At 45.9% G+C, this 140,855-nt stretch overlaps 5 protein-coding genes and 2 long non-coding RNA genes across 11 annotated transcripts in view; 4 read left to right on the top strand and 3 right to left on the bottom strand.

The window, feature by feature from the left end:
• Positions 1 to 6,204, top strand: part of WFDC1 (WAP four-disulfide core domain 1) — a 14,451-nt gene extending 8,247 nt beyond the window's left edge. Inside the window, 4 exon segments of the mRNA XM_010403506.4 lie at positions 725 to 865; positions 1,858 to 1,899; positions 2,669 to 2,743; positions 3,537 to 6,204. Coding sequence (XP_010401808.1) covers positions 725 to 865; positions 1,858 to 1,899; positions 2,669 to 2,727 — 242 coding nt within the window. The 3' untranslated portion in view covers positions 2,728 to 2,743; positions 3,537 to 6,204.
• Positions 6,205 to 10,693: 4,489 nt separating this feature from the next.
• Positions 10,694 to 36,358, top strand: ATP2C2 (ATPase secretory pathway Ca2+ transporting 2). Its single transcript, XM_010403507.3, has 27 exons — positions 10,694 to 11,141; positions 16,220 to 16,330; positions 16,977 to 17,093; positions 18,792 to 18,881; positions 19,012 to 19,047; positions 19,140 to 19,201; positions 20,394 to 20,502; positions 20,579 to 20,728; positions 21,093 to 21,161; positions 21,495 to 21,570; positions 21,810 to 21,876; positions 23,093 to 23,217; positions 25,360 to 25,457; positions 26,170 to 26,271; positions 27,091 to 27,180; positions 28,568 to 28,669; positions 29,225 to 29,381; positions 30,996 to 31,166; positions 31,494 to 31,591; positions 31,679 to 31,729; positions 32,297 to 32,463; positions 33,119 to 33,187; positions 33,270 to 33,386; positions 34,005 to 34,152; positions 34,734 to 34,829; positions 35,129 to 35,270; positions 35,887 to 36,358. Exons 1-27 carry the CDS (start codon positions 11,043 to 11,045, stop codon positions 35,997 to 35,999), a joined length of 2,832 nt encoding a protein of 943 aa, XP_010401809.1. The 5' UTR covers positions 10,694 to 11,042; the 3' UTR covers positions 36,000 to 36,358.
• Positions 36,287 to 49,026, bottom strand: MEAK7 (MTOR associated protein, eak-7 homolog). Of its 3 annotated transcripts, none has more exons than XM_039558201.1 (9): positions 48,932 to 49,026; positions 48,630 to 48,744; positions 47,351 to 47,527; positions 44,547 to 44,777; positions 43,930 to 44,074; positions 42,855 to 43,295; positions 41,514 to 41,632; positions 40,484 to 40,663; positions 36,287 to 39,461 (listed from the first exon to the last, which is right to left on the bottom strand). In XM_039558201.1, exons 3-9 carry the CDS (start codon positions 47,516 to 47,518, stop codon positions 39,324 to 39,326), a joined length of 1,422 nt encoding a protein of 473 aa, XP_039414135.1. In that variant the 5' UTR covers positions 47,519 to 47,527; positions 48,630 to 48,744; positions 48,932 to 49,026; the 3' UTR covers positions 36,287 to 39,323. The 3 variants fall into 3 exon arrangements, with proteins under 3 accessions (XP_039414135.1, XP_039414136.1, XP_019143813.3); XM_039558202.1 differs by having other exon boundaries at positions 48,663 to 48,744; XM_019288268.3 differs by lacking the exons at positions 48,630 to 48,744; positions 48,932 to 49,026 and adding an exon at positions 47,618 to 47,751.
• A 34,779-nt stretch (positions 49,027 to 83,805) lies between these two features.
• Positions 83,806 to 97,826, bottom strand: LOC104691838. The gene is made up of 3 exons (XR_752274.3): positions 97,451 to 97,826; positions 89,251 to 89,473; positions 83,806 to 86,732 (listed from the first exon to the last, which is right to left on the bottom strand). It is a non-coding gene; the product is annotated as an uncharacterized LOC104691838 (long non-coding RNA).
• Positions 92,420 to 104,943, top strand: LOC120410597. The gene is made up of 3 exons (XR_005602899.1): positions 92,420 to 92,827; positions 92,932 to 92,997; positions 104,711 to 104,943. It is a non-coding gene; the product is annotated as an uncharacterized LOC120410597 (long non-coding RNA).
• On the bottom strand, positions 100,879 to 120,833 carry COTL1 (coactosin like F-actin binding protein 1). Its single transcript, XM_010403601.2, has 4 exons — positions 120,657 to 120,833; positions 120,249 to 120,331; positions 110,368 to 110,525; positions 100,879 to 102,214 (listed from the first exon to the last, which is right to left on the bottom strand). Exons 1-4 carry the CDS (start codon positions 120,731 to 120,733, stop codon positions 102,104 to 102,106), a joined length of 429 nt encoding a protein of 142 aa, XP_010401903.2. The 5' UTR covers positions 120,734 to 120,833; the 3' UTR covers positions 100,879 to 102,103.
• A 130-nt stretch (positions 120,834 to 120,963) lies between these two features.
• Positions 120,964 to 139,133, top strand: KLHL36 (kelch like family member 36). 3 transcript variants are annotated; one of them, XM_039558386.1, is made up of 5 exons: positions 120,964 to 121,177; positions 125,032 to 125,113; positions 128,710 to 129,783; positions 130,685 to 130,842; positions 137,114 to 139,133. In XM_039558386.1, exons 2-5 carry the CDS (start codon positions 125,054 to 125,056, stop codon positions 137,667 to 137,669), a joined length of 1,848 nt encoding a protein of 615 aa, XP_039414320.1. In that variant the 5' UTR covers positions 120,964 to 121,177; positions 125,032 to 125,053; the 3' UTR covers positions 137,670 to 139,133. The 3 variants fall into 3 exon arrangements, with proteins under 3 accessions (XP_039414320.1, XP_010401814.2, XP_020439282.2); XM_010403512.4 differs by lacking the exon at positions 120,964 to 121,177 and adding an exon at positions 124,577 to 124,915; XM_020583693.2 differs by lacking the exon at positions 120,964 to 121,177 and having other exon boundaries at positions 124,578 to 125,113.
• Positions 139,134 to 140,855: the final 1,722 nt, after the last annotated feature.

The raw sequence follows: 140,855 nt of genomic DNA, 5'->3' as shown, positions 1-140,855 counted from the left end.
TATCTGAACACCTTCATCTCAGCTTGAGGGAGTAATTAGGGAGGTGAGAACCATCAGTCACGGCATGAGAATTACAGCAGAGGTCCTCGAAATTAAAATCCTGCAAATGAGAGGGTGGAGCAGCCCTGTGGAGTCTGTACATTTAATGGCCACAAACACTGCCTGAGTCCTGCTTTACCTTCCCACTCTGTGCTGCCCTTGCTGCCTGTCCCGGGTCAAAGTGGTGAAACCTCTGTTTGGGACAGGGATGGCACTGCCTGACCCCGCCGTGAGTCACAGCTGAGGTTTGGATTCAGCAGCAGGTCCGTGGGTGTGGAGCAGAGAGCAGAGCAGGACACTGCCAGCTTCCTGCTCACGTTCCCAACTCCTCAGCCAGCCAGAGCCCTGGCTGGGACACACTGACCCCTGCTTGGAGGGGATAGCTGCATGGAGGGGTCACCAGCAGCAGGGTGGGCAGCGGTGGGTGGTCTCCAACCCCAGGCTCACGCAGACCCTGCACATCAGGCTGTGGGGAGGGTGTTGTGCAGGGATTGGGGCTGACCTGTGCCAGGACACTGGTCAGGCTCCGTGTGAGGTGTGACTGGGATCTCCCACCCGCACAGGGCGGTCTGGAGGGGCCAGCCCCGTGCTGCCCTCGATGGGAAGGAGTCTGGGGTCCTGCCCAGGAGCAGGGGCTGTGTGGTCATGTTCAGGGTGGTTGGTGACCCTCAGGCTTCTCTTGCAGCCGAGGCCTGCAGCACCACTGAGGATGGGGACGAGCCCCTGCACTGCCCCACGGGCTACGAGTGCCACATCATCAACCCGGGCAACGTGGCCGAGGGCATCCCCAACAGGGGCCAGTGCATCAAGCTCCGGGGAAACCCAGGTCAGTGGGCTCCCACATCCCTCCCTCTCTTCGTGCATGCTGATGTGTGCAGGGCAGAGCCAGAAAGGAAGGGAGCAGGACACCAGGACACTCTGTGCCAGTGGGGCTGTGTCAGCTGAGCAGGGGGTGACCTGCATGTGCTGTTACTATGCAGCACAAAAATTAGAAATATTTCTGTGTTACTGCACACTTCAATAAGAAATCTGAGTTGTAAAGTCCAGTTTTGTCTTCTGACTTTGCTTTCTGCATCCAAAACTTTGTTGCCTTTATTCTGCTGACACATTTGCCCAGTAAAGGAACTTATAGAAGCCAAGGTATTTTTCAGGAGAGCTCATAGCATGTTTAGATATTCATTGAGTAGTAAGATATGTACATTGGCACTGGGCTACAAATCACCTCAGTGTAGAGACATCAGTTTTGCCATTTGGTCGCTGTAAAAACCAGGGGAAGCATCAAACCAGATCTCTGAGCTGCTTCCAAAACAGATTAAAAGTTTTTCCAGGGTTTTTGGATCATCTCTTTTATAACTTTTTCTTTAATAACATTCATAGTAACCAATGTAATGTAGTACTGTGGGGGTCTTAGACATGAAGTATTTCTAAGGGCTGAAATAATTATATGAATGGCAATCAGAACAACCTAGCTGGAACTCGAATTATGTAAAATACTAATAGATGGTCTGAAATGTTACCCAAATTTAATTTCATTTGGGAAAGCCTCTGATTCCTTGACTTGTAGCTACTGAAAAGATTATAAAATGCTAGTGGCAATCCCCACTCTTATGGCAAGTGAGTTGTGTCCACAGAGCTCAGTAGTCTCAGCAGTTTATAAGAGGTTTATAGCAGCCCAAATTACTTCAGCTACAGAGGACTTTTATTTTCCTCATTGTGAGGTTATTGTGTCCGTATCTCTAATTTCTCTGTGCTGTACACCAAAGGTCAGAGCTTAACACAGAAAATGAAGGCTGACTCACCATGTACCTTCTTTTCCAGATGGACACAACCTGAGGCATAAGTATTACAAGGAATATTTTGGTAAGCTGAAGTGTTCGATTTTATTATTAAGCTTTATCATTCCTGCAATTTGCTCCTTAGGAAATGAAGGTTTGTACACAGAAAAAAGAGATTCTTTAGCCCCAGCTCTCTATGCCTTGGTCAGATGATGTTATTTTAAGATATGCAATGTCCTGACTGTGGACTCCTGAGAATCAGAATTTTCAGCTGTGACAGAATGAGTTAAATGGTGCAGCCTTCTTCCAGGGGAACCACCCAGTCCAATAATCTTTTGTTATTTTTAAGCATATTTTTGGAGCTTTGCTCTTGGCCCAGGACTCCTTGCAGCTGAACACAGAGCTCTGTCAAAAGCAGGGTCTTGTACTGTGGTAAGAGATAAGGGATGGCTGGAGCCCAGTGAACCAGTCCCTCGATGTTCCCTGAGAGGTGTCAGGTCCCTCTCACAAATCCAGGTCTCAAAGAAAGCAGGAGCATCTCCCAGACCTTTCCTCACAGCTTCAAAGCTCCTGGTTTCTCCCTCTTGGATCTGGATCAGACTGGAAGTGACATTCAGGTACAACTAGAGAACTAGATATCTTTGATATCAAATTTACAAACAGCCAAATCTGGCCAGTTTGGCTATAAAACCATTAAAGGATTCCCTTTCCTCTATTCCAGTGTGGGCTATCCCAGCTCTCCAAGAGAACTGCTGAATAATGGGACCAATAAAACTGCACTGCTGAGAGAACCTTGAGAAACCATTTGCCCCAGCCTAGCCTAAAACCTGACTTTGCTGATCTTTGTTTTACAGGGAGCAATTCCAACAATGTGGTCGGCTACGTGAAAGACCAGCAGAAGCATTTAGGCTAATTGAAGGTCTGCCTGGGTAAGTGCCCTGTGAATAAAGGGAAAGCTGGGTGGAAATAGCTGGTGCTTAGAATTCGATTATTCAGAGAAAAGATCGTCTGAGGGTGATATTTCCTCTAAGCAAAATGCTGGAGTAAGGACAGCACTTAAAACCCTCCACAGGTGCATGAAGCACTCTCATTCCACCAGACACACCTGATTTCTTCCAAGAACCTTTGCCTTGTGGGTATTTAGAGGATGGAGTGACTTTCAGGATGAAAAATAAATGCTGCAAAACTTGATGTGCCTTAAGACTTTTTGGGGGCTTTTCCTAACGCAGGTGTAACTGGTCCTGCCAGGCAAATTAAAAAGCTGTTTATTCAAATTATTGACTGCAAAAAGGGGTCAGTCTTGCAAATACTTCAGCACACGGGGGGTTTTATGGGACAATTTTATGTGTGTGAACAGTTGTGCTGAGCACTGGGACCCTCTTATGTGAGCAAAGGCACATTTATCTGGCCAGAGGCAAGCCAACAGCAAAAGCTCCATCCATTTTATCAGCCTTGCATTAGGCAAGAATGAAAATATTTATTATACCAGAAGTTCTGTCCCAAGATGGTTTTCTCAACACTTTCGGCTTCACTTTAAAATTAACTTGGGCTTAGCTGGGAGTTATGAAAACAAAGCAGTTCAGTGTCTTTCTGTACCTACGTCAGGCTGGCTGTTGAGATTACTCAGCTACTTAAGGACAAGTTCTGTGCAAACATCCCAGGAAGGATAAATATTTTAATTCCTCTTTTTTTTTTTCCTTTTTCTGTTTGGTTTTCACCCAGCTGGACCACTCTGTCAAGGAATGCTTTACCCAGCAGCTTTCCGGTCCCACATCTCCACAAGCACATCTCCAGCATCCCCCTGATCCCTGCCCATCACTGACAAAAAAATTTCGTTATCCAAGGAACAGGATGAGTCCAGATTTTAACCCCATCAGGAGGGGGAGAAGTGTGATCCCCTGAAGGAAACCACCCTGGTTATCAGCTGCCCTTCTCCGAGTGAAATGCAAACACCTCCAAGGGACCCCAGTGAGCCACAGTGCCATGATCAGGCTGCTGACACAGAGCCTGCCCTTTACATGCTTGTTGTGTGACCAATTCAGATTTCAGGCCCATGAACACAACCCAGTGTTACCACAGTGATGTCAGAATTCTGCCTAAATGTCATATCTAAGGTGCTTTAAAATAGGTGAGACTAAAGAGGTTCTCTGGATCAAAGCCAGTGCCTGCCTGTCTTGAACAACTCCTTTAAAGAAGCCTTTTCATCAGCTTAAAATTCAAAGAAACCTGCAAGTCTCTTCTTTGCCTGTTTACATCCAGGTTTTACCAGGCTTGACATCCACTCTAAATGGCTAAACCTGGAGTCTTAAGAATTTGAGGAAGTCTAAGCTAGGAGCAGAACCAGCTTTATAAATGTTTTTAGGTTACTTTCCTTTTCTCAGTCTGGTGAGCTGCAGATTCAGAGTTAATAATGGAACAGATTCCTTCCTGCAACATCCAAGCAGACTCACAAATGCATGCCAGGCTTTGTAATGTGCTGGTTTTAGCCAGCACAGTTAATACTCAAAAAAATCTGTGTTTTTGTACCTGCAAAAGCTCAGCAAGAGGCCTGAAGTCTGGATAATTTGTTAAATGTATTAGAAAAGCAAATCCAGGATAAATGTGTGTGATGACAAGGATTGTCTGGCAGAAGGGCCACTGCTCCTCAGGACTCCTGTACCTTTGTGTTGGCTTCCATAAATCCTTAAGGTCTGGTTATTTGTATTTGGGCCTCACAGCTTCTTTTAGCTGTTTAGCATTACACAATGGAAAACACATTTTCTATTAAGGTTTTCCTTTCCTGTGGCAGTCCTGAAGGGACAGTTGCATTTATTGTGACAAATCAGCCAGAATTGTTTGGCAGAAAAGCCACATTTGCTCCATGGTTTAGTCCACATCCCCATCTGCATGCATGAAATTAGCATTTTAATTTGCACAGTGGTAGCACTGCATATAAATATGAATACCCACTTCACAAGTGCAAGTGCCTGCTTCCACTCACAAAATACAGGATTCTCTTTTTTCCACTCACTAAATGGTTTAAGCCAAATCCAGGACACCTATGAACCTCTTGATACTTTGCATGTGACGTTTGCAGCTGGAGAGGTGGAAGGTGCCAAACTGCTCTTCTGTTTCCTATTCTAAGCACAGTCCTGGGTGCTTTACAGAGCAAAGGAACAGCTGAAGGGCTCCACATTTTCCTAAATATCTTCATTTGTTGAACCCACTTTTTCATGCCTTTTGTTTTTTCAAAGTGCAAGGAGTTAAATTGCAACACCACGTTTGGACAGAGCTGTTTGTAGAATTTTATCCTGCACAGCTTCCTGCAACGAGATCTGAATTCCTGCTCAGACACAGGAGCCACAGGATCAGAGAATTGTGGACTGGTTTGGGTTGGGAGGAGGTTTAAAGCTCATCATCCTTCACTGGACCAGCTTATCCAGCCCCAAATCTGTGTTTTATAGTTCCAGTCTCTGTTTAGAGCAGAAACTTGCCGCTACCCTCGCTCCTCAGTGCTGCTCAGTGAAGTGAATTGATTTCAGTGAAATGGATTGATTTTGTTCAGCCTTTCTTTCTGCAGAAAAAAATCAAATTCTGATTAAATGAGCAAAGCCCTCCAATGATCACTGTTGAGCCCCGAAGAGTAAATGCCAAACTGTTCTGTTTTAAACTAAAGAATCCAGTACCTAAAACCTTGTGAGGAGCTAGTTGAAGAACTGGTGTTGAGCATTCACAAATTTGAAAGATTAAAAAACTTAAAATCTCAACATAATCTCTCAAAGCAGCCCAAAATGTGCTTGAGTGGACACATTCACTTCAGTGTCTGGGTTTTTTGTGGCTGCAGAAACACGTACCTGTCCACCTGGCTGGGACAGTACAGGAATTTTTTGCTTGCAAAAAGAATTTTTAAAAAAAGAAAATTGACAAATTAATAATTTGATGATGAATTTCTGTTTACTGGCTGTTATCAAAGCCATCGCTCTTCTTTCATGGTGCTAAAATGTTCAGGAGGTTTTTTTTTTCCGAGCTAATTCAAGTTATTAATTGTCAAACTCAGAAACAAAAGCCACAGAAGGGACTTGTCAAAGTGCTGTGTTTTCAGCAGTGGCATCCCTCAGACACTGAAATGAAAACACAGAGCAGGTGAGTTGTCCTCAGCTGGTCTTCTCTCCAAAGACAGGTGCTTTACCTGGTGCAGCACAGTCGGAAATGACTGGTGTAGGTTGTTTTATTTAATACTTCCATTAACACTTTGCAGCATGTTTGGTGCTATGATCACCTTCCCTTGTGTCACTGAGTGCTGACAATGCCATGGCCTCCCCCATCCCCGAGGATCTGGGAAGCCCCAGGTGCACAGACACGTTCAGGTTCTGCTTTGGTGCTCAATAAAAAGCGACCAGTCTATTTTTCACTTGTTTCACTAGTGTCTTGTTGATGTACCTTCAGCTCTGGATTATGGAAAAAAGGACAAATCTTTTAAATTTTTAGTTGTTGGGAGAACTCACCTAACACAGGCACAGGGAGACAAAAGTCATTTTGTCCACTGGAAAGGAGGTGACAGACCCCAAAACACATCCACCACCCCTGCCCCCTTCCAGAGGGGGTCAGACCCTGAGTTCTTGGCCCTGCATTTCCACTGCCCACAGAGGAGCTGGTGGACAGCACTGTGGGGAGGCTGGGGGTGGTGCCTCTGGAGAAGGTGACCCTTTGTTTGACCAGGCACTGTTGCTGCCAGTTCAGGTGCTTTGGGCTGCACCAGCAGCTGCTCAGGCAGCTCTGCAGGAGGCTCAGAGGGTGAAGAAACCACCCAAGGCAAAGGCCAGAGCTGGGCTGTGCCCACTGCAGGACAGAGCTGGCAGAGCAGAGAGGTTGGGCCGTTTCCAGGCTCCACCATCCCACCTGCCCCACCCACAGCAGTCCTGCTCTACCTGCTCGTCAGGAGCAGGCAGGAGTCCTCCTTCCCTGCCTCCCTCCTGCCCTGAAACCAGAACAGGGAGAGAAACTCCTGGAGCTGAGCCATGGAGGGACAGCAGCGGGGGCTGTCACTTTGGAAGGGTTTGGAGGGGGTTGAGATGACCCCAGCCAGCACCATGTGCAAGGGCAGCTCCTCACTGAGTCAGGGAAGTTGTCCTTGGGATCACTTGGACCTCTCATGGCAATGGCCTGTTTGGATGGGGAGAGCACAGGGGGTGTGCGCATAACTCCTGTCTCCTGCTGGGAAGGGTGATGGGAACCAGGAACCTTGGCTGGCAAGAGAATGATTTGTCTGGTGAGCACCAGCGAGTTATGGCTTCATTTCAGCTCGTTTCCATGCCAGTGCAAGCAAATCTGGTTTCTGCTACTGTAGCTTGGTAGTGATCTCTGTGGAAAAAGCACAGCGTGACCTGAGGCAGCGTCTGGAGGTGACACTGAAGTGTTGTCAGTGCTTCCCAGAAACCAACAGCTGGATCAACAGAAGGACTCACAAAATAAATCTTCAGGAATTCTATACCTACCTACCAGAATAATATAAAATAATTGCTGTACTTCTGACATGCCTGGTTCAGAGATCGGTGGTGCAGGAGTGTCTTGGTCACCTTCAGGAAGGTTTCCATAGTTTGATGAGCAGTGAAGAAGCCCACGAGGTTTGTGCAACCCATAAAAGGGTTTTTGCAGGCTGAAGGTTTCTCTTTGCTCGTGACAGAGCAGGGATTGGTTCATTCAGGGGGTTATTTTCTTCTCCCACCTCACACTGGCTGCGCGGGCTGGATTTCCCTCTGGAGGTGAGGTCAGGTGAGCGTTGATTGTCTCTGTGTGGCAAAAGGATTCACAGCATCATTCAGGATCCTTTGAAGATAAATTTTTATAAAAACCTTTTTCTGGTGAGTCTGCAGAGGTAAGTCCTATTTCTTACCATTATTTTCTCCTTGTTGCTTTTCCGTGCGGACAAAATAGCAAGAACAACAAGAGAAGCTGTGCAAAACAAAAAAAAAAAAAGTGCAAAACAAAACATGCAAAACCAAAAAGACCTTTAGAGAGTTTCCCAGACAGAGATGTGGATGCTGGGACTCGTTCCACCCAGCCTGAGCCCCCCACCAGGTGATCACCCAATTGAAGCACTGGAAACTGTGCAAAAAGAAACCAAAAGCTTTAATTAAATTCCCCCTTCCTTCCCCATTACACACCTGGGGTCAGAGCTAAGGATTTTACTCAACCTTTATGGGACAAGGTGGAAAAGAAGCGTGGCTCTAAACTCTGTTCTTTGCTTGCACAACCAGGAGCAGCAGAAGTTCTGCCCAGGAAAATCCCAACCCAAAAGTGAAGTGTTTGGAGTTTTGGGTAGCAGCAAACTCCATTCCACCCATGCAGCAGAGTTTTTTTCCCTCCAGGTGGCACAAGAGGAACAAAAGCGCAACAAGCCCTGGTTCTGGCAGGGGAGCAGGTGAAGGAGCTGTGAGTTTTGAGCTGAAAGCAGCACCCTTCCCTCACAGCAGCATCATATTTTTGGGCTCAGGGGGTCTCAGAGAATGGCTCCTTTGCTGTGTGTGTCTTCACAACAGATATCTTCTATTTAAAAGACAAAAAAACCAGGGTTTCCAAATAATCTACTTAGAACTGGAGCTTTATTATCCAATTAAATAGGAAATACTGTAAGGGCAATGTAATTGGGCTGCGTGTTATGTTTTTGTAGTGTGAAAATGATAGAGTGAAGAAATACAACTTGTATTAGTGTTGTTTTCTTAACATATAGTGTTGATTCAGTTTATTCCCAGCGTTTTCTGAGCCATGGGATAGCAAAATACATTAATTTTTCATTACATTTCCTAACATGCAGAAATCAACAGCAGCAAGAAAATGAAACTTGAGGCCATTCAGCAATTTCTCAGAGTGAGTGGCAAACAGCAACTTTTTTTTTTTCCCTGCATTTATTCCAATTCATCAAATACAATTTCCCATAACAGAACAGAGGGAACATAAAGATGAGAGAGAGGGATGTGGTCCTGAGCCCAAACCACACTGTTCCTCCCCAGCTGCCAGTTTGCTGGATAATGAACCACCATGCACCGATTATTACAGTGCATTGTTGTGCTCATCAACTCGTTTTTCTCCTTTTCCATGTCCTGTTTGTCTTGGAATTTCTGTCAGTCCCACTCAGTGCATTGTTCCCCCTCCCTAACCCAGGGTGTGGCCTCTTGGCCGTCGTGTGGATTCTGGATTTTGGGCTTGGAGCTCCATGTGTCTCTACAAGCAGCAGGTTTGTGCCAAGGGGGTGATGTCAAATAAGGAAAGCATCAGCCTGTTGCTCAATTAGCCACAGTGGCTAATGAGAGCCACGCTGGGGCTGCCCAGGCCATGGACACACTGTGCACAGCACAGCCCCGGGATGCTCCTTGTGGGCAGCAGCTTCATGGATGATGAGTGAGGATTTGGGGATGAGAAAAGCAAGAGCAAAACCAAAGGGAAATTTTCTCCCTACCTGCCTAGAGGGGGAAGATGTTTTCCACCACTTTTCTGGCAGAAACACGAGGATTTGGAGTGATCCTAAAACTGTGGTGACTACAAGCACGCTCAGGTGGGCAGGAGAAGGGATTCCCTGCCAGGCAGTGCTGCTGTGCCTTGTCAGGAGCTGGCAGAGCCAGCTGGACATGCTCCAGGTCCTTGGAACAGCTGCACAAGGCGGGGACCAGTTCAAGAGCATAAATGAGCTCAGAGAGGTTTCACCTCCTGATTCCCGTACGATAAAGCCCAAATCCCTCTGTATCTGCTCCAAACCCTGGCTAAGCACCTTACCTAAACCCTGGACAGGGCCTGGATGTGAGATTCCCGAAAATCAGAGCCCAGCATTATCCCTGGATCCTTTCCCACGGGAAGGAGCGCTGTTTCGGCGATGCAGGAACTTCCTCCATCTGCCTGACGCATCCATGCGGGATCCTTGCGAAAGCGTTGCTCAACCGAGGGAGCCGGGAAGCCCCAGCTGTGTTTTACAAGATCCCGGCTCCTTGCAGCGTGTTTCCCAACTGCTTTGTTTTCCCCTCGGTCTGGGAAAAGCCCCTCCCTCCACAGCACCTCAGTGGGACCCGGGTGTGGCTGTGTGGGGTGTCCCAAGGGCTCCTCAGCTTTTCCTGGAGCTGGCGGGACCTGGGGGATGCAAACAGGCTAGACTGAAGTGCTCCGTGGAAGAGCAGCAGTTTGGTGAGGGCTGACCAGGTTTTGGGTACCACGGGCTGTCACAGAGGTCTGGGGGCTTGGCCTCATCATGGTCCAGGTGTCACCACCCCCACTGCTCCAGAGCTGTCACCTGGATGTCCCTGGAGAAAACTCTTCTCCTGCAGAAAACTGCACATCTATTTTCCTCTGGCTGGGAATGACTTTTATTCCCTCGATGCAGTTTTTACTGTCAAAGGAGGATCTTAATCTCACAGTTTACACCTCAGGGACAATGTAAGCATAAGTGGATCCCGCAGTCATGGTGCCTGGGGGAGGATGTAGGTCTCGTGGGGCAAACCAGAGTGTGATGCTCCCTGACAGGCAGCCATAAATCTCCGGGAGTGATGTAACCAGTGAACTTTATCAATCTTGGAATCACAGAACCGGAGAATGTTCCGAGCTGGAAGGGACCCACAGGCATTATTGAAGTCCAGCTCTGGGCACCGAAGTCCAGCCTTAGCTGTGCGTTGGGATCCACCACGAAAGCGCGAAGGAAGCGCTGTGGTTTTGACGAACGATCATTACAAATCCCCACATCGCACATCCATGCCCTCTTCCTGATGTAAACACCTATAAATCCCGGCGTTGTGCTGACTGGAGCATTTCCTAAGAAGGACTATCCCAGCCTGGAAGTTTACAAACAGGCTCGGCGGTGCGTGTAACCTGTCCTGCCCCTGCGCTCACAGCCCTGGCGAAACACCTTCCCTATCTGCCCGTCCGACGCTCCTCCCGCAGCAATCCTTCGGAGGGCGGAGGAAAAGCCCAACCTGCTCTTCAGGTGCCGGTCACGCACATCGAGCCGGTTCCCTCGTGTCCCTGTCACACACAGCCAGCCTTCCCGGCCGGGTTTCACGGGAGCAGCTCCCGCGGGGAGGCTCGGAGGGCGCGCACCTCCCTCCCTCCGGCTCCGGCGGCCGAAGGAAGGCGTGACTTGGCGGCAGGGACAGGTGCCTCTCCCTGCAGGTAGCCCCGAGCTCCCGGGGAAGCGGAGCCAGCCCTGCCAGCGGCCGGTGGTCCCATCTCGCTGCCCCCCGGGGCGCTCCCCAGAGCGGCGCAGCGAAGATGGGCGAAGGAAGTTTCACCAAACTCTTCCAGAAAAGGTCGCTCCTCCGCTTCGTGCAGAAATATCAGCCCCTGGGAAGCAGCGAGCCGGAAGAGGAGGTGAGGATTGCCTGTGCCTCTTGCCTGGACCTGCTGAAATAGTTTGTGTGACTGGGGTTACTTTTGTCTACTCCGCCTGCTTTGTCCCACCGGTAACTCGAGAGCGCTGTGGCTGCGCTGTCCCCTCTCCGGGCGAGCCGAGCGGCTCCCGGCAGCAGGGGGATGAGGTGGATGGTGTTTGCCAGGGGCCGGGAGTGATGGGGAGCCTTGTTTCTATGCAATGATCCAAGGGCACGGAGCTGAGGCCTCAGTCCTGCCCAGAAACTTTGTTCCCTGCTCTGAGGAGCTTCCCAGCTAAGGAAGCGCATGGGAGAGCCCTGGAGTGCGGCCGTGGGAGCTCTCTGGAGAGTGGGCACAACAGGGGAAATGGAAAGCAGGGTTCCCCCTGTCCCCAGGGGACCCCTGCCACCAGTGCTGGTCACTGGCAGAGGGGCTGTGCCCCTCGGGCTGTGCTCTGAGCTGTTGCTGCAGTCAGGGCTGGTAACCAGCGGCCAAGGAGGGTTTGGGCTCAGACCTGCAGAGTCCACCTGGAAATACTGCTTTCCTCTCCTGAAAAGTGCTGCACTGACGTCCCCTCCCTGCTTGCACTGCCTGTCCTCGGTGCAGATGGACCAAAGGGTGGCCAGTGGTGCTTTGATGACACGTTTGTTGTTCTCCTTGGGTTTTCGCCACAAAATCTTCTGGTCTGGGATTCTCTGGTTATTTGCTCAGCACAAGGTTTCCATGGCTCAAGCCCCATTTTTTCTGCCACATGGCAGATTGGTTGGGTGCTCTGCCACGTGAACCTCATTTGTCTAATTCCTCTAGCACATGGGGTTAGCCCTTACTCCCATCCCAACGAGCTCCATCCACACACTTGGAGAGATTCATGTGCTTTTCCTGACTGACTGAGGCCTTTCCCAGATATTATTTCAGATAATCCCCTTTCTGAGTCTTGTCTGTCTGGTGTGGGGCAGGTCAGTGTCACAGGGAGAAGAAAATAAGACACTGAACTCTTCCCCTGTGCACTGCATCGGGTGATGCTGCTCTGCACTGCTCACACAGAACTCAAAATCCCAGGAAAAGAAGATCTTGATGAGGTTGCAGAAGGTCTCTGTAACCTGGCTCGGTGGGAAGCTGAGATTTCTGATTGCACGTAGGCAGGAGGCCACGGGCAATTATTCTGGCTTGTTCTTAGGCTGCACCATTTATGCTGCGCCAAAATAAATAGTGACAGGTATTTACTTCCAAATCTAAACCCCTCTTGAATTTTAGCTCAGGTCTATGCAGAGAGTGGTCTGTGTGTAACAGGAGAGTGAGGTGAGGAGAGCTTTGGCACAGGGTAGGAAGCAGATAGCAGTGTACAATGAAAATGGGAACTTGGCAAATCAAGAACTTATTCTCAGGGTATGGTTTAGGCTGGTAAATGACTCATCTTCCCCCTACTTGATGGCATTTTGCTTCTTTGCTTGAAAATAGTTGCAGAGCACTTTCAACCTTGTAGATCTTAAATATTTTGGTCAAAGCGTTGTGCTCGGTCTTAAAGGTGTGAGGGTGTGAGTCCAGGCGATCTGATGGGACTGCAGGCAGGATAAATGCCCAAACTGGGCTGTGAAGGAAAGCCCCAGTGCTGTTACTCCAGTGGGGTGATGGCCAGTTCACCTGTGGCCGTGGTGTTACCTGGAGATGGCAGGACAGTCACCTGGCACATCAAAGCCCATGCCCAGCCTGTGTCCAGACTCTGCTGGGCATGGTTTAACTCCTTTGCTGCAGTGCCCCATCCAGAACCAGGGGGATTTTTGTGGGGCTGATTTATAGTTTACGGGAATTGCGTGTTTCCTGCAGAAATCTGAAGAACAACTAGAGATTTTTCTTCTGAGCATCCCAGAGTGTGTGCACATGCACAGTCACACATCCTTGTGTGTGTGACGGGGGGAGAAAAGCCTGGGCACTGCTTCTTTGCATCCCTCTTTCCCTCTGACCATGGTCACCCCCAGCAGGCACAGTCCAGGGCAGGATTCTTGAGGTGGGTGCTTCAAATCAGCCTTACTGGAATACCTCTGGCCTTTTGAACAATCAAGGGGGCTATTTTGGAGTTTCTATCTGCAAGCAGGGGGACCAGAGCTTTGTTTCATGTAAAAAATATTGGAATTCTGTGATAGATGTGCAACAGGGGAGTGAGAAGCTGTGTGGGAGGTGCTGAAACCAGTGTGGTGGGTGGGAAAGGAGCTTGGATAGGGAAGCCCAGCAAGGCAGCCCCTCACCTGGAGGGCTGGGGGTTGCTCGAGGCTGGATTCTGGATTCTGCCTGCACCCCTGGAACATGGGTCTTTTCCTTCCATGTCCACCCGAAAAAAGAAATGTAAAAGTCTCTTTGGAGAGAATGGTTTGATTTATTTATTGTATTTTTGGCAGGGATAAAGTTTAATGTTTGGAAGGGCTTCATGTAGACTAAATAACCCAGCCCACTCTGGATTGCAGTCCATTATCTGGTCCAAAGTAACCTAAGACAGGGAAAAGGATATGCAAAGCCTCAGCAGAGGCAGAGGTGGGGGAAAATCCCGAGAACTGGTATTTTGGGCTGTTTGCCAGAGTACACAAAAAGGGCTGTGTGCTCTGCAGAAAGCCCCATGCTCCCTTTCTTCCACATGGGCTGCTCAGCAGGACAACTGAAGGATTGTTTTAGGATGAAGGATGCTCAGGTACCTCCAAGGTGGCTCCCAGCCACACCAGCTGCTCTTTATAGCCTCCGGTATCTCCTGATCTTGCAAAGCAATAGATAAACTGATAATTACCCTTTTGTGACTCCTTCCTGCCCTGCTGCATGGAGTCTGTGCTCTTGTGCCGAAAGGATAAAGGTTATAAATGTAAATGGATATTGTGGATAACCCACATCTGCTTTGCAAGGTAAACACAAAAGCCAGTAATGCTCAAGGAGAGGTTTGTTTATGAGGAGATTGGCACAGGACACTGCCTGGTGCCCAACATCCCTGGGGTGGGGTGGGATTGGGGTCACAGGGGCTCTGCACTGGCAGCACATCCAGGGCAGGAGGGAGATGGGGCCCCACTGATGCATTTCCAACCTGTGCATTGCAGGGGTTGTTCTGCAAAACAGAACTGGTGGGAAAGCTGTGCCACGTTCATGAGGGGAAATCCCTGACAGGCGTAGGCTCAGCAGCGCAACTCATCCCAATAAAGCTGTTCCTGCCACAGGCCCTGGCTGGCAGGAGCAGGGAGCTGCCAGCATTTCCAGAGAAACCACAGATGGCTCAGGCACATCCCAGGCCTTTGTCATTTATTTCCTCCACACCTTTGTGAAGGTAAATATTGCTGATAGAGCTGGGCCCTGCTTCCCCTGGTGTCCTTGGGGACTTCAGGCATGTTATCCTCGTGTCCAGGTCCCTTCCTTCCCTCCAGCTGCTTTCATTAAAATTTAAACTGCTCCAGGGCAGAGCTGTACCTTGATACCTGTGTGTGCCAGCTGCAGCACAGAGGAGCCTGGAGAGGCCACATTAATCAGGATGGGAATGAATGCAGGGATGTGTCTATCCCTGTGTTTTCTTCCCACCAAACCCTTCCGTCTCCATAAGTGGCTCTTGGGATTTCAGTGTCTGGATGTCAACAAAGTAACAGGGAACTGATGCATTTGTACAACCAGGGCACACAAACAGGGACATAAATCATGAGTTTTAAATGTGGAAGGGGTGTTTTTGTCCCTTCTAGAAAGGTCTGTTAAGGAGATGTGGAAATAAGGGTGATGTCCGGTGCTAGGATGGCTCAAAAAGGGGAGCAGCACTGCAGCTTCTTCAAGCAAAATGTGGTCACCGGCTTGGGGGAAACGTGGGAGCAGGAAATCCATGGAGATCTTGGGCAAATTGCTGGGGGATTGGAAAGGCAGGTTGTTCCTGGGACAAAATGGCTCTAAATGAGCCCTGCCCAGAGCAAGGGCTCCCAGACTCCTGGGCTTTCCCACTGGGAGCAGGAGGGTGTTGGCAGCTGAGCTGTGGGTCAGGAAATGGCCATAAAAGAGGGCTGCCACAGATGGATATGGCTAAAGCCTGTTCCAGGAGCAGGGCTTAGAGATGCTCCGAGCTCTCCAGAAGCCCCAAGACTGAAACCAGCTCCATGAGAGAACAGCCAAGGACGTTTTCGCGTTTATGATTTCCTGCATTTATCTCAGGCTTTAAATTGCAAGGCACTGGATGTTCCTAGAAAGCTCCTGAATATTCATGGCAGGGCCAATTCCCCAATTACCAGTGCAGGAGGGTGAGCCAGACCTGAGTGCATCCCACAGCAAACATTCCAGGGTGCTGGGAGTGGGGAGCTGGAGCCAAATTCCTGCCTCGCTCTCTGGGGGTTCCTTAACGAACACAAACTCCTGTGCTTTATGAATGAAGGGAAAAGGGAATGGAACTCCTGTCCCTTGGGAGGGGTGAGATTTCTCCCTCTCTGTACTCAGCCTGCACTAGTGGTCACAGCCTGGGCCTGGCAGAGATTTTGGGAATACTGCTGCTCTGGGAAGTGCATTTTAGAGAAGAAAATGAAGGAAATTGAAAGGCAGAGGTTGGGATGCTGAGGGCTGGGGCTGCCTGGATGGGGCAGGAAGGCTTTATCCTGCTTGGAGGCAGCTGCAGAGTCAGTGGTGGAGCAAAGCAGCCCTGGAGGTGGGAGAGGAGATTTTGCTTCTCCCTCTGGCTCACATTTCTAGCTCACGTTTTCAGCTCGTTTATTATGTTTTTAATAAGGGGAAAGTGTTTTCCTTGCTCTGAGCATCGAGTCTGGGCTGTGAGACACTGGCATGGGACACCTCAAACAGCACAGCCTGAACCTCTCCTGATCAGCACCGTGAGCTCCTCTTTTTTGGCTCCCCAGCTCCTCACGACCTCTCTCCCCCTACGAGAACAGCCGGGCTTTGAGGCTGGGGTCAGGATTGCTTAGAGCTGGTATTAAAGCGCTGAGATTTGGGAAGTGGTGTAGTGACTGGCACGCAGCTGGCAAGGGGAGGGAAGGGAATGGGATTAAGGGAAGAAGCCGGGAGGTGCTGAAAAGCTTTAATTAACTGTGCTCTCGCCTAACGATTGCCTCGCCTTGTTTACCCAGCCCCGTGAGGAGTGCGAGCTGAAGGTAATCGAGCAGGAGAAGGAGGTGGCGGTCCTGCCCCCGAAGGACGCCTGTAAATGCCACAAGGAGGACTTGGCAAGAGCTCTAAACGTAAGGGTTTGTGCAGGTCTTTGGGAATGTGGGATCTGCCTGTGGGAAGGGCCCGAGCAGCAAAATCAGTCTGTAATTGACTTGCAAACTCCTGGAGTGCCCAATCCCGCTGCCTTTTTGTGGGATGAATCCTCTCCTTTCTGGGCTTGAGGGTCCCCACCATCAGGGAAAGCTTTAGTGCTTGGCTGTATTTTAATTTCTGACCTCGCTATTTTTTAAATCCAGGCAGAATAGATTTTATCCCTTCTCATTTTGTTCTCCCTTGAATTTTGTCAGGGTGTGTTTATTTTTATTTTCTCTTTAAATACACAGTGCAACCAGAAATTAGTTCTTTCCTTTACTATTTTAGATTTCTAATTTGTCATCCATGATATGATTTCTCCCTTTTGGAAATATACATTTTTTAAAATTAACTTGTGTCCGCTCTATGGCTTTCTGTGGTGGTTGATGGTAAAATTTTATAGTTTAACAAAAATACATATTTTAACAGAAAAACAACGGGCAGATTTATTTTTTCACGGGAGACTGAGCCATGAAGTTCTTGCCCAGTCTGCTAATAGGGGTTTAATATAAATTTGCCTTAATAAGTTTTCTGTAACTGTAATATGTAATGTTTGGGTTGGGTTTGGGGTTTTTTTCCCTCTAGGTTGACTTACAAACTGGACTCTCTGAGTTTTCCGTGCTCCAGCGCCGGTCAAAACACGGCTGGAATGAATTTTCAGTAGAGAACACAGAGCCAATATGGAAGAAATATCTGGACCAGGTAAGGATTTTCTGCACAGATCCTCATTTCTTGGCAGAAACAAAACCTGGCTGGGTTGCTCTGAGCGTGTGTCTGCATTGAAATATTCAGGATTTGTAATTCCAGAGACTGAGCCTTGGAACAGGCTGTGCCCTGGACACAGGAACTGCTCCTTCTCCTGGGAAAACCATTGTGAGGTTCCTTTGCAGCTCACTGAGGGTGCAGATAACATCTTCAAACAGAAATGAACCTGTTTGTCTCCACACAGCCCACAAATCAAATGCTGTAGATCAGGGGCCTGGTTGCTGAGTATTTCTTCCCTTTAAGGCAAGTGGTAAAATCGTGAAAGGTTTGAGGAGAGCCGGTGGTAGCAGGAAGATGCTCTGATTTTGGCTATCCCTCCAGAAAAGGGGCAGCTGTGGAGCTCAGGGGAGTTTTGGGGTCTCTATCAGTGATACAGCAGTGACAGATACGTTCATACATGGTGCCATGTGCTGTTGACATCCACAATTTCACACCAGCTGCCCCCAGAAAGCCAGGCAGAAAGTGATATTTGCTGTCTTCCCTTTCCCCAGATGAGTTACCCTTGGGTTTTGCTTTTATTAACTATTTCTCATCAGTATTTAATGCATCTTTCAGCTCTCTTTGAGAGCTTTTAACCGGACAAGAAGGGCCTTTTGTTTGTTTTTATTTTTCATTTCCAACCTGTGATTTGACTGGTTTTCCTCCTGCTTAGTCGAATCACGAGGATCTGAGTTGCTTTGAAAGTCTTCATTTTTATTTCATGGTTTATCCCTTTTTCAACATAATTGATATTCTTTAGCTTTTGGTAATCATCACTAAGTCTCTCCAAGGATTCTTTTATTCCTGATAAAAAGTGAGATGGTGTTTTTTCTGCTCAGCCTTCAGAACCAGTTTCTCCTACAGGGACACCAGAGGGATTCTTCGGTGCATCTCTGATCCTCCTGCAACCTTTTGGTGCCTCTGGTCTTGCACCATTCACACCCTGCACTTGAGCATCATCCCTCAGCAGCCCCTTGCTGTGGCTTTTCCAGCTGCTGCTTTTGCAAACATCCCCCTTTGCCTCGGTTTTCTAAAGAGGAATGGAGGGACTTTCACCTTTGGCTCCAGCAAGGAATAAATTTAAATCCTGGCTTTCCTGCTGAGCATCACCACACATCTGTTGCACAAAGCAGGCAGATTTATCTTTATCTATTTAATTCCTTTCCATCAATTCCCACATCAGCTAAACAGAGCTGTAATTTTCTCAGGTAGGAAAAGGGGCCTTAAAGTCTCTGTTTAAAAGTGAAACAAGTGAGCACCTGACTCCCACAGCCCTCAGCCCAGTGAAGACTTGAGCAGATTAATTAAAGAAAAAATGAAAAAGAGGAAGAAAGAGGATTTCTGGTTTCAGATTCTAAGATGACAATAAAGTTTTTGTTTGTACTTACTGTGCATCAAGAAGCTTTTGGAATCAGCTCTGTGCTGTGTGTCTGCAAAGGCAGGCAAAAAGGGGGAAAGGGAGGGAATCCATGTGTTTTGGGGTGAGCCTGGTCCTGCTGGTCCCACACCCATCACCTGTGGAGCAGGAACTGCAGAAGCCTGACCACGATGCAAGGAGGGTCCCTGCAGCCAAACCTGACAGGGACCCTTCCTGATGGGGTCTGCAGCCAGCTCGGCTTCAGCACCTCTCATTCCATATTTTTCTTGTGTTCTCAGTTCAAAAACCCCCTCATCCTCCTGCTGCTGGCCTCAGCTTTGGTGAGTGTCATCACCAAGGAGTACGAGGATGCCGCGAGCATCACCATGGTAGGTGTCACCTGTCCCATACCCCCATGGTGGGTGTCCCTTGTCCCCCATATCCCCATGGTGGTGTCCCCTGTCCTGCATCCCACCCTGTCTCTCTGTGCCCACACCTGTAACCCCTCTCTGCCCACAGGCTGTGCTCATCGTGGTCACTGTGGCCTTCATCCAGGTGGGTTTTCCAGAGCTCAGCCCCGTGGCCATGGCTGTCAGCAAAGAGACCTCTCCTGTAACTTGGCTTTCTTTTCCCTCCTTGTTTAAAAGGAATATCGCTCGGAAAAATCCCTGGAAGAACTCAACAAGCTGGTGCCCCCCGAGTGCAACTGGTGAGACCTCCCTGCAGCAGGGGCTTAGCAGGGAGTGGGGCTAAGAGGGCAGGACCAACGGGAAAAGAAAATTATTTCAGGCTGTTGTGCACGTAATGAGAACCTGGTCTCTGGAGGGGTGGCACTGTGAGTGGGTGCAGCTACAGGTCACAGGGAAGGGGGATGAAATAATCAGTAATGATCCGAAATTATTAGAAGGTTTTTTTGTAATTATTAGGAAAAAAATTAGAAAAACTCGAAATAAGAAGTAGGCACCCAGTGGAATTAAGTAAATGCTGAGAGACAGGAGGCTCCCAGAAAAGCTCCACATCCCTGCAGCATATCCTGCATGCCACTGTCTCCCCAGGCAGGAAAAACCTCACCCATGTATATTTTTTTTTGCTTTAGGGTAGTTTTTCCCCCCGAGAAATGGGCACAAAGCAGCACCTGAGTGCAGGTGGGCTGGGGCTCCTGTCCTACCTGCTGCTGTACCCACGTGTTGGGCACGGGCACAGCCAGGTCACAGCCCACAGAGCAGCTTTAGGGTGCACCAAACACTGCTTTCCATGGCTTTGATGTTTGTTATCAGTGCTCAAAATTACAGGAAACATTTTGCCTATTTATGTCTTTGCAAATCAGTTTTGTCACAGCCAACAGAAATAAGTTGTGAGGCTCAGGGAAGCCTTGCCCTGCCAAAGAGGTGTGGGGTTTTCCACTGGTCCAAAGTTCACCCTGGAGCTTACAAACCCCACTGTTGGCACTTTATTTATTTATGATATGACACCAGAAGCATCCAGCTGCCTGGAAGGCTCCACTCTGAATGCAATAGTGGAATGCCAGGGGTAATTCTAGCTTTAAAAAGCCTCTTTTTAGGTTCAAGAATCTGCAACTCATTATTTAAGGCATGAAAGCATGACTCCTTGTTGCTCCTCTCTACTGTATAAATAATCTTTAAGTCACTTATGAAATATAAATCATCCATAACCTGCCCATCTGTTTGCAAATTAAATTCTGTTTACAAATTAAAACTGAGCCCAAACTGAACATAATCCTCTGCTCATTGCTATGAAGATTTTTCTGTTCTTATTTACATTGGAAGCTCTTTGGGGCAAGGCTCCTTGCTTTCTTGCCAGCCACGTTCCCGAGCCTGCAGAATGAATAAAAACCTCACAGCCTGGTTCCCTTTCTTCTTTTTTCCATTTGCCTCGTGCAGCCTAAGGGAAGGAAAACTGCAGCACCTTCTAGCACGAGAGCTGGTGCCTGGAGATATCATCTACCTGTCTGTGGGTGACAGGGTTCCTGCAGACCTCAGGCTCATAGAGGTAAATACAGCTGTAAACGAGCCTGGCTGGGAAATTCCTTGTCTTAACAGTGCCAGAAATGCGTCTTTTTAATTAGGTTACAGATCTGCTGGTGGATGAATCCAGTTTTACTGGAGAAGCTGAGCCTTGCAACAAGACTGACAGTGTGCTGCTGGAAGCTGGGGACATAACCACGCTGAGCAATGTGGTTTTCATGGGGACCCTGGTGCGGTACGGGAAGGGAAAAGTGAGTCCTGACATCAGTGGTCTTTTCCTGGGCACTGGTTGCAGATTATTTCAGTGTGAGCATGGAATGACAGGAAAAGGGGGAATGACAGAGGGCAGGTTTGATGGGATACTAGGAAGGAATCCTTCCCTGTGAGGATACTGAGGCCCTGGCACAGGGTGCCCAGAGAAGCTGTGGCTGCCCCTGGATCCCTGGCAGTGTCCAAGGCCAGGTTGGACGGGGCTTGGAGCAGCCTGGGACAGTGGAAGGTGTCCCTGCCCATGGCAGGGGTGGGACTGGATGGGATTTAAGATCCCTTCCAACCCAAACCAGTCTGGGATTCTCTATATTTTCTCACCTTCATCTCTCTTTTTCCTTTTTCCAGGGTGTGGTTATTGGCACAGGTGAAAATTCCCAGTTTGGTGAGGTGTTCAAGATGATGCAGGCTGAGGAGGTAACACAGCCCATGTCTGGGGAAATGCTGGATGTCCTGGATAAAAGTTTGTGAGCAGGAGCAGTCCCAAGAGTTCAATGCTCCGGGTTCAGTTCTGCTTCTGCCACAAGATGCCCGTGTGACTGAGGGACACCAAAGTGTCTGACAGAGAAGGACAGGACAGGCTGTGCCCAACAGACCCTGTTGAGGGGCTGAGGGTGGGAAAAGCACAAGGCAACTGCAGGGACCATGTATTGATAACCAGGGCTGTGTGGGTCACTTGTTCTGGGCTGGCCATCATCTCTCATCACACACAACAACCAAAGAAAACCCAGTAACCTCTAATTTTTCCAGACTCCCAAGACACCTCTGCAGAAGAGCATGGACAGGCTGGGGAAGCAGCTCACGCTGTTCTCCTTTGGGATAATTGGTGAGTGGGATGCAATGCTCACGCTGGCGTGGTTGGCTGTGGAATCCCTCCGTGCTCCAGGGCTGCTTTTCTAAAAGCACTTGTGGGTGTGGGTCACCTGGACCTTGGGGGTTCGAGCAGAGACACCACTGAACGAGAGACCTGGGTGCCTCATTGCATTTTTAGTTCTGCAACAACAGCTAAAACAGGTCAGAGGTTTTTGAAGTACTTTTTTTAACCAGCTCATTTCCCCCCTCCAGGTTTGATAATGCTCATTGGCTGGTTGCAAGGGAAGCGTCTCCTCAGCATGTTCACCATTGGAGTCAGGTGAGGACTGGACTTTTTCTCTTTGATTTCTAATGAAATGTCCCAAGGAACTTCCCGTTCGAAACAAAGGACATTTCACAAAGGAGAGCTTGAGCAAATACATAAAAATTTCATAAATACATAATTCTCTTGCACTGCTGAAATTAATGTGAGGTTTAAACAGAGTGGAGGAGAACAACACCAAGCTTGAGGGTTTATTTAATTTTGTAAACTGGTATCTGGAAAATCTTCCTTAGCATCTCCACCTCATCCTGCTGTGAATGCCCTTTCCTATCTGTGCTATGAATTTAGTGGGAGTGCACCAACAACAAATATTACTCTTTGCTGTTCCTACTGGATTTACATCTAAAGAAAGGAATGCACATCTCACACAGCATAAAAAAGCATGCACAGCTTCTTAATCAAACATAATAAAAAATGTGTTTCCAGTAGTGCCCATAAAACCTGTTACCTTGGTGTTGTCATGGCTCTAAAATCAATTCTTTAAAAAAAAAAAAAGTGTTCTATGGAAACAAAAAAAAAATCCCAGGTGGGGAGACAACAGAGAAGCCAAACCGGTTCAGTGCCACCTTCCTGTCTCCCAGGGGGATGTGGTGGCAAAGAAAAGTGTTTAATCCTGAGTTTGGGGGGGCAGTTTATGGTTTTGCAAGCCGTCCGTGATTCCATTTTGCACATATCTGGAAGCATTCAGAGTTCCCCAAGGAATATCTAATATCAAATATACAGACTGTGGCTGGATTTTTCCAGCATATCAGGTGTTGCAGGTTTTGGTGTTGCTCTGATTGATGGTGGAGACATCTGGGGAGCTGGTTCTGTCCCCCCACAGTGGGGTAAGAGAGGAGGTGAGGGGCTGCATGTGGCCAGGAGCCAGTGGCTAACGTGTGAGCCCTGGTGCCAGGGAATATTCAACTCCCATCCTCAGAAAGTTAAATAAATGAAATTAAATCCAGCCTCTAAATCCCTGCTTAGCCAGAAATTAATGCTCTTTGGCAATGTAAAGAAGAAAAATAACTGCTCTGTCACAACCATCCAGAAAAAGGTCGAAGGGCTGGGTAAATGTCCTGCTTTTGTATTTGCAGTGTGCCAGCAGCCCCAGTGATTATCCCATTGAGCCCCTTAGGAAAACTCAGCCCTGGGAATGTCCCTTTGGCACCTTTGGGTCCGTGCTTGTGGTTTGGGCCCTGTGTTGAGGCTGTTGTGTCTCTGCTGTCCCCAGCCTGGCCGTGGCTGCCATCCCCGAGGGCCTTCCCATCGTGGTCACTGTCACCCTGGTGCTGGGAGTGCTGCGCATGGCCAAGAAAAAGGTGATTGTGAAGAAGCTGCCCATTGTAGAGACCTTAGGTAAGGCTGCAAAGGGGCCACACGGCTTGGTCACCTGCCAGGCTCCAAAATCTGAGCTCCAAAGTCTGGGCTGGCCTTGAGAGCTTTGGTCTGATCCAGAGAAATAAATTTGGAACAGTCTTACTGGGACAGAGCAACCCACTCAGAATTAAATATATTTTTTACCCTGTATTTCTCACCCTTTTCCCTTATTTTGTGGTATGAACACAGGCACGTGCTTGGAATGGTCCAGCCCAGGGGGAGCAGAGCCCCTCTGCAGACACGTATTGGGTTAAAATCTTTGTTTCTCTTTCCTCTCCGTGCTCTGGGATCCTCCTGCAGATCTGTCCTGCCCACTTCTTCAGCGTCTGGCTAAAAAACCTCCCAGCCCCTCAAGTCAAGCTTGGCAACATAAATAAAGCCATTTATCCTTCTGCAGGCTGGGTGGTGGCCAACTCCCTGACACCCAAAAAGTCACGGAGAGAGGGACAGAGAGGATGGAGAAGGCATCCAACACATCCTCACAGCTGCAGGGCAGAACGAACTGGGATGGAATTGTTCTTCCACCTCCCCTTATCTTCAATTTGTCCCTTACTCCCAGGTGGCTGCACTGCAGGCTTTGCTGCTCTGACCTGGGTCAGGGTAGCAGGGATATGAAGGAGGAGACACAGTGCCTACTTAGCACCACTCATTAAATGCACAATAAATACCAAGCCAGGTCCGTGCAGTTCCCAAAATCTGCTGCATGGCCAGATCCTGCAGCTAAAACCTGTCCTTTTGGGAAACACTGCTATTGTTTGAGCTGCCTATGTTTGTTCTGCAGTTAAGGAATCTTATCACCCTGATTTTATTGTGTCTGCCCTGACCCAGGACATCTGAAACAGCTTTTCCCTCGTGAGGGAATTCGTTCTGGGAGGGCTGCGCCCACAGAGGCAGAACTGCAGGTGCAGAGAAGGCACAGCCAAAACTGTCTGTTAAACTTCTGAAGAGGAGAAAAACAATCCTTCTTCTTTAATTATCAGTAACTAAAAACGGGGTGTTGGAGATCACAGCTTTGCTCTCTGCTAATCCTTCCAAACTGTGCTTCATTTAATTACAGCCCAATCCGCTTTATTTTCTCTCCAGGTCTTTACCTAGAAGTCATCATGCTTGTGGGGGTCTGTGCCTGAGCACTGTGATCACCTCCAGAGCCAGGAAGATACTCAGACTCAGAAGGAAGCTGGAGCCTTATTCTTGTTTCACATTAAAGTAATTTCCCCCCTTCTTGGGAGTGGAAACTATCTGGAATGCGGTGGCTCAGCTAATTCACCCTTTTGCAGCACTTTGTAAATGGACTCTGGAAAAATGTGCCTTACTGGATCAGGGTTGGCACAAAGCAGAGCAAAGGGGCAGTTTCTGCTCTTAGGTGTTGATCTTGGAGTATTTTTTGTAGCAGTCTTTAACCCACCTCCTCTCCCAGTCCCTTGGTGAGGCAGGGAAGGGCTGCTGTTCTGATTTAGAGAAGCAAGGCTTAACTGGCAGAGTGGGAATTGGGGCTGTCTTTTTGGAATAGAGCAGCTGTTCTGTGATATTGCAGCCCAGAAACACTGACCAAGACACTGTGACCCTCTTTGGATGGCTCCTACCACATCTCACACCCGAATTATGCTCCCGATGCCCCAATGTGCACTCAAATCCTTTCCTTCCTTCTTAGGCAGCTCATCCATTTCTTGATCTTTTCTCCCTTTCACCGGTGCGGTTTAAACTACATCAGTGAAACTTTTCTCCCTCTTCTCACTCTCACTGCTGGGCTGCATTATTGATCAGTTCTGATTAAAACCATTCCTGCCTCAGTGTCGCTGTTGGGGCAGTCACGACACACACGGACAGTGCCTCTTTCAAGGGCCAAAAAGCCATTTATTAAACAAAGCAGCCTCTTTTATACACTTCTTGTATGTTACCATTCATGTTACAGATTCACTGGCTGCTAAACTACTACAACAGACTCTTTGGCTATTACTGACTACAACATACCATTGGCTACCTATAGCATAAGCATTCAGAAAAATAACAGGTGCAGATATGTGGCTGTTTTCTCCTTCTGTTTAACTTGCCTGAGCCATGATTTTATAAAGGCAACAAGGCCTTCATTTTATAAGGTTTTACTTCAATGCCACACCCCAGGTTGCTGCAATGTCATCTGCTCAGATAAGACGGGCACTCTGACTGCCAACGAGATGACAGTGACCCGGCTCGTGACCTCGGACGGCTGCCAGGCAGAGGTATGGATGAGGCAGGAATCCAGGCTTTCCTGAGGGAATTCAGCAGCACTGAATTTGCCTTTGGTTCAGTCGGACCCAAATGAGGAAGGCTGGCCAGCCCCAAACCAAGCAGTTTCCTGCACATTCCCTTCAAGTGAAGAGATTTTTGCAGCCCTGGGGCAGGCAGAGGTGAGGCTGAGGGTACAAAAACCACTCAGGTACCACAGAAATGTCCATTGGCATCACCTGTAATTATTGTAAGTGCTGAAACCTGCCACTGACCCTTGCTGGTCCACCTGGCTGTAGGAATATTTATTATAGGAGCAGCTTCATTCTCTGCTTGGTTCATTCGTCTCTGTGCAAAGTGAGGGGAAAATGCAAAATGTGCGGCAGAGGAGAGACAGGGCAGTCATGAGGAGGGCAGGGCTTGAACAAACCCCTTGCACTGCTGCCAAAGGGCTGCAGCTCTCCCCTGAGCTGCAGGGGACTTGTGGAATCACGGCAAACAAATTCCCTATAAGACAAATTGACTCCTCTTGTCCCTATAAAGCCATTTTAGTGTGATATTGTCACTGTCTGCAGCCTTTTCTTTAAGCATTGCTTTCAGACAGAAAGAAGAATCCCTGCACTCCTTAAAAATGAGAATTTTCTTGAGTGCAGCCCCCTGCACACATCTGCAGTCCACTCCTGACAGGTACAGAGGAAATTTCCCATCTTTCTCTCCCTCTCTCAGGTCAGCGGGGTGGGCTACAATGGAGAAGGAAATGTTTATCTTCTGCCATCCAAGGAGATTCTTAAAGAATTTTCCAACATCTCCATTGGGAAACTCGTGGAGGTAAGTGTAAATTATGAACCAGCATATCCTAGTTACAGTCACTTTTCAGATGCACAAATGACTTTGGATAATTAGTGTGAAGAAAACCCACTTTTGTAATTCTAAAACGGACTGTCTTGCTAAAACATTTTCATGGAAAGACTGAGTGTGATGTAATTCCTGAAGCTTATGGGTGAAAGGCAGTGATCATGAGACATGCAGAGAGAGACCAGAGCCATCAGCTTCAGGAGGCAATGATATTCTGGATAAAAATACAGTTCTGGCAGAGGAGAGACCAATACATTTTACCACAGTCAGGTTTTAACGTGCACAGATTGTAGACATTAGCCAGCTACACAGTCCATTTATAAATGTATTGTGATGTCCTCTGGGTTTGTGTCAGCTTTACATAAAATTTTTAACATTCAGCTGGAGGCTGGAGTGAGTGTTTGGGTGGTGAAATGATTTGTGCTGGAATCTCAAATGGAGATTAGGTCCCATTTTATTCCTACTGCACATTAGAAACAACAGTAGGAGAGACTGAGCTTTCATTTTCATGATATATCAAGCTCATTAGATGTATCTCATGTTTTCTTGATGTTAATTTATCCAAAGCATAATATTTTACCAGAATATTGGTGCATCTTATAGATTAAGTGGCTTTAGAAAACACAAGAACTGATCTCAAGAGATGCTGCCGTGGGGAAATCTTTTCTCAAAACTTTTGGGATGTGGTTCCTTTCATTCCCCAATCTTTCATCATTTCATTTAAAGAGATGAAAAAGCTGTGACTTCAGTAATGAAAAAAAATATACCATGTAAAGCTGTCCCTTTCTCTAGGCTGGCTGTGTAGTCAATAACGCCGTTATCAGGAAAAACTGTGTGATAGGACAACCCACAGAAGGAGCTCTCATTGCCCTGGCAATGAAGGTAAGGTCCTTAGAGTGTAAAATTTTCCTGAAATTATAATAAATAAATAAATAACAGCTGGATTTGTTAGGTCTGGCAGCAGAGTAAGACTGCTTTAAGTTCCCCAGACTGGTTTAATCTTTCCTTGTCTCCTCTGCCCAAGGTCATAGATGTTGCCTCTCCCAGTCAGCCTTTAGTCATGGACTCTTTCCTTGAGCTTCTGTGCTGACAGCAATCCTCTTTTGGCTTGGTTAATCCTGCAGTTAGGCTGGGCTATGCATTTCTTTTGGGCTCAGACTGGACAGCTCATTTTATATTTCCTGCACGTGCCAATTAAGAGCCCAGGAGGAAAGCAAGAGTTAAAAATGAGCAGGAACAGGCCAGGCCAGATTGCATGGCAGAGGGTCACCCTCATTTTGGGTCATCTGCTAGATTTCACTTTTTTCCTAGTAATGATTATGTAAAACAAGGTGGTTTTATGAATATTGCATTCACACTGCCAGGCAGAGCTGTAAAGCACCTCAAGGTATCACCTCAGCAGTGTCACCCAGCCTGAGGCCTCACCCTCGGGTGGGCTGTAGAACACAGGAGGTCCCTGATGAAATGATGCACCTCCAAACATCTGGTCTTACCTCCTGCTTTTAAAGCTTGTAACTAACTCTAGCACTGCAATCATGATTTTTTTAATTTCTTTTTTCAAGCAATGGCATTCCATTTCCCTAAATGCTGAATTAAATCCTTCCTCCTGCTCTGGCATTCAGTAGCTGAGCAATAGCAGAATATGAGGGAGGTTGTCTTTCTTATGTTTATTTTTAAATTTTTGTTTTGGTGGGAGCTGGGGAAGAAGGTGATCAGAAGTAGCTTCCAGTCTCTCCCACTTCACCTGCAATAATCACACATGCTGCTGGAGCAAGAGTGTATTGATTTGGACTGAAAGGTTTTGTTGTGAATTGCTTTTTGAGCGTAATTCATCAGGAAATAATTCAAAACCACATCCACAACTGACCATTCAGCTATTTGCTATTTCCTTTCTTCTTTCAAGTAGAGTTGCTGGACAATAACCCAGAAAAGAAACCCAGAAATCTGCTCATCCCATTGCTTTGCCATAGGTTTAGGGAATGGACGTGTTCCTCTCACCAAAAGGCACGTCAGGTCCTTAATTCCTGCAAAATTTAACAGAGGTCAAGCTTCAAACTCCAGTTTAATTTATCCCATAGCAGGCACCTAAAGCAAAAGATTTTGGGTTTGAGATATGAATTTTTCTCTGCTCGTGTTTTCTCTTGAGCTCTGTGGGATCTGACAGCCTGGAAGGACACGGCCAACAGTCAATCCTTGTGATATGGAAAATATATCCAAGCTTTGGCAACGTCCAGCCTTACAGTGCTCTTTTTGTTTTACCTTGCTTCAGATGGAATTAGCTGACATAAAGGACATTTATGTAAGAAAGAAGGAAATTCCATTCAGCTCCGAGCAGAAGTGGATGGCTGTGAAATGCACACTGAAAAATCAGGTAAAGCAAACAGAGGCAGGGGCTGGTTTCATGTTTCTAATTGTGCACCTCAACAATGGGCATGAAATGGTATCTCTTCAGCAAATAATGTTTGCAGGAGTTAACTATGTCGGGAGAAAACGGAACAAACCTCAACATTCCCGGCTTGGGTGGAATTTTAGCTTGTAAAACTGTTTGAATGGGAGGAGGGAATACTTTCCATACCGTGGTTTGAGCAGGAAAACAAAAGCTTTTCAGAGAGAACTGACAGGGAGAGAGGGATTCAGTGTTTGGACATTCATCCCTTACTGGGTTAGGGAGCTCATTTTGGCTGATACTGTGCTCTGGTTTAAAAACTCACCAACCTTTTCATTACCATGCTGTCTGTGAGGGCTGAACATGAAAAATGAGCAGAGCAAAAATATCCCATCCTATCCATAATACATGGATGCTCCTGGGCATCTCTCAAAACAGGTAAAAGAGGAAACAGAATCTTCTCCACCTACAATTACAGACTTATTCATTTAAACTGTGCTCCTTTTTTTGGATAAAGTGTATTCTCTCCTTGCTTTAAAGGATCAGGAAGATATTTACTTCATGAAAGGAGCCTTTGAAGAAGTTATCCAGTACTGCTCTCTGTACAACAGCGGTGGCATCTCGTTGGCACTCACGCCCCAGCAGAAAGCCCTCTACCAGCAGGAGGAAAAGCGACTGGGCTCCTCAGGACTTCGAGGTCAGTCCTTACTGTCCGTGTCCCTTAAGCTTACAGGTTATCTGGCCTAAAACTTTCCTGCTCTGTCATGGTTAGGATGGTCAGAGGCTCAGTGATCATAGAATCCCAGAATTGCTTGGGTTGAAGGGACATTAAAGCTCATCTCATCCCACCCCTGCCATGGGCAGGGACACCTTCCACTATCCCAGGTTGCTCCAAGCCCCATCCAGCCTGGTCTTGGACACTTCCAGGGATCCAGGGGCAGCCACAGCTGCTCTGGGCACCCTGTGCCAGGGTCTCAGCACCCTCACAGGGAACAACTTCTTCCTAATCTCCAATCTAAATCTCCCCTCTTTCAGTTTAAAGCCATCAGTTCTTAGCATCACTTTTGTGATCTCTTCCCAACACTTGTCACAGTGCCAAGAGCCGTATCTTAGGTCTGCTGGCTGATCTTTTTTTTTTCTTTGCTGGGTTTAAATTAGTGAGTTTGAAAGGAATTGAAAATAAGCACTGGAAATGTGAATGTTTCTCTTCCATGGAGTGCTGTGATTGTCTGGGATACGGTCTGGGTGATGCACTGGAGAGCTTTGTGCTGGGCCCGAGCTAAGCACTGCTCTGCCAAGTTTTGCTTTTGGAGAAGAGAACAACAAAAGCCTGTTTGAGAGGAGTTCCAAATGTGGATTTGGGTTTTGAGATTCCTGTTTGAAGCTTGGTTCAATCCTTTGTTAGGCCCAAATCTGTCGACCTGATCCCAACTGCCTGTCATGCACAGCCCACAGGAGTTTTACACACTTGTCACCTCCTTCATCACCAGAAACATCCCCTCAGAAACGTCTCAGGTGTTCCCACAGTAACACGGGCACCATTCCCAGGGGGTAAGGAGGTGACAACAAGCCTTGGCAGCCGGATCTGGGGGATGGGGCAGTTAATGTACATATTCTCCCACCCCGTGCTTTGTGGTTAGGAACTCCTGTGCAGCGCTTGATTTACAATATCCAAATGATCTGCCCTCGTGGCAATGGCAAATCACTGCTCTGAAGGGAAGTGATTAACTCAGGCAGCTGCTGCAGTTTATGATTCCACCATCAAAGCAACACTGACATGAACCCCTGGCAAAATATCCCGGAGTGATTTAAGAATGATTGAAGGATAATGAGCAGTGCTCCAAGAACAGAGACAAAATGTTCAGAGCTGGATGTTTACATGATAGGAGCTTCACTGGTTGAACTGAATTTACATTTCACATTTTTAGGTTTTAAAAAAAGTGTAAGTTTTTGCAGGAATGCTGTTGTTTAACTTAGTAGTTTAGTAGTGTCTGGTTTAACATAGCACTGCCCAGATTTAATCCATCTGCATTTAGGGAAGACGTGCTAGACAGCTTAAAATTAGAAAGAAAGAAATCCTAAGAGAAACACGTCAAACAGAAATGCTCTCATTCAGAGAAACTATTATTTAAGTGGACTGGATTTTTGTGTCTGTACCAGATCTGATTTTAATGAATAAAGATCTGTTTTTAATGACTTTTTCTGCTGGAAAACAGGCAATTTAATATCTTCTCTAAATATTCCTTTTAAAGCATGGAAATACATAATTAACAATTTACTCTTGTCTTCTTTTTTTCTCCTCTATTACTAGTACTTGCTTTGGCTTCAGGTCCAGAACTTGGCAAGCTAACATTTTTAGGTCTGGTTGGAATAATTGATCCCCCAAGGGCTGGAGTGAGAGAAGCTGTTCAGGTCCTGTTTGAGTCTGGTGTGTCAGTAAAGATGGTCACTGGAGACGCCCTGGAAACGGCTGTGGCTATAGGTACCAAACTGTGCTGCTTTCCTGGGGCTCTGTGGTGTGTCTGTCACATCAGCCAAATGTTATATCCCTTAATAATCAACTTTCTCATCGTTTTTGTGTGTGCAGTAGAGGCTTTAAAGGTCACTGAGTTTTTGCTTTTCCATTGAAATATTAAATGCAGTATAGAGCAGCTATGAACTCTGGGCCAAATTCCAGTAAATTGATTCCGCTATTTTAGCACCAGAAATGGCAAAAGCTCAGTGTAAGACTCTTAAAAGACACAGGTGGCATTGCTGGGATTATAGAACCCACTCATATTTAGAGTGTGAGTATCTCTTTTCTTTGCAGGACAGAATATTGGTCTCTGCAATGGGAAGCTGAAAGCCATGTCTGGGGAAGAGCTGGACCAGCTGGCAGAGGCAGAGCTCTCCTCCACTGTCCAAAATGTAATGGCTTTGGTTACATAAAGAAGGCCTATTTCCAATAGCTCCCATCTAATATGAGATTATATTTTGTCCTTTTTTTGTTTTCAGGTTTCCATTTTCTTCAGAACAAGTCCAAAGCACAAACTAAAAATAATAAAGGTACTAAGAGCCTCTAAAATTCCTTGTGTGCCTCACAAAAACAAGGGGGAGGGAGCCTCAGCTCTCTACATGACCTGGTCTTCCCCAGCAGGATCAGCTCAAACTAAAGGACTGTAAAACCTCAGCTAGAGCACTGGCACTATTTCTCTGAAGGTATTAGCTGTGGAATTGGACTTGGTGATCCTTGTGGGTCCTTTCCAACTCAGGATATTCCATGATTCTTTGATTTTATGATTTCTCTTGCAAGCCTGGCCTGGGCATTTGAAAAACACTAGTGAGGTATTAGCAAGTATAACATCAGGAGAATGATTTCTGAGGGTTTTACTCCCCTCTTCTAACTTCTGCTGGAGTTGTGAGATTCCCTACACTCCTGAAAAAACAATCTCCTAATTCTTGCTCTGAGTTTTGTCCTTGGTGTGGTGCCGAGTTTGTTTTACCCTCAGAGCCAAACAGCACTTCTGATCTTTCAATATGAAAAGAGCAAAGCAAATAGTACAGACTCTGAAATTGCCAACAGGACTTGTTTGTCTTCTGGCTTGAGAGCCTCTGACCTCTCCCCTCCCACAGGCCTTGCAGAGGGCTGGTGCTGTGGTGTCAATGACAGGAGACGGTGTCAACGACGCCGTGGCCCTGAAATCCGCAGATATCGGGATCGCGATGGGACAAGCGGGGACAGACGTCAGCAAAGAGGCTGCCAACATGATCCTCGTGGACGATGACTTCTCAAAAGTGATGTAGGTTTAGTGACTTTCTTGCTCTTCAGCTACTTTCTGGCTGTCCCCTGCAGCAAGCCTGTTGCGTGAGGAGCCCTGGGAATGAGGCAGGATGCAGGACATGGAAGTGGAGAGCCCCAGTGTGGCTCTGACTCGTTTTTAGTTGCATACATGGCAGTGACTTTCCTTCCAAGTGGTGCTGACCAAGCCACCTCTAACCTGAAAGCCCTGGCTCCTCATTGCTGCAGCTAACTGGGGATCTGAGAGTACCTGGAAGTCTGGGTAGATCAGAGATTTTTTTAGTCAAAAGCTGGACTTGATGATCCTTCATGATTCTACCTCGTACTCTGCCACATCCAGGAAGCTCAGAGGAAAAACATAATTTGCAATGCTCTGTTGGCTCACAATAACAGAGAGAGTGGGCAGGGTACGTACAGTGAGTCTATAAATAGGTCCAGGCCTGCTCTATGAACCAAAACCTGGCCCAGGTTTTCAGATCTACTCGTTGATAAAGGAATTGTGAGAAGCTGCATTGACGGCTTCCTCCTGAGCTGGGCTCTGAATTTCTACTGAAATAAGGGCTACAAAAGACAAATTGTGTTTTGAGTGTCAGAGGGAGCTCAACGTAAAACAGTGTGAGTGCTCTTTACTTAATTAATTCCCCTCTCCCTTCCAGGAATGCAATAGAAGAGGGAAAGGGAATATTTTACAACATAAAAAATTTTGTCCGGTTCCAGTTGAGCACGTAAGTTCCTGTTTGCTTCAGCTCCTGTGAAAGCACCTTTGGGGTGAGGCCCTGCAGAATAATGTTCTTCTGTGCTTTGCAGGAGTATTTCAGCTTTGAGCCTAATTACCCTGTCAACAGTGCTCAACCTACCAAATCCACTCAATGCCATGCAGATCTTATGGATCAACATCATCATGGATGGGCCGCCAGCACAGAGGTATGGAAGAGTTAAATGAGCAAAATAATCTTGGCTTTTGCATGTGTGAATTTGGCTCATAAAATGTTGTGATTCCTCATCAATCATCATCAGTGGTTGGATAAGTTGCACTTTTGTTCCCTTCTGGTCTTTCAGAAAGCACTTCGCATTTACTTGGGGTTTTCTGTATTTTCCTGCTTTATGGTGGAATCACTTAACTATTCCATTTTTTAACCAGGAATGGCCTGTTATCCTGAGAGCATCACCTGCTGGTAGAATGGGCAGGGAATAGTGGGTATATGCCCCAAAATCACAAGACTTAGGAACCTCATGCAAGTGCTAATTACAATAACAGCTAAATATAATTACTGCTTCCACATTATGCATGTCTCACAGTTAGCTCTCACTCTCAGGTGGGATACTAGTATGATGATCTAATGTTATTTTAGCAGCTCAATATGCAGAAAAGGCCTTTGGCATCAGTGTCATGGACAGATTTGGGCCTTGTGTCACCTTGCTTGAATATTCATGCCGTGTTCCAAGGAATTGCATCCTCCAGCTCCATCCTGGTTTCTCAGGATGTCCATTTGGGGACACCCTGCATTCATTAACACATCCCTCTGCTTCTCTTGGAGGCAGCTTGGGGGTTGAACCTGTTGATAGGGACACCATCAAGCAGCCCCCCCGGTGCATCACGGACACCATACTCAGCAAATCGCTGATCCTGAAAATCTTCATGTCAGCAATCATCATCATCAGTGGAACCCTCTTTGTCTTCTGGAAGGAGGTGAGGGAGATCTGCACTCAGATCTTGTTTCCATCAGGGTGGATGGAGCACAACAGTTTCTGGAGGACATGAGAAGGATTTCTGGAATCCATCCCGTTGGGAAGGATCAGTGTGGGCAGAGGGCTGAGAAAGCAGGGTCAGCTCCTAGCTCTGCTCCTGCCTCCCTCTGTTACCTCTAATTTGGAGCTTACAGTCTAGAATGGGAAACCTATTACTTGATGTGTCATCAATACTTTAAGGGACTTTCCCCTCTAGCTTTCCATTTTCCCAGCAGAAAATGCCAAGTACAATGGATTGCTGTTGGTAAATTATTACTTTAAGTTTCAGTAATTTAGTTTAGAACGTTCTTTACCCAAAGTCCACATCAGTTTAAGAATTTAAAATAGGGTTGATAAGATCATCAACTCTAAAATGAGCAGAGAGAAATGAATGCTACCTATAACAGCTAGAACTAGATTTACTCCTTTGTTTTACTACCCTTTGATTTGACTGGGCTCATTAAAGGGAACATTTAATTCTTCTATTGAATTGGCATATTTTTGTAAGGTTAAACTAATCTCTGAATTTTTGTGTGCTTCCAGATTCCAAAAGGGGGCATAACTCCTCGAACCACAACTATGACTTTCACCTGTTTTGTGTTTTTTGACCTCTTCAACGCCCTGACATGTCGCTCTCAGGTGAGATTGCTCTGTCAGCAGTAATTTCTTGTCTCAAATCACAAACACAAACATTAGAATACCAGCATTTTGCCTAGTAAGGAGTTTTATAATTTAAAGCAGTATGATTTTTATCAACTTTTTATATAGATAAAATTATCCTTTACAGTTCAAGTGCAACTACACTTTCAATTATACAGCTCTAAGTTAGTGTTTATGTAACTTAAAAAGTAATGGAGTTGAAATGTAAAGTATCAGGGTGACATTTAGCTCCAACAGAGATTGGGAAAAGTTAAAAATTTTTTTTTTCCCTGCTCTAGACAAAGTTGATATTTGAAATCGGCTTTTTCCGAAACCGCATGTTCTTGTATTCCGTGCTTGGGTCCTTTTTGGGACAGCTGGCTGTTATCTACATCCCTCCACTACAGAAGATCTTCCAGACAGAGAATTTAGGAGTTTTAGGTAAGTTGCAAAATCAATAATGGTTTGTTTGTTTGTTTTTTCCTTAAAGTGACTTTAGAAAGCAGATGCCATTGCTCTGTTAGTTCCCAACACATCACTGGTAGGGGAAACTAATCAACAGCTCCTATACCTGGGTATTTACAGAGCTGTGCCCAAATAGTAGCAGTATTTAATATTATCCCAGCTTAGATTCTGAATTCTGATTTACTGCACATAAATGCAAGTAAATGCAGACATGCCAAGACTTTCCAGGAGCTCTGTATGATGATATTTCCCAGATCATTATGCTGACACCCCCTTTGGAAAGAGCAGGGTTTCCCAGCTGAAATGCACCACAGAGTTTAATTTGAATCAGCAAATTCCACCCCAGCACACCGTGTTATGTCTACATTAGGCTGTTGTCACAAGCAGGGGGCAGGGATCCCAAAGGATTCCTGTTTCCACCCTCCAAGGGGACTATCCCAGCTGTGGGTGTTACTTGTCTGTTGTAGTGGTGTCCCTAATTCTCAACTGGGAAGGGCAGCCAGGGGTTCATCAGCACAATTCCCAGCTGCAGAAAAGCCCTGGGCTGGGATTTTTGCCCAGCTGAGCTCACCTGCACTCTCTCCTCTCCCAGACCTGCTGTTCCTCACTGGCCTGGCTTCCTCAGTGTTCATCGTGTCCGAGCTCGTCAAACTCTGTGAACAGCGCTGCTGCCACCCAAAGCACACAAAGGGATGTCACAACTGACTCAGATTCTCTAAAGTACACTTGGAGCAGAGCTGTGATGCTGGATAATCCAAATCCATGGCTTTGTGATGCCACACATCCTTCCTGAAGGTACTCAAGTGCATCTGTACCAACAGCCCTCACACGAGAGACTCTTCTGCCCACTCCAGGTGAGTTGTTTGCAGAAACCTCCAGAGTGGCTCCTGTTTTACACCAAGAACAGGTATATTTTTATAGCACCAATCTGTATGTCCAGAAGGCTGTGCTAGTCCCAGACAAAAGAAGTTTCACACCTGTACAGAAACATCTATTGTGCCTGAAATTTTATTTATTTAAATCAAAATCGTTTTTATTAATAAAATCTACATTTTAAAATGTTACTGACAAGCATCTGAGTGAGACTCATGATTTAGACATGTCCTTTTATGTTGAATTAGAGGAGTGGAAAAGACCTGCCTTCAGGCATTTCTTTTCCTTCAACTTACAGCGTTTGTGGATTCCCAGGTATCCAGCCTTGATTCAGCAAGACTTTCAAGGAAACTGTGGGGAGCTGTCAAACAGAGCAGGCAGCTGAAGTGCCAACCCTCAGCTGTCAGTTTTTGTACCTGTGTGACTGACAGGAGAAAAAGGGAAGGCTGATCAGACCCAGTGCACAGCAGTGGATGGATTTAATGGGAAAGGGACTCGCTTTCACAAGAGCCTGAGCATAAAGATGAGTCAGGAACAGAGCAGGGATGTTGAGCTTTGCAGCTGGGTCAAGAATTGCACAAAAGAGACTGAGCTGTTCAGATCACAGCAAAGCCCACTGCTGACAAAAGCCTTCTGGACATTTTTAGGTGTATGAGCATGAAGCCCAGATTTCTTAATCTTCAGGTTAAAAGAAAAATTGAGTCTATCCCAAGCCCATCTTTTACATTTAAAGAGCAATTTTGAGTAATCCCATCTGCTGCTTGCATCAGTGGGTGTCCTAGTAAATAATGCTTTATGCTGAGACATTTGCTGAAGTACCATAGTGTCAGTTTTCTTCTTGCCCCAGCTTAACACCTTCAAACTGAAGAGTCTCAGACACAAACTTGTCAAAAATCTACAATTTCAGAGGTCAGAATGCTATGCTGATAGTCACAAGATGATGTTTAAACAGGATTACATTTTGAAATCATAGACTAGAAAGAAACAGCTATACTGATACTCATTAAAAATCAAAACCTGGCCACTGAAATATTTTTGGTGGAGAGTAGCTTTGTACAATTCACTTTTTTTTTTTAACCCTTGCAGATACTTTCAGCTCTCAAAAGCAAGCTTCTACCTTGTCATGGAAGGAAAGTAAAGTCTAGCTATTTATTTTATGGTTGACTGCAGAAATTCAACTGTCTCATCCTGTATGCCATCCACTTGGGAGTATTTAAATAGGCTTAGTCACTGTTAAGTGAAAAAGACCTCTGAGACTCAGAGTGGGAGTTTGAGAATGTTCAAACAAAAGCTGCTATCACCACACCTACAGACAGCATCATGTACTTACTTGCTACTCCTTACATTGCACAATTTAACATTATTAATATATATAGAGAAGAAAACTATACAAAAGTATCAGTGCAATCGTTCTGATGGTATATTTTTTTTACAAATTTGGGAGACTATCTGGTTTCTCTAAGCAAATACAGGATAAAAAGGACACTATGCCAGGCCCCTCACAGCACTCTCTGTGCTGGAACAAACAGTATAGAAATGCCCCAAGCATTAGTTCAGGTACTCCACAAAACACACAGCTGAGTCCTAGGATGCCTGGCTGGAGTGATTTCTTCATGCTCTCCTTTCAAGGCTAAATTCATGGTGTTTAATATAATTTTTAGAAACGAGATCTACATTAAGGCACAAGTGCAGATTGTTCAGAATATTCAAATCCGGCTCCCTCACAACAGGTGGGGGGAAAAAAATCACATACAAGAAAACACCAAGGGAAAGAACATGAAGGAAGGCCACATTATCAGGAATTGTAGAATTCTATTGTTACAACAGTTTTGCTGTAAGCTGCAAAGAAGACAAACTCATGCCAGGACAAAGGGGGTTTGACACAGTCCTTTTCCTCAGGAGGAGAAACACTGACAACCAGAGACGCCAATAACCAAACTTTTTGCTGAGTTAGAAATTACAGCCCCTGGTAGAAATCAGGGTTATTTTTGACAAGTTAATTACACATAGAATTAGCAAGGTCAAACTAATAATTACTGAGAGATGGGAACTAATTCAAGTAGAAAAAGTCCTGAGTATAAGAGACCTGACAAAACTGGTGCTGACTGGTGAACAGCCACAAAACAGAGCACAAACCCCAACAACTGCATTTCACATTCTGGGGATATTTTTCTATAATAGAGTAATGATTAATTATGTGGAAATAAAGTGTACAGCAATCTTCTTTAAACATTTTACACACATAACCCTGATTTTTATTTCTTTCACAAGGTATCCACAGATCCTATTCTCAATTAAATGTGGCTGCTTCTTACTCAACCTTTTTAAAAGCCTGATCTTTCATTCCAGTCTCATGAGGCTACTAAAGAATGTACCTTCTCTAGAGAATTCCTGCTGGAGGTATGGCCCATTTTTAGGATAAATATGGCTCCAGTGATTCTGTTCCAAGTTTAAAAACCTACAGACAAGTTTCTGCAGAAGCAGGTGAAGTGAGTTGGACCAAGGGTAGTGTCGTAGTATAAAATTTGTTGCTGTATAACTGTTCTGGACATCTTACAGAATATGGAGTCACCTGCTGAAAATCTGACTTAGAAAGCTTGAAATTTAATGCTTTAACTGAAGCAATGCAAATTAATAGCACCCTTCATATGGCATCATGTGGACTATGCTATGTTCACCAATGCAGGACATCATTACAGTCTGTAAGCTTTGCTGACTCATTCCATTGCATGCAAATAAATATGTGCAGTTGAGGTATAAGAGCTTTAATCAGTGCCTTGAACAGGCTTTATAAATATGTAACTATGTACATATCAACTCTCCAAGACAGAAAGCCATACTGTCAGTAACTTCTGCTGCTTTTCATTTAGTGTGCAGACATGATCTATGGGGAATGCAAGCAGATTCATATCCAGCTAGACCTTAGCCATGCCTAATGATTATGTCCCTCGTTACTTTTTCTGTCCTCCCCAAACAAAACCCTTCAGGCAGAACAGTGCATTAGACCTAAATATTACACAAGTACAAGGGTCAAGCTTTGTCCCAGACAATTAGGTAAATTTAAGGGGGGAAAAAAAGGGAAAAAAATCTTGTCCAAGGAACATTAATACTTGGAAGCAAATAAAAGTAAAGGTTTTTCATGTTACTGTGGCTCCTTTAGTTCTCATCATCATCATCATCTTCATCCTCTTCAATGGGCTCCCGCAGACCTTCGCTCTGACGACTTTTTCCAGCCATTTCTAACAAGGCCTGAGCCTGAGGATCCACATCCAGGATACTCTTCTTGCCTTTTCTCTTCAAAACAAAATAAAATACAGTCAATTTAAAATGTCCATACCAGGCTACAGGGAAGGGACACACTCTAAAGTCCATAAGTGATGTGGTTTGCAAGCTTGGCACAATGGAGAAGATGTATTTCCAATTCCAAAACTCACTGGGATACATCAAATGATTTTTACTGCTGCAGCTACACAAAACGGCCATAAACTTTTCCTAGGATGACAGTGAACTATTTCAAGCTTATTCAGGTTACAAGCCAGCCAGGACATCCTGGTTAACCTCACCTCAGTCTGAAGTGCTGAAGTTTTTAAAGAAGAGATCCAGTTACAATTCAACATTTTCTGTAAACAGTTTGCTCTGTTTCTATTTAGAACTATGTGTCCAGCGAAGTCAGGGCACATGAATTTAGTACGAAAAGAAGTGAAAAATAAATAAATTTTAAAACCCCACCAAACTGTACAGACCAGACAGTTTAGTAAGAGAATAAATTGCAGGGATAGAGGAGACTGGAGAGAGGGCTCCTACTAATTTCCAAAAATAAACCAAGTGCAGAAAGACTGGCATAAACCTATTCACATAAATTTATTGTAGAACAATAGTAAATTTAAAGTTACTGATAAAGAAATCTTTTGGGTCTCTTCATGAATTACAGATTAAACTTTCCTTGAGAGTTTCCAGTGCCGTCTGTTTTAGAAACACTGGGTTTTACTGAGCCCCTCCAAGGAGGTTCCTCCCAGAGACCATTCCTCAATATCAAAAAGGCCTTTTGAAATTCAGAAAAAAGTACTGCTACTCTGACTTGATCACCTCATGGCTCCTGATACTCCTTCTTGTTGGCACCCTCAATAATTCCACTACTGTTTTGCTATCTGCCTGCTACAAAACTCATGGCACCACAGGGCCAGTTAAAGAAAATGTTATTCACTACAATGGAGAGACAGTGTTTAAACAGAAAACAACAACTGTGAGCTTTGCATTCACATCTTCTGTTCCAACCAGGACACAATTTCACAGGTTCAATTCACAATTTCACCTACCCCTGCACTCTCAGGGGCATCTCCCACTGCCCAAACTTCCATGGCATCCAGTGTAAAATCCTCTTTAGCTGACAGCTGGGGGCTGTTGTAGGTGGTGCACCGAGGTTTGGCTTTGCTGTGGCCCTTCCCATAGTCACTGTCTATCCAGAGCCCAAAGTAGCCATGCTGTCCACCCATACCCTGCGAAGCAAACCAGCACATCAAACACATCCTGCACAGGGAAAACAGACTGGGAAAGTTAGGAAACCTAAGAACAAGCTGCTGTGCTCAGTATTTATGCCACACTTCTGTGAGTAGGTGAAAGAAGGGGATTCTGAGTGAAGCTGGGCCTCTGCACCCACATCTGTTATTCCTGAATACAAGTAAGAATTTACCTGAGTGATATTGGCCTACCTCTAAGCTTTACAGAATACAAATATCTGTGAGCTGTGCCAGAAATTTAGCTCCTGGCTTCTGTTTATTGACTAACAGTTCCATTCCAAACAGAGGGGCAGTGCTTGGGTTTGCTGCCTCTTTTCCATTTAGGAAAGTATCTACAGAAACCAGTAATGTCATTTGATGTTGTTCACTTCCTCTAGAGCAAATTAATTCCAGCCTGCTGCAATTCCCAAAGTTATGGGCACATAATGCTCCAAAACTGTAAAGCATTTTCAAGACAGGTGGTGTGTTGTAGCTCTCTATAGAAACTCCTCTGCATCTGGAGAGCTCATCTGTGAACTTGAGTAAGAGGAGCTCCTGCCCCTGTCATCACACAGCAGCAGCAGCAGCTACTTGCAATGTCTGCACTCTAATTCTGCTGGGCCTTCTCCTCCATAATTCCAAAAGCAGCTGGCATGGCAGGGAGAGCAGCCAGTGGAAGAATCCTCAGTTACATAGATCACTGTTTTGTGCTGCTTCGGGGATGCAAATTTCCTCAGAGAATAACAAGTGAAACAAATCTGCTCTCCAAAAAAAAACCCAAAAAACCACAAAACCCTTCCAAACACCAGCCACAAATCCAATTTCCAAATCATCATTTCTGAATACTTACAAGTCCATTTGGCATAGTCTGTTGGCCATGGTTTAAATACATGTAGTGGTCATTGTACCCTGTGTATGTGTATACAGCCAGAGTGGGGAAAACTGAAAACAGAAAGCATCTGTTGTCACCTGCAAACAGAGAAGCACCTCAGGTCAGACAAGTGGGCAAGCAATAACTTGCCTACAAATAGAATAGAAAACATAATTGAAGCTGAATCATTCAAAGAAAGCAGCTACCACCTCAGAAAGCCAGTAGATCTCCCATCAAGATTTAGATCTATTTTTTATTCTCAATGAACTCTGTGTAGCCACAGGAATCAATGCAATTACAGGCTGTGATCAAGGGCAGAGTCAGAGGCACCACTAGGACATTATGTCACTGTGTCACCTAGCCCAGATTGCACTATATCACCTAAAACTGGCCAACTGATAGATCTGTACAAATTGGTGTGAGCGCAGACACCCCCAGTTCTGACTACACTGATACATAAATCAGTTTAGAGTTGATGATTTAGAGCAATTTTCACCATGCCCAGTTTGGTATTCAGAGGCACCTGAGCTGTGCTTGCCCTGTATGCTTTATATGTTTCTCTATCAGGGAAGAATACAAGGAAAGGGATGTGTAGTCAGTGTAAAATAACATTATACTGTCTGAAGTGGTCATTTTCAACTACTCATTCAGGACATGAGTTGAGTTTCTAATGTAGCCAAAGTGAGGATTCCCAGCAACATCAAATACCCAAAGCCCACTTTTTTTTCTTCACAAATCCATCACAAACATTCTTTACAAAGAGTCCTTAAAAAACCCTCTCTCTCCCCACCTAAGTTTTAAGGGAACAAGAAGTTTAGCTTGTCCAAAGAATCCTCTGGCTGCTGGATTTTAGAAGGGGAACAAAGACACTGCACAAATGGCAAGAGGAGGCTCAGGTGTTCCTGATGGAGGACTGCCATCCTGTGGGCAAATTTATTTAGACACTAATTCATCATCTGTGCTCTATTTCCTTCATTTTCGTTTAATTTTCCATCTAAGCAGCTACAGGGCTTGATAGATTTCCCTGAAAACTTGTTCTGTGATCAATAAGTCCTGCAATTTTAAAAGCCTTACCAAATAACAAACTATAAATATTAATCAGCAACTCGCCTGACTGCCATGCTAAGAGTAACTTTGCGTGTGTTTTATATTCTTTGAAAATTAGTGTTATTTTTGCCACAGAAAAATTCACTTGGAAGTGTAAAAAACACTGTGGCTCATTAAAAAGACAGTATCCACGAAGGGGACAGGATTCTTGTGCCTGTACAAAAACCAGGGAATGTTTACCAGAGATACTAAAAAAAGAAAAGTGAGTATTACCTTGAAACTGTGGCTTCACCTCCCAGGAGTGAGATGCAAACCCACCAAAGAGGAAACCATCCACGTCCCTTAGGATCACTATGCAAGGGCCTTTGTTCACTATATGGGCACACAACTGTGAGAAGCTTTCCCCATGCAGCCTGGAGGAAAATAAAAGCTGCCACTTGTGCTGCAGCTCTGCAGGCAGGTGGGAGTTGATGTAGATGATGGCTGGGATGTCAAAGAGACTGGCAACTCCTCTTCCTTTGATGCCTTTGCAGTGGGGAACCAGGTTGAGGATGTCGTTGGTTTGGTCTGGGAGGGAATGCAGGACGTGGAGGCCTTGCCTGATGACAACACTGAGGAAAACTGAGATCTGGGGAACTCGGTACACCCAGTCCTCAATGACACTTCGATCAAAATTTGTCTCCAGCAGCTGAGAGCCCACGGGTTTTGTCCCATCTAAAGAACAAGACACACAGGGACAGGAGTAAGTCTCACGGTCTCAAAAATAATCAGGCGATTTTTAAGTGTAAACACAATATTCCATTGTTGTAATGAACAGAAAACCACACATGAAAGGAGCCAGCAACAGTAAAGTGTCAACTACATTAAGCAAATGCAACAATAAAACTGACAACCATTTACCTGTGGCATTCTTTGGCTGGGCTGTCATGATTTAGAAGCACGGACTCCAAGCTACAACTCATGAAATGTTCTTTGCAAGACACCAAAATCTGTTATTACAGCAGTGTAAAGATAGACTTATGCTTTATAAAAGGACATAGCCATAAATATATGATAAATTTTATTTAAATAAAAGATATTCAGATGCCCATGCCTGTCACTTGCAAGTCAGGTATTTGTAAAATAGACATGTTCCACAACAAACTGGGACTTCAAACCAAATCTCACCTGAATTCAGGGGAGAAAGATGGTAAGCTAAATAAATAGAATTCCCATGTCATTTTCTAAGCACTAGGTTCGAAATTTTGGTCTCACCCTTTGAATTCAAAGATGTGACCTAAAGAGAGAAACTCTCATGAGATCACTGATTACACAAGCTCTGGGATATGCTGAATCAGGGCTGGCTTACCTGGAAGTTTCAATTCCGAGAGCAGCTCAGAAGCCAAAGCTTTAACTCCACTTGAAGAATCCCTCGTATTCTCCAAACTCCAACCTTTCAGCTCCTTCCTGTAGCTCAGTACGTGGACTACAGATGTGATCAGATCCTCTGTGAACTTTAAAACATCACCATTTTGGTATTTCTTAAATGAAATTTCCAAGAGCTTCAAACGACTGTCTGAAGATAAAGTCAAACAGTACTGACGCTGTAATCCCAAAGGCAGAAACATCTCTTGCCATGACAAGTCAGGAACTACAGAAATGCTATTTCAGTGTCATAGGTCTTGAAAAGGATCCTTTTTCAAGACGTTTGATACATGTTACTTCACAAAGCACCTCCATAAAATAGGGAATGAAAGAGGGAGGGGAGGGTCACGTTTTGCAGTGTAGGAGCTGCTGGTGAATTACTGTTCTGTGATATCTCACTCTGTCACCTTGCAAGCTACATAGCTGATCCTGTAACTAAAGCTCTAGAAAGCATTTTGCTCAGTTCTCAGAAGCACCAGTCACACCACAGCCCTTGCTGGCTCTTAACTATTGCCCTGCTCTCTTACTGTCCCCCCAACACACATTTAACTGCTCGTTTACCTCTTGGATTTGTTTGCCCTTCAGAGGCCCTCCTGTCCCTGCGATCATTCTCATTATTATGCTAATCTTCTCATCTGCATTCCCTTTTAAGAGGTTGGACATAAAAATTACAAACTGCTCCTTCGAAATCTGTTCACTCAGCCCAGATGATTTGCCAGGCAGGTCAATGCTTTTCATTCCATTGTACAAACGAAGAGTCATTGGCTCTGGCAGGGGCTCCCGGGTGTGTGTCTGCAGTGAGAGAAACAGCAAAGAGCACATTTTACAAATGAAGAATAACTGATGTATTTCAGGTAATCTGTGCTGACATACAGAATATAGTATGAGCAATAAACTTTTGTCAAAGAGCTGCTTTGCCAAGAGAAAAACTAAAAATCTCTATTTTTATAGTGATTTTTTTAGTGATTTAGGTTGATACTGTTTTTCTAGAAACGCCATGGACTTCAGAAAAGCAATACTGTAAAGTCTTAATAGCGTATAAGCAAAGGGTTTCTAGGTGATAACTCTGGTGCAAAGGTTGCCAACTCTGCCAGTACAACATTCCAAATTGTGTTTTAACTCTGCTTTTGATAGTGGAGGTCACTTAAAAGGAAAGTAATGTTTTCCATATCTCAGTTTTGGCCTCAAGGCAGTGTTTAACCCTACATGCACGTGTAGAAACAATCCTGGGAAATTTCTCTCTGCATAGCAACTAACTGAAGCACAGATCACCTGATTTTTAAAAAGCATCCCTGATGTTAGGAGAGAGTCAAAATCAGCACTTATTCATCAGAATTGCATGCTTGGCCCTTTGAATTGAAATCTAGCTGGAATACATCATCATTCATCACAGCTCTGTGGGAAAGATCTGACTTTGGATTCAACTTTCAGAGTGTTCAAGATAATTACACTGTTTAAAAATAAATCATCTCAAATACATGCATGCAGGAGGACATGATTACCCAGTGCCCTCACTGTGCACAGCACTGTGCACAACGTGCTGAAGACCTGACCTGACTCTTGCACACGGGGTGTAGCTCAGTGGGGACTGTGCTGAAATCAGTGGAGCCCCACACGCCTAAAAGCCCTACTCCACTCAGGGGAGCTGCTATTACTGATTCCCTGGCTCAATGCCACTCCTGTGGAAGCCACCTGGGCTGCTCCTATTTGCTGTTAATGGCTGTTGCTGGGCACAAGAGATCCAATATCCCGAGCTCTGTGCTGCTTTCACTGACGTCAGTGGTACAACTCCCATTGATTCCAGCAGGAGCAGAAACAGCAGCCACAGCCTTTCACATCAGAGTGCCCCACAGGGAGGGAGGGATGGTCACAGGGGGTACAGCTGTCTTTGAGAGGCTTTCTAAAAATCCTACATGAGCCTAAAGTGGGAGAGGCAGCAGGGAACACTACTAAAAGATTATACTCAAGGGTTTTTTACTTCACACTGCTGAATTACCTACCTAATCCCACCACTTCACTGCGCTGTTCCATTGTGCTTCTAGCTATTCCAAAGAGTGGACCCGGGGTGCAAAAAAAGGAGGTGTGTAAAAAAGGAATCTTTAATAACCCTCTAACTCACATCTCTGATAGTTCAGAACCCTTGTTTTAAATGGCTTCAAGAAATAATCTGGAGGTTCCTGCTCCAGCTGCTTCCCAAGCTATGCAGTGCAGCCTGCCCTGGCCCAGAAGATGTGTAACCTAAGCAGAGCACAGGAGGTGATGCTTGGGGCCTCACCAGTGTTACCAAACTGCTGCTGGATCAAATCTGTCACATCTCAGTCCAGCCCAGGCATGAGCACTGTCACCTACAAGGCAGAAATGGCATTGCCACTCTCCCTGCACCTACAGGAAGTCTTCAAAAAGATTTTAATTTAAGCTGGTAAACAAAAAGCCAGGAAGGGAAAAGGCAAATGTTCATCAGAGATCACACTGATCTAGGGCAAAGCAAGAAAGAGAACTTCTTCCAGGTCCCAAACAAATAACAGGCACCAAGGACATTGGATGAATTAATGCTGAAAAACCAGGCAGCGGGAACATCATTTCCAAAATTGGTGCTCCAAAAACCGGTGACAGCTCATGAACAGCCAGGCTGCAGGAAGGCTGAAGCTGGTCTGTATGCACAGGCATTGCTGAACACCTTAAAATAACCTGCTGCTTTCAATGAGTTTTAATTTGACTCCATTATTTGTGTAATACATATCAAACTGCACTTTACCACTACATTCATTGGGCCACTTAGTTCCTGACTAGCTGAAGGTATTAAGGATTCCAATGAATCATTTTTCTCTTGATTAGAAAATGAATGCAAAGTTAATCAGAAGCATAATGCATGTTAATTAGCTAAAACAGGGAGCCACAGCTTAATCAAGTCAAATTGAATTCTCTGCTTTTAGTACAAATGAAGAGATTAGAGACAGTGATGTGTTGAGGGAGACAGGCATAACCAAATAAAAACTGACTTTGTGACAGCTTCTCAAGACAATCTGTAAATGATCCCCCACTACAGACTCCAGGGGGAAAAATATTCTTCCCATTTTTCAGGTCTCTGTAAAAATATTTCCATACACCCCAACTTACTTCAGAATCAGGAAAGCTGCAAATGGACCCAAAAATGCAATTTAAGAAATGAATGCAAACCTGAAAGTCACTACTCATGTTAAACTGCAAGCAAAAGTTAAATATCCATCCTGCCCCAAATTATGAAAAATTAAATTGAGATGAGCAATCCTTGAAAAATAACTATTGCCACATCTTTATAGCTTCTTTCTGGAATTCTGTTCAACGTACTACATCCCAGATATATCATGAATAACAGATTGTCTTGCCTGTAGTGCTGCCAGAGTCACAGTTTTCTTTGCAGCTTTGGCATTTTTTGCTCCAGCTGAGCCACTCAATCCTGATAAGGTATTGAATAGTCCATCAATGTCAGACTGCTCCTCAGGAAGAAATCTGGAAAGGTGATTCTGATAAGCATTGCTTTCTGCATTCCCCATCTTTTCAACCTGAAGCAAAGAAAAAAGAATCAAAAGAAACATTAAACACAGAAAGATATCACAAGGGCCATGAAAGACACATCAAACAGACTAACATACCAGTGCAAGCTTTACAAGAAGAGCAAATTAATAGCCTTACAGGAAATTATTAAAACTACTGTTTTGTCTCTGTATTCACCCAGATTTCACGAACTTGGAGAACATCTGAACAGTAACTGTGCTTTAAAAGCTAACAGTCTGACAGCTCTTTGCTAAAACCACCCTGGCCACCAATGCAAACCTGTCACATCTCTATCAAATGGAAAAACCAATATGACCTAATGGTTAAATTAGTTTATACAAAGTGACCATGAGTTTGACAGCTGGAATACATCCCTAACATGAAGGGAGAAGCCTGATAATGGATTAGTTATGACAGACTATGCTGCATCTTTCTGGTGCATTAATGGACTACAGCTAAGTTTGCCAATATGATATGGCACTAAAACACATCACTGCAAAGTCTCTGAAAATTACATGAGAGTGTTTTTTTCTAAGGACATAATACTAAAATCATTTGAAACAAAGTCACAAAAACATTAAGGAACACAATTCAAGACCCATTAAAAACACACAGATTCATATGAAACCAATAAATCAATCATTGGGAGTTGGTACCCACAGAATTAAGGTTGGCGATAGGGGGGTTGGTTTGGGGTTTCTCTGTTTTACACATTTAGTGGTACAACTATTTCTCTCAATGTCCCAGGAGTCACCTGCATTACACAGATTTGATTTTTAGTGTTGTCTGGGCTCTGGTTTTCTCCCTGGAGCAGCACAGCGCAGACCTAACAAGGCCTGAAATCCCAAATTCCACCATGACCACAGTGACAGCCACCACTACCATCAGCATTCCCATATGTCTGGGGGAAACGAAAGTCTGGGGTGACAATATGAAAAAGATGAGATGAGCAATAAAAAGATCGTTTTGTAGGGTTTTTTTCTGCAAATTCCATGTCCTTCCTGACACCTCTCTTTTGCAGACGAGCCCATCACGCAGCCCTTCAGCCGCCTCCTCCGAAGGACGCACTGCTGAGCCTAATGCAGTGCTTCTGTCGGTAACTTTGTTTACCGTAAATAAGAGGCCGAGTTGTGGCTGCTTCACCTTCAGGCCTAAAGCCTTGTCTGCCTGAGGAAGATGTCGGTCGTCGAGAAAACACCGAGGGGTGAATGGAAACCACTTTAACCTAGAAGACAGACCGTGGAGATATTGTTAATTTAAGCAGCGAAACGCTGGAGAAAGGGGGTCCTTGGACGGTTTATTCCCGGTGTGCCCAGCTCAGCTCAGCCCAGCTCAGCCCGCAGCCGGTGACGAGGCTGAGGCTGAGGCTGAGGCTGAGGCTGAGGCGAGCCCCCCGCCCGCCCCTCGCTTACCGGCAGGGCGGGCCCGGCCGCTCTCCGCCCCCGATGGGCCCCGCGCTGTGACACCAGCCCGGGCCCGGCCGGCGCCATCCGGCACCTCCGCCCGCCCGGCCGGGGCGGAGCGCGGGGCCGGCCCTCGGCCGCGGGGAGGGACGGGCGGAGGGAGGGAGGCCGGGAAGGCGAGGACCGGCAGTGTTGCCGCCGCGATCCGAAGGGGAGAGGCGGGCGGTGCCGCAGCCCGCAGTGGAAGGCGGTGGGGAGGCAGCCTGAGAGCTCCGGAGACCAGCGAGAGCGCGGCCATCCCCCTCCCGGAGAGGTTCCTCAGTTTTGAGTAGACCCGTCTCCCTAAAGGAGCCCTTCTCCCTGAGGAAACCCTCCTTTCGAGGGAACACTCCTCCCTGAGGAAAGCCCCATTTTTGAGCGAGCCCTTCTCTCCTTTTTGAGGGAACCCTGCGCCCTGAGGAAAGTCTCCTTTTTGAGGGGACCGTCCTCCCTGAGGAGACCCTTCTTCCTTGAGAGACTCTCCTTTAGGGAACCCTCCTCCCTGAGGAGACCCTTCTTCCTTAGGCATCCCTTTTCCCTCAGCCTCCCTGGCCCTAAAACGTGTTTCAAAAAGAGTAAAAATTCAGAGCTATAGCTGGGACACAGCGACCACCCCCAGCAGCTCCTGTCAGGGCTGAGCTGCCGGGTGCCCCGTGCTGAAGCATTTTAAAAAGCATCCCCAAAAGTGTCCTGGGAAGGTCTGTGAGAGGAGGTGTTGCTGGCCCTGATCTGTGCTGGAAGCAGGTTGTGGCCTTTGGGAAGGAAAAAGCTGTGTGTGCGTGTGTGATAAATACACACACACAGAGGTCACTCTCAGGGTAAACACTCAGGCTCTGGTGAATTTCAATGGCAGTGGGGAGTGGAGGGAAAGCGCAACAATTTCTCAATGAATAGGTTCAGTTTCTATCTCGTGACTGGCAAAATCAGGCTGGTTTGAGGCTGAGAGGTAAAAAGGCTGTACATGGGCTGAGGGACAAGTGCAAAGTCACAGGGACTGGCCATGCCTTAGTCAGACATGTGAATACTTGGGAGAAAAATTTTAATCTCAGTGGTTGCAAAACTCTGTTCCCAGAACTCACATTTTTTCAGGTTGACAACTTTCCATCTCATTTACATTACTCCCCTTGTTCTTTCAGGCACAGGGTTTGGTTCTTGTAACCCACTAAGGCCTTTGCCTTCATAGCAGTGACACCTTGTTTGTCCGTGCTTTGTCTCACTCTGGTTGATTTTCTTGCACTCCAAGCTCGGTGTGAAGCCTCCTTCTCCTTCCAGATGGGGGGAGATGGGCAAATTCCCACAAACCTGATGTTGTGAGTGTTCCTGCACCCAGGTACCATGGAACAGGTTAGCAGCTTTGGCATTTTACTTTTATTAATAGTCTGATCAGTGTGTTTTCAACAAAAAGCAGAAATGTACGAAAGAAGGAGAATTTAGGAAAAAAATAAATAAGTTGCTCAGAGAAGTTATTAATGCCCTCATCCCTAGAAGTTTTCAAGGCCAGCATGGATGGGGCTTGGAGCAGCCTGGGATGGTGAAAGGTGTCCCTGCCCATGGCAGGGGCTGGAATGAGATGATCTTTATGGTCCCTTCTAACCCAACCCGTTCTGTGATTCTGTAATTCTGTCTGTACTAACCATGGCACAGCTCCCATTGTTTTGCTCTTTTGCAGGAATTAGTGAAAATCTTGATAAAGTTAAAACACGCATTTTAATTGTGGGGTGGTTTTTTTTTTGTTGTTTTTTTTTTACCTTCATGGGTGCAAAATTTCATAAAAACCTGTAGAATATTCTTCTTGTTGCCAGCTCAGATTGAAAAAAACACACTGACCCGAATTCCAGGGTGGATACTGTTTTAGATTCTCTCTGGTCACCGCTAGAGGCAAAGGAGTTACCCAGCTTGTATCAGCGGGTCAGGACATAGCAAGTAAAAATGAAGGAATTAATGTGGTGTTCGTGTGACGTGAACACAGCCTGGGCTAGTGGAAGGTGTCCCTGCCCGTAGCAGGGCCGAGATGACCATTTTCACTCAAAACAACTCAAAACATTGTAGGATTCAATGAAATTCATCGGAGTTCCTCTGGAAACTGCTGGAGGCGTCTTTGCCCACACGATGGCATCGCACGTTTAGGAAGTTCGCTGCGGAACCCACACTGCGGGCTTCAACACCGCTCACAGCGCGTTTGGATTCCCCCGTTTGCACACTGTGTGTTAGAGGTAAAAGCTTGTGTACAAATTAGTTCATCCCTTTCCCATTAGCTCTGCGCAATGGCCGTGAGGACAAAACTCGGTTCTCGGTGGAGGTCCCTCCCTGGGCTACATGAGCAGGTCCTGGAAAAAGTCTACTGTGTGTTTGTTTGATTTCCATCAGCGTTAATAAATTTCCTGTTGTTGCCTAAGGAGAAAAGAGAAACATACAGAATGAGAAAAACAAAGTGCTTTCATTCAAGCTAACTTTTTCTTCTTTAATTTATTTGTAAAGGTTAGTGTTTCTGGGGATGTATTGCTTCACATGCAATTGGATTTTTAAATTTGTTTGGTTTATGGGTTGTGTTTCATATTTTATCCCTTTCTGTAGGATCTCTGTTCAGTCTGGAAATACAAGACTAGAGATTCTAGTCTAACTGACCTTGCACTAAGACTGGCAGCTAAGTCTGATTGACCAGTATCATCTTCACAAACAAATGATGATTTCATGACCTCTTTTCTCCAACTACTGAGCTCAGAATCAGCCAAAAGCTACTGAAAGGTACCTGGCCTGGCTTAGCTCGAATTTATTCTCTTTTGTTCATTTCTTGCCCGTTTGTGACAGAGGTGACTGTGGACTGTGGGTTTATTTGCCCTGCCCATCAATCTAACCCGAGCTTCCTGCTCCTGGATGGCGTTTTGTCACTTGCCTGTGACATTAGGCTGTGAACTGCAGGGTAACCAGCTCTTAAAGCCACAAGGTACTCATACTAAATCACACAGATTACGCTCCTGCTGTAGGGGAATTTCCAGGTCAGAGGCTAAACACCCTTTCAACGCCTTTTTTTTGCACCCAGAGTGTAAAAAGTCAAGCTAGAAACCTGGTGCAAAAGGGCAGCAATTCGCAGCTCTCCTTAAACGAGTCGTCACTTCCTCATGTGTATTTTCAGATACTCAGCAGAGCTGGTTAAGTGTCTCCACTGCTTTGTTTCTGCCAGTAAGAATGAGAGAATACACTAAGATGCCTTTTAAGGACATTCAAGAATATACTGGTGTATAAAAGAGAGGAAGAAAACACAAGAAGGTTCTATAAACAATTGTGGCTAATTTTGTGAACTGGCGATAGACGTGTGTTTGACTGCAGAGTGAAAAAACCGAAACCACAAACCCCCAAACTATTTTATTTAAAAGACTATATACTTTAGGCTTAAATAAAATGGAGTACGTTTGGTTTTATTAGTTTACCAAGACCACAGAAAATCTAGATGATCTTAATTCCAGGTAATCCTCATTTCAGTTCAAATCTCTCCATTCAGGTAAGTCTCCTTCAGTTAAAATAAATTATTTCAAGATAACAAAATAGAATGTCAATGATGAGATAAACAGCTGTGTGTTCATATCAAATACATCTGTTTTAACTCAGTTATCTTTTAGTTTCTTTAAAATTATTTTTTCTCCTCTCTTGGGCTGGAACAGAGAAATTTTGCAGCTCATTAGTCTTGTATACATGTGTTAAGGTTGTTACCCTCTGGTGTCAGTGACTCAGAAGCTCTCTGATTCACCTTTGATATGATTCATGCCTCGAACTGAGTTCTCACTGAAGGCCAGCTGAGAAAGGGACCCTGCTGTGCCAGACTGTGCAGACAGAGACAGGATTTCTGTTCCAAAGAGCTTATAATTAGCTGCATTCACACATGCAATGAGCAGAACACCAGCCCTCTCAGCCACAGGCATCTGAGAACTCCAAAAATGATGACATCACACCGGATGCACTTTTCAGCAGGATATTTTGGGGGTATATTCACCTTCTGGGAAGGGGAGATTGGGACTATAGTTCAAAAGAAGCCATTAGGTTTCACCCCTCTTGCAGCCTGGAGTGTAGATAAGCGCTGCTCTAAGTCACATGGAGGAAACACGTCTGATGCTTTTCACTTCCCAGTTATTGCTCAGCATTTCAGTTGCATTATATTGCACAGCTCTGGCCCTTGCAAAAGAGGTCACATTTGAGTTAAAAGAGTTAAATTATAAAAGACCCTCATCCATGTTCTAGGGTCTAGTGAACACAAAAGTAATTTCACCTCTTTTTAATGCCATTAGGCTCTGTGTTTCCTGTTTTGATGGAGACATGAAGTTTCACAAGCCATCTGCAATCACAGTGAAATCCTGCAATAATGTTATTTGATGAACCTAGTTGTAGGCTCAGCCCACTGGTCATCTGTAGGGTGACCTCAGCACGAAATTCCTTTGACTTTAAAAGGTAGAGTCCAAAGCTACCCCCTGATGCCCTTTTATATCCGTGTTGTTCAGCTCTGCCTGTAACTGGCTGTTGTAGGAGCTGTACTTTCACAGCTTCTCACCTGATTTGCCTTCGGGTTTCTGTGGGATTGCCTTATAAGGGTAAAAGAAAGAGTGATTCTCACCCGAACTGAGTCCTTAGGTAGTCACAAAGGAAGTTCTGGGTTTTGCAAGTCTTTGTACTTCCCTTTACAGACCCCTCTGCCTGCTGGTAACCAACTCTTCTATAAAAGGAGAAAGAAAGGGTGCAGTGAACAGATGACTCTGATTATTGGGGGTTGGAACTAGATGATGTTTAAGGTCACCTCCAAACCATTCTGTGATTATGGGTAGAGATTAGAGTATGCGGTTATCTTAGAAAATGTACTTACAGGTGGGATAAAAGCCTCCTGTCATAGCCTGTTAACTGAGAGGAAATATGTTGTTGCCAAGATGCAGCCACCATATCTACAGCAAAACTGCAATGCCTGACTTTACTAAATTAAATTGTAGCATGTCTTGTATATATAGATCATAAACATTAATGTGTGCTCTGGACTAGATCTAGGTGACTGCAAAAAATGTATGACCCACAGTGAAGGGAGAATATAAATATGAAACTCTCCTAGACTGCCCTGGCCTCACCTTCCTTGAAATACTGTAGCATTTTGAGTGGGGGTTGGATCCAGGGATCTGTTTGATCCTTTGATTCTGATTCAGTGTTTTTTCATGGGAAGAACTATGAGGAATTATTAAATCAATAGGCAAAATGTGGGGTAATTTATGTACAAAAATACTCTAGAGCTCATGTTTGGAGCACTAATGAAGATATGAGGTGTTAACCATGCTGACTTCTGGATGCCACAAAACTAAAAGAAATTAAAAACAAGCTGTCTGGAGTGAGAAGAGATAATTTTCTTGCTTCCACTTTGGGTGAATTAGAGGAAGACATTAATCTTTTGTTGTTGAGATTGTCTTTATGAAAAGACTGCAAATTACCGGCTAGACTAACTCCATATATAATTTCACAAGCAAAAATGAAGAACTAGGACTTACTTTGTTCTTAGGAGTAATTTACATAAAGAAAAAGCTTATTCCAGTGTCTTTTCCAAGTCAGCTGTCTTTCAGCTAAAGAACGTAGGAGGTGCTGGGCAGCTGAAATATGAAAAGATATCAATTGGGTCAGATGTTCACAAGACACAGCGTGAGCAGCACAGCTCTCCTGCTGGACTTACAGCTGTGATTGTTCCTGCCACTGCCAAATAGGATTGTGCATCAAACTGGAATATCCATCTACTTCTGACTGAAGGGGATTCACTTGGCAGAGGGAGTTTAGCCAGGGTGTGGGGCTGAGGTCCCCTCCACTTCTGCAGGTTGTGTTGTGGGGGTGCCCCAGATGTCAGGTTTGGGCTGCTCTGTACTTGCTGAAACTGAGAGAGTTCCTGGTTCAGTCAGGGATCGACTGGATGACAAACTGTCCTGAGCTCTGGCATTTCCCAGTTGGGGGATGCTCATGTTGGACATTTTTAACATTCTTTGGTGTAGTTTGATATACACTTCTTTCATAACAAGGCTTATGGCCCAGGTTGGAGTTAAGAGATCTTTTACTTTAAGAAACCATCTGCTATAATATTCATACAAACCAGAGCCAATTTAACAAGGCAAACAATCCTTAACAAAAGAACCTTTTCCACCAGATATGCAACCTCTGATGCTGAGAAACCCTACACAGCCCCTTTTGTTTATTTTCTGCTTAGCCCAGGCTTACTTTGAATTAAATTCCAGATTACTTACTGCATTACCCAAATCTTCTGTTTTGTTTGCAAAGGTTTTTAATCTGTGTTTAGTGAAAACTGTAGAGGCAAGCCTGTAACTCAGTAAAGGAGTCAAATGGTAGAATTCTGTCTCTCACTGAATATCAACAGTCTTTGGTTTTGCTAATTTTTTTATTTGGTTGGTTGGTTTAATTTTGTGTTGTTTCATTTAAAGGCTTCTTTCTATGAAGGAATTTTAGAATTTGTTCTAATAAGGAAGTTTTGCATAGAGTCTGAAAATACATAACTGTAGCTGTTTCCAAATATAGTACTGCAGGATGGAAAGCAGAGGATCCTTTTGCTCCAGATGGAACCAGAAGGTCTCATTTCCTCAGAACACAGCCTAATTCCATCTGTCTCAATTGTTATGTGGGCAACCCTACACACAGTAGCACTGTGGCCCAGACTTTTGGAACTGTTTGTGAGCCTGGATCACCTCGCAGGGTGTTATCACAATTGTATCCTTGGGGTCAGAATGTTTGGTCTAACGACCCCAAACCCTGGAAGTGCTATCGCCATCAGAAACAATAAGGTGGAAACACAGTGAAAAATATCAAACAATTTTAGAGCACTCTGTCTGGCAAACAAAAACGTGTTTGAGTAAGAGATGGGAAAATCCTGGTAACATTCCTGAACTCATTTTCACCCTTGTTCACCTCTTTTATGCATGCAGACTCTTTCTCCTCCAAACAGTGGGAGAAAACCCCTTGAAACATCTTAGATTTGTAGTTAGTGGTGAAGGAATTCTTTTTCAGCAGGGCAGCTGTGTTTCTTGGCAGTGTGCAGTATTGACGCCCACCATGTAACAAGAAACCAGTGTTTTGTCCTCTGTTGTATGGAAAACTCTTAAGTTTTGAAAATAAGTGATGGGAACATGATCATGGCTTGTAATGTCAAGAGCCATTGAGTAAACAAATAAATTTTTTGGAGTTTCAGGGGTTTGTGCAAGTGGCATTGCACTGCTTTGTAACGTGCTGCTCCTTTTCCCACACAGCTTCTTCCCTTCCACCTGGGCTGGATTTGATCTATTCATCCTTTTTTTGTGCAGTACAATTTATTTTCCATCGTAGCTCATCCTTTTGACTGCTTCCCGTATTTCTGTCCAGGTGTGGAGTGTGCCTCTCAGAGTCCAAAGTCTTTGGCTTACCTTTGGCTGAGTAACCAAGTGCCCACAAAGGGATGGTTATCGCCCAAAGCAAAACCAGTGCGGGTTGTGGGAGCACTCCGTTGTTACTGACTTCTCAGTGCTGGGATCTCTGCTCCCACATCCAGGAAAAGGTGAAACACCAGATTAAAGAGTGAGAGAGGAAGCTGTTCCTGCCTCATGCCTTTCCCAGGGGTGTATGTGTGTATATACTGTATATAGTATGCAGTCATGTCCTTGTACATCTCAGCATTGCCAAATTACTTCAATCTGTTACAGGTTGGGGTTTTTTTAAAAAATTTGGGCTATAAAAGCCTGGTTCTGGAGCAGCTTCCTGTGTGATCCAGCTGTGCTACCTGCTGGAGCCATGAGCTGTTGGGAGGAAGTTAGGGCAATAAACTGCTTCCATCTCAGTGTTTATTCCATGTGCAGGTAGTCCAGTACCTTCATAAAACATGTGTGGCAGATGTGTCTCCCACAGATGCTCTCCAGAGCAGAACACAGCAGCTTTCGTTTTCTGTTTTCAAATTGTACTTTATCACAGGAGAGTGAAACCATCATTAACAACAAGCAGTCTTAAACTGCAAATCCAGCTCTTCTCCGCGGTACAAAGAGCTGTTAAAGGTCACTCTGGCTCTTTACAGCTTGGGCCCAATTAGGCACTGCAAACAAAGAGGACAACCTGTGCTTTTATACTAAGGTACCAGTGAGATCAAGATAATTACAGTGAGCTGGGACAGCTTTGAAGGGCTGCCTGTAAATCATCTGCTACTGGAGGTGACTCAGAGCATGTGTCCCCAGACAAGGCTCAAGTTGCAGTTTAAAGCAGCGATTTCCAGCACTAAACAGAAAATATGTCACAGGAGATCAGTCCAAGCCAAGCTTTGCCTTTAGGTAGGGCTCTGTGCTGGCAGCTGATGTGGGGAAGGGGAGATTCAAGGTGCTGGGGAAAAGAAGGTGAAGTGGTGAAATGCTCAGTGTGAATGGTTGGGATTGAAAAATGAAAAAAAAACCACCTTTTTTTTTTTTTTCCCCAAGGTCTGTCCTTGTCTTGCTCTATGGCCTCAGGCAGGTTTGTTGTTCACTTGTATGTCTCTCCACACAAATATTGAAAGAGTACAGGGTCCAATGGCCCTGATTTTACTCCAGTGCTGTAGCAGCATGCTTTCTAGCAACACAGGGAAGAAAAGTAACAGCATTGTTTTTACAAGCACCCCTGGAGCCACCTTTTATTCCCATCCTGCAGAAAGAATCTCTCTCCTTTAGGTACCTCCTCTCAGAGCTGATGCCAAGCAGTGGAGCTGCACAAAATAAAACTGGTTCCAGCGGCTTGAGGTGCATCAAAAACCCCCTCACACTCAAAAGCAACCACAATTCTGGCAGAGTGTGAGGCCACCACCAAAAGTGGATGTCACACGATACCTTCTGCCACTCAGGAAGAGCAGGCTGTTTCTATGGCTACTACTGCCTTTCTCTCAAATGCATGAACCACTGGTGCTGATGAGATCATGTTGTATTATAGACAAAATAATTACTCACATACTGCTTTACACTGCAGCATTTGTTGAGCTAGTAAATATCTGACTTCCTATGATAGAGACATTTTCCACTTAACATATTTTTATAAAAGGGTAGGATTTCCCTCGACTCTGATTTACAAATGCATCCATTTTGGCCTCGAAAAAAAATAATCCTTGTTCTGGTTTCCATGACAACAGGTCTGATTTTTGAGGCTATTTCTTCCCCTTACTTCATCTTGGGTGGGGAAGAGTTGCTGTCCCCTTCCAGTAACAGTGCAATGGGCAAACAAAATGGTTGTCCTGGAGGAAAATCTGCAGACCTGAAACCAGAAACTTCGGCCAGTTTTTTGAAACACGAGTGAGAAATGCACGAGAAGAATGCACTGCTAACCTAGCACGGGCTTGAGTCAGATTTTTGTACGTGAAAAGTCAAGTGCATATGTAATTCCAGGAAATTTTAGTCACATACCACCCTGTCATGTACTTAACAAACTGCTCTAGTATCCCTGAATAGCTCTGTGTTGGCACACAGCAAAATAACCAGACAAAGAGGATCCAGCCAGTCTGTTCATATTGACACTTTACAGATTAATTAGTACTGAATGCACTTTATTATTTGAAATACACTCTCACTAGCTCTATTTTTTTCCCCTCAAGCATCCCATTTTCAGTACTGAACTGCTAAGACTGTCTGTTTCACAGATCATTCATGGGTAAAGCATATTCCTTCAATGTGGAACGGTGCATTTGAGACCATGGGTAGTAAAAGCACTATAAATAATCCACAGCTGCTCTGCAAGGAGCTCCCTAGTGGATTTTGCACCTTTAACATTTTCAGGAAAAATGAAGATAGACAGCTGCTGATACTCCATTGCTGAAGTGGTTTAGTAATTGCTCTTCTAAAATGATAAAAAGTCGTTTTTTGCGAACTCCTCAGAAAATCCCTGGTTCCTTTTCCCTGCAGAGAAGAAGCACAATGTACCTACATCCTTTTGTGTAATAAGTACCTTCAAATGCGCTGTCCAGGTTTCAGATGAAACGTCTCTCTTTTACTTACTGCAGAGTTTTCTTAATTTATGTGGGTAAAAGGCCACAGAGTTTAAGGTATTGTATTATGGCATTATAATCTCATTTGCATTTGAGCTGGCAGCAGCTTGATAAATCATCTACCCATTCCTTCAACTGGCGTGGGATTGCTCCCAGTGTTTAATCCAAATGCTGGAGATTCCAGCCCCTATTTGAAGCAGAAATCCAAGTGTGTTCTCCATTAAGACAGAAGGCAGGAGTATCTCATTTAGGATGTTTTATCCTCTCTATTGTAACCTGCCTGTAATTTATGTTAGAGGCTACTCTGTGACTCCGCTGTCCCCACCTGTGCAGTCCCTGACACATCTCAGGGTAAAGTGAGATTATTGCTGAAAGCCAAGAGCAGTTAAGAGTGAATCAATACCAGGCACAACACAAAAGTGATTCAGTGATTGCCTTAAATAACCACGCACAGGTTTTGCCTTCTGTCATGACTAAAACATGCTGCCCATGCTGCTGAAACAGCGAGTCCCTTGGGGACAATGAAGTCACAGCAGCACCATTTCAGCTGTGCAGCCAGCTAGAGGCAATATAAGCACCCTCGTTTTCTGTGCCCTACCGTGACATGCAGGGGATTAAAATGTGAGTCATCTGCTGAAAAAATACTGATCCTGAGGCAGCAGGATGGCTCTTAAGAAAGCTCTTGAATTCTGTAAATATTAATTATAACAGTGGTGTAGAAAGCAGACACAACTGAAAGCAGTGAAACCTATGCAATTCCATCAGCACTTTAAACCTTTCAGATATCAACATTTCCATCTCTAGATTGCTCTCAAGCTTAAAACGCCTCAGTGGTTTTATAACCCAGGGCAGTGGAAAATTAATTTTTACCTTTCTGGGTTTGTCTTCATTTCTTGTGGTACTACTTCATGTGGTACTGCACCCCACAAAAGTGTTGTATTGAAATCCCAAGTTTTGTTTGTAGCGCTGTCTGAATGGTCATGCAAATAAATAATTGATTCCTGCTTTTCATGTAGCCCAGAGCAAGTTTAGAGGAAATAAATGTAACATGAGTTAGTCATCCTTAAATAATCTCAAAGCAGGGAGCCCTACATTAGCAGCAGGCTGATAATAAGCTGTGCAGTGCTATCTCCAGTGAAGCTTTGCTCATGACTTCAAATAAATTGATGAGCTGTCATTTATTTGCTTGTTTGCTTTTTCTCAGCGGGTGAATTTACTGTCTTCTTGCTGAAGTATCAATTATTCTTGTAGAATTGAATAGTACTGTTTTAGTATTATGCATGTAGAGGCTAACATGGTTTGAGACATGATAAAAATTAATAAGATTCCTGTGATTGGTACTTTTTTTTTACTAGAGATAAATATTGTGTTACAGGAGCAGCAAAGAATGGGATTAAAAAGAATCAGCAGACCTGATCTAATTTTTTATTTTTGCAGGCTTCTGCTGTCGACCATCTGCAGCTGCTGTTGGTCAGGCATTGATCTGACCTCTGAGGGACAGAAATCCATCCTGTCCCCTGCCTGAGCATTCAGGGCTTTTTATCCTAGCATTTAAATTGGATTTTATTCAATTTTATTTAAATCCACTGTATCAACACTTCATGAACAGAAGCCCTCCCACTCTGCTCTGCAGCATCCCATTGTATACCAGCTTTTTATTCTTGTGTGTGTGCTATACATATTCATTCCCCTTAATCTTTCACGCTAATGTACATTTCCCTTTCCTATTCTTTTTCTCTTCTTGATTATCATTAAATACCTGGATGATACCTAAATGTCAGAAAAGCCCTGAGAAATGCCACATACTGGAGAAAAAGTCGTTTATGTTTAAAAAGCCCTGAGTATGGGAATATCTGCTTTCCAGACTAGGGGGCTGTTCTGGCCGCCTGTCAAAAAGAAGATCTCTTGAGAGAAATAGATTTATGTTGCTGGTGGTGTTTTGATTTTGAACTTTGATATTGAAATTGGAGGTTCAGACATGAATCCTGTCTTCTCTCTAGTTCATCTCTGCCCTGACATGATAATGGGTCACTTGGAACAATCAGTTGGCTTCATTAATTATTAATCCTAACACATGGCAAAAGCAATCTGGAGATTCACTGGATGTGTGGGGGTCTGTTGGTGGAAATGTAAAGGGGGCAATTATCAGTCTGAAAATAAATGAGAGTGGCAAGTGCCAAAGAGGAGGGGGAATCAGGAGGCTTAGGTATAACTGGAAAAACTAAAATGTATTTTATTTTACAGTCAGATTTATATCTTAAATCACATTAAAGTGGAAATTCCTACAGCAGGGCATGTAGTTCACATGAGGATTGGGTTACTTGGCTGAGCTGTGGTCTATGCAAATATGCATTTATAAACCTTCACAAGAATTTTGATACTTGCTGAGTGCATAGGAAAAGCAGTGAGCTGTTCACTTTTAGGAACTGATACCCAGACAAACAAGAATATAACTCTCATCCATGCATTGTAGTAGCTTTCTTGGGCACTTATGCTGAGGGGAGAAAACAGAAGTGGTGAGACAGGGAATAAGAGCTGCTGTATAACATGAGTGCTATCTGAAGGTGACTTTTTTATCAACACAGGCCTAGGTAGCCTAATGAACAACAATACTTATTGGCACTGCAGAAAGGGAAATGTGTGAATTTGCCCCAAAGTGGGATACAATGAGAGGGTTTTTTCCTATGGCCTCTACCTCTGTTTGCTGCAGCAGAACAGGAGCTCATGTTCTGCTGGTTTCAAAGCAGCTGAAAGAATCAAGGGCAGAAGCTCTCCATACATTTCCTTTTTGTCAATAACACACTGACGAGGTTTGTGCACAATAGCATCACATTTGAATATCTTAAAGAACACTTCCTGGGAGAGTGGTGTGTTCCAAACCCCTGCCTGGTCTGTGCTGCATTGCTGAGGTCTGCTGCTCTCCTCTGGATGTTGTCTGGATTCAGCTTCCAGGTGAGCTCTCCTTCCCAACAGCTGCAGCCCCAGTGACAGTGGAGCCATCTGTGACAGCTCCAGATACCTCATCCCAGGTTTCTCCTGCATTATCCATCCCCAGTGGCAGTGGAAGGCAAGGCTGGAAAGGTTAACAACTACCCTTCACCCCCAAATTGCTGAGGAGGGCGGGCAAACCACAAAGGGCTTTCTCCTGCTTAGGCTGCCACAGCTCATGCAGTGCCACAGATTAATGGAGCTCCAGACTGTCTGATGGAGTTTTTCCCACAGAGCAAAATATTAACTAAGTCAATTGATTGCATTTTCATTTCTTGAGGGAGGTGCAGCCCACACATCCCATTGTGTCTGAGCACAGACAGTCTGCTGAAGCAATACTGGGTTATCTCACGGGTGCTTTGTGCTACGTCTTGAGCTCTTGCCTCTGCTGTAAAAGGAAATGGAAATTCTTGATCACAAGGCCTATCTGACAAAGAAATAAATTCTTGTAAAGTCAGTGGCCCAAACTTAGGAAATTACAGTATCTGCTGCAGCAAAATGCTGTGATAAACCCCCATCCATCTGGAATGGTTCCATAATCCACTACAGATTGCCAATTAATTGCATACTTAGTTCTATGTAATAAGGACAGATAATAGGCTGTATTAGTCTAAGTCCCTCAGGGGCACTGGAAATACATCACAATATTCCTAAATAGTGTGTTTTTATTAAAGCAATGCCTGCAAGCTTCTGTCTGGTACTAGAAACCTATTGTGTGGGGAACTGTACATGTAATGAAAGGCCAGATTTACAGCACACACTCCTATTAAGTGAAGCACTTAATTGCTTACTTCAAGTACCAGCTCAAATGAACTGATCTCATCTATTTTCTAATTAAATGTGGGAAATTATAGTGTGGCTGGTTGGGACACAAGGTTTTTAAATCCTCTTCTAGAGCAGGAGGAACTGTAAATAGTCTCTTAGGCTGTTAAGATTAAAATGAGACTGGTATCACAGAAAGATCCTTTAAACAATGGTGTGTGAAATATTTAGGATTTTGCATACATAAATAAATCACAGTTTTGGTTTTTTTTTTTTTTTTTGCTCCCTTATGAAGAATCTTTTGTGGCCAGTTTGGATTTAGACTAAAATTCCTATTAATTAAACCAATTACATAATGGGAAGACATAACTTTTATAAAAACACAGAGAATTCATTTTGTTTGGATGAATTGAGGTTTTCTGTGCTCCACTGAACATAATGTTCATGATGACCTCTTCCTGCTCACAGTAGTTTTAATATTTTACTGCAGTGTTTCTGGGAAGCAACTTGGTAAACAGCAATTGTTGTCCAGAGGATAAAAAATGGGAAAATTGGTTTGGAAATCAAATCAGATTATTAGGGTCTAAGGAAATGATGCAACTTTATTTTACCTCATTTATTGCTACACTTAGTTAATCTAGGATATCTGTGACAAGCACAAGAGAGTTGTGAACTTTTTCAGTTTAAAATTTTCTGAACATTTTGTGTGTGTTGTGTAACTGGAACATTTTAGTACCCAAAATCCTACTGCGGGGCATAGCTCTGTCCCTCCATGTGAAAATCACTAATATAGAACCAGAGATGGATGCAGAGTGTTCATTTTAACTGGAATTACCTCAGAAAAGTCTTGGATTGCTCTAGGATGCCTGAGAGGGCTCCCACTGAAATGCCTCTGCCTGTGACTGTTACCTGTCCCAAAATGTTTCATGGTTTTCATGTTGATTTTTAACACTGTTGCTCCTGTGTGAGAGTTTTTCAGAAAGCAGAAAGCACTTTTAGAACAGTTTGCTGCTATCAAGAACCATTTTGTCTTTGCTGTTTCCTTCCTTCCCCTGAGGTTGTCACACGACTGATGAAGCCAAAACGCGCTCATGAACCACTGCTTGTAAGAAGAGGCAGATTGAGGCTGGGCCTCCCTGCCTCCTCATGTATTATACATGTGAAAGTCATGGTAATTTTGTAGGGTTTCACACTCTAAAAACAGCGCCCCTATGACCCAGTACTTCTGGGTCTTCCTTGTAGCAGGCACCACATAAATTAAGCACTCAGCTCCACCTTCACTTTTGTGCCACAGAGTCAGTTTAGCCTAATTCCCAGGAGTGCCAGGCATGCATTGGCCAGCTCCAACAAGGGATATGTTATTTATTACCCCTGGAAGCATGAAGCACTCATGTCCACAGGGAGGGTCACCTTCCATCTAGCCTCCCACAGGCCCGTGTGCAACAGACATCACTACTTTAGAACAATTTAGCTTTTTTATGCATCTTGGGAGAAATTACTTCAGTAGAATACAAATAGATGGCTGTTTTCCTTTCTCTTAAATGCAAGGTTTGGGGTTTTTTTGCTGTTCTCAAGTGGGTTTTATATTATCAAACCAGGGAATCTTATTCCTGTAATCTAATCAAAGATGTTAGTATGAAGAACAGTGGTTATTAACCAAATAGAAATCTGCCACTGTCTCTTCTCAGTCCTGATAAGATCCTTTCCTTTTAGCTGAAATCCATCTGGGAAGCATCTGCATCACTAGCAGGCCCTTGTCTGCCTTGATAAAAGGTTGAGGAAATGCTGATTAGAGCCATTTGATCTGGATTGGAATTAAAGTGCTAGAAACTCCCTCCCACAGTGAAAGATAGAACTATTGGTAATATGTAACAGATCCCAGGAAGCTTCTTACACCTTCAAGTACAAGGGGAAGGCTTCCCGAATCTAAAATCTGAATTTTACAACAGAATTCCGCCACAATTTCTCTGTGATCGAGATAACTTGTTCCTAGTTAGTATTTTAATTTTTTTAATTAACGAAAACTTTTCTGTTTTGATGCCCTGACTGAGCCATAATAAGAGTTGACAAACCTTTTGTGTGTGTTTGTGTGTAGATCTGCTATGTATTTAACAAACAGCACTCTTCTCCCCCCACCTCTGCAAACACACTCTTGTAAATCTGAATCAAAACCCATTCAGGACATTTCATCTTAAGTGGTTTCATCTTACTGTAATTATCAAGTCATGTGAGGAGTAGCAAAACAATTGTCTGCACAACAATGGAGATGAAATAAAGATAGCCTCTAATTAATTCCATCCAGGTTATAATTAATTTTGACTGAGTTGCTCAGGACAATATCCTTAAGTCTCACAGGCTGCTCTAAAGAGGGCTGATCACCAGCTGCTGCTCTTTGATTTTCAAAGCAGATGGGGCTATTTCCAGCTATTGCTTAAAAGGAAATAATGAGGAGGGGGAGTGATTGATTGGCTTTGAAGGGGCTTTGGGGTGAGACTGCTGAAGGAAATGTTCTGCCAGAAAACTCGTCCCTGATAAGGTCTTTTAAAGATTTTAGACACGTTTTGGTTTAATTTATCCTTAATTTTGTAAGAGCCACTTTTTGCTTTATTCGAAAAAAGTATGATCAGCAATGGGATGCTATGTCAGTAAATACTTCATTATATGTTACATACTGAGTCTGCTTTGGGTCACAGTGTTGATAAACATGATGAAGGATACAAATATGAATGTTTCTTGTCCTTGCTACTTTGTAGAAACAAAAGACGAAAATATCTGTTTAGATTGTTACTCTAGTTCTGTCTGTCAATGGAGAATTGTTCCCTACCTCACTGTATAAGAAGCTTTGGTAAATAATGCATTAAAATTAATTTGAGAAATTCTGCCACTTCCTTTGTTTGCTGGCAAACTGCAAAATTCTCAGATGGATTTGTTGTTAGAAATTATTCATAATTTCTGGCATAAATAAATCCTGATTTGCTGGTAAACTGCACTAATTAGGAGCAATAGATGTATAAATTACCAGTGTGGCAGCTTCTGAAACACCACAGTATTTAGGGTTTCTGACTGGAGACCATCTAGAACTACCTAGCACCTGGCATGGGCTCAGTTCTAAATGCAAAGGTGAAAATAAAGGTTGGAAGCCAACTTCATCTGCCTATCTCTAGTAAAACACTTGTGTAAAAAGGGAACAGGTCTGTGACAACTTCAGAGCTAAAATTTTCAAAGCCGAGAACCACCACCTGTAATTTTTAGTGGGGAGGCAAAAGTCAAAATGTTTTTCACATTATGCGGTTCAATAGGAATAAGTAGGAAGGTTGGTGATTTCAATGCTAAATAATGGTGTACTGAATGTGTTTTCTAGGAATTTTGTGTTCAGTCTGTATTTTCCCGTACTAAATTTTCTGCTTCCTATCCTTTTGTTTTGCTGCATTTTCATTGCTGTAGTGTACACATCATCCTAATTCCTTGTAAAGCACAGTGCCGTGTGCTTTACAAGGTGAAAACCCCACAGAAAGCAGTGTTTAAAGTCTTACATGAAAGTCCTGTTAATATGTGAGAAATAAATTAGATGAGCAATTTCTGTCTAATACTGGGGTTTGAAACTGGAACAAAATACATTCACCAATAATCATTTTACAGTGAATATGTGGATCAGTCTAAACCAGTTCTTGTTTCCTGTTTAGTCTGAGGGAGATAAGTCACAGCTCTGTTTTTGGGAAAGCACTGGTGGGGTGCAAACACTGCCTGTGTTATCTGTTTGTGTTACCTGGAATGTGACAGCAGCTGAATCTATTTTATGCTCTTTTTTTTGTCCTTTCATCCTCTTATTTGCCCTACAGTTAATTTTCTGAAGCCAGTGGTACATTATAATGCTTTAATCTGCCTTTTCCACAATAGAAGCCACGCAGTTGCACATAATAGCTCTTGCATTGAGCCCAATAATCATGCTCCAATTGTAAATTCTCTTTATTTTCCCCTTTAACACAGATGTCCTTAAACTCCTTGGTTTTCCCAAGTGTATTTTAGTAATTGCAGGCATGTAAAGGTACAGCTTGTCCCTGGCTATGTGGCTTCACTTACTCAGTGTCATTGCTGATTTTTGTAGGGAAGAAGTATGGCCCATCTCTTCTAGAAAGCTGTTGTAATCCAGATGAATATATGTCTATGTTTTGAAATAAATGAAGACTGCAAGTATGTTTTTTCCCCACGTCAGTTCTGCCCTCAGTTTTATCAAAGGAATTTCTTATACAGCAAAGTGGATCAGGGAACTGATCAGCTTAAAAATCACCTGATATTTAAAGCCAGATCAGGCTCCTGACAGGTTCACATCGTGGCCTCCTGGGTACCTATGAGGAAGAAAAGGGTGATACCACCCTGAGCTGGTGATGTGATATGAAGTCTTTAACCATGTAAATCCATTCTGAGGGTCATGCTTGTGACGTTGGCTGGGATCTCTGTCCTGCCCAGGGAAAAAATCTTGCAGCTCTTCTGAAATCTGTGCTAACTGCTGAGCAAGAGGGCAGTCACCCAAAGAGGGAGCGCAGCCCTGAGGTCAGTCTAGAAAAGGCTGTTTGGTAGGAAGGTGCAGTGCTGTTTAAAGAAACAATTTTTGTTTGGGAAGAGAGTACATGTAAAATGTTCACCCTCCTTATTCCCATCGAGCTTCTTGTTCTTCTGGGCTGTGACCTGATTTGCAATGCCAATGCTGGGAGTGGGGTGTGGGAGCATCTCTGCTCAGGAGTGGATGGCGTGAATTTATTGTGGGATGGCTTTTCCTCTAAGTTTGGTAAGGAACTCTCAGTCTGGGGTGTGGCACTGGGATGCTCATTGAGTGCTGGACTCAATGGGTTATGGATCCAGCTTGGCATTTCTTTGGTACTGCTCACACAGAATTGCTCCCTCAAAGGAAGGATCTTGAAAGGTGATAAACTGCTGGTATGAGGGCAATGATCCCCTTCTGCAGTGCTTTGACACCAGTTTCTGCACCAAGTAAATTCTTTTTTGATCCAATAAGACAAAATTCTTATTCTCATGTCTCTGTACAATATCTGCTCCTTTTTAAGATCTAATGTGAACTACTTTTGCTTGTTCTGTATATTAGAACCACAAAAATGTAGATATAATTCTGGCCAAAATTTCCAACTTTTCTTCTCCTTTCTAGACCTTGAACTATTCACAGCTGGTGGTGGAGCATGGCCTCCAGAGCTTTAGAATTAAGTTATTGTGGTAAGAGATCCAACAAACTTCACTTTTAAGTTGGTCTCCATCACAAAAGGCACGGATTCAGATGTGGGAATGGCTTGCTGTGGGATATTGATGAACTCCCTCTGTCACCCAGCTGCTTGTCCTGCTTCTGCCTCGGGAGGTCTCACAGAAACTCTGGTTTTGACCACAAGGCTTCTTAGGGGAATAGTACTAATTAATAAGAAATAATAATAATAAGCTTTACTTTCTAGTCCTATCAAGATCAATTTTAAGGACTCAGGCTAGAATCCTCCAAGGTGATCTTAGTGTGGCTAATTATGAGAGATGATTAACCTTCTGACTTCTTATTTTGGGGGAGTGTGGGGTGTTTAAGGGGAAGCTGAGGCACAGCAAAGTGACCAAGTTTGCTTGAAATGTTGTAGCCAGGAGGAACAGACCAACAGAACTGGGCAATAGAATCAAGTCTCTGAATAGCTTGCTTAGCTCTTCTTTTTTCACCTTTTTTTGTTTATGGACACTTGATTAGTAAATTTAGCAAGACAATGGGCTTGCTTTCCTTAGTTCCCTACTCATTCCCTTTGGAGTAATCTACAGAGCTCTAGTGCTTTATGCTCTGCAGTTTAAAAATGCACCAGGAAGTCTCATATCCTGTTCTCTGACTTTCTTCAACTTTCCTTTGAACTGTAACTCAGAAATAATTACAACAGAAATAAACCATGTGTGTCTCTAGATATATTTTAGTACCAATGGGAGTTTCAAAATTACTGGCTATGGAAGTGGCCTGATTGCAGTTGATTCTTCTCTAGTGAAGATCTTGACCAGCTTGTAAGTTTACCATCTTTTCCTGATGTATTGATGAGAGATGCAGAATCAAATGCAGGCAAAGATGGATCTTTGTCTTTTCCCTGTGAATAATTTTTCACACAGTTTCCAATTAGGCTCAAAAAGGAACTTAGGCTGATCTCGAGAGAGAAATGCAGAAAGGGGAAGCAGACAGCCCACACCCTGTTTCCACACATCTCCTGTTCGTGCTTACTCTGCCCTTTGCAATCAGCGTGTCAGTGTTGGTCAGTTCCCTCTTGGACACAGAAAATGATACCAGGATGGTGTTCCAAGTTGCAGACACTGAAACCAAAGGCCTTTTTATGGTGTCTCAGTTCTGTCTCCTTTGTCCACTTGAAACAGGTTTTTCCAATATAAGAAGCTTACTTAACCCAGGGTTTAAGGCTATTTTTATCCAGCATGAAATGTGCATGTGGAGAAAGCCTGTGGAGATAGAGGACAACACTGTTTTTCTTCAAGGTCTCCTTTATGCTTGGGAAAGGTATATTTTCTGGAAACCTTAGATAATATTCAGATATCCTGCACACTGATATTGTTTGGGTCAACTCTTTGAGGGGCAAAGCAGCAGAATAATTTGCAAAATCCCACTGGTTCAGTAATTCAAATGAACTGTAACGTCATTGCTTTAGATGGCCCTGATTTCTACAGAGATTCTGGATCCTTGTCTCTGAGATCTTACTGAATCCTGTCAAATACATGTGGAAATTTCTCCTTCCCTGACCACTGCTCCTGCACTGTTTGCAATAATAAATAAGGGCCCTCCTGTGTTCACCTCACATTAGCCACTAAAATTGCCACTATTTCATCATCTATTCAAGTGGAGGATCTTTCTAAAACACAGCACCTTAGCACAGCTTGGGGGTCAGCACAACCCTTCGTGCTGCTGCTCCCCAGCATCTCTTGAAGGTGTTTCTGTAGGTGCCAACTGGTGGGGTTAAGGTTCCAGAATTTAAAATACTGCTGCAGAGATGACAGGTAGGATTCCCCAGGCTTTCCCAGAGCAGCCATGTCACTGTTACAGGACAGTTTCACTCCACCTTAAATACAGAAGCAAGTCAGTAACCATTGTGAGCTTTTAATTGCTCCAATTACCCTGCTTTCCCCATCCTGACAGCTGGCATGCACAGGAGTCCCTTGTTAAGGCTTGCATGAGAGGTGGATTCTTTTTTTTACAGTCAAGTACATGACCACAGCACCGAGCACAGCCCCAATAACACCCAGCAATTTGCTCAGCTGGAGTTTTCTGTTTTTTCACAGCAGATGCTTAATGCAGAAACCACTAAAATGTGTAAGATCACTGCCCTTCTAGAGGATGCAGCAACACAGAGCAAACTGAATCCTGGGGGTTATTAAAAAAAAAAAAAATTTAAAAAATAATGATACCAGAGTCATCATTAAACAAGATCTTGGCTTAAAAATCTATGCTTGTAAGTGGAGGTTTAGCAACTATTTGGCTTTTGAGTCAAAAGTGAGTAAACTCTAAGGTACCAGAATAGAAATGGAAGTATATAGAAGAAAACATACCCTGCCATCCACAAAAGCCATAGAAGCCCTATTGTCATGGAATATTCTGAGCTGGAAGGGACCCACAAGGATCATGGGTCCAGCCCTTAAGGACTCAGCTTTGCTCTCTTGCAGCCTCTCCTGAACGGCCACTCTGTGCTGACTTGTCAAGCAAGATTATGATGGAGTTTTTTGGCTAATGGAGGTGAACTCTGTCCTCTTTCTCTCATCATGAAAAGTCCTGCCATGTTCACTGAGAGAAAACCTTCCCAAATACTTGATGAGCAAAGAGACAAAATCTATTCCTGGCTGCACTGAGTTCTCCCAGCAATCATAACTTGCCTCTTTAACACCAAAACCCCACAAGAAGATCCTGTTGCTCTTACACAAACTGAGCACCAAAGCCTGAAGGAGGGCTGTGGATTTCACCCTCTGGGAGGCCTGTCATGGCTTGGGATGGGTCAAAGATGCAGTAACTTGCCAAAGAGCAGAGCTGGGCATGTGTTTTTGTCTTAGCAGCAATGCCAGCTCATGCACCTCTCTAATCGACCATCCAGCTCCTAAACTGTGGAACTGGTTAGGCTGACAATTTGCTTTGTAAAAAAATGTGGTGTGTTTTTAGATTCCTTGGTGGTTTTTCCCCCATATATCCTGTTCCTTTATTTCACTTGGCTTGTCCAAACAGTCAGACAGATACTTCTGGCACAGTAAAAGAGATGGTTCTGGATCATGCTTAGTAGTTGGTTCTTGGAGCTATGGTTACACAAGATCTTACAAATACTGCAATGTCACCAAATTCCCAGGTGTTCTTCAGGAATGTGTTCTCTGGACACCTCTCCAAAAAGCATTGAGTTGAGAACCCCCACTTCAAACACACTGTCTGAACTGGATGCAAAAAACCCTATTTAAAAGGAAACAGTTGAATTCGTTTGCCAACCTGGCCCATTAACAGAAACTAATTTATGCTCCAAAAGCCACTGTACTGCAAAGTTCTCTGATGGTTTAACAGACAGCTGCTTCTCCTCTGTGCTGAGCTGGAACTGTGGCTGCTGGTGCCTTCTCCAGTGATCAGAAAGGCTGGCAAAAGTGCTGGCTCCAGCTGCCATACAAATAACAGTGAAACCAGGAGCCAAGAAATGTGAGCACAACACAAATGTCCTGGAGGGAGCTGTAGCATGGCTGGGGTTTTACACCCACCTCCCATGCCCTCCTTCTCCCTGCTGTAACAGTTTGCTTGAAAGCTGCAGGATAAAAGTTGCTATGGGGTCTTTTGACGGGCTTTCTTTTGACTCCACAGCAAATGCCTGCAGGGTTATGTGCTCACCCTACATCTATCCCTGGAGGAGCTCGAGGTCCTCTTTGGGATTCCAGCTGTGCTTCAGTGAGCAAGTGGGTGCAGGTTCTCAGCTGCTTGCAGAATAACCTTGGTGTGTTGTGGGGAAGGAGGGAAAATTCAGTATTTTCCCTCTTCAGCCACGACTCAGTCCTGTTGTCCAAAGTAACTTCAAACTCTACTTGATTTAGCTGTGTTAGGGTCCAGATCCCAGATTTGCTGTACCTTCAATCTCCCCAGCCAGACCACTCTATGCCTTTGCCCAGCAGCCCCTGTCCCTCTCCAAAGTCAGAAGGTACCTTAGTCTTGGGAACAGGCTTTGAAATGAAAATTTGTTTTCAAAAGACACTTTTTAGTTATACTAAATTAAAATTTGCCTTTTAATTGTACTAATCCTTCCCCAAAGTTGGTGGTGAGGCACTTGCTCAGTGATGTTTCAGCAGATGGAGGTGCCCAGGCAGCCCAGCAGAGCTGATTGCAGTGTGTGCAGAGAGGGCACAAACACTGCCCACTTGCAGGTGCCTTCAGCTCTACCTTTGTTCAGACAGGCTCAGGATTGCTATGGCAACCTCAGTCACAAACTGCAAAGGATTCATGCTGAAACCCCAAAAGGCTCACGCTTTAAGGGCTTTTCTCCCTTTCTCTCCCTCTTTCTTATTTTCTCCATCACAGAAATCAGTTCTGAGCAGATGGGCCTGCATGAGCTTTATGTCATTGACCCTTTGTGTACTGGGAGCCCTTTGTTCCCTGATTTCTGAGCCTAAGCAAACGCAGCTGCTCTTGGAGTCAGTGGGAATATCAGGTGTTTGTTTTCCAGTGACTCAGAGCAGCAGGATCCTTGCAATGAAACCACGAGGTCTGGTGGCTCTTGTCAGCTCCAGAACACCCCAGTGGGGTGAGGTCTGTAACTGCTGGTCTTGCATTGCTCTGCCTGGAAAAACTCTCCCTTTACTGCAGCCAGAGAAGCTTTGGTGCGTTTTCCGTGTGCCAAAATTTCAGGGCCCTGGGAGAAGAGCTCTGTTAAATCCTATAGGAGGAGTGTAGGGGAGTCTCATCTATTCCCTGTACTGCTCTGAAAGGTCACTAATTTGGTTGCAGAAGCAAGTACTAATTAGCTGCGTGCACACCTCCAGCCTCAGCTGAGAAGAGCTCTGTGAGCTTCTGTGGATGGGGATTTATTTGGCTGCTTCTCGGGCTGGTTTTGTCTCTTTGGCTGCTTGCTTGGGTCTTTCTTGGGTATCTATTTATAGTAGCATAAAGGGACCTTTATTTTTTTCTGTCCTTGTCCTACTTATGCTCATAACGTGTACACAAAGCTCTGTCCATCAGATGAACTTTGTGATGAACAGGAGGGGATCTGTGGAATTCCTTGGTGTGCCCACAATGAAGCAGAGTAGCTCCGGGGATCTCTCATTATATTTCATTCTCTAGATGCTGAATGCATTTCAGGCCCGTCTGACTCTCCCAAACTGAAATGTGCAAAGCAATTCTGCTCCACCCACTGACCTTCATGTCCTTGCCCCAGGTGGAGCAGGAGCTCCTACAGAGCTGATATTTTCTCTGCTTCTGAGGAAAAATTTCTTCATTTGCTCTGAGTCACACTGGATGTTATCTGTGGCTCTGTGGTTATGCAATTCATGATCCTGCTCCCTGCCTACAATTTGCCACAGGATTATCAGAAAGCAGAAGCTGGAGGACCTTTATAGGTGTGAACACAAATTCCTCTGATTTATCTTGACTTATTCTGACCATTTGCTGAAACAAGTCCCTCTAAATCCAGCTAAGATTTTTCACAAACCAATGTGGTGTGCACAACTTAGAGCAACACATTTGTACTTGCATCTTTTGGCTGAAAGGGGAATGAGCTCTGTGGCTGGGGGGAGTTCCTGGATCACAGCACCTGAAATGGGAAGTAGAGAAAATTGAACCAAAAAGACCCTTTCAGTTCTCTAAAGAACATGTCTCAGTGAGCTCTCACACAAATCTGGCTTTAATTGCCTCTTACTTGATGTAATGAAGAGACATATTGTTTTTTTTAAATTTTATTTTTAAGAAGCAGTAGATGAACACGGCCAAAAGTGAATAGGAACAATGTGAGGAATTGCTAAATGCTAAAAGAAAGTAAAAGCACTGTGAGGGGTTATATTATTGCCTGAGCTTTAAGGACAGAAGGTGCAGTATTTGATCAGAGTCTTACATGATTGAGCTTTATGAGCGCATTTGTTGAAGAGTGAGGTTGGTTCAGCAGTGCCCTTGGTGCCCACTGTGGGAAGAGCTCCTGTTTGCTTTGATCCCAGCTTTGATAGCAGCAGCTGCAGCCTCTCCAGAGACGGTTGTGACACAGAATAAACTGCAGTGGGTCTGAAATGGCTGGTGCAGCATGAAGGCTCTCCCACAGAAATAGTTCACGAGTGATTATCCCCTCTCTGTATCCAGCAGACAACACAGCAAATGTTCTCAGAGCACAGCAATCCAGCGATCATTACAGTATCAATCCTATCGCTTCTGAATGGAAATGCACGAGAGAACTATATGTACAAACCCCAAAAATATTTCCTGGGCACAAAGCCAAGGCAGAATAATTTAACTACATTGAAGTGCTTCATGTTTGGGGGAGTTTTTTTTCATGCCAGCACATGAAAATCAACATTTTCTCAAGGAAAGCAGAGGTTTTGTAGAAGCAGTGGTGGCAGAATACTTTTTCATTGAATTTTGACCCATTTTCCTATGGCATGCTGTTCAAAACTCAGGGATGCATGCAAATTAGGGGCAAAAGTCTAATTGGCACATGCATTTGCCATGACTGGAAGAACAGAATGAAAGTGATTTGGTGTTAGGGGATTAATAATACGCTGGCTCTGAACAGAAGGGGAGTGTGAGGGGGTGGGAGGTGGTTCCAGTTCCATGATTCCTGCCAATGTCAACCCTGGCATATATAATTAGCCTATTTGATTAACATCACAGAATAAAAATATGATTAGGGGAGCTATTCTACTCTGGCAGCCCCAGGCTGAGGAGCTGGAAGGTGCATACAGAGATGCTGAGGGTGGGCAGCAAAACCTTGTGGATAGAACAGCTGGTAATGAACTTGTGCTCACTGGAGGCTTAGCACGGCTTCCCTTTTCCTTGCTTATGGCAAAGCTCCAGTCACAGCCTCCTTCCTGAAGTCGTGGTCTCTCTCAGAACCTTGTACAGTCCTGTCCATGACTGCTCTGCTTTTCAGTGTGCTGTGGAGCCATGGGTATGTTCTCCCTCAGCCCTTGTGTGGAGCACCAGAGCCCTCCAGAATAAAGAACTGCAGCAGCTCCTGCTGAATATCACAATTCACACAGACAAAGGAGGGAGCATTAGCTGCTCTTTTTTTTTCTGCTCACAAGCAAAATAACCAAAGGAATCCATCCTTCCCCAGAACGTGGAAGCAGGAATAAGTGGCTGTAGAATCCCCCAGGGCAGAGTTCTGATAACAAATCCATGCAGTTTAGTTCTCCCTCATGGAAAATAAAGGAATATAAGAACTCATTATTACCCGTGCCCCAAGCAGAAGCTTAGCAGCTCACAGTAGTGACAGCTCAGATTATTGGTGTATTTATAATAAAGTCTTTTAAGTCTGCCACAGGGAAGGATTTGTGAGTCAGCAAAGACAGCAAATAGGTCTGCAAGGGACAGGCCAGCACAGAACAGAAAACTGTCAGGAATTACTCAACCTTGAACATGCCCCAGTCTGCCTCTGTTTCCTTTGGCAATAACTATTGTTCTGGGAACGAGAGATTTATTTTTAATTTCTCTGGAAGCGAAGTGCAGGGAAGGCAGTGAGAGGTGTTGGCTCATGACAGATTGTGATGGAGCAGGTCAGGCTGCCCGAGCTGGCACCAGCACAGAGGTGAGCTCTGCCCAGGAAATACACTGTGCTGCACAGGTGCATTTTGCAGTAGGTTTGGGGGAACTGATTGCCTTTCTAATAGGTTTACAGCTGGAGATACCAATTTAGGGCTCATAGGAAGGAGAGTCCTTAATCCTGTTCAGTCTGGAGGTTCCTTGCAGGGCTGAGACCGCAAAGAACCCAAAAATAAAACACAAGAGATGACCAACTGCCAGTGTTTTAACATTTAGTACTTTTTTTTTATAATTTATATAATGCAGAAGACCTTGATGATGTGTAATTGTTTTGCATTGAAACTTTAGAAAAAAATAGGTCACGCTTACTGTTGTGACTGGCCAGGAAGCAGCAGCTGAATGCCATGGCATAAAGGGGAGATTTTAATGAAATGGATGCACAACTTGTACCAAAAGTTGGTTGGAATGGAACACTAATTCACATTAGGCGCTTCCAAAGCCTTGCTAAACACAGCTCCTAATCACTCACTGATGGTGCCATTCTGCTTTTTATAGCAGTAGTAATCCAGGTAACCTGGACAAACTCCAACTTGGATAATTATGTTCTCCTGACCTACATTCTCCTTGGTGTTTCAAATGGATGCTGTTCTTGGGCTGATATCCTTAGCAAGCAATTGCTGCTTTGTGCACTCTGAAGGCCTTCTGTGTTTCACCTGAGTGAGCTGTGTCTCACAGGACACACAGCCTGTCCGAGGCACGTTGTGAGAGGTTTGTACACTTTGAAAGCCCTTGGTAGCAGTAAAGAGGGAGAGGATTTAGTATATTTCATTTACAATTTACAGCATCTATTTAAAAATATTTGTGTTGATATATATCAGATGTAGTAATTAAACCAGCTATTTTGGCATTCATACACACTCTGGGATGTGGGCATTGGAGGCACTTTAATAGGCAGTCCTAGAAATTCAGCTTTCCTTGGCATTTATCACTGGCTTCAAGGAATGAATGCTCATAATTCTGCCAAACACTCAGTAATGAGGATTTCAGCTGAGCATTTCCAGCTTGTTCCTCCCAGTTCCAGCTGGTCAGCCAGTACCTGAAGCATATCAGTGGTTCCTGGAACCACACCAGGAAGGCTCAGCACACACCAATATACAGAGCACAGACTGAAGAACCCCTTCAGATAAACCCTCTGGAGTTTTTTTGAGGGGGAAAGCAGCGGGTGGGTTTTTTGTTGTTGGTTGAAGGTTTTTTTTAATGAAGACTCAAATATGAGGCAACAGCCTAAGGAAACTGTAAGGCAGATCTAGTGGATCTCCCTGGGGACATCAGCTGAGTCAACATTAACTAAATTTACATGACTTTCTTCCACATCTTGATTTCAGTCTGCTCTGAGTGTGAGATGGTTCCCTTCCCTGTTGTGTCACTTGTCTGGTTTGTGTTCTTATCAAAATCATTTTACTCATCCTTCAGCTGGTGCTTGGGCTTTATCTGGCTCTTTCACCTGCTGTCATTTATCATATTTTTCATATGATCTGAGCTCCTGGGACATTCCTGGACAGGCTCCCTTCACCAGTCAGGAAAGAGCTGGAAATCAGCAAAGCTGGACCAACATTTCGGGAAACAAAGAAATGAGTGTAGGAAGGGTTCAGAAGGGAAACAGCGGCCAAAACCCCAGATTTGAAGAAGGATGGGACAGGAAGTGGGAGGGTGGCTGGAAGGAAGAGCAAAGCTGCTGCTGTTAGAGGATGTGTCAGCAGAGCATGAAAAAGCGGGAAGTGGAAAGGTGGAGTGTCAGTGGGTAAAAGAAATGAGTAGAGGATGAAGCCGCGAGTAGAAAGGACACGGCCTGGGACTGGGAACAGGAAACAGCACAAAGCTGCTGCCCAGAGGAAACAGGCAAAATTCCAGTGTCATCAGCACCCCAGCCATGCTGACCTTCCCACTCTGCCTCCTCTCAGTGTCCCAGCTACAGTGAGCTGCAGCCATTCACAGTGAAACCCCCCTGGTTTACACCAGGGCACAGCCACGGAGCCGTGGCATTTTCACTGTGCAGTAAAATCCACTAATTGTATATGTTTGACTATGTAAGTCCTGTTCTTTGCTTTCACACAGGCACAGCTGCTGTTTTAAGCAGTCAAACAAATTGAGATGCACAGAACGGGCCAGATCATTCCCCAATGCATTAAACATGGATGAACTTGACCTAAAATCTTTTAAAATTGCACTAACTTCCCTCTGTTGCTAGCAAAAACGTGAATTACAAATGCTGGAGCCAGCTGAGGCCACCAATTCCTTGAAACAAGGACATTATACACTTAAAACTCTTTGGGATAAGCACAAGAATGATTGCAGTCTTTAGCTCAGTAGCTTGAATAAAGCACTCCTGGGATTTTGGGGAGGACTTGGTGTTACTGTGCTGTGTTGCTGCAGCCACTCTGTGAGTGCCTGAACCCAGAGCAGAGCCCACTGTGATATTTTCCAGAGGTGTTACGAGAATTAAGGAGAGATTATAACATCACTTTTGACTGGCTTCCCGAATAGTTTCATTAATTGTTTCAGGGTGTGAGTAAATTAAGCAGATTAACTAGGGATTTTTTAATTTCCTTGTATTTCAGTGGAAAGAAAAGTAGGAAACCCCCTTGCAAATTAATCTGCCATGAACTCAGTGTTTCTTACCATAATCATTTTTTGCTTCTTTTCACTTTTTTCTTTGGGTTACTTTCATGCTTCTGTCTTGGGAAATTTTTAGAGGTAGAAGGCTCCTGATCTGCCAGGATTCATGTTCTGCTGAGCCCCTTTTTCTGTGTTAGCACAGACTGGAAATGACCTAGGCAGCCTGGGATAGGCAACAGTTTCTGAGAGGAACTGAGAAAGAGGAGAGGGACATGGATACTGAAGCAAATAACCACAACACGGTCAAAAGGCCAGTGTGGCAGCCACCCTTGAGTGTGGGATAGGAGAACTTTTGTCCATCTGTATCATTGCTTTAATCTGTGATTTTAGCATCACCCTCTCCTTCCACCTCTGCACTCTGAAATGAATGTGAAATACCACCCTTGCATCAGGAAAAAGAGCTGAAGTGCTGAGGAGCTGAGATATCTCCAGATCAAAACCTTCTCCTTGGGGCCAGATCTAGAGACTACAGAAGTCCAGACAAGTCTCATGAATTCCAAAAAGATCCAGTAAAAACTCAAATATGAATATGACAAGCTGGGGGAAAAGGCACTCCGCCTTTGAATAGTGCCAGGAAGGAATCATCATTCAGAGAAAGAAAATCTACACCTTCTCCTTAGATCCATGCCTGACACACAGTGGGCATGTGAAAGAGAAAGGACACACAGCTCTAGTACACACTACAAAAACAATTTTTCCCCTGCCCACAAAAGGCATTTTCGCTGGAGGGAATATTTCTCTCCCATTCATTGTTTTCCCACCAATAAAAACCTGGTTAGTTTTTAGGATTTTTGGCAGTCTAGCTCGAAAACTGAAATCTGAAATGAGACAATTCCAGTTTTTTTTTTTTTCCACATCTTCTGGTCTTTCGTGTCAGAAGTCCATAAAATCCCCAGATGTTGGAGTTCATACAGAAGATACAGGTATTTGCTGTGCCGTGCAAGAAGCAGTGAGCAAATACAGTGAGTTACCATAGAGACAGCACATTAACAGAACTCTTTTCCTTATTCCTACCAATGATGGAGAATTAAAGCCAACACCTTTCCCGTTCTTTCCCCTTTTGTAGCACACAGATAAGGTGCTGAATTGCTGGTTCTGTCCTGGTGTTTGGGATCAATGAACAGCCCGTTCCGTGCGTTTTCCTCCGAGCTGCTGAAATGCAGACTCACTCCCACCCCCCCTGGGCTTTAGCAGAGTTCCCACCTCAGCTCTCCCCGCTTTGTTCCTCAAACCATGCTCACACAATTTCCTGTTTAGAAGCAAAAAGGGGGTTAAAGAGCTCTTGGTGCTTCCTCTTGTAGCTCAGTGCAGTTGTATCTTCCCCAGAAGCAGCTGACAGTCAGGATATTTCTCTGATAGGTACTTGAGCTATTTTTCCACATTCTCATCAGTTCAGATGGCTCTTTGTGAGAGCAGTTTCAAACCCTAATTTCAAGTGGCTGAAAAATAATCAGATAAAATAGGTTCTTTGAGTTGTAAAAGCATTAGCTGAGCAGGCTTGGTTCAGTGTCAGTGAAGCACAAAGCACAAGGGGCAGAGCTAATACCCGAGAAAATCTCTGTGAGCTCTGTAAAGGAGGGACAAGAAATCTGAATCACAGTTCTGCAGACGCTGCTGTTCCCTTGCTGTATTTTCTGAACTTCTCTGAGGTCTAAAAAAGGGTTCTGATACTTATTAACTCCTTCAATTTAAACGTTTGTTGTTTTATTGAGTTCAGAGGTGGAAGTTGTGCAGATAAAACCCTTTGGTTTTTCATTCCTGCTTTCTGTTTGGAGAAATTGAAGTGTCACAGTGACCAGGGTTAACAGATGCACCAAAAGGTCAGCAAGACACGTCACATGTGAGCAATGAAAACCAAATCTTTCTCTGATGGGTTTGACTGAAGTCTTTCCAAGATGGCAAGACAGAAGAGAAGCTCTGGAGAAGCAAAGAGGGAGACTGAGAAGAAAACAAGTTTTTAAAATGCACAGGGAGGTCAGTGGGTGCAGGTGACAGAGGTTTCACACTACAGGAGCCCTCAAAGGCCTGGCTGCAAAAACTGCTGAGTGAAGGCAAAACCCCTGTTCCAGAGTTTATTCCTTCCTCCCAAGATTGATTATGTCCAGGAGATACAGGGACATAAACCAAGGGACATTGTGGTGCCCCTTTTCACCACCTTCAATACCCCCTCCCCAATGTCAACACCTACTCTGAACCCATTTTCTGCTCTATATTATTTTGTCACTAATTGCACAATAATTCTTCAATTACTGTGGACTAGAGAACAGGGAAATCCATCTGTCGAGTGCCCTGTGTCCTTATGACTCTTCCTGACCTGAATTTGGAAGGGCTTCACTTTGCACCTCCTTTCCACTCCCTCGGGGCATTGACTGCCAGGCACTAAGAGATTAAATTGAAGCTCCGAGCCCTGCCCTGTCTAAATCCCAGCAATTCATGGGCTGGCAGAAGGCACAGATGAGCCACATATGAAGCAGCATCTGAATCAGGCTGTAATTTGCAGCCCAGGATGTTCAAGTTGTGAAACCAGAGCTGTCTGCCTACATATGCAAGGCCAGAAACTGGTGATGTAAAATTCCCTTTCTGCTCAGACAAAAGCAAGCTTTGGATCCCAGAGGATATCTTTAGGATGAGACTGGGATTCTGAATTAAATCCTGCCCCTTTTGTCCTCACCTGGGCAGTCAGTGGGATTTGTACAGTGGGATAAAGAGCAGCACATGACCCATGGTCAGAAGGACCCAGCACCCAGGTGTGTTGATGAGTCAGGAGTGGTGTCTGGGATTTATTCTTTTTTAATGTATATATTTCCCCTGTAACTTTATGATTCTGTTGACTTTTCAAACACAGTAATAAGCACTTCTACATCTTCAAAGTGCTTGCAGATACTATCTCACTTAATCTCCCAGGGAAGGAACATAAGAAAACAATCAGTAACAGATAAGTAAATGATTTAACTTTGTAAAAGAACTTAAAGCTTATGAGGAATTAAAGACCTGATGTCAAGCTAAATCAAAGCAATGGAAATGAGCTGGAACTTGTATCCTCCCAAGGTTTCTGGTATCCACTCTGTGAGGATGGTCTGTGTGTGGAGTCCCTTGTCTGGTGAAAGGGCAGAAGAAAGACGGAGTTACACAAAGAGCTGAGCTGACACCCCTGGGGAAAAGGACTCCATTGCCAGCAGGATGGTGGGGCTGCAGTAGCAGAGAACTTCTCTCCCTCCAGCCCCTTGCCGTGACCATTTGAGCCCTTCCACCAGGGCAGCAGCTCGTGGCTCTCTTGGCAGGTGCCTACGTTGCCCTGGCCAGAGCTGGGCCTGCTGCAGCCAATGCCACTGTGCTGGGAATAAATGTCACATGCAGGAATAAATTAGAGCTGGGAGTGCCCAAATCCCAGAGGAGCACCCAGTTTGTGAATTAACACGGTTCCTCTCACAAAGATTCTGGCTTGTTTTGTTACACGGGAGGCCAGCTGGATGAAAATATTTCTTTTTGGACAGTAGTTGTAGAAGAATGGGAGGACTGGGGTCATAGAAAGCCAAAATCTTTGCAAGTGCCAAGTGCTGGCTTGAATGCACTTCTTTCAAGACCTTCAGCTATTCCCTGCATGCTGAGAAGCACTTTCTGAAGGGCCATTTTGAAGTGGTACAGCACAAAAAAACCATCCCTCCTTCAGAGAGCATGGAATACTAATTTAGGGTTGGCAAGTCGTGGGGGGAAAAAAAAGCTTGTCATGGTCCCCTTCCATGAGGATGTTTTTCTCCCGTCCTTTTTGAATTTAATATTGTGTCAAATTCGGGTTAAAGTGCTCTGTTTCCTCAGCTCTGCTCTGACTTTGATGCTGCTCAAGACCTTCCCCAATTCAGTGAAGGGAGCATGTAAGTAGGGCAGGCATGGTATCCACCCCAGCATCCTATACACTGCTGTGGACACTGGCACCAGTCAGGCATCACTGGGTTTGGGTCTGCCTGGCCAGCACATCCCAGTTAGACCCCAGACTGGCTTGGAAAACCCTGTTTTGTCACCTGCTCTGGGATGGATTTTTAGTGAGCCAACTCTCTGATATCAAACATCTGAGCACTGTTTGGGTGAGGGACCTCACTGCTTTAGGTCGGAGCCCTTATATGCTGACTGGATTGCTCGTGTTCAGAATTCATTTAGAGCAAGGTGGATTTGGAAAAAAAAAATGTAATAAATTTCCCGCACGGCTCCTCAAGCTTTACCCACCTAAAGTCTCCCTCTGTCCTTGTGGGACAGGTCAGGTCCCTTTGGAAGTACCTGATGTGCCTCAGTACCACTGCACCTGAGGCCAGTAAAAGCCCCCTGGGACTGAGAGCCCCCTTGGTGCAGAGCACAACCTGCCCTTCCCCACAGAAATCTCCCCAGATTGCCCCAAACCTGTTCCAACATTGCCTTGCTGACACAGACACCAGGAAAATCTAGACTCAGGTGCAAACTGGCAATAATTTCTGATCAAGGCTGGGTTTTATCTCATAATGATGGTTCATTACACTAAATTATGCCCTTAACGACATCTTTGAATCAGTTTCTTCTTTCTAAAGAATTAATTATGAAGACATTCCTGATTTGTGGAGCTTAAGTAGGAAAGTGCACCTACAGATATCATCCATCACTTGGGTTGTAGGATTATATATCAATCTTTTAGAGCCATGAAAACGTGTGGAAATTAGTGTGCAGTTGTTCTCTTGGAGCTCATCTCTACCAAACACAGGACAATCCAAATGCATGGAATGCCTGTACCTTGGAAAGGCTTTAAAAGTGCTGTGTCTGTAGTGGCTGGACCATAAAGTGTGTACTGAATCACTGTATAAAAAAAGATTCACTGCGCTCCTAGGCCTCCATAAATCTCCAGATATTTACAGGAACAGTTTCCTTTTTTAAACTTTAGAGTAGGGCTGGCTGATACCTGACATGTCCAAACCTTCACACAGACAGTAAAACTGATGTAAGAAGCAGGGACTTAATCCCTTTTTATGAGAAATACTGAAATGACTCTAAAGAGCTGTCATTGCCACAGTTGGTGTGACCTAGAGCTGAAGGTATATTCAAAAATCAATCAAACTACACAGAGCTTTTGGAGGGAGATCAAATGTGAACTGGTGTTTGGTTCATGTGCTGTGCATTTTCCAGATATGGGATAAATAAAAGGTTGAATGAGGAATGATCAATAAGATATTAAAGTGCAGGTACCCAACTAACTCACTAAATCCAAGGCTTTTGATAACATAATTATAACTTTGATGTTATAATCTTCTATCCTGCACAAGCAATGTCAGGAAACACAGATGACAACCTGGCATTCATTATATTGATCTGAATTCATACACAAAGTGTTTCAGGGCCTGTAGGTTTTTTGAGACGGATTGTACACTGAGATTAAAGAGAATGACCCTGAAAATGGTCGGGCAATGCAAGCATGCACTGCACACTTGGCTGTGGAAAAGTGATCCTGCATTTTTTATCTTTTCTTCTCTGGGAGAATTCCATTTTCACACCTGTGAGGTCAAGCCTGGAAATGCTTCCCAGTTCTGAATGGAACATACTGGAACATGTAGCTCTAATCTGCAGCAAGGCTTCTCTGCTCTTATCAGAGAGCCTCTTGTCAGACTGACATGGGACCAGAAGTTCTTGTTCTGAAATTCAGCAGAGCCACTCCCTGGCCTCTGGCATGACTCCAGTGTTCATATTCATGATCATGTATAGTTATTGCATGAATGATACATTTATTTACATAATTAATATCCACATATATAACCTGGAAGGAATCACAGAGAGCAGAATTGTATCATCCCAGTGTTTAAAGCCAGCTTTTGAAATTATATGTTGTGCATGAAGACATCCTGAGCTGAAAGCAAGGCTCAGCTTGGTCCGTCAGGCTGTGGCCTTGGCTTTGTCCTGCTCCCAAGGACAATTACAGGGCAGTCTGTGGCATCTGGGTAGGAATTGTTTGAGTTAAGAACTTTCTTTTCTTGATATAAATCAGAGCCCAGCTCTGACTTAGTTGCAGCAACTGCAGCAGAAATTCCCTTAACCCAGCAGAGCGTGGAGCACAGTTCAGTCCTGTTCTCTTCCATCTTGCATGTCCCAGTGTTACCACAGTGCCCCTGGGCCCTTTTGAAAAATACAGGAAAAAAACCCTCATTTTCTCCTTCAGCCTTTTAATTTTATTAAGTATGGGTTTTCTTTCTTCTCAATCTCATTTTCTCTTTTCCTTCCTCATTTCATCTAGGCTCTGTTTCATGTTGAATAAAGTACATCCCCTGTAACAGGCAATTTAATTGAAAAAGAGATAACACCTGCTTTATTTTTCACTTTTGTAGCAGTCTCCTTCAAGTAGGCAAAGGTTCTCTGCACTGTGTTCTGTAATTAACTTGTCTTTGAGTCAACCCATATGCTCAACTAATGCAAATTATTTTCTGGCTAAGATCATTTATTGGTTGAAAGAAATTTAATATTTTAATCAAAGTAACATTAAAAAGTAACTCAGCTGGTTTAGTGATTCTGAAACTTTGGTGATGGAAAATTTCCAAGGGATGTCAATGTTCAGGGAAAGTTTGATTGGATCTGAATGGGGTTGTGTTCTGCATCCTGCAGTTTTATATAAGCCACATTATATTTCATCTTCCAAAATATTCCATTCTGCAGTAGAAAGGATCTCAGGCCTTTCCAAATGTCTTGGAAAAGAATCCGGGGGAGAGATGGGAGAAGTGGCTTTTGTCCAGCTCTGACTACTTAGTCACTGGCTGGAAGGACACCAGTGGGAGACACGGGAGGATTAAAGAAACCTTTTCCAAAACAAGGCTTGTTTTAGTGTTTCCTGCCTCAGGCTTGAACCAGGGTAAATGTGGGAGCAGCAGCTGCAGCAGTGGAGCAGCAACACTGCAGAGTGGCTTTGTCAGAGAAGGGGGCTGGGGAAGTTTAGGATGCTCAGGATCCCGGTGAGAGCCTGCTCCATCCCCCTTCCCAGGTGAGGGTGGGATGGCCTCTCCATCATTCTGAGAGAATGAATATCCTCTCCTTGAAGCCTCGGGCCAGAAATTCAAGCCCCACCAAACTTGGTCCATATGTTCCCACAGAAAGTTCACATTTCAGCAATCAGGTGGGTTTGTTCCCAAAAAGAATACAGAGATTTGCTGTTAACTTCAGTGTGACCGAGCTTCCACTTGTAAATTGCCTTAAAATCTCCAGCACTTGGCTGAAGTTCATTTCTCTCACAAATCCCTGAGGTCATGATTCAACAAAACAATAAATCCAGCTTAAGGGCTCCTTGTGCCAGCACAGAAAAGTCATGACACAGAATCACATCACACAGAGCACTGATCCAGAGTGAGCAAACTTGCCTATTTGAATGTATTAAAAAGTAATGATAAGTTTATGTTGGACCAGAAGTTTCTGTCCTAATGAGGCATCTCCTGCAGCTACTGCTCCAGCATTTTTACTCTGGCAGAAATTGTCTGCCCTCTTCTAGGCAGGGAAAGTGGGAGTGAATGCTGTGTTCTGCACTCAGCACCTCACCAGAAACACCATCCCAAGCTGATTTCTGATCCACGTCCAGTGGGTGTTTCTGGCAGATCAGCAGAGCAGAGCTCTGGCATTAATGATCCCAGAACCAGGGCCTCGCTCCGGCAGCCTGGGAAAATGCTTGGAAGAAGCAGAAGTGCTCTTGCAGAGGCACTCAGAGAACATCAGGACACTCATTTCTCCTGCTCCTTCCACCAGGCAAGTCAGCAAAGCTGCAAGGGCAAATCATTGTGAAGAATTCTTCCTGAAGCACAGAAAGACTCCGGAGTCCAAGGAGATATCACCAAATGGGAAAGCAGCTGTGAAACATTCCAGCTGTGGCTGGAACGGGGAGCTGTTCCTCCTCAGTCCATCCCATGAAGATTCCCTCAGCTGGCCCCTGCCAAGCACTGGTAATAAATGACTGAAGTCAGGCCTGAAATAGTTTAAATTCTTTGTCCCAGCAAGGAGAAGCTCAGCAAATCCCGGAGATTCATCGTTAGAAGTTCCAAACTGAGCTCCTTTTGGGAAACAGGGTTGGTTCCTGATTGCAAATTTGCTTGAGCTTTACGGATATTTTTTTTTGGTGGCGTGAAGCCATCATACATTTACCTTAACTATTTCAACAGGACAATTTTTCTCTCTGAGTTATGTTCTTGTGTCATGAATTTTATTATCCATTTCCATCTGGGCACTTTGAATCAAGGAATAACTTCACTGACTGACACAGGCGCCAGGTGAGCCTTTCACACTAACTGGGAACATTCTTTGTGATCCCTTGACCATGCTGCTAAATCCTCCCAGGCAGAGAAATAGCAACTAAGACATCTGAGGTCACGTTCACAATAGCCAGAACAATCCCGGAGTCTCTTCCAGAAAACAAGGAATTGCAATAAACAAGGGAGAGGCTTCCCAGAAAGTCATTTCACAGTGAGCTCAGTCCATCCCGAGCTGCAGAGACTTGGAGCAATTTGTGGTAGCACTGCAGGCCATCCCTGATGGAGAGTGAACAGGGAGCTTTGCAAATCTGAAGGCTTTGGGTGACATTTTTAGGGCCAGAGTCCATTCTGAGCTCTGCTGTTATTCTCCTACAGCTGTTTTGGCTTTATAGCTGTTAAATATATTCTGTGCTGAAAGGGAAAAAATGGAAATTAATTCATTAGTGATAATGCTCATTGTTTTCTTGCACAGATTGTGTGCAGAGCACACAGCACAGTGCAGCCCCAAGACTTTACCCACTGGAGGAGGGCTCTGGGGAGGAGCTTTCCCATGCCATAACACTGACCCCCTGGAGCTCACAGGGTGTTTTGTTCTGCTCGAGCCAAGATCAGCTGGCAGGTAATGCTGAAGCCTTTCCAAAAGCAAACAGAATTAAATTGTGCAACAAAAGACACTCGTTCAATTTCTTAGAGTCAATCAAAATTGCAGAACTCCTGGAGTGGATGGATTACTGGCAATAAAGCAAAATCAGAGAGGCAGAGGGAAAAAAAAAAAGAGAATGACACCTGAGCACGTAAAAGAATCACAATGAAGATTTATTTGAGACAAATGGAAAGGAAAGATTACAGAAACACTGGGGTGGTCGAGACCTCGTTGCAGCCTACAGCTTCTTCCTGAGGGGAAGGGGAAGGGCAGGCACGGATCTCTTCTCTCTGGACCCGTGGCAGGACCCCAGGGAATGGCTGGAGCTGTGCCAGGGCAGGCTCAGGTTGGATCTCAGGGAAAGGTTCTTCCCCCAGAGGGTGCTGGGCACTGCCCAGGCTCCCCAGGGAATGGGCACGGCCCCGAGGCTGCCAGAGCTCCAGGAGCGTTTGGACAGCGCTGCCAGGGATGCCCAGGCTGGGGTTGTTGGGGTGCCAGGGCCAGGAGCTGGACTGGATGATCCTGTGGGTCCCTTCCAGCTCAGGATATTCTGTGAATCTATGAAAATTGCATCCAAGCTGGCTGTACTTCCTCTGAAACCCAGAGCCCCTAAAACACACATATTAACACCAAATCTGGGGGTCTTGAATGAGTCTCTGATCAATATTGGAAACACTAACTAGGAATCGATATTTTAGACATCTCCATGGAGATATTGTCATGGCAAATCAACAACTCCTAGTGTGTGACACACATTCATATTACTACCTCTAATTCATCCAAAATGTCCTTCCTCCATTCTTGCAACGTGCTAGAAAAAGCTGTCACATGTTGGATTGGATTCTAATTGCTAGCAGAATGCTCAGTTGTTGACAGATATGGCTTCCTGTTGGAAATAAATGTAAACCAGAATAGGAAAGCTGACCTGATCCAACTGAGGTCTTTTTGAGGTGAAAAATAGAACAATTACCGGATGCAAGTAGATAAATTTTTCCCTATGGAGCAAAAATTCTGTGGAACATGCTGATTTTGCAAACCTGAAACCTTCCCCTGGAATGTGTCAGTTCAGTTCAGCAGGGAAGAAAAAAAGATAAGTTGAATAGTTTACATTTTTTATAATAATTATGTACTGCTCTTTGAAGAATCAACAATAAAAGAAATGTCACTGCTAGGGCAAAATTTCTTATGCAAATAGTGTATCAAGATCAACTCAAAATGATTTGGTTGTGTAAAAAGTTATTTTGCTTTGTTGTAAGCATCACAACGTTTTGTGGGTTGTTTTTTCCTCTAAACAACGAGTATGTTCTGAAGTTGTGGCTGTGTTTAAAAACTTTCATCATTGGAAATAGAGTCAGAATAGTCAATATGGAATATACAGTCAATATAGAATATATGTCCTACTGCCCTGTTATCCTGTGGGTGCATGGGGCAGAGAGAGCAGGGTTGGTGAATAAACTGAAAAGACTTCCAGTTCCTGTTTTCTGGCACTTCAGGCTGCTGGACAGTACATGAGACCTTGAACACTTTTCGTTCTGTTGATTTTCCTGCCCCTGAAGTGACGTGAAAGCCTGAAGGTTTCCTGTCTGACACAGATTGCTCATCTGAGGGAGGGGGCTGAGGTTTCTGCTCAATGTAAGGCACAGCTGAAGAGAGAGGGGCAGCAGAACCAGGCTCAGGAGAGCCCAGCATCCCTGGTTTCCACAGGCACACACCAGCACAAGCCGGGCGCTCAGATCACTCAAGGGCCAGAAACTGGCACCTGCTGAGGGAAGGTGTCAAAATGTTTCTTCCTGGCTTTTAAAGAAATAAATTCTGAAGGCTGGAGAGAGCATGCTCAAGACCAGCACGACCAATAAATGAATGGCTCAAGGACCCAAGTGCCTTACATGAAGAAGGACAATTCTCCATGGCACAGAATAAAATGAAAGCCCCTACCAGAATGAGATTTTATATCGCATCCAGGCCCACTCAAGAGAGGAGTACATTTAAACACGTGAGGAGACACCGAGAGAGGGGATTTTCTGTTAAACTGGAGCAGACAAAGCAGGTTCCTCTGTTCCTTCCCCTTGGCATTGCCTTTGAGAAGTGCAGGAAGGCACACAGAGGAGCTGTAGCACGGGCTCCAGCTCTTCCTGAGGACTTTTAGCAACCAAATTAAGACCCTCAGACAGGTCAGAGTAGGTCCAAGGACACTACAGGGTCAGTGGGAATGGTGTGGAACAGAATAATGAAACTCAGAGGTCTCCAGATGAGTCTCAGTTATTGCCATAATCATATATCACATACCTCTGTCACTCTTGTGTGCTGCAGCAAAGAGAAAGGGACTGGAATGATCAAAAAGGAGTTTTCCACATCGAAATTCTCTTGTTCTGCTTCTTTTGAAAAGGACTGTAGGTATTGCATTATTTCCACCTTTGTAGAAATATTTTATCTTAAAAAGAGTCTTATTAAAGAGTCTCCTGCTGGGATTGACTTACAGAGGGGGGTTATCTGAGCACTCCAGAGGGCTCTGAAAATAGAAGAGGGAAAATGCTTCAGTGAGGGAGAAAAAATATGTCTGTTCATAAACGCTAATGTGAAATGTCCCAGTGTGTTGGAGACACAGAGAATTGTGGATATTGAATTAATTTTCTCACTAAAAATATTCTAGTCAGCTCCAAATAGTCTCCTCTCCTCACCTGTGTTTCCAAAAGCCTTCTAAAGATTTTATCTTTGAAACCAAATTTCTTTTCATCTTCTGCTTTATCTTCTCTGCTTTTGGGGGTAGTTTTTCTTTTTTAGTTTCTCTGCCAGGCTGCCTCACATGTAACCATTGCTGTGTCTCCACTGAAAACATGCACTGATTGAGGAAGAATCCCAAGGTAGGAACTAGCTCCTGAACAAGGAGCTCATTTTGAGGAACTGTGTTGAGAACTTGTGTTTTCATTTGTCTTCAACAGTTTGGGGACCCCTAAGTGATCCATAACCATATCAATGTCCAAAGAGATGATCACAGGCACTGAACCCAGGGAAAAGGTAAACGCTAGCTTAGGGGCTCTGCTTGTGTCCTCTGAATTCAGCTGCCTCTCTCCACTGATCCCTGTGTGAGCCAGAGGGAATAAAAGCTAGACAGGAAGGTGATCCAGCCTGTGCTGTCTTTTGTCCTCTGGTGCACTGGGATGTCCAGGTGTACAGGAAGTACAGGAACTCTGTACCTTCTCTCCTTTATCACCGGGGAGCCAGCAAATATAGAAAATGCTGCTTTTCTCCAAAGCCTTTCTCAGGCAAAGATTGATGACTGAAGAAAACAAAAAACCATCATCACTTCTACATTCTTAATTAACATCAAAAACGGCCTCCTTGTGTAGGATACTGTTCAAGGAGCTGCATCAAAGAGGAGATTGCAGCTACAGAGCAACCCCACCAGTGGAGATGGCCCTTTGTCAGTGTTAAACCTGAAATTAATATAAAACTGTCACACAGAAAAGAGGGGTAGAAATGCAACCACCCTGCAGTGATGAAGCTGCTGATGCCAGAGCAGTGGAATACATCCCTTTTAGGGATCATTTCTTCCCTTTTAGGGATCATTTCTTCCTGAGCTCACCAGCGTGGTGATCTTGCTGAGAAACACCATTTCCATTCAATAGATCCCCAGGATGCTGCCCAACCTCCAGCCACCCCTTTTGCAGCAGTCACTGCTTGAAAACCAGGTCTAGGACACCTGGCCTGTGCTCCAGATAAATCTGAGCTTGTTTTTAGCCAGCATAGCGGGGGAGCTCCAGAGCACCACGCATGGATCTTCGATGCTCTGTGCTTTTGATTTCTGATGGTGAAACCAAATGCACCTTCTGGTGTGAGGGGAGGTGGAGGAATGATAATGTTCTTTCTGAACCAAATTATCCTTCCTTTTTGTACTGAATTAAGGATACCATCTCACTGGAGGCTGAAAAGCTTTGGCTCCAGTCTGCACAGACACATCATATGTGTCTGCCTGTCCAAATATTTTACCCTGACATTTTACAGCAATATCTGGGCCTGTAAAAATGATGGCAAAAAGCCTATTGATTTCATCTGAACAGGAGCCAGTAGAAGCTGATTTTACCTGGACAGTGTTCTCTAACAGATGTAGCTCAGTAATAATTCATGTTGTTGAATCCAACATAAAAACATGAATGCACAATAAAAAGAAAAAAAAAATCACAGTTCTGAGTCTATTTTCCTCTCTGCTTAATCAGCAGGAAGAGAGAGAAGGAGCAGATGACCTGTAATAAAAGGTTTTTATCATTTTTTCTGCACTTCATTGTTGAAATGAAATCATCTTTCACCCTGGAAGAGTGAGAGGGTAACACAGCACCCTATTACTATTTATGAGACATTTTCTTCGGTGGTGCTTTCACCACACCACATTTGTAACTGTTGAAACATAATCTGGACCGGAAAGCCTGGTGGAGTGAGAAAGTTGTTGTTCTGTAGAAAAGGAGAGTGAGGTACAGTTTCAGTGCTGGGGTAACAGAGCTTATCTCAGATGACACCAGCAGAGGAGATGTTGCTGTAATTTCCTTGCACAAAGTAATTTGCAGAGGCACATTAATTAATCACTCCAGCAACCTGCAGCGTGTCCAGCCCCGGGGAAGCTGTGAGTGTGTGAGGAGACAGGCAGGAGTTCTCCAGTTCTGTCCTGGAAAATACCAGAGGTTCCTGGGAGAGTCTGGGTACTCTCATGTCCCTCAGGAATTTTCAGGGCTCCATGGAGGTTTACCCCAAACCCATCTCATGCTCCAATCAACATCGTACACCAGGCTGCTGAATGGGAGTTCTCTGTCCTTAGTGTCAAAGCTCTGAACATAAACTGTGATGTCTTTTCCTCCTTTCCCTTGCAATAGAGTAGAAGTGCAGATCTGGCTGTGGATTCAAATACTGAATTTCAGGCCTATCTATGATTTCTATTGGTCTGTCATGCTTAGAACATGAAAAGAGCTCTGTTTAATGAGAAAGTGGACTCTGTTTCTATTCCAGCTCCCAAACCCCTGACTCTATCTAGACCACATTTCACTGACAAAGAACCTTTCAAAAGCAAAGAATTTCAAAACTCACAGCTATGAATTGTCCGAGAATCTACATAGTAAGGAAGTCCCCAAATGATCTGTCCTCATTGCAGATTTGTTTGCTAGCTTGAATTTCTTGCTCCAGCAATGGGTCAATTTTCACACACATACAAGATGTTTTCTTTTCCCAAGTATGTGTGAATTTTGTGGAATTTTTTTAGGATACAGAAAAGCATATCTTTATTTTCAAAGTCTGACATGCCAGAAACAGTTGCTTTGAAAACATCCTCACCTCTAATGTGTTTTTCATTAGGAGTATGTACTCCCAAACTGAAATCAGTACCAGTTTTCAGGATGCAATCCAGTGTGTTCTTGCCTTGACATCTGTTGCTAAAAACAATGTAGTAAAATGTGACTTTGGAAGAATTATTTGTGTATATTTGAGAAGAGCTGTAACTGGGTAGTAATTCTGACAACCTGCTCATAAAGGCAGAGCTGTACTCAGTTCAAATCCTGAACCCAGCAAAAAGGAGCAAGATGGTTATTGCTGGCTCACTCTTGCAGATCAGATTTACAAGTTGCAACCAAATAAAAGAAAGAAGTGTCAGACTGGCACGGAAGTGTCACCAGGGAGCAACCTTGGGAACAGTTAAGCTCGGAAGCTGTTTTGTTGTTTGTTGTGATTTACATTTCCAATAAAGCTAAACCCCAGCAGGATTTTGGCCTGTGTGTGGTGTTTGCAAGCTGGTGAAAGCAGAATGGGGACTTGCTCCACTAAGCAGATCTTAAACTCACCAAAATATATCCTTGTGGAATGGAAAGCTGAGAGCTGTGCACTGGTATTAGGGATAGTTGCATTACCAGGGCAGTAATTAATTGGCAGTTACCCTGACTGGATTCTTCTGACCTTAGTTTGATATTTATTCATTCTCATTTTGCACAGGATTTGCCATGCAGAGTAACCAGTGAGCACCTCTTCCCCTGCCCTGGTGTGCTGCCCAAGGGATGGGTAAGTAACTCTCATTCTTTCTGCAAACAGAGATCAGCTTGCTGAGAACAGTTTAAAGCCTTGAATGGAAAAGACAGAAAATTTAGCAAAAATTTCACTGCTTTTACTTCAGTTTTTGAGCACTGTGCCCTCCTGCCTTGAGTGCAGAGTCCCAGTCTATGGTGTCCGGAGCAGGAGTGTAACCAGAACCCCTCACCAGCTCTGCAGACACTGGGGTGGCTGCTCTCCTTTGTGCCTCTGTTAACTGAAGGATTTCTCATTTCTCACTGCTTATCCTGTTCAGAGACTTTCAGTTTCTATTCACCTGCCAAGAGGAACACTCAGTGATGTGCAAGCAGGTTCTGAGCTGTTTGTCTGGGGTGCAGCATGTGCCAGGAGGGCAGAGCTGGGGGCCACCAGTTCCATACCTTGTTTTAATCTTACATTTCTGCAACAGCTCTCTCCCAGCACATCTTGCAGACTCTTTTCTAAATTTCAGTCCAACATGCACTAAAATCAAACTTTCTTGGTTTCTTGCCTGGTTTACATTTAAGGGGATGAGCTTGTGCTGGTTTGATTTAATACCACATCAGTTCTAAAGTACTTCTCCCACTGGGAGACTTCAGCTCTTCTGGCTGTGCTGAAAGTAGCATTTGGCATAAGCCATAAACCCTACTTCAGACAGCTTAATCTATTCAAAATGGGCCTGAAAAGGAAAAAGAGCACTACAGCAAACAAAGGTTTGTGTATCCTTATTTAAGGCTGAGAATCCTATGGCTCTGAGAGATGAGTTTTGCCTTTGGATCCCTCTAACACTTTAAGACACTTCTATTCCAGCTGTTTGCCCAGACTGGAGCAGAGCCGGCTCACGTTTGCCGTGCCACTGAAAATGCATCTGAGCTCTGTGAGAATGCACTTTGAATCATCTCTTGTATTATTGTGCCTGAGACAGGGAAAATGCTCGAAGTTCCTAAGGGAGCTGAGATCAAATCTAATCATCTGTGCACTGCAGACAATTGTAGTTCCCATTTGTTAAATCCAATTGTTGGTGCTTCATTCAAGCATCTGCTGAAGAGAGTTCTTGCTTTTCACTGTAGTGAAAACGTGAATCAGGCAACTGTTTTGTTTCTTCCAGAGGTTAATCACCTTCTCTTATAAAAAGTTTGTGTCTATTTTGTTGCTTCAGTTAATCTGTCTTCAGCCTTTTACCACCGATTCCTGGTCTGTCCTGCTGTTCTCAGCTGCAAGACACCAGTTCAGCTCCAAGTAAAATTCATCTTCTCTCCTCACCCCCAGCCTGAGTCCCAGTTACAGCCTGGTGTCCCACCCCAGTAGGTTTTAATTGGATAAAATTGTAAGTTAAATCTCCTCTACATCCCAGGTCAGTGATTCTCAGAATATTCCACTCCATTCGCTGCAATTAAATCAGCAGCCAGGGCAAAAAGTGCTCAATTTATGACTGACTCCTCCGTGCACCCGTGTAATAATCCTCAGATAAACTGATCATGGGATTGTACTGCTTAAAGCCAGTGTTTATCTTTCCAAGCACTTAAGGCATTAAGTGTCAGCATGAGAAGAAAATGAAATGTTGGCAGAGAGTTTTTGGAAACAAACATCAACTGGAATATTAAGAGGCTCGATGCAAGGAGCAGATTTATGGTTTCATCTGACAGGTTTGAGCTCTTAAACAAGGAAGATAAAGATAATAAATGTGGTAGCATTTCTGATTTACAGCTCTGATGTGAGATAAGCTGACTGCTCTGGGCAAATCACAACTGAGATTCCCCATCAAACCACTTCATAGCTGTATCCATATTAACCCAGTGAGAATCCAGAAGTTGGATTCTCCAGAAAGTTTTTGTTTTAGAAGGAAGGTACAGCCAGATGCAAGATGCTTCCTGAAAAGCAGCTTAAAAGAGAAGGAAAGTGCTGATTTCTGACTTTAAAACTAATTTTGTGATTCAGCCCAAAAAGTTTTTCGTCAACCCTGTTATTCCAACTAAAAGTGTTAGGGGAAAAAAAGGCAAATAATTCTCAAACAGAAGGTGGTATCTGGTGACAGCCAGCACATGGATATGGAAAACAGCTGCTTGTCTGGGTAGTACAGGGAATATTGACACATAGATATGAGCACTGAAACCCTGCTGCTGAAAAATAAACAGGACTCACTTTGCATCTAGAAGAGAGAACAGTGCTTCTCTCTACTCTTGCGAGGTGTTTCTAATGGCCCACAGAATAATTTGTGACTTTGTGACAGGAATCTGACCAAGAGTTATGGTTCTTTTTCTGAAAAAAATACTGGTAATTTTTGCATAAAACTTTAGGGCCTTTTGCAGGCTTTTTGCTCCCAAGAGTTTGATTTTGGTTTGGAACTCAGCAAAATTGAAACATTGCCTTTTTAAGTTAAACACACTTCTGGTGCTCTTTGTTATGGGAACACACCCTTCTCTGCTACATTCAGGAGGAGAGCTGAAAATTCACACGTTGCCACAGCACACTTTAAATCTTGTCTGAGCCCTGTATTCTGTAGCCAGATTTCATCTAAGTTCCCTTAAATGGAACTTTTCTTGGCGCATAGTAACCCAGAAATCCCGGTGAGAAGGCAGCGTTCACACCTTTGCTTAGGGCTGATCTCACCACTGCTCCTTTGCTCTCACAGTCTCGCTCTGCTGAGGACTCCCCTGAGACCTGTTTTTGGCAAAACGCTTTTTTTTGGATTCCTGATCTTGGCAAAACGCTTCTTCCCACGAAAACCGACGTCGGGATGAACTTCAGTGGGACAAGATTCAACTCTTATTGTTTTTAAATCATGTCACTAATATACTTACTGGAGCTTTGCCCTGGTGTAATAAAACCTAGTTTAAATTGCTGAAGGGTTCAGCTGCTGCCTCCAACAGCTGCACGGCTGTAATTTGCCAATAGGATGTATTACATCCTGATTACAGTTTCTTTTGAGTGATAGGCCAAAATTACAAGACAGAAATGTGGCTAACCATGATAAAGGAGATAAGTCTATTCATCTCCTGCCCACATTTAATATTTGCACAGCAGATGCTGTTTGTTCCCTTCAGCTGCATTTCCAAGGAAATTTGCTCTCATTCTGAAGAAGTCTTAAGGTTAATGAAAAACTTTATTGGATGTTTTGATGGTGGAGAGAGGGAGAAAGGTGAAATATCTTGGAAGGTTTCTCTTTGTTTCCCAGCCCAGATAAGCTTACACAAATCAACCAGCCGCTGTAAGACAAGCGAAGTGAGCTACTCCAGGCCAGAAACAGAAGTCTGGGAAAGCTGGAGAGCAAGGATGAAGGCCTGAGTGGGCTGCAAATGTCATTTATTGCCCTCATTCCCAAGCCATACACAGGCTGCAATTAAACCTACTCTGGTGCTTTGGCTCACTGGGCCATAAAGCCAAGCCTGAGATCACAGAATCCCAGGTTTGGGTTGGAAGGGACCTCAAAGATCATCTCATTTCACCCCTGCCATGGGCAGGGACACCTTCCACTATGCCAGGCTGCTCCAAGCCATGTCCAACCTGGACTTGGACACTTCCAGGGATCCAGGGGCAGCCACAGCTTCTCTGGGCAGCTAAGGGCTGCAATAACACCTTGCACCCTTATAGACCAGAGAGGGCCCAAAAGTGTGGGATTTGGGGGCAGAGATCTCACTTCATAGCTCAGCAAGAGATATACTCCCCTTCCACAAGGCTTTGGTTCCAGTCTGGGGAAATCTATGGGAGATCCCCCAGACCCTTTTTCCAGCTCCCCCTGCTCTGTAGAAGATGCAGTGCCAGGATCTGGGCAAGGAAACGAGACTGGAGCTGAGCTTACAGCCCCTGCCCTGACTGGAGCTGAGCTTACAGCCCCTGCCCTGACTGGGGCTGAGCTTACAGCCCCTGCCCTGACTGGAGCTGAGCTTACAGCCCCTACACTGACTGGAGCTGAGCTTACAGCCCCTTCCCTGACTTGGGGCTGAGCTTACAGCCCCTGCCCTGACTTGGGGCTGAGCTTACAGCCCCTACACTGACTGGAGCTGAGCTTACAGCCCCTGCCCTGACTTGGGGCTGAGCTTACAGCCCCTGCCCTGACTGGAGCTGAGCTTACAGCCCCTACACTGACTGGAGCTGAGCTTACAGCCCCTACACTGACTGGAGCTGAGCTTACAGCCCCTGCCCTGACTGGAGCTGAGCTTACAGCCCCTACACTGACTGGAGCTGAGCTTACAGCCCCTGCCCTGACTTGGGGCTGAGCTTACAGCCCCTGCCCTGACTGGAGCTGAGCTTACAGCCCCTACACTGACTGGAGCTGAGCTTACAGCCCCTGCCCTGACTTGGGGCTGAGCTTACAGCCCCTACACAGACCGGAGCTGAGCTTACAGCTCCTGTGCTGACAGCCTTGAAACAGCATCTTTGAAACAGCATCCCTGTTTGTGCCGTGTGGTGGAGCACCGAACTGAGCCGGTCCCATCCCGTAACTCACCAAGTATCCTGCGTGTCCTTTCACCCCTCTCCTCGGTGCTTTGTTGCTAAATCACTGCACCACCTCGAGCTGGAGAGATCAGATCCCCCCAGGCTCGCCACAGCAGAGCCTCCTTAAAGCCGGCGGCTAATCTGGCATTACACACCCTTGGGGACAGCCGGCTATAAAACCCCGGCGGTTTCCAGGGGCCAGCGTTGCCTGGCTCAGCTATTTTCTCATCTCCAAAGGCTCCCTTCCTCCTCCGAGTGAGAATTTGCTGCTCACGTGTTGCAGGCAGCTCTGACTCACAGCAGCCTGGTTTTCTCCACTCTCCAAGCGCGACTTTGCCCCTGGGTACCAAAGCTTTCCCCCCCGGCGGGCTGCCCTGGTACCCCGAACACATCCCGGGGGGGATCACCCATTCACTCCCTACCTTTCCACCATCTGCCTGCCCTGCACAAAACCCCCCAGTCAGGGCTGGCTGAAATGAGCTCGTCTGCTGCGTGACTCTGTATTCAGCACGATTTTTGGAGGCTATTTCTCTCGGCTCTTTTGCTTCCTCCCTGCTAAAATTGGATTCTGCATCGGATCTGCCGCACTCCTAATGGGGAGGGATAGCAAATCCTTCGGCGATGCCAAATATAAAGCAGCCACTGAGCCGTTTCCATCTGTTCCTTGCCAGACACAGCCCCCAGCGCGCTGCTGGCGCTGCTGACACTGTCCCAGCTCTGGGGGAGGCATGGCAGGGTGTCCCAGCCCCGGTCCCCACACAGGACACGGCCCCACTGAGCCACAACACGGGGGACACCGCAGAGCACAGCCCTCGAGCCTCTGGGCAGCAGCAGCTCCTTAGAGCCTGAGGAAAGGGCTGATAAGGCAAAGCCAGGCTTTGAATGCTAAATGGACACAAAACAGGGCACCTGACTCGATAAAAACCACGTTAAAAATGGGAAAAAAGGGAATGCCTCTCTCAGATGGTCATTAGCATCAATCCCGAGATGCAGCGTTCTCAGCGTTGCTGTGATAAGGGGAGGAGTGCACACACCCAGAGCCTGAATTCCCAGGGCTGTGGGGCCCTGGAACACACGGGCTGCTATTCCTGCTCCAGTTCCATGGTGAAAGTCCCTCCTAAACGAGGATACTGTGCTCCAGGAGGAACCTCAGTGCAGTCCGGTTTATGTCAATAAGTAAAAATACAATATTCAGGAAGAATTTCTTCACCGAAAGGATTGTCAGGCATTGGAAGGGGCTGCCCAGGGAAGCGGTGGAGTCACCATCCCTGGAATTGTTCAATGAACAACTGGAGATGGCACTCAGTGCTCTGGTTTAGATAACATGCTAGTGTTGGGCCGAAGGTTTGATTTGGTGATCTTGGAGGTCTTTTCCAGCCTTAATGATTCCATGATTCCAATCTTCCTGAAACACTCTGGGAGCTCCCGATGAGCAGTGTAACAGCAAAAATAGGCAGTATTAATTCCTTCTTTGTCTCCACCACTGGGTGAAAATACAGCCCACAGCAGAGTCCCTGATGCATCTGATCAGAGCAGCCACTCGCAGCCACTCAGCTGCCCTGGGGTCTCAGAACAGAGACAAATTCCAATTTTTGTTGTGCTCTGGTGATATACCAAGCGTGAGATCCCAAACCCACCACAAATAATTGGTCTTAGGCTTTTGCTCTTCGTGTCCCAGTCTTTCTGCTGCTCCATTTTTGCCAATTGTGTCTTGCATTATTAATTGTAAGCACAGAAGGAGAATGCCTGCAAACACTGTGGGGTAAATACTCTTCCAGCCAAGAGGGAGCAGACCCCAGAGATGAGTTTGAGGCTGAAGAACAGATTGTGAATTACATCAGGCTTGTGCAACCCCTGGACCAGCTGAGCTGCTCCTACCCCCCAATGTAAGGGTTTGAATAACATCAATAATGTCACTCTCCTGAGGGAAATGGAAACCATTCCTAATACTGAAGTATTATCAACATTCTAGAAATGAAGCCATTTAATGGCTAGTTCAGATTACTCCTCAGAAATGAGGAGTACACAGGAATGGAACACTTAATTCTGGAAACACATTTTGCCCCAAACACTCCCAGGCATCCCCTGGGATGTGCAGTCATCAGCTTGGGCTGGGTGTGTCTCCAGGACATTCTTTGTGACCAAGATAATCTTCTGTTTGAGGGTTTGACAAGCAGGGACTTGATTAACCTGGCTGTTGCAGTGTTGTCAGAGGGACAGGACTGTACAAACAAGAACTCCCCGGTGGTTTTCAGCCCTGACCCGGTGAGGCCAGAGGCAGAGCAGCAGCAGTGCTCCTGTGCATCTCATCCCAGCTTTTCCCCACAGTGTTCTTCGTAACATCAGCAGGGCCGTATCCCCAGGTAGCCTGCCCAAGATGATGAAGTTGACGCTGGGAAAAACCCAACCCCACTGATTCTGTTATTATTCTCATTCATTAGGCTGCTTTTCTTTCCATAAGGATTTATCCTGATATCACAAATCAGTAATTCCTTCTCATTTTTCTCATGTGTTGCCCATGCAATGCTGTACTAGTGCCTGCAAACTGGATGTTCCTGTGTGCCAGTACACCACAGAGGTGATTCAAAGAGGCAATATGGGATTCTTCATGTTCTAAGAACTGGATTAAGGAGAGCAAAGCAACCAGAGCCAGGGTGATGCCTCCCCTCCCTCCATCCCTGGACCCAGCTTGCCAAAGGCAGCACAAGTGCTCCATTTGTTTGCTGAGATGCCTTTGAAGGCTGAGAAAGCTGATTTGCCACTGCTGAGCTCTTTCTTGAGCCCCCACCACAGCTGGTGCCGATGAATTTCTTGTGATGGTGCTGTCAGGCTTCGAGACCAGACTGAGATTTGTGCCACAGGCTGTCAAATAAAAGTTTATTGTGGTCACTGAGCCAGTCAGGCAAAGCCTCAGAGCATCATAAGCTCTCTGCAAAGCTCCTTCCCATTAGTTATGCCTGTCCCTGCTGTCAGTCCTGTAAAAAACAACCATTTCTCTTCTTTCAGGGCAAGGTTTAGGAAGTTTGGTCAGGAATTGTAATGCCCCATGTAACCCTGTGCAGAAAGCTGCAAAACTTGTCTGAAAGCATTGTTCTTGTCCCCAAATCTGTTCCTGACCTCTCTACATTTATTTTCTGTGGCTGCGAAATTCTCTTTGACCCAATTACAATTCCCAATTGGCATTTTGGCGCTGGAAGTGGAGATGTAGAGCTGCTGAACAAAAAGTGTGTCAGGTGCACTGTGGTCACCTCTGCCTCTCGGAGCAGAGACAAGCAGACAAGGGCTGCAGGCACTGGGATCATTTTACATCTAAGCCAGTGTTTAATTCTCCTAATAGCCCCAAGATTGCAGGAGCTCAAAGCTTTACACCAAGGATTAAGAAACCTCCTAAATATGGGCTTGTTGCAGGGAAGGTAAAAGAACAACAGAGTTGCCGAGAACTGTTCTTGAAAAACATTTATTTCTGTAATGGATTTATAGCGCTGACTCCCAAGCCCCACAGTTCCTCCCAACACGTAATTCTGGGGACAGTCACCTTTGATGGAAAAACAACAGCCATACAAAGAAGCCCCCACAAGCAAACAGTTTGGTACCAAACTGTGCCCAGGTTCTCTCTGGGCCTCTGCTGTTAATATTTAACCCCAGCTGGGACAGAGCTGCCCTGCTCCATGCCTTGTTCCCAGCTGGAGGATGTTCACTGCCAAATGCCCCAAAGAACTGAAGATGTTGTGGTTAACTGCAAAATAACCAGGGGGGGAAAGGGCAGGGAAGGATTCAGCGGCTGCTATTTTTTCAGACTCATTGAAAAAGGAAATCTATGCTTTTCAGTTTCACCTCCTGAGCCCCAGCATTAGCAAAGTCAAATACAAACCCAGAGACCAACGTACACAAAATAGTGACCAAGTGTCCAGACATTTCTAAGCCCCTCAGTTTACTGTGCTGTGATACCTCCAAAAAGCAACAAAACCCACTTCAGGATCATGGTGGATCTTATTTTTAAGAGGGAGGGACAGAGATGCAGCACAGAGCATAGCAACTGTCAAGTAATGTTTAAGGCAAATTTATTCCCATTTATTAGGAGTCAAATAATTTTTTTTTGTTTGTTGGCTTTGTTGTTTAAGCTGTTAGATAACATCTCAGCTGCACATTTATGCTTAGATGGTTTAATCAACGTTTGAGGGAAGTCATCTCAAGCTGATCTGAGCCTAGAACAGCAAATAATGTTATTCCCAAGAATAACAGAAAGAATTTTTTCAAAAATTAAAATAATCCATGTTCAGAACTCCCCCAAAACTTTCTTCCCTCAGAGACCAGGTTGAGCCCAAGTAAAACACACAGACATGAAGAAGGACACAGTGGCAAGCCTCTACACACTGGTGAACAGGACCAAAGCAGAGCCAAACCTAAATTCCACAGGTGCAAGAACACGGACAGAGTTATGAATAAAAAAAAAGGGGGAAAAAAAGAAAAACAGAGCCCCAGAGAGGAATGTTTCATGAGAGAGAATGGAAAATAAAAGTCCTCTGTATGCAAAAAAGGGAGTTCTTAGGTGCAGCCACAGAAAGCTGGGGAGTTCAGTTGCCTCATCTCTCAGGTGTGTTAGTTTGTTGTGCCTTTGCCCTCCCTTGGAGATCCAGGTGATGGTGCCAGGAGGTTCCTGCCTTTACTCAGTCTGTGCATCATAATTAGCCCCCCCTGCTTTCTTCAGCTCGTTCTTGATGTAATCCTCATCCAGCTCTTTGTGGTCACTGATCACAAATTCTTTGGCAAAGTTCTGCAAGAGATAAAGAAAAAGCCTGTTAAAAAAGGGGGAAAGTAGCTGAATGAAGATGGGTTATCCAGCTTCCCTGGCTGTGTGAGCTCCATACCCTGATCTGTGGCAGGGATGATAAATAGAAAGCTGTGGATAAGACAGGACTGGTGAAGGCAAAACCCAACACTTAACCTGGAAATATTTAATGTATCTACTTCCACAGTCACTGGCTGCAAGACCCAATCCTGCCCTGTGCAGCAGCTCTTCCTGGAGATGCACAGGCCAGGTTTCCCAAGTAGTATGTGAACTAAAACACACAAAATTACTGACCTCCTGACCGCCACTGACCCTCAGCATAATCTTGGGCAAGTCACTAATCCTCTCTGTGCCCTCCTTAGGACCCCTTCTCCTAAAAAAAGAACAGCACCACCCCAGAGCACACTGCTATCACACCCTGCCAGCCGAGGGGAGAGTGCTTCGGTTGAAGACTGAGCAGCACATGGATGGTACCAGGAGCAAACACATCCCTTCGGTGGATTTGCTGCCTGCTCCCCTCATCTCCAACACACCCCGTGGCCAAAGCCAAGGCACTGCCCCAGGCAGGCGGCTGCTGCTGTTCACAGGCTCCACTCTGCCCTGTGGTTTGTGATCCTCAGTGCCCTCTGAGGACACGCTGCGTGAACACATTCGTGCGCTGCAGGGCAGCTTTCTCCCTGCTTGAGAGCTCTCTGCAGCTCCTGGGAGCTGGGCAAGCCCCGGGCAGTGTGCTGGGATGGAAGGCTGTGAGCACAGAAAACCTTTCTGGGAGCAGAATGGGATTCCAGGGTGCCTTCAGGGCTCTTGTCAGAGCAGTGGCACCTCGGGGATTTGTTCCCTTGTCCCTCCTGCCTCCCAGCAGGGCTGGCATGGCATCCATGTGTGTGCACAGCCATTTCACCAAACAGGCTGTCTGCTGCTTGCTTTAGCATTTTCCTCCCCTTCCTAACCACAACTGAGAACGCTGCCTGAGTCTCCCTTCCCCCACCCCACAGAGCTTTAGCCAGCATGACAAACACAAGCATCCATTGCACTCTGCCAAAAAAAAAAAATCAAAATCCCAACATCCCTGCTGTAATGTCTCGGGAAATCTGCAATGCCCGAATCCCTGGGCAGCGAGATCCCCAAAAGGTGATGGGAGCTGCCTAGGAGGAGGAGGCAACGCTTTGGGAGAGCAGCAGGCATCTTGTCCGGCTCTCCCTGGCACTGGAGCAGCCCTGGCACAGCCGGGAAGGGGGGGCTCTAATTGGTTTCAGACTCTTAAGCCATGGGAGAGCTCTTTATTTGGCAGCGTCTCAAGGGTCTCAGCTCGGGATCGGAGCCGGGTAACGGAGGGGGTGGAGGAGGATGCAGCTTGAAAGAGCCTCAGCACCTCTTTCATGCGGTGGGAGAAATGGAAGGGAGAGGAAAACAGCTCCCTCCCCCCGCCGGTCCCCCGGGCCGCGGCTGATCCCGTTTCACACCGCAGGAAATCCTCGCTGCCGGGGGAGGAAGCTCCGAGCAGCTCCAGAAGCCTTGTCTGCTCTGCTCTGCCTGATGGGCAGCCACACAAAGTGCTCAGAAATACCAACCCTGCACGGCACCGTTTGCTCCACTGCCCGCAATGGTCGGGTTTTCTGGCCGTGCAGACAGCACAGGCACTCATCCACGGCTTGGCAGGGGCCAGGGAAAATGGGAAAGACGTTGCTTTTTAGGGAAAAACAAACCTTTTTTTTTTTTTTTTTTTTGAGATGGGAATGAAGAGGAAAACTGCCCAAACCATCAGGTTCAGTTGTGCTCACAAGTGTCCCTCTTCCAGGTCTCCAGGGTGAGATCTGGGCAGAGCTCTGCTCTTGCTGAGAGCAACCCAAGGATTTTCAGCTATTTGATGCTTGCTGAGGTGTGCTGCCTATGTGAGGTTTGAGCTGAGCCTTTTCAATTCCTTTTCTATGCTACCAGGTTTAACGAATTTTCCTCACCTCGGGAAGCAGATTATCCAGGACTCCGTGATTTCAGGGGGAGTCTTTGCCCTGCTTTAGTGAGAACTGAGGCAGGCCCATAAAATCATTTCTGAGAGGGATTCCATGAAAAGTGGGTGTATTTTATAAATGTGGGGAGGGTTCCTTTCAATGCCCACTCTGCAGAATCCAGCTGATTCTGAAATTAGAACTGCAAGTGCACTCATGCCCGAACAGAGGAGAATTAATCATATGTGCCACAAAATAAATATAATTACTCAGATGCCTTCTCAATTAGGCACTTACCCAGATGTCTCCTGGGTGATGATCTGTGGCCACCAGCCACGAATTCACATCAACACCACCAAGACACCTTGCAAGGATTGAACAGTATCCCCCCTAGCAGTGGACAGACAGGTTCTTCTCCCAGCCACTCTTAAATATCCTCTTAGCTGACTGGGCCACCTCTTGTGCCAGATTTGTACCCTCAGAGTGCAATCTGGGTCACTGCTATTAATAGCTCTGCTTTATTCCATTCTCTCAGGGTCCTCCTTGGTTCTTCACACCAGCTCTTACCCACCATGGTGTCTCCTCAAGCCTGGCCCCAAGGGGAGAAGATGCCTCTGGTGAGTTTGGTGCCTGGAACTTCTGATTTTAACGCCCTGCTTGACCTTCTCCAGCCACAGCCTCCCTCATCACTCTGAATTTACTGTCTGAGCTCTCTGGGGCCGAGCTTTTGCTCAGGGTGCAACTCCTAAGACACAGTACATAACTCTGATGCTCGGGCCCTTGATTTGCTGACATGTGTCTTCATTTTACATCCTCCACTTCCTTTTCCCTTCTCCTCCCCCCAACCCCGGGCCTTCTACAACCACAGCAAGCCCTGCCAGTGAATTCTAGCCTTTGTCTTCACCCCAGTCACCAGCAGCCTACAGATAACAGAAACAATGATGCCATTTGTCTCTATCACTCTCACAACACAACAGTGACCACAATCTCTTTGCTTTGCCTCTCGAATCATTGAACAGGACACAGAAATACTGAGGTTCACCCACGGTTCCCCAGTGCACCTCTCTGGCACGAGCTCCTCTTTGTGCCTGAGCAGAAAAGAGTCACAATTTTGCAACCCCATCCCCTGTGTCAACCTCCACACCAGTACAGACTGAAAGGGCTCCAACTACGCAGGAGCAAAAAAGGAACCTGCATTCCTCCCTGGGAAGCACAAAATTTGTGCAGAAAGCTCAATCCCTCTCTTCCAGCCAGCTTAAAGGGGGGGGGGGGAAAGGGTGGAGTAGATTTTCTTCCTCTCCCAAGCCCTCAATGTTTAGCATATGGGCCATAAAATTTCCCCAAACTGTCCAAGGGAAAGTGTGTGTGGTGCAGATATTGTACCAAACAAGGTCTGCAGAGGCCCGTACAAATCCCAGCTTGGGAAGCCTGAAGCCAGGAGTAAAATCCTTGTATAGTCTACAGACACTGGGGTTCTTAGCAGCTACAGATGGTGCCAGGTAGTTGAGCAGCTTCTTGCCATTTTTTGTTTATTTTATTTTTAGTGGGGCTTGCAGCAGCTTCTGCTGATGTTCCAAATCCTCATTTCCACTGTGCTTAATGTTGTCACTCCCATCCACTGGTCATCTCACCCTCAGTGCAGATGCACTACAGAGGAGGTGACATCTCCCAGGTTTCTTTTCCAGCATGGTCTGAGTCTCAGGCCTACAGCAAACCTGCTCCTGCACTCAGCTGTCAGACTCCAAGCTCAGCAAAATCCCTCTCTTCAAATCTACTCCCTGCCAATTTTACATGGACCAGTTCCAGCCGCTGGGAGAAGCCAGTCCAAACCTCTGGCAAACACTTGTCTCAGCAATGGGAACTGCATTTCAGCTGCTCTGCAAATTCTCCCTATCTCTGCTTCATCCCACTGGAAGAGTCACAAGCCTGTGTGTCAGACACGGGGCGATGAGAAGCTGCTGATCCTGACCCCCTTCTCTAGACTAGGAGTTCCTGTAAATCCACATCCACTTGGTATGGTCATTACAGTAAACCAGAGCAGGAAAAACAGTCAAAAAGGAGAATTTAGTTTGCTTTCCCAGCAGGATCTCACTAACCCTCATGAGTAAGACTCTCAAAGCCACCGTGACATAGCCATTCCCTGTGAGTTTGGTTTCCTGACTGCCTCTGACAAAGCTATTAAACCTTCTGATTTAATTCAGATATTTAATCTTCTGGTCAGGACTCTGTACTGATATGAAAAAACCAAAGCACCTACGGGGAGTTCTGTGTGTGGTGCCTGGCCCGAGATCAGGGACAGGGACCCCATCAGTGGGTGCATGAGACACCAGCAGTGCAGTGAGGAATTCAGAGGAAAAGGGAAAGGTGAGCAAAAAAAGATCTGGCCATGAGCTGCAAAGCAGGAACTCAGTAGAGCTGTTGACACCATGAAAGCCAGAAGAATTCCTCACCAAAAATAATGATGAATAAAATGCCATGAATATTTGCTCACAGAAACAGAGCTGTTTTACCCTGAATATGAATTAGGGAAATAACAGAGCATATGACTTTGTGGGGGAAGGAGTGCTGATGAAAACAGAGGAGAGTCAAAATCCATGGAAAATCAGACAAACTGGCAAAGGTTGGGCAGTCCCTTTGCTGAGAGAGTCCTGCAGGACATGAATTCTGTCCTGTCAGGAAAAAGACCCCAATGCTGCCTAAGGAAGAGTTAAAATCTCCTGGTAGGAAATGCAGTCATGGAGGGCAGCAAGTTCACAGAGAGGAAGCAACACTCAGAGGGAAACCAAGTCCTGTCTCCAGTTCTTTGGTGTTTACACTAAAACCATCCCATTCCAGCACCGGGTGCCACTCCCAGTGCCCCAGCCCCTGTGCCTGGGCTCATCCTTGCTGTGGGGTCTGGGGACCAGAGTGCAGCTGTGCAGGGGCCACCAGTGCCCAGGGGTGGCTCTCTGTACACATCTGCCAGGTCACCCTGTGCACAGGTGACACATGGCTGCTGCTGCTGCTCCTGCTGCAGCCTTGCAGAAGTCACTGTTCCATGAACTTCCCAGTTGTTTAGATTGTTCTAGGGACATGTTTAGACTCTACCCCAGAAATGATCTCCCAAACATCTTAAGCAACTGCCTGCAATGGGAAATTGTGTGCCACTTCTTCCCCCATTAGGTCTGTCCTCGGCATGGAGAGAAGCCCAGGGGATAAAAGATGGAACAGTGCATCCCCTGCTCCCTGTCTCCATTTGCACAGCAGCCTCACACAGGACTACTTAGGCAGACCCTTAAGACAAACACTTGTTCCCCATCCTGGCCTCGCTTCTAATCTGCTCCCAGCTGAACTACTTGGACCAGGCTGCAGGCTTGATCCAAGATTTCCAGCTGAGTTAAGGAGGAAAGGATGGAAAAATAAATGTCTGGGGGGGAAAAAAAAAAGCTCCTGATAGCTCCTTAAATGCATTTTTCTACAATCCAAAAGAAATACAATAAACTCAAAACCCATTTTCCAACAACATTAAAGAGGTAATAAGGGTAAGTCCAAATAGGGCCAGAGGACCTGGCTCTCATCTAGTACAGATCAGAAGAACTACAGCTATTTTCAGCAGATGAGATCCATCCCTGTCATTTTACAGTTATTACAGCTAAAAATCAATTGTCCTTTCTTCCTGAGAGATTTTCTGGCAACCTCCTGCACTTACTATGAGCACTGCTTCCCCAGCCACCTCCCTATGGATTTCACAGCACCTGCTCCCCCTTCCAAGGCAGGAATACAAAAGCCAGGGCAACCCAGTTCCTCTCTCTGCTTTGTAATAGTTCATCCCTTTGTTCACAGCCCATAATCTACTCTTCACCAGTTAATATCTCTTGTGTTTTCCTTATGGCAGGTGCTTCTAGGAGCCCATAATGATCCCTGTGTAGGAACACTCTTTATCCCAGGGCTGCCCCATGGTGGGTTGTGCTGGCAGGCGGTGCCTGAGCTGACTTTCACTCTGTCTCACAGGAACAGCAACATTTATTGGTGTTTGTTCAGCTCTGAGCAGAGCTCAGCCCCAGCTCATCAGCACAGCACAGCCCAGGATACAAAACAGGAATCCCCTCACGCTTTGGTGTTTAATAAAGACCCACGGTTGCTTTGGCAAATAGTACAAGATAGTGAGGGCCCTTCAGGTTTTGCTGACGGCTTCCCAGAATGAAGAGCTGCTCTTCTGGAGTCCCAACCTATCCCTTGTGAAGGTCATAAAATCAAAGCTGTACAAAAAGCCTCCTTGTGCCACCCTTTCCCAGGGTGAGGGCACCTGTGGGCCCTGCACAGAGCCAACTGCACCTACATCCCCTTCAGGGTTTGCAGACCAAAAAACTGCCACCTTAGGGTACTCCTTATTCCAAATGATGAACCAACACTGACTCAGATTTGTAGTTTATCATTACAAAAAAAAAAGTGTATTTTTTATGTATAACTCACATCTCAAATAAAAAAGTGTAAAAAACTGAAGACTGAGAATGTACCTGAGGGCCAAGAGAACTACTACGAGTGAAATAGCTCTGGGATAAATTCCCTCTATTAAATTTCAGTTGGACTTTCTTGTCCTTGTTTATTTTGACAGATTATCTGCAAGGTCACAGGCATAAAAAGAAGAAAATAGTTCTGCTTTTATCTCACTCCACTCAGAGGGATTCAGTTGCATATCAAGAGTTATTCAAAGTACTTGTCAAGATAATTTCTTCTGGAGAGCAGATCACCATTGCCATGACACTCAGAAATGCTGTGCAGGGGTTTGTAGACAAGGCTGCTCAGTAAAAGTGTATCGAGCACCAGTTGTATTGTTTTTGTATCTTAGCACAGGCTAATTGGAATATGAAAGCTTTTAAGTAACAGCCAAGAATGGCTAATGCTTCACCAGATTATTAACTTGTACAGACTACTAATCAAAGATGAAACAAGTGAAATTGCAAATTATATGGAACAGACCCGAGGGACAGATCTGAGCACAGTGCTCAGGAATGCTATTCAACTCAACAGGAATACATTGTCTAAACAGAGTTTTAAGAAAATCTTGGGCTTAGTGACTCATATAAGAGTCATTCATTAGTACTCTGTAATTTCATCTTTGGCTACAATTACACAGTTTCAGCTGCTTCCCATGAGCAGAACCTTGCTTTCCTATCTCTCAGGTGTCATTCTGGAACTTTCTTTGGAGAACAGACCCCCTGTGAGTCGTTGTCATTCTGAAACATTTAGCACCAGATCTTATCGTATGGAAGGGCAGGAATGCATTATCTTCTTCATTCTTCTTATCTAAATGTAATATTTTGTATCATATAAACTTCCAAAGAGTTGAGAGGGGCTTTATTCTTACCCTTCATAGTGTCCTGTTGGGAGATTTCTTTACACAGGCAAGAGCTCAGTTACTGAGAGAGATTAATTTAATCATCAGCCCCTTCTCCAAGAGCATAAACAAGACCATTTCTCAGGCTCTGGCAAGCCGGTTCTATGTTTAGTTGGAAGAGCTAATCTTGCTTTAAATACTTCTCCAGAAAAAGCATTCCTAACATCAGCATCCTCTCCATCACAGCCAGGTTTCAGCTGTGCTTCTGTGCAGCTCCCCACGAGTCACTTCTCTCCTGGCTGTTGTTCGTTCTCACTTGCACTGAGCACATTTCTCTTTCCCCTGCTACGCCCAGGGCCGAACAAAGCCAGTTCACATCTAGTTAGCTATTAAGAGCTGTTAGTTAATTGGTACAATAGGGACTTCAGACTCTGGGTGATTAGCTCCAGGAATTCACCGTGCAGAGACAAAAGGCCTCCAGAGAAGTTTAAACAAGGGTGTGGGTTTTCCTGTTTAATTTTACCTGCTTAACTTAATACTGCTCTGGATCATTCAACATTGTATTATTTCCATATCGAGGAAGGGGATGGGAGACATCTTAGTGGTGACAGGGAGGGGAGTGCATGAATTCCCTCCTCGTGAAATAGCTAAGGCAGCCTTAAGCTCAAAAGGTGCTTCTTTACGCCTGAGTGCTCAAAGGGCAGATGTTAAGCCTTCCTAGGAGGAAGACAGGCAATAGGAAACTGTCTTCTTTTTAAAGGATTAACTCCTAAGTTGGAGGATGATCCAATCCTTTCCCCTCTCTCCCTCCTGCTGGTGTCTGTACAGAAAACAGCGATGCGAGCTGGTGGTTAAGAGAAGAAGGAAGAGGTTACCTGTACTACTTCCTTGACCAGAGTCTTGTCAGTCCCAGTTTTGGCTCTCTGCAGGCCGCTGACATCCTCTCCAATCCAGGTGATGAGGGCAAACTTGACTCTCTTACTCATGGCATCGCCGGTGGTGAATCGGACAAAGCCGAACAATCGCACATCATCTGCAGAGGGAAAAAGGGATACAGTAATTCAAACCAGGAACATCCCTGCCTTCCCGTTTTCCTGGGTGAGCCTATTGCTCTCACACACCAAGGCCAGGTGCTGATCCTGTGTTTCAATGCCAGCATTTGGGAATCAGGGGGCAGTACAGGGGCTCTGCTCATGTGCCCTGTGCTTACAAGGTGTGCTTTGCCTGGGTTAGCTCTGCCTCTTCTGGGTTCTCTGAGTTACTGGGAGGAAGCTGGCTGTGCTGGACACCCCACAGCACAGTGGAAATGGCTAAAACACAGCCAGCAGGCAGGTCAAGAGCACAGAGCGAACCCCAGTTACACATTCAGCCAAATGGTTCATCTGCAGGTCTGGTGAAGAAGGGAAGGAAGAAAGTGATTTCCTGGCATCTCTTTCTTACAGAATAGCAGGATTAGAGGCACATTTGATAACATTACCAGAAACTGGCCACTGTGCAAGTCTGATCCTTCCCCCTCCTTCCATTCAGTAACATTCTGGCTCACTTGGAGTATGAGTTTACAAGAAGGAGGGGAGAAGAAGGAACAAAAGAAAAATCTACAATTGTCCAGGTGTAGTTTTCTACTCCTTCCAAAGCCCTGGAGAGAAAAGTCCTGGATTTTCGAACTGTGCTGATCTTTGTCTCACAGCTGGCTTGTGCTACACCACACCAGACTAATTTAGCCTGGCCATATGTGTGACAACCTTGCAGACTCTTATCTCAAACAGTTCCTTCCTCCATCTCCTGGTGACTCATGGATCCAGGCAGTTGGAAGCCTTCCTGATCAGGGGCACCATCCCCCTGCATCCCCAGGCTCCAAGGGATGCTGGAGTCTTCCACCAGGAGTGGCAGAAAGCAGAGCAGATGGACACTTGTGCAATTGTGGAATATTCTTAATCATGGCTTCTTCATCTCTCAGAGGACATTCGAGGCCTTTTAGAGGAGGTGACTCAAACCAGAAGAACAAACCTGCTGTTTGAGACGACTCCTGGTAATCCTGGTACACTTGTTGTGACCAGTTCAACATGCCTTGGAGGGATTTGCTGGGTTGACTAATTGCCAGGTGAAAATGTAGGCTCCAGGTGCAGGAATGACTGCCAACATCCCCAGCACGCTCCTTGAGCAGCCAGGACAGGAGCTCTGGAGACAGGGGAGAAGCAGCTCTGGATTGCTCATCCACAGGAAATAAGCTGCTAGAAATCAGTGTTTAAAAAAACAAAAAATTGGGATATTCTCTGCAAGCTGACGTATCTCAGAGCTTCTTTAACACTTTGATTTGCCAAAGTATGAACAAAGACAAATTCCCCTCGATAAAAGACTTTTTTAAGTCTGAAAAAAAAATCCATCTCTGCTCTTCCTGTTTTGTTCTCTCTGTTCTTTTTTTTGTCGTTGACAGAGAAATACTGGGCAAACCAGAAAATGGATGTAGAGGGGTGTGTGTGAGCCAGTACAGTGTTTAAAACAAACTCCTCTGAGGATTTCAAAATAGAAACAAAGAGAAAGCTCTTATTCAGAGGGAAAACCCAGATGGATCTTTGGAAGGAGAGAAAGAGTCGTGTATCAACAGCGCAGGCAAACCAAACTTCTCTCTGTTACCCTGCTACTGGGGAGTGTAGGAAACTCACGTGGAGACTCCTGTTTCTGACAGCAAATCCTCTTCCCAAGATTGATTAGAACCATAAATGAAGCGACAGCCAGGAAATACCCAAGGTGAAACGAGACAGTAAATCCTCTAAGGTTACAATTAACAGATCCAGGAACAAGCCTTGCTTCCCCAGCTCCCACAGCAAAGGAGGCCACGCTCTGCCCAGAATTGTTCTGTGGCTCCTCTGGGAAGGGTGCTGGAAGGCACTTTAATGTCATCAAGTGCTGGGACGTCCTGCGCTGTACTGGTGTCACTGCCCTTCCCACCTTGAGCCTGTGGGGTTTTCATCCCTGCCCCTTCTACCAAAGGCTGTTACAGAGCCTGAAGGCTGGAATATGCCCCTTTATAATAAAGAGAATGGAAAAAGATAATGAACGTGAAAAAAACAGTGCTTTTTCATAGCAGCACAGAGAGGAAGTTCCAGGGATGCCCCATCCCTGGGAGTGTCCAAGGCCAGGTTGGATGGGGCTTGGAGCAACCTGGGATAGTGGAAGTTGTCCCTATCCATGGCAGGGGGAGTGGAACAACATGATCTTTGAGGCCCCTTCCAACACAAATCATTCTGGGATTCTATGAATTTATCTGTCAGAATAACTCCCATTTTACATGAACCCACAGCTCACTGGCAGCAGCAGGATTTGCTTCTCAGCAGAACTTTCAGTGCTTGCCCATCCTGGTTGAAAGCAGCTCTATGACACTAAAGAGAGCCAAATCCAGCAATTCCAGCTTTTACCCATGAGATCACCTGAGTATGAGCAACTCTTACTTCACCACGTTCAGTCCCAGTAAGTTTAATGAGCACCTGAGGTTGGACTGGGGCTCTGAGTCACCTCTTGGGCAGAATTTCCTGGGGCTGCTTCACTTGTGGGGGCTTGAAGGGGTCACACCCCAGCTGGGTCCCATCTCCTCCCGTCTCCTCATGGAGTTTGTATCCCCACTGAAGGCAGAACAGGCTCTTCAGCTGCCACAGTCTTCAGCCCAGTGTATTTAGCACAAACGCGATGCCTTAAGTCGCTGTGCCGTGTGTGAATCGCGGCAGCGTTTCAGCAGCTGCACACAAAGGCAAGAGGGAATGTGGATTGGAGCCCTGAGCAATTAACATGTCTCTGTTTCTAGAAGGGCATCAGGGATGGATGGAGAGGTTTTTAGCACTAGCTCAGCCTGGGTATAAGCCTCTCCAACTGCAGGTCAAAATCCCTGAGCAGAAGTGGCTGAGTTTCACAATTAGTCTGAAGCATGTTCAGAGTGATAAGGGGATAAAACACGAGTTCTTTCATGCTCCCAGATTTCCTCTTTCACAGTTAATCAGTTCTACCCTGCCACATCAAGTCCCCACGCTGGAAGTCATCAATGCCATCAGTGCCAATTCCCCGGGAAATCTCAAGGCATTAACATCCGCCACTCCCTTCTCACGCACAACCACTCGCGGTGGTTTTAGGAATTTGCTGGGAGTGAGGGGAGCAGAACGAATCAGAGAGAGACAGCCTAGATTTCCCCTGAAAGAGGAAATCCTGCCTAGAACCCCCTTCCTGGCCACTGAGCCATGCATTTCAGGGCAGAGAGAAGCAAATACCAGATCTGGGGGGAACAGAAATAGCAGCTTTATTTGAGATCTCACAAGATCCAAACAGCAGAAATTAACAATGTTAACTCAATTAATACCACGACTCCTTTCACAATGGCTGGACAAACAACGAGCAGCACAATGAATGCCTCAACGAGCATCACTCAGTATTTCTCTCCAAACTCTTTATTTATCAGTAAGGCAGGATTTTCCAAATACTCTGATTAAGCTGCCCTTGGCTGTCAGCAAAGCTTGATGCCAAACTACGGAGATTTCCTTCATGGTATCCTTCCTTTTTTCTACATCCACTCAAGTGCTTTGGTTCAGCTGTGCTGAAAAATTCCCCGTTAGATTCAAATGCAGTGACTCATCAGCAAAAGATAATAGCTGCAGGAAAGAAATACACTGGCAGAGCATCACGGTTCTCAGGCTGAGGGCTCTGAATGGCCAAGCCAGAGATGTGCCACGATGGAAACACTGCTCCCAGCTTCACCTGCCTGCTGAATCAAGGTCACCTGCAGCAAGGCAGGTGATGGACTGACCTGCTTTTGTCTTCTGTCCAACAGTGAATTACTTCAGTGCATGACGGGTTCCATGAGGATTGAATTTGTTTACTTCAATTGGATTAATTTTAGATTAATTTGTCAATTTTCCACCTCTTCAGTCAGCCCTGTGGTCACGTGGCTACAGGTGCAGACACAAACGTTCCCTACCTCTTCCTACACTGTTTTTTCCTCTTAAACCCCGTGCTAAGCCCACAGATCTTGTGCAGTGCTGCCTTGCTGTACCCTGATGTGTTCATTAAATCATCTCAGACGTGTCTGACCCCAGGGCCACCAAGGGCTTTGCTGTGGCACCAAACCTTCTCCAAGTAACACAGGGTGGCTGATGTAAGTGCAGGGACACAAATGGACAGGGAAAATGACCCCACAGGGGCTTCTCTGGTCCAGTGAAGCCAGCAGGGGGTTGCTGCTACCCCAGTGACAGTCATGGTTTCTCTCCTGACCTGGGTGTACACTGGAAGGCAGAGTGGGAGCAAAAGGAGATCCAGCTCTTCCCTGAAGGAAGGAATGGTGGTGTTGGGTGTCCAGACAGGCCCAAAACAAAAGGCAGGCAAAGGGTACAGAGCTCTTCTTTCCCTGCTCCTGTGCCTCCCATGGGATGGCAGAGGCAGACCCACAGACATGACATTTTAATTAAACATCACAAAACCAAAGAGTTACCATCACTGCAGACCTTGACTTGATGAGTTACTCCCACAAAAATCGGTGAGAATATTCCCTAAGCCCACACCCTGTCCATAGCCAGGGCCAGGCTAAGCCTGGGCTCCAGCTGGCAGCCAGGAGATCGCTGTGACCCTTCCAAGAGCACGTTCACACAGGCAGGGAGGGCACAGGGGCAGGGTGACAAATTCCATAAGCCACCCATGGCCCCAGGTCTTCCTTTAAATAGCCAGTAAGGGAAAGCAGGAGAGATGAACATGGAAGAGGAAAAACAAAAGCAGTAGGAGAGTAATTTACAAGGCCCATTTTAGCAACTTAAGATGCAGCCAAATGCAGATAAGCACCTATCTCATTATATGTCCTCGTGTGTTTTTACAAATCTTTCCTGCAACCTGAGGTGCCAATGTAACCTTGGTGATCTCTCAACTCACAGCTCCTACTTTTTTAATGTGCAGCTCAGGCTTTATGGGACAATTGATCTAAATCCCAAAAAACCTTGTATTTTTATTAGGAGCCGATTCTATTTCTATTTTCTAATATTTTATGTCAACCCCAAATGATTTTATAGGGTATTTATTTCAGACCAAAAATTTTCTGTTCTTCCTGCTGCTGAATGCCCAGTGTGGTTTTGGTCTGATCTTTTCAGACACATGAATAACTATCCCATTTCATGCCATCATTGCAATTATTTATCTGGACTGGGGCTTTCCAAATAAAAGGCTCATTATTTCTTTTGTCAGAGATGCATTGAAAACAGCTGTTCACATATGGTATGGGGGGGCCGGGGGGGGGGGAATCCAGTCTTCTGACCACTCTACTGCTTAATGGCAGAATACACACTAAAAAAAATGAAATTAAACCACAGACAGAGCCAATGTGATGCTCTGCTGCTTCCTAACACAGACACTGAGGCAATGTCCAGGGCAGTCAGGTACAACTGGCACACACAGAAGCTTCCCAGGATGTCATTTCTGTTGTAACTCATTCCACTCTTCTCAGCAACAGCATCACCAGTTATAAGGCTTTGAAATTAAAAACATAAAAAAAAAAAAATCCTAAGAGCTTTCACATCCTTCTATACAATAACTTTCAACTCTTATCTGTTTCTGGCTTCGAATGCACCAGCTCAGCTGCTTTTTTCAAAGTGTACTGATGGCACATAGTACTGACCACCAAATTAATGCTTCCTCTGGAGGCAGGCCATCTGCAGAGGCAAGAGCTGGAACTGGGAAGTAAAATGGATCAGAAGCCTTGAATTAAGTCCTTGTTTAATGCAGAGGTAATCTGTGCTGTTAAGCCCAAGCAAAACAGTCCTCAACCAGAAGACGCAGGGGGTGTCTACACTGAGTGTTTAATGACCTTGACACAATAAATGTCTTTGGTCTCCAGACTCTTTGGGTCAGACAAGGGCCAGCACAGGCAGGACATTGGTCATTAGGCAGGGCTGCAAGAGGAAGAGCCACCAGCAGCCACCTCCTAATCATACAAGGATGTGCCAGTGGCTTAAACCGACCTCCTCAGCTTTACTTTGGGATAGGCTGGAGGAGAGGTGCTCACACATGTGGGGCTGGCCTCTGGAGGACAGAGAAGATGAATGCCTGGCTCTAAAGCAGGGTCTGCTTCCTCCCAGCCAGTGTTTGAGTTGTCTTGTGACACACAGACCTTGACAGCACCAGCACGATAGCGACTGACATGCACAAGTCCAGGGTTCAGGCTGTGTTGCAGCATCACCCCGGGACCCTGAACAAAAGGGCACTGAGGAAGCTCTTTTTTCCATGTTTCCTTCCTTTATGAGTGGCAATTGCTGTCCCCAAACAGGGGGATGGGAAACCGTGGTAGTTTAATGATGCTCTGTGTTAAACTTCTCTGCTCCTACCCAAAGCTCAGTGAAGAGCCTGGGGAGAAAAGGCCTCCCCAGCAGGATCTGTAAGATGCAGGTCTGATGTGGGACATGTATCTGAGAGCAGAGCAGTGGAGGAATGACCCCACAGCAGGGACAGCAGCAGCTCCTGGCTCAGGGCGTGGGCCTCAGTGCCCCAGCTCAGCACCTCTGTCACATGTGCCCCTCCAGCAGCCCCAGAGTGGGGCTGGAGGTGTGCAGAGCTGGTTTCCGACACAGCCCTCCCTGAACTGCTGCTTCCTCTAAAAAGAAGCAATTTCAGTTTCTCTCCTTTCCCTTTGTCCCCAACCACGCTGGTTCCCCGAGGAGGTTTGCAGAGTCAGTGATGGGCTGGGCATGGAAAGGGTTATGGATGGGGGGAAAAAAGCAAAAATACAGCCCTGTTACCAACAGCCCCTTCCAGCCCCCCCAGCCTCTGCCACTGCACGAGGCAGGACATCCACCACAGGCAAATGCCTTCCAAACTGGTAGAAAAGCCCTTGCCACTGGAATGAGCACACAGTGACCCCGCCCGTGCTGCCACCCGATGCCCGGGAGGGGAGCAATGTGCACGAAGGTGCTTTTAATAAGAATGGTTCTTAACGAAAGGGGGGCGCAGATGTTTGCAGCTCAGAATGCCGCTGAAATGGCTGGTGCAGGAAGTGGAACAGAGCGAGCTCTGGCAGTGACTCTTCGCCCTCTGAGATTTGCAATCCCAGCTCCGGCTCTCACCTTCAACCACCAAATGATGCTCAGCTTCTACCAGAGGCAGCTGCAGCACTTTGTGGCTTTCAGAGCAGTTTTTCTCACACAATAGGAATTCAAAACAAGGAAGTTTATTCTGATAGCAGGGTTTTTTAAATTTTTAATCACATTTTCTGAAGCTGTTTGCATTGATAGCAGCTCTTCTCCCCTCCAGTGAAATGTAAAAGGAGATGGAAGAGATCAGGAGGAAAGAGATGTAGCAACAGGAAGGAATAATATTTAGCAGCTTTTCCCATCCCTTGCTACTCTTCTTTAGTGACTTCGTTTCAGTAGAAATATTCCAACCAACTTTACTTCGACTTCCTTCCAGATGGGAAGGAAAGCTCCAACTTCACTGCTGGTACAAGGTTTGATTCCTGACTATGTCTAGCGGGCCAGGTGAAGGTTTTCTGCACAGATGGAGGCTCCAAAACTTCCATCTCTTCCTTCCCCAGCTGCTGCACCCTAATTCGCGGGTGGAGGAAGAGCCTTTCTAGCGTTCAGCCAAGGACCAGGCACCTTAGTTTGCTTTTTTTTTTAAGCCTCTAACAGCTGTGCTCCAGAGGTGGTTTTGAGGACAGTTTCTTGGCCCTGGTCTGCCAGAGAACAGCCCTCACCAGGTGCATGCCAAGGGAAAGGGAAAGAAGGAACAGGAAAAGGGAGCAATGGAGCGGCTCTAAGGGATTTAGCTCCCCATTAGAGGCTAACAATAGGCCACAGCCTACCCCACAAGTGCCCTGTATTTAACTCTTCCCTTACCGAGATTATTTCTAAAATACAGAAAATTTCCTGTTTTTTCTGTCTTGGGGCCAGCTTGGTTTGAACACCCTGTTTATAAACGGGTTTGGCCCGTGCCAGCGACGGCAAGAACACAAATGTGGCCGCACTCCAGAGTGCAGTGTGTGCCTCCATCAGCTGTTATCCTCATCCTAGCCAGCCCAACCAGTGCCTGCAAGCCCCTCTGCCTGCTCAGCCACTTCTAAAAGGATTCCCTTTGCCACAGAATGGAGGAGAGGAAGTTCTTAAGGGGGTGCCATCCAGAAAAAAACATTGAAAATCAGCTCAGACAAAAAGAAAGACATAGACTGTATAAAGATAAGGAGAGAAAAATAAATGGGGAAGGCTCCCCTGCAAGCCTCAGGTGTCTGGAGACACCGGAGATGCTCAGTTATGTTGGCCAGGAGAGGAGACAGAGAACATGGCACTTGGATCCCGAAGTCACTGACCTCCCAAGGGAACAATTAATCACTGCCATGAACTTCCAAAGTGCTGAGCCCTGGGATTCCCTGGATTCCAGGTAATTGCTTTTTCCCTTCTGTTGCCCACCAAAAAGAGTTGAGTGGGAAGGAGTTCCTGCAGTGCAGTGACCATCTCTCCTGACACCAACTACAACAGGAGTTTTCCTCTCTTAGTTTTGAGAATTTTCCCTGCAGGTTCTCCAGAACAGCTGGAAACGATGCAGCTGTGTTAATCTCAGTAAGACCCCACTGCCAACATCGTAGCAGGGCAGCCTAAACCATCTTCATTTCATGGCTCCTTTCCAAGGACTAAAATACACTCTTCTCCTATGATTGATCAGACCTGTCCCGCCCTCAGTTACGTTCCTGGAAGTTCTCCCCTTCCACTCAATAAAGCACAGCCAAGCCCCGGGACTCACAGCCCCACGGGCAGGAACTGCTGTTTCCACAGCCACGGGGCTGCCGGAGGTATCCCCGGGAACTGCCCCACCCTGAGAGGGCAGAGACTGCTCAATGCACGATTCCTGCACAGTTCAGACACATCATTCTAAAAATACAGGTGAACCATAGCACTTGATTGTACAGTAACTGGCTGAGCGAGGAAGACTTTGTTATAATCCAGTATTAATCAAAAATGCTCCGTGTCTCACATCACTTGGTGACATTGTTAACCAAAAGCAGCCAAAACAGGAGGAAAACCGAGATAAAAATCAAAACCCGCTTTTGTGAAACTCATCAAAAGTCACGACCAGACGAAGTTAAACTCCTCAGTTTATTCCTGTTTTCCCCAGGCTTTGTTCCTGCCCTGAATGTTCCGCAGCCGGCAGCTCAACAATCGACTGCCACGTTTAAACCTGGAGCCGCAACAGTTGCGGTTGTGCAACGCCACCTCCGCGATTGTTCGCAGGGCGGTATTGTTCGAGCCCAGCTTTGCAATGACCACCCTCCGCTCAGGTTTCACGTTCTTAAAAAATCCCCCCAAGCCTTCCAACTGCAGTTACTTTAGTGCTGTGATTTTCAGAAGAATTTTAGAAGTATTTCATTCCCAGTGATCTGTAAGACCGCATCTTTCTAGCCACAAAAATTGAGTCGGTTTTGCCCTGAAATTGCATTGCCAAACAAGGCGACCGTTGCTTATCAAGGTTTTATCGGGTTTATAGCCGAGAAGCAGTGAAAGATTGTGCAAAGAGGGGAGAAGGAGCCGGAACGGTCTTAAGTCTAAGGGTGAGACAAAGGACCCGCTGGACTATGGACTTGAGGCAGTTGCACTCTGTGGAGCTGAAAACGCGACCCCGCAGGGCAGGGCAGGCACGGGGAAGCAGCAGCACTAATCCCAGTCCCCCCAAGCTTCCTCCCATCCTTTCCCCCTCGCACCGGGCAGCAGGAAGGGCGGAAAGGGGCCAAAGCGACGGAGACGGAGCTTACCTGTGCACTTCCTTTTGAAGGTTTCATAGTCTACCCCTTGGTCTCCAGGGACGATTGTAGAGCCATTGTACTTAAAAGTCACCCTTCGGGGAGGGAAAAGACAAAGGGAATAATACAGTTAAAAGTCACCTTTCGGGATGCGGGAAAGGCAAGGGGAATAACACATCTAAAAGTCAGCCTTAGGAATGGGGGAAGGGAAGGCGAAGAATACATTTAACAGTCACAGTCTTTAGGAAGGGAAAGGAGGAGATGGGGAACAATAGACTGAAAAAAAACCCATCCTTTCGGAAGAGGGGGAGAGGAGAAGGGGACAAGGTCTGTAGAAGTCCCCCTTTGGGAAGCGCGCAGAGAGGACGGGGAATCCCATCGCACCGCTGCCCGTCCGGGGGGATGCCGGCGGTCACCTACCAGTTCACCTCGGTGGCATCGTCCCTGACGAGGTTGTACGCCTCCCTGCACGCCTCCTTGTCGATTTTGGTGGCCATGGGGGCGAAGGGGAGGGGGGCAGCGCGGAGCGGCGCGGAGCTGGGGGGGCCGCGGCCGCCGCTGCTGCCGCACCGCGCTGAGCGAGCCGAGCCGAGCCCCGCGTCCCGCGGCCGTCCCGCCCCCGCCGCCGCCGCCGCCAATGGCTCGGCTGGGCCTGCCCCTGCCCGGCCCCTCCCGGTGCGGGGGGACCGCGGTGATGCAATAGCCCGCGGACGGGGGCGCGGGGGCCGCGGGGCTCGGCCCGGCCCGGCGCGGCGCGGACCCGCCGCGGGGATGCTTTTCCCGGCCGCCGCTGTGTTGGCAGCGCCCCGATGCTTTGGCAGCCGCTGAGGGCCGGCAGGGGGAAGGAGGCAGAGGCGGCGCCCGGGATGGAGCGGCCGCCGGCGGCGCGGCGGGGCCGGGGGCCGGGCCGGGCGCACGGGAGGTAGCGCAGAGCGGAGCAGGTGAGCGGGGGGCGAGGGGCGGCGGGCGGGGGCGGCGAGGGGCGGGGATGGGGGCTCCGGGCTGGGCCGGGGCCGGCGAACAGCGGGGAGCGCCGGGCCGAGCATCGCCCGCAGCGGGGGAACCATCCCGGCCCCTGCCTCGAACGGCGGCTCCGGGGGGACTTTGGGTGGTGACAGCCGCTGCTGGGCCAGGTGTGCGCGGGCGCTGGGGCCCGGCTGTGTGTCCCTGTGTGTGTCTGTGTGTCTGTGTGAGCGTGTCCGTGCTGTGTGCGAGCGGCTCGCCCCGTTCCAATGCAGCGATCTCCCCCTGCCGGGCTCCCAGCGCTGCCCGGGAGCACTCCCGCATCTCTGCGAGTCACTGTGCTCCGGGGAGATGCGGGCTGTCGGGCAAAGGCTGCCTGGAAGGCTGAGCTTCAGCCCGACAGAAACAGAGACGGGTCTCTGCTTTGCAGAACTCGGCTGGAGATAAACAGCGCCAGGTGATGTCGTGCCCAAAGACTGGAGTTTTACAAACCAGTCCTTAGGCATTTTAGTGGGTTTCTACCCTAAACCCATGGGGCTGGGTTTGCAAATTGCAAATAAAAACTACATTCCATGATAAAAAGTATCACATTTTGTTTCTTTTAAAGTTTGCAGGGGATGATCATTGTTTGTTTCACATCAGTGTTGTCCATGTGAAGGCTGAGCAGTAGGAACCTCATTACCACACGGTCACTAAGTGTTGTCAGACATCTCGAGGGACAAGATCTCCAGAGCGAGCACTGACTGCCAGGGACCCTTTGCTGCCACACAGCCCCAGTCCTGCACACAGCTCCTTCCAGCTGCATCCCCGTCCCTGGATGACGTGAGGCTCCCAGAGCTCTGGGGCCCAACATGGGCATTGCTGCAGTGCATCTCTGACTCGATGAGGTCATAGGGAACAGGGAAATATTCTGAAGTCGGTACTAGTGTAGGACACTGGGTGAATCACACTCAGTATCTGCAGGCTGAAGGCTGCAGATGATAATATAATCACACATTAATAGTTCTGGATTTATATTGATTTTCTTTCTGAACTGCTTTTAGGAACACTTTCCTTTTCCAAAGCCTTTCTGCTGACCATTATCTGCTCATAAATATATTTTTTGTGGTCTGCATTTATCATCCATTGGCACTTGCTGCTGTTTATACCTGTAACACTGCTGCTTGTCCTTCTCCTTGTCCCTTCAATCCCTGATCCTCAGCTCCTGATGTTTCCTAGGGCAGAGGTGGGTGACTCCAATGTCATCCCCTTAGGAGGGGAGAACCTCATCCTTGTGCAGGTCTCTGTGACCCAGTGGCTGGAGCGTTTGAATTCTGTTAATCACGGACTTCATGCCTCACACTTTTCAGTGCCAGATCCAAACATGAGAAATGTACACCTTCCTTGTGTGACCAAACCTCTTGTCTTTGCTTCTCTTCCTTGTCTTTCACACTTTTTCAGGTTGTTTTTTTTTTTTTTTAATGCATGGAGGGATAAGTACTGTGCTCAGTTTCATCCAGCTGTAACTGGAGTGAGGATATTACCTACTTTTCTGATTTTGGTGAGCTCTGATTTGCTTTTCATATGGCAATTCTGAGACCTCCAGAACATGGAGCTTTTCATCCTGTCAGGAAGATGTCACTGGCCTGGCAGAAATACCTGTCGTTGTCACAGGAGTCCTTGGAGAGGAAGCACAAGAGAAAGTGAGGACTTATGGACCTCAAAAAAACATCTCCAGCAGGCATGAAGTCCTGGGAATCTGGACTGACCTTCAGCTGTCTAGACTGTACCATGAGGTTCAGGAAGGGTCTCAGAATACTTGGAGGGAGCTGAGTAAACAGGATGGCTCTGCACAGCCATGGGCCCCCAGGAGAATTATCTCAATTCTGAAACACACCCCTGCAAGTGCCTTGTTCCTGTGGCTCTTTGCCATCTTCCCCCCTTTTTGCTTATTTCTGATATTCCTCTTTGTCCCCAGTCCTACTTCTCCATCCCTGTCTTCTGTGCAGGAGCATAGAAGGGAATGGAGAGAACAATGGTCTCTTTCAGGAAGAGGTTGCTCTGAATTTTCAGATCAGGGTTAGCATTGGGGTTATAAATTTTCAGGTCACAGTTAGCATTGAGGCTGGCAGCAAAGTGGGATTTCACTCAGACAGTCGAGGGTCTTTATCCAGGTCCTCATGGTCACAAGGGCTACAGGAGAGACCAAAGCTGGCAAAACCACTTCCCATCTCCAGACTCAATAATCAATAGATCAGTAGAAGCCCATCATCCCCTCTGGTTTCCTGGGGTGTCTGAGGAACTGGCTGGATGCTGCTACCCCAGCAGGGGAACCACTGCCTGCAGTGGAGGGCGGCTGAGGCCGGGGCAGGTGGAGGTGCTGGCACCAGGCAGATGTGGCACCCTCCCCTGTGTCACACACTGTGCACATCATCCTCTGCCAGCGACGGCAGCCCCGTCACCCCTGGGACACGTGTCCTTGGTGAGAGCAGATGGAGCCTGGACACACACACAGCCTTCTGCTGTCCCGGCGATAACCTCTGGAGGATACCCAGGGCTGCTGGGTTAGCAAGGGGCTTTGTCCCTTGTAGTGTTGTGGGGCGACCATTGTGCTGAAACTGGACCCGGTGGGTCTGTGCAGTGTCTTTGCTTCTGACTTCCCCCCTGAGGCAGGGAACCTTCAGCCTGCTGCTCACCACAGGGTGGGGTTTATTAATTTTAAGCCTCCTGGGCTGTAATAAATGAGGGAAAGCCCCACTGGGGAGGTTCATTTCCGAGGTCAGGCAGTGTCGTGCCAGGTAAGCCAGAGGAGATGGTGATGGGGTTTCTAGCTGCACCTCCCGCACCCACTGCACAGTTTATCACCGCTGTGCAAACAAAACACACCCGCGGTCCCTGCAGCCAGTGCCCCTGGCACGGGTACCCATGTCCGCCTCGCCTCAGGCCCTGCCAGCACCATCCCTGACCCGATCTATGGCAGAAACAGCCCCAAGGGCTCCTGTCCGTGCATCCCCCGGTCTGGGGGAGGAAACAGGGAACCCCGAGCTCCCGGGATGTGCTGTCGGTGCATCCCCGGCCAGGAGCAGGGAACAGCCCTGAGCTCCTGGGATGTGCTGTCGGTGCATCCCCGGCCAGGAGCAGGGAACAGCCCTGAGCTCCTGGGATGTGCTGTCGGTGTATCCCCGGCCAGGAGCAGGGAACAGCCCTGAGCTCCTGGGATGTGCTGTCGGTGCATCCCCGGCCCGAGGCAGGGAACAGCCCCGATGGGTCCTGTCCGTGCATCCCCGGCCCGGAGCTCGTTGTCTCCCGCCGGGGGATCCCCGCCTTGCCCCGCCCCGGCGCCTCCCCCGCTGCTCCCGGCTCCGCTCCGGTCCCGCCCCGCTCGGGTCCCGCCCCGCCGGCATTTCCTGCCCCGGGCGCGGGGCGACGGGCGGCTGCAGCCTCCAGGAATTTGTCATCGCTTTGTTTTCCCCGCTTTTTTTCCGCCCGGATTTTCTCCCAGCTGCCGATGTAGCCGCGGGCGCGGGGCCGGGGCCGCTCGGTCACCGCGGCCGGGGGGCTCCGGCCGGCCCCGGGCAGCGCTCGGCGCTCCCCCGGGAACCAGCGCTGAGTCCGGAGCGGCCGCCGGTACCGGCGCCGGGCTGTGCCCAACTTGTTGACACAACCGACCTTTGACAACACCGGGGAACTGCACCGAGCAGGGAAAAATAATATTTTTTAACTCGGACATTTCCAAGGTGCGGATCAGCACGTGCCGGTCTGGGAATTGCGCTCCCTGCTCAGCGCAAGATGCCTGAGAGCGGTCAGGAGGGGCTGGCGAGCTGCTGAACATCTTCCTGTGCCTTTGTTGCAGAAGTGCTGCGGATCGGGCGGTCATGGAGGGAACCCGGCAGAGCAGGATCTGCCGCCCGCACAAGATAAGTGAATCCTCAAAGGTTCGTACGATTTGTTGCCTACCAAAAAAATCCCGCGACAGAAACAATGAGGCTGGTGGGGGTAGAGGGTCTCCTTTGGGTGGACTGCTTTGTGGGAATGTGAATATTCTGAGTTTTTAAAAAGAGGTATGGAAATGGTGGTTTACCTGCTCGAGTATTTTTGGTAGAAGTTGCTGCCTAGTGATGAAGGAAAAAAAAAGAAAAAGCAGCAAATGGGCATCTGCTCATCATGACTCATAACTTAGAAACCCACATCATTTCAGCACAGTAGTTTCTCAATACTAAAAATTCAGTCATTAAATGTGATGTGTTTATTTTTTGTACTGATCCATCTCGTAAAATCCCAGCTCGTTACAGAAGCGAAGCTGGGATGACTCTTTAGATTCAGTCTTGGTTTTGTACAAGACGGGAGTTTTGATCCTGCAAACTGTGGTTAGCCCAGAGAACTCGCAGAACCTGAGTTGCTCTCTTAGTTTGTCTGGTTGATTTTCTTTGTATCAAATCTCTGTCTGCACAAATACATTGTTTTTATTTGTGAAATCACAGAAATCCATCTCAGGCAGCTCTTTATGCAGGTCCTCATGATGATTTCCAAGATGTTAGTGTCAGCTGTAATTATTATGTTCACTTTGTTTCATGCCAGTGCAAGCTGCTTTTGTGTTGTAGTTACAGGAATTGCAGAGCAGGTACCTTGTAATACCAGAAAAAAAGGGTGGAAAAGAGAAACTTTTCAGTGCCTTCATCTGTCTTACCAAAGTTGAATGAGCCAGATCTCATTTTCTTTTGCACCACTGATGAGCAGCAGTACTGCATTAACAGTCTGAGAGAAATCAGATCTTTGAATCCAAGAGAAGCTGAACTTCTGCTCTAACACAATTGATGAAAGATAAATAGGACTAATTTTTAAATGCATCCCTACCAGTATAATCTTTCCCTCTGTGCTGATCCTGTCTGCAGCTTAAATGGTTTAGTCTGAATGTAATGATAATTCATCACATTAAAAATTAATTAACTTGACAGCATTATTTTATTTGCTTGCTTAGACAGCAGCTGTCACTATCTGTTAAACTTAGAATTACTGGATAATGCTAAGGCTGTTCTACAGAATATAAATAGCCTGAGAAAGATGTTGAAGTTCAGTGTGAAATTATCTTGGTTTTGAAATGTGCAGCTCTCAGCTCCTGCATCTTGCTCCCTGAACAAATGAACTTGCCGAGTGGCAGAAATATGCTGATGTATTCCAAGAGCCTCCAAAGCTGTGTGGAATGGGTTCATGCCTGATTCCTGGAGGAGCAGTGCTTCCACATGGCAACAAGGATTTCAGGAGTGTGAGTTGCCAGGCGTGTTTGCAGGCAGGATTATGCTGCTGACTCAACATCCAGCTCAGCAGAGAGGGATCTCTGGCAAATCTTATATTCCAGTGTAATCTTGTTATGCGTGATGGTATTAGGGAATATTAGAGAGAAATGATCAGCCAGTTCCCAGGGATGAGAGGGAGGATGGGTTTGGTTCAATCCTATCCCTGGTGAGTCAGATTCGGGAGAGGGTGCTGCAGTTGTTATTTCTTGTCTGTTCATCTGTCACCATCAACTGCCCTTGATTATAGCTGCCTCAAAAGTGTGGTTTATCCTTTGCCATATTTATTCTTCCCCCCCCCTCTCTTCCACCCCCTGGTTTCTGCTTAGTCTCCTGTACAATATCAGCTTTTCCCAACCTCAGGAAAACACAGATAAAAAGCTTTACACTCCTTAAACCCCATTTTTTTTCTGTTACAGATCTCTGGCACTTTTAGTCCTCAGTGGAAGCTACTTTGTTGTCTATGCCATAGATCCCTTTTTAAGTTCAGAGGTGTGATGAGTAAAAGGCAAATTAAAGAGTTTTGACCCAGAAACCTTTTAATTATTGAAGCCTCTTCCCTTAGATTGGTTTAACTCTGCACACTTGAATGTCCAGAGCTATTCCAACAGCAGGATTTTTGGCAGCTTGGGCTCCATTGTTTAGAAAAGAACATAAGGAAATAAAGAGAATCTGCTGGGATGTCACGCTAAGAGCAGCACAGTTGGTTGTTAATTTGGGTCTCAAAAAGCCCCCTTGGCTCTAAGAATCAAAGCTTTTCCATCCAGGTGGGTAGAGAGGGTCCCACCAAGGTTTAACCAACCCAGTAATGGCTTTTCCAGACTGCTGTGGTCATGTGCTCTCTGCTTGGGAAGCCAGGAGAGCCACAGATAATTAGGATTTCTAGGAGAAACAACAGTTTGGTGGTGAAGGGAAGGGGGAGTGTCTGGGAGGTTTGAAGGTCACCTGTGTGACCTTTTCAGGTGTCACCTCTGGGAATGCAGCCTGGGGGTTTAGGACTGGGCAAGAGGCAGAGAGCCAGGACTGGTCAGAGCTGACTTAGGTAGGATACAAGGATGTGCTTCCATTCCACCCCTTTTCACTTCTCTTACAAGTTCTTACAGGCTCTGCCTGGTTTGGATTTGGTAATTAATTGGTAATTAAGGTATTTGGTATTTGCATTTACCTTAACCTGGCTTTTATTAAGAGACATCACAAGGTAACCGACTGTGCCATCACACATTTAATTCCTCCAGAGGGTGGTCCTGAAACTTCACTTCACATGCTGGACTGACCAGCAGCGTTCAGTTCGTGTTCTGCAGGACGTTTGAGGAGTAACAAAACGTTTCCATCTTGGTTCGTCCAAAGGCTGGTGACATGAGTGTGTGAGAAGAGAGGCAAATGCTGGTTGCCTCAAAAGCTCAGTGACACGTCCGGAGCTGGTGGTTGGAATGTGTGGACCAGAGGGATCCCAGAAGGACACTTAATGGATGTGTCCTGAGGGCATTTTCCCTTTTCTTTAAAAGAAAAATATCTACTCCTATTCATTTAAACAAAACCTACCTCAGCTTCTGGAAGTGAGGAGAAGCCCTGTGGGAATCAGTTATCCACATGTGTGGCTTTGCACATAAATAAACAGCTATTACTTCTGAGTGCAGTGTGTGTGCCTGGAATAATGTGGAAAGAAAGAGAGGGATTTTACCCTAAGCAGCTTAGAAATGCAGAGTTCTGGAAAGATTTAAGAGGGGGTAGCTGTCAAGCAAGCTGTAACCCAAACAATACATGGGCTGAATGAAAATTCAGAGTGCTGCTGCGTGTGTGTCTCCCACTCCAAATGCTCAGTGAGTAGCTTAGCTGGGAGAACTCTGTAAGGAGTCATTTGGGGGACAAGGAAGAAAGGAAATGTCAGCAAGATGTCTCCGAGACAATGAGTGGAAGAGTTTCAGAAAATCGTGCCTGTATAACTCATCAGGGAGGAGGTTTCAATGCAGCATTGTGGGGGAGGGAGGAGTAAATTATAAAAAAAGGGAGTAGGAAGCAGTAAAAGCCTCCTTAGGATTTTCAGTGAAGGTGAGGAGCTCAGGCTCATACTGTGGCACTTGCCAACTATTTCATGTCAGAATTTATTATAAATGTGAATGTGCAGCACAAAAAAGTTGTCTCTGGCTTCTGTATGACTGCACTTAGTGGGAAGACACATTCCACTCTGGAACTGATCTTGGTGGAGGTGCCTCTTGCCTGATGCTGTTTGTGTTTCCCAGGTGTACAGGTGGGATGACCACTCCAGTCTGGTTCTGCAGAGCCTGAACGAGCAGAGGCACCGAGGCCTCTTCTGTGACATTGTCCTGGTGGTGGATGAGCAGAGGGTCCCGGCCCACCGGAACCTCCTCGCCGTGTGCAGTGACTACTTCAACTCCATGTTCACCATCGGCATGAGAGAGGCCCACCAGAAGGAGGTGGAGCTTTTCGGAGCCTCCTACATCGGTCTCAAGGCTGTGGTGGATTTCCTGTATGGCAGCGAACTGTCTCTGGATGGAGGAAATATCGACTACGTGCTCGAGACAGCTCACCTGCTGCAGATCTGGAAGGTGGTGGACTTTTGCTGCGAGTACCTGGAGAACGAAGTCAGCGAGGAGAACTACCTGTACCTGCAGGAGCTGGCCTCCATCTACAACCTGAAGCGCCTTGACTCCTACATCGACTCCTTCATCCTGCAGAACTTCGGCACACTGTCCTTCACCCCGGACTTCCTGCAGAACATTTCCTTGCAGAAGCTGTGCCAGTACCTGGACAGCAGCGACGTGCAACAGGAGTGTGAGCACGACCTGCTGCAGGCTGCCCTGCAGTGGCTCACGCAGTACCCGGAGCGGGAGAACGAGGCTTACCAGGTGCTGGACAACATCCACTTCCCCTTGATCCCCAAGAGCGACCTCCTGCACCGAGTGAAGCCCGCTGTGTGCTCGCTGCTGCCCAAGGAAGCCAACTGTGAGGGCTTCATAGAGGAGGCAGTGAACTACCACAACAACGTGACGGCGCAGCCGGTGCTGCAGACCAAGCGCACGGCCCTGCGCACCTGCGAGGAGCGGCTGCTCTTCGTGGGCGGGGAGGTGTCGGAGCGCTGCCTGGAGCTCTGTGATGACACCTGCTTCCTGGACACCAGGAAGGGGCAGTGGGTGGCTGAAACCCCTCTGCCAGCCCGGCGGAGTCACCACTGTGTCGCAGTCTTGGGAGGCTTCATCTTCATAGCCGGGGGCAGCTTTTCACGGGACAATGGAGGGGATGCGGCATCAAATCTCCTATATAGGTATGATCCCCGCTGTAACCAGTGGATAAAGGTGAGACTTAAGCTGTATTATTTCTCTGTTCAAAGTCCTTAATGTTCAGAGTGTTTTCTCCTTTCTGGTGGAAGGACAGGGCTTGTTAGAATAGTCAACATGGCAGCACTTCCAAATGGAAAGTCGAGTTAGTTAAGTTGAAGCAGATACTCAAGTCCTTTATGGGAATGCTTAAATTACACAAAGAGCAAAAGAGTTTGGGGCAGATATTCAGCTTCACTTGGGATTTGGGTATCTCATCTGTAAAATTTCTGATCAGCATCCACCTGCAACTCTTTATATTACTTCTGGGATTAATGCTGGAATGGACTTAGAGGTGATTGCTTGGTTCATTTTCCTCAAGCAGTAGTACATATAAATCAAAAATGGGTGTGATGTAAAAAGGAAATGTCTCTGACAATTGTCAAATGTCTCTGTGCTAAATGTCCCTTAGAACAAGCTCTTCACTCCCAGTCTTCCCCAAGACCCTGTGGCCGTGTGGATTCCTGTATCAGCCACTCGCTGTTCCTAATGAACCAGTTATGGTTCCTATATGGACCTGTTATGGTTTCCATATGAACCAATCAGGATTCCTCTATGAATCAGTCATCCCAGATGGTTCATTTGTGGTTTTCAGTGACTCCAATATCTGTTTCTTGCAGAGTTTGGGAAGGAGGTCCTTATAAACACAAATGTTTATAGAGCAACCTGTCTCTTAGATGCATCCTGTTGTCCCCTTACTTGAAAATGGATGCTACTGCAGAAAAACAGAAGTGTTTTATGAATATAATGGTCAAAACCAGCTTCTCTCCTTACCAAATAAAGGGGAAGGAGCAACTGCCCCATCCTCAGACATGAATAGCCCTTAAGCCCCTTTCTTACCAGACACTAGAAGATGTCAGCAGGTTATTTTCTTTGCCAGGTTGCCTCCATGAGACAGCGACGAGTCGATTTCTACCTGGGAGCGATCACTGACATGCTGGTGGCTGTTGGTGGCAGGAATGAAAACGGGGCCCTGTCTTCAGTTGAGACCTACAGCCCTCAGAAGGACTCCTGGACCTACATAGCAGGACTGCCCAGGTAACTGAGCTGTCTGGGAAGTCCCCTGTGTTTGAAGAGTGGGAGTAAAGGGAGCTTGGGTGACTTTAGCTGATGAGTGGGATCCTGGAAAGGAGGGAAGGCGATGTAAAACCAACGTGGCATCAGCCATAACAAACCATAGTAGCATCTGGGATCTGAGCAGGCAGCGTGCCTCGTGTCAGTGAGGTTTTAATTCTCATCCCAAGGTGCATTTGGAGGATGGGAGGGAGAGCTCTGATCATTTCATTCTGCAATTCTTAAAAAGCTTTTCCTGAGACCACTTGGAGTGGAATATTTTCAGAAGCACTTTCACATCTTGGTCAAAGGGGGTTGTCATTTCTTTGGCCTTCCTTTGTCACCTTAGTGTGATGATTTTCCTTGTAGGGTGTTTCTCTGTGTTTGGCTGCTCAGATTGGCTGTTGCAGTTAAATGCATTTACCTGTATTGGAAATACAGAACCCTGGCAAATGTGAGCTCTGTCTCTCTCTCAGTTTGAGTTAAAACATGGCTGTTGTGCTTTTTGAGAGGTTTAAGCCCAGCAGCTCTTGTGGTAAAAGACAGGACATTGCTGTGTCCTGAGTCAGCATCAGAGCAGTGACTTCGTAAGGACATCACAACAGCATGTCATGTGAAAACAGCGACTCAGATTTAGTGATGTTTCATATTTGTGGGAATCACAGGGACGTTGGCTGTATGGATGGTGTTTCCATGATGACTGAAACCTCAGCAGCAGTGCTTGCTTTCCTGGTGGCATCACAGACCAGGTTCCTGCAGTTTGGTTTGAGAGTTCAGGGTTTTTCCCTGTTCCCTGAGCTGCAGAGCTGCAGAGCCAGAGGCAGCCACTGAAGGCACAGAATCCTGTTGCCCAGTTCTATTTTGGGCAGGTGCTGCAATGCAAGGCTGATCCAGGCTAACAGCTGGGCTCGAGTGCTCTTCACAAGCAGGATGCTTTTTTATTTCTGCTCACACAGACAGATCCAGCAGTTGGGGCTAAACACCACAGTCCTTCCTGGGAAGCTGTGTAGGAGAGTATCTTCAGGTCCTAAATCCTTCTGTTAACTGGGGTCACCTGTGAGATATATCCTATATGGATATGTTTACTCATAAATGATCCTGGGGACGTTTGCACTGTTGGCTTAATCCACCCAGCCTCTCTAAAACGGGGCAGTTTGTCTGCATCTTCCAGCTGCTACCTGTGTGCTGGCTTCAGGAATTCTGCAGCTGCAGCATTTAAAGTGAACTTTGACTTGTGGGGGTTAATTTTTATTAGATTGCCTGGCTGGTCTGCTTGGACTAAAAAGTCCCCCTTAGGGGACAGACCCCTCTTACACTCCAGGGAGTTGGATAAGTTATTCCTGCATCCAAACAAATTATTCTGCATCCTCTCTTCCTGTTGCTCTGTCCTTGGCACCTTTGGATTTTCTGTCTTTTCAGCCCTTTTATTTCTGTTTGGGTCTGGGCAGTGACTTGTCTGCAACAACTATTTTTTCTGCACAGAAGGAATAAGGCAAAAAGAACTTCATGCAGGTTGCAAAAAGCCAGACTCAGAGGTGAGCAACAGGAACCTTTCTGACACACGTCCACTGCTCGAGCTGGGCGAGGAGTGGCTCTGGCAGGTTTGGGGCTGCTGAAAAGGGTCTGGGCAGGCCTTCCCTGAGGTACTTCAGGTGGAGCTGTTGGAGCGAGTGCAGAGGAGGCACCAGGATGATCAGAGGGATGGAGCAGCTCTCCTGTGAGGAAAGGCTGAGAGAATTGGGATTGTTCAGTCTGGAAAAGAGAAGCTTCAGGGTGGCCTAATTGTGGCCTTTCAGTGCCTGAAGGGAGCCCACAGGAAAGATGGAGAGAGACTTTACAAGGGCCTGGGGTGCCAGGACAAGGGGGAATGGCTTCCCACGGGCACAGGGCAGGGTTAGATCAGATATCAGAAAAAAATTCTTTGCTGTGGGATGGTGCAGCCCTGGTACAGGTTGCCCAGAGAAGCTGTGGCTGCTCCATCCCTGTGAATCTGTGATTTTATGACAGTGGAGGAAGGATGAGAGAAGATTCTGTGATCCATTCAAGGCTAAAAGCATTCTAGCTACAGTTTCTACTGCTTAGTCCAGTCTTCCCTTCAACACACTCCTCATCTGATCTGTTTTCCTCCTTACCACATGCTTTTTTCCCTCAAACAGATTTAAGTTCCTGTTTCACTCAAATAACATCTCCCCCAGCCCTATTCTAGTATCAAGACTTTTCATGTAGAGGAAACCAGAAGCTCCAGTCCTCTGCTTCCTGACTGCCTGATCAGGCAATGTATCCCAACAAAACTGCCTCTTTTCCCGTGTTTGTCTGTCTTCTTCCCTCCAAAGAGAACATGTGCAGGTGTTTTGGTCCTCTTGGGTGCACGACCACCAGGAGCAGGCTCCGTGCTGCACCTCTGGTGCCATTTCTGACTGCTGCAAGCCAGCAACTGCCTGGAATCCTGTTCCCTGGAGTGACAGGCATGCGTTGAGGTCATTCTGGGGTGTGGGCTTGTGTTGTTCGATTCGAGCTGTGTGGGTTGGGACTCTCAGAGGTTGTTTGTTAAAGCTTCTATGATGAACATTCAGAAAATGGGTTTGGTTTTTTGCTTCCTAAGGGTTAGAGCTTGCCATGTGTGTGGAGATTTGCAGGGGAAAGGCAGTGGTTGTGTCCTCGAGCACACAGGCCTGGCCAAATCCCGTGTCCACGTTGCTGTTTGCAGTCTCACTCCTCTAAGGAAGAGCTTTACAAGCTCTTCTTTATCTCCTCTTACCCCTGTCTCCTTCCCACCCTATATGGTCAAAACAACACGTTGTTTTCCCTAAACACTCTCTTGGAAGGAGCTGAGCTGTTTTGACTGAACTCATGCTGTCTTGCTGGAGCAGAAAACAGCCTCTCGGGGCAGATGTTTAATGGGGAAAACTCCAGCCAAGTTGTCTAAAGGATGGACCTGTTCCAAGCCTGCTACGAGGGAATTCATTTTGGCTGATGCTCATTAGGGTCCTTGGTTGTGGGGTACCTTTCCCTTTTTTCAGAGAGGTCCTAAATTTTTTGCCCCTTTTCCCAGGCTCTCTGGGAGCAGTTTCTGTCATAGTTTCTAGCCCGGCAGGGAGCAGCGGTGGCTGGCGAGCTTGCCAGAGCAGGAGGTGGAGCAGTGTGTTCTCATTCTGAACAGACCATGAAAAGGTCTGCTGCAGACAGCAGCGAAATTAACTGAGTGGCCCTAGGTTAAAGTTTGGCAGAACAACTGAAAGCTGTTGTGTGAGGAGCTGTGTTGGAACAGGCTGGGGAGCGATGGTATCTGCTCTGCCGGTTGGGTCATGAATGATCTCGCAGGGCTACAACAGGTGGACACTGACATTGAGAGCAACCACAGCTCACCTGGACTTTGGTTGGAATAGGGGAATCCCAAAGCTTTGTTGAGTTAGGTGTTCTTCTGTCTCAGACAGTAAATGGTAGGTTTTCTAGCATTTGAATGGTGTTACTGGGTCAGGAACCAATTTTTCAGCATTGTATCTGGGTTAAGGCATTCAAAATCAACACCAGGCTCCAGCAGATGTTAAAATCAAATATCCTTTCTCTTAATGCCTCTGCTTTTTTCTGGCCACTCTTGCAGAAAACACTGCCAAAATGCTCAATGCTCTCTGTTGGAGGATGTCTGGACCCACTGTATTGATGTGCCTTTTCTGTTGCCCATTTAGAAATGCCCCTCTCTCAATCACAGGGCTTGTAGAAAGGATTTCTATTGATTGGTTTCAATGTACGCATCTATTTCATGCAGTTCCAATGAAAGCGATGCTATTTAGGATGAGCTTTCAGAAGTCAGGTAAAGTGAAATACCTCTGGTGCATTTCAGTAGGTAACTGTCCTATACTGGGCAATAACAAATTGATGGTCGATTTGGTGCTTCAGATCTGATTGTTTCTGTCAAACCACTCTTGTAGCTGTTGCTGTTCCCTGGACACAGGTGTTCACTGAGGCAAAAGAACAAGATCAGTGCTTTTTCTGCAGCTGCCTGTGCTGGGCTGCATGCCTGTGCTTGAGAGACAATGGCTATTGCTTGCTTACCTGTACAGAATTCCAGCGTAGGAGAACATTTAACCTACTTCTCCAGAGGCCACGCAGGTTTTTATTAACTTGGAGTAATTTTTTTCCCTGACTGGTGAATACAGTGTGATTGCCATCAGCAGTGCAATAACACCGGGTTCTGGGGTGGATTCAATGTCCTCACATTGTCCTCCTTCTGACCCCTCAAAACTCCGTGGTACAGCACAGCCTCCAGGCAGCTTGGTGGTTACACGTGGGTTTAAAGTCTGCTGCAGTTTGAAATGAACTGAACTCAAGCTGTCCATCCCATCCCCAGACTGACCATTTTTAAACCCACACCTGTGTATGTAGAGAAACACAGGCTCTGACAAGCAGCCCAGGAGCCACTGGACATGGACAGTCCTGGTTCTTGTCTGGAAGAGGCCATAAACAAGATGAAGCAGCATCTCTGGGCACTTCACCTGCCATGGTATTTCTGTCAGGGGTGAAAGCTGAGTGCATGTGCTCAGGGTACATCGTGTCCAACAGAAGCACTGAGTGTGAATTAACTGCTTCCATCCTGAGGCAGATTGAGAGCCATGGAAATTTTGAGTTGCCTTTTTGGATAACTATACCTAAGTCCTCTACTTTTTTCTTCCTGTCTTTTCCCTGAGAGGCCAAGAAGCAGAACAGCTGTGAAGTCACCTCTGCAAGATCTCCAGGGCTGGTGCTCCAGCCCCCATAGTCGAACAGACTGTCCTGGTCACTCAGCATTGTCAGCCCAAGCCTGTCAGGGATTTTTCTGTTTCTTGTAGCAGGAACCTATTAAAATATCTGATTCAGACAGGGATCAGAGGTTTCGGTAGGCATCTAGAATAATAACCACCTTTTACCTTGTCTCAGAAGTGTTGTGCTTTCAGGGTAAATGTGGGGTTTCTTTTCTAGTCCATCTTGTCCCTTGGCACAGAAGTGCTGGCACTCAGGTGTGTGGAAGATGTTACAATATCATTTGTGTGGCTCAGAGAAACCATTACCCTGCGAAATAAAAACAGCTCAAGGTTCTCTCCACACAGAGTTCCAGCGTGTTCAGGCACGGTTCAAAGGCTAAAGCAGTGCTAACAGAGCTTTGTCTGCCGTGGAGGTTGCTGCGTTGTCTCGAGTGCCTGACTACAAAGGATGGTGGTAGAGGCTGGTGAGTGCAGCGTGATGAGTACATTGCTCTGTGCCCTGTGGGCATTGAATCGTTTAGGCTCCTTGGGAGAGCCAATTTGCTGTGGCTGGTGCTACATCTTTTGACACTTCAACTCCCCAAAAAGAGGAAAAAAAGACATGCAGGAACGATATGTTCAAAGCAGCTGATGCTGTTCATCGCCTTGGCTGTCCACTTCTGAGAGCTGAAAGGGGTTTGGTCAGGAATAGCCTCGTGTGAAGTTAAGAACAGCCTGGAGATTTAGGTTTGTAGTGGTTTTACTATGGACGATAAAAGGGAGTTTCTCTCTGCCCTGTGGATGCAGTGTGCATGGTGTTGATTCTACCATCTTATTTTCTCTTACTTCACCATGATCTGTGATGGATTGGGCTCTGTTGCCTTGTCTTGGGGTGACCAAAGCAGTTCCCACATGTAGGGCAGTGGTGGTAGAGCAGGCAGATGGCTCAAGAAAAGGACACTGCCTGTGCTGGGACTGCAGATGAACTGGGCTGAGTGGGTAAGAAATGTGACCTGTGATCCTGGAGCTGTGCCAGGGCAAGGCAGCAGCAGTTTTCTTCTTGGTTTCTCCTGGTTAATCCCTACTCTACTGGTAAGTCTGAGAGGTGTCATGATTATTTCCCCTTTCTATCACAGAAGCCCATACTGAGATGTGGATTTTTTCCCTCTCTGGCCCTCTCAGACTGATGCAAGCCAAGCACTGGAGCAGGAAAATGGGAGTGAAGGTCATGCCAGTAGAGCAGGATGGGTTATTTCTGCTGTGTGACACACTCTAGAGGATGCATTAAAAAGTGATTCTCATACCTCAGTGCTCTGCAGTGACTTGCTATGGAAAGGATGATTTAAAAGTGGTTGTCAGGCTGTGCACTCTGCAGTGCAGGATGAGGCCCTGTGAATGAGAGGAGTTACTGGGTAACCACGGGATCAGGGACTCTTCTGCCTTTAGTTACTGTTTGTTTGCTTCTTTAGAACAGCCTCTGCTGAATGCTTGTGTGTCTTGATAAAATCCATAAGGACTGCTCTGTTTGCCTGCCCCAGGTTCACCTACGGCCACGCTGGCACAGTCTACAAGGAATTCGTGTACATTTCAGGAGGCCACGATTACCAGATCGGCCCCTACAGAAAGAACCTGCTGTGCTACGATTACCGCACGGATGTGTGGGAGGAGAAGAGGCCCATGATCACTGCCAGGGGGTGGCACAGCATGTGCACCTTGCAGGACAACATCTACTCCATTGGCGGCAGCGACGACAACATCGAAACCATGGCTCGGTTTGACATCCTCAGCGTGGAGTCCTACAGCCCCCAGTGCAACCAGTGGACCAGAGTGGCCCCTCTGCTGCAAGCCAACAGCGAGTCGGGGGTGGCAGTTTGGGAAGGCAAGATTTACATCCTCGGAGGCTACAGCTGGGAGGAAGCTGTCTTCTCCAAAACAGTCCAGGTCTATGACAAGGAGAAAAATAAGTGGTGCAAAGGGACGGACTTGCCCAAAGCGATTGCTGGAGTGTCCGCATGTGTCTGTGCCCTGAAACCCAAAACAGAGGACAAAAAGAAAAAGACAAAAACAAAAAAACATCAAGATCGAGGAAGATGACCACTCCTGGATAGCCACCCTTGGATGGTGGACTCCGAAAGGACCTTGTATTTAGACATTTCTATCTAACCTTTATTCTTTTTCTTTTTAAACAGGATGGGGTGGGCATCTTCTGGAGCCTCAGAAAACGTCCACTTGAATGTGGGTTTTGGATTAAACTCATGTTTAAGGTAAAAACAACAAAAGACACCAAAAACTCCCCCTCTTGCTATACAAAGGGTGATGTGGCCAGAGAGGTGCTGCTGCTTTTCTGAATGTTGAGGCTTAGGCTTTTCCTTCTGTGGTTCACGGCATTTCCACATACATCGTATTCTATCGACGTTTTAAGGAAGTTTTTAAAAACAACTTTTATACTTTTTTATACCACATTTTGCTAACTCAGTCTCTCGTTTGCCATATGTTACATTGTTGACTGTAGAAGCTGCTGCTCTGTGCTCGTGACCCCGGTGTTGGCGTCAGGAACTCCTCGTTTGATGATCTTTGGTCTCTGTGTGGCTTGGCCAGGACGTGGTGCAACTGTTGGAGCAGCACTGGCATTCCCAGCATTGTCAGGCAGTCAGCTGGAATTGGGACTATTGTCACAATTCCAGCTTCCCCAGAGCCCAGCTCGCCAGCCATGCTCATAAACACTCTTTATTTCAGTGACTGGTGATCTGCTGAGTGGATTTCAAGGGCTTTGGTTTAAAGATCAGCTCCTGATCATTGCTGTTATTTTTCCTCAGTCCTCCCCTCCCATCTCCCTTTCCATGTATTTCAGATTTGCCTTTTCTTCCATCTGGTATATATGCAGGTGGTATCCTGCTACCCTCATTCTTTTGTCTTTTTTTTTATTCCCCAACTACTTCCCTCAACAATTGGAAAACACTAAGAAAACATTTTTGCACTTAATTTCATTTGAAACTCTGGTAAATCCAAGACCTACTACAAGTACACATGTACTGAAAGAGGTAACTGAATAAATTTCTGGAGTGCAAGGAGGTTATGGGTTGTTTCTTCAATGCTAAGAAAACTAGTTGGAATTAATTTTCTGAAACTCCCTGAGGTTCCTTTTTGGTGGTTGTTTTTTTTTTAATCTAAAAAAAAGCCTCAGGAGTCAGTCTTTCATTTGCATTAATGGATTTATTTTAAAGCCTTTGTATACTGCATGAGGTAATGGTTATTCTTTTTTAGCCTAAAAATAAATTTAAAACAAAACCAAAAAAACCCAAATCAAACACTTTGGTTATGACAAGCTCATGGACAAGTTTTTGGGGTTATTTTTTAATATATGAAATCCTTGTTATGTTGACTGACAACTACTTAATTTTTTGGGGACATTTTCATGTGTAACTATAGAATAAAAATTTCAAAGACTTGCTTTGTTTCTGTTACTGGGTTGCTTGTTACTATATCCCCTCTTTTAACGTGTTTATGTATTACATTAATGTCTGGGAACAATAAATCCAGTTTAGAATATTCTATTCATCGTGGTCTGACTTGTGTATTGATTTCACTGAGGTTTTCCTTTTTGATTAGTTGGAAAAAAATAACCCTGTAATCATTTTTCAGTGAAATTGATAATGGTGGAAACATTTTAGTAGGAAGGTAAATTTAACAATATGAAGTAGAAATAGAACTTATTTAGATAATTCATCTTTTCTGCATTTTTCTGCTCCAGCCAGTTAGAAGAGACAAGGGGGAATGGCTTCCCACTGCCAGAGGGCAGGGTTAGATGGGATATTGGGAAGGAATTCTTCCCTGTGAGGGTGGGGAGGCCCTGGTACAGATTGCCCAGAGGAGCTGTGGCTGCCCCATCCCTGGAAGTGTCCAAGGCCAGGCTGGACAGGGCTTGGAGCAACCTGGGATAGTGGAAGGTGTCCCTGCCCATGGCAGGGGTGGGAACGAGATGGGCTTAAGGTCCCTTCAACCCAAACCATTCTATGATTCTATGAAATTCCTTTCCACATTTTTGCAGCTCTGACAAAAGACCCAATCCAGTTTGTAGGGTGTTTTCAAAGACAGTATTTAATGGGGTGTAGATAAACAATTACGATTTCTTAACGTTAAACTTCATTGCATGAACAAAAGATGGCTTCAGTGCTCATCGAAGCAAGCCTTGTTTCCCCTGGTCTGTGTATTGGGGAAAATACCAAAGCCAGAGGCCGTGAGTGAGTGTGGGACATCTCCTGTGTCATTAGAGGTCACTGGGGGATCTTACCTGTTGTTGCCAGAAGCATCTTTCCATTATTAAAGGAAGAAGTGATTCCCATTTGCACCTCCAAGGGAGCACTGCTAAAGGCACGGTCTGGCAGAGTGCCTCTCGATTTGGGATGTTGTGTATCCTGACTTATCACCCCTTGGGAAATGTTAGCAGATAGCACAGGGAGCTTGGAGATAAGCCACGCTCCAGAGCGCTGCACGGCTTTGGGGAATTGGTGTGCTGGAATTTCTGAAAAATGAGAGGGAGAATTTGTGCGACATGAGTGGATTTCTTCTCTGGTCTTTGAGGTCTGAACAGACCTCTTGGTGAGGAATTAGGGTTGGTAGAGGAAAGTTGTATTCTCCTGGTTCAGCCTGGCTCCTGAACCTGCACATCCCACCGCCTTCATCCCTAAGCCCTGTGAAGCGTTTTACTCTTGCCAGGAAACACAGCTCTTTCTTCCTGCCCCAGGGAAAAATAACTACTGCTCTACCTAACTCATTTTTAAAAAGGCTTCCATTGCCAAATTCTGAGGAAAGCTCGTTTTACCTGAAACAAAGCAGCTACCAAAACCCTCAGGTTTGTTCTTCCCACACTTCCATGCCTGTATTGTGGCATCAGCATGTCAAGGAGCTGCTGCCTGTAACTCTGACGTTAGATAACAAATCCCTCGAGGCACCCTGAGGAAAAATTACAGCCTGGTGTGAGATGCAGTTGTTTTGAAGGCTTGAGAAAGAAGATGGAAATATTTTTGTTCTCGAGTTGAAATCTTAAACTGGGAAAAATGTGCTGGTGTCTATCTGTGTAAGAGATCAGACTGCTTTCAGTGCTTTCTTCCAAAGACTGCTGATTTTCCAGGCACTGTTTAGGATTCCGGATCCTTGCGTGACAACAAAAAAGGGGTCGTGTGTCTAGGGAATGCAAAGAAATAATTTAACCCTCAGTACTCTTTCTGAGAGCAATTTAACTTGCAGAAAACAAGTGCAGATTTGAATTGTGATTCTTCC

Source organism: Corvus cornix, chromosome 11, assembly GCF_000738735.6.
Source record: "Corvus cornix cornix isolate S_Up_H32 chromosome 11, ASM73873v5, whole genome shotgun sequence".
Taxonomy (NCBI): Eukaryota; Metazoa; Chordata; class Aves; order Passeriformes; family Corvidae; genus Corvus; species Corvus cornix.
This window is presented reverse-complemented; position numbering and strand designations above follow the sequence as displayed.

Coding starts and splice junctions, on each gene's coding strand:
- ATP2C2 (XM_010403507.3), top strand. CDS start 11,043: ATGGGCGAAGGAAGTTTCACCAAACTCTTCCAGAAAAGGTCGCTCCTC. Junction 18,882..19,011: donor ATGCCGCGAGCATCACCATG/GTAGGTGTCACC, acceptor CTCTGCCCACAG/GCTGTGCTCATCGTGGTCAC. Junction 26,272..27,090: donor CCATTGGGAAACTCGTGGAG/GTAAGTGTAAAT, acceptor CCCTTTCTCTAG/GCTGGCTGTGTAGTCAATAA.
- MEAK7 (XM_039558201.1), bottom strand. CDS start 47,518: ATGGGGAATGCAGAAAGCAATGCTTATCAGAATCACCTTTCCAGATTT. Junction 43,296..43,929: donor CTCGGAATTGAAACTTCCAG/GTAAGCCAGCCC, acceptor CTTGTTCTTTAG/ATGGGACAAAACCCGTGGGC. Junction 39,462..40,483: donor ATGCCCCTGAGAGTGCAGGG/GTAGGTGAAATT, acceptor TTTGTTTTGAAG/AGAAAAGGCAAGAAGAGTAT.
- COTL1 (XM_010403601.2), bottom strand. CDS start 120,733: ATGGCCACCAAAATCGACAAGGAGGCGTGCAGGGAGGCGTACAACCTC. Junction 120,332..120,656: donor GATGCCACCGAGGTGAACTG/GTAGGTGACCGC, acceptor CCCTCCCCGAAG/GGTGACTTTTAAGTACAATG. Junction 110,526..120,248: donor CTTCAAAAGGAAGTGCACAG/GTAAGCTCCGTC, acceptor TTCCCTCTGCAG/ATGATGTGCGATTGTTCGGC.
- KLHL36 (XM_039558386.1), top strand. CDS start 125,054: ATGGAGGGAACCCGGCAGAGCAGGATCTGCCGCCCGCACAAGATAAGT. Junction 129,784..130,684: donor GCTGTAACCAGTGGATAAAG/GTGAGACTTAAG, acceptor TTTCTTTGCCAG/GTTGCCTCCATGAGACAGCG. Junction 130,843..137,113: donor TACATAGCAGGACTGCCCAG/GTAACTGAGCTG, acceptor TGCCTGCCCCAG/GTTCACCTACGGCCACGCTG.